Source organism: Mytilus trossulus, chromosome 10, assembly GCF_036588685.1.
Source record: "Mytilus trossulus isolate FHL-02 chromosome 10, PNRI_Mtr1.1.1.hap1, whole genome shotgun sequence".
Lineage (NCBI taxonomy): Eukaryota > Metazoa > Mollusca > Bivalvia > Mytilida > Mytilidae > Mytilus > Mytilus trossulus.
In genome coordinates, this window is record NC_086382.1 from 72,621,024 (window position 1) to 72,747,843 (window position 126,820).

Here is a 126,820-nt window from a genome sequence, read left to right on the forward strand (position 1 = left end):
AGTAATTGGTGGTCTGACACCTTTGACTGTACTTCCATCGCCGGGATTTGAGTTATGCTATAGGGATATTGGGGAAATATGTATATATTTGTCGCTTTAAAATATTTTTGATTGTGGGATGTTGATTAAGTAACCTATCCATGACAAAGTGTGAATCAGATGTTGAGATAATGCATACGTAAAAGGATTGCTTTTTATGTATTTTTACTTATTTGATAGTCAAACATTAGCCCTGAAGGATCTTTCGTGTATATTAACTTCCTATCGACGTATTTAGAATTTCCCTTTATTCATCCTATCATCCCAAATATGTTATAATTGTAAGTTGAATGTTCGGAAGTCCTGTTATTAGTTTAAATTTACGATAGTCACTCAAATCTCAGTTCATTGCAAAACAAATATTACATAAGTTCTAAATAGCGCTGCGTATAAAAAAAAATCCAAAGAGACAACAATGTATGTTTCTAACATGGCCCTCACACCACATCTTCCTATATCTATATCTATATACATGAATATATGTTAGGTAAATAAAGGCAACAGTAGCATACCGCTGTTCCATAGTCATTAATCGATTGAGAGAAAACAAATCCGGGTTACATGACCCAAGGACGTATATTGGTTATATATACGTCCTTGCATGACCTCATTTTTTCCAGATGCAGCAACACTGTTTAAGCCTCTCATATCTAAGAGGGTAATCTCCGAAGATATGAGAGAATAACATCTGATTAACATATAAAAAACAAAAAAAACGTTTACTTTTTTTTTCTTGTTTTGACAAAAGCATTTGGTTTTGATAAAACAAAAATAAGAAAAGTGCAAACAATCCAGATGCAGTACCATTCTCAGAAGATGTGTTTTGGTTATGGATTTGGAAAGAAATCTTAATTACGTCAATTTTTCTGTCATCAAATTGATACCTTAATTATCGACGCTTTTGTATGGCAATATGAATCGGTATGCTATTTGGTATTTTTCTGGTTGAAATGCTGAAACTTGAACTTGTTGCTTAAAAATGATAACAGTTATATGTAAATGTAGCATACACCCCAAGACGTTCATTTGAGGAAAAACAATGAGCTACTGTTTGTTGCTCAATGAGGGAGGATTGAAATACATCCTTGTTCAATCATGCCTGATAATGACATCAATTTAAATTTAAGTACACATTAACAAATAAAAATTTCTCAGCCAGGGGTATAAACAAAATATACAGTTTCATACCTGGTCAAATCTAGGTCCTTGATGTTTATTTTTAGTAGATCGTCTGATCTTTCTATTTTTAGTCCATAAATATTTACTATAAGAGAGGAATTTTATTGGTCCGTATGCATTTTACTAAATGTAGACACATAAACTCGATGAGATGATGGATTCAATGCTTACATCAGCAATTTCGGTAAGTGTTCAAACTGAACAGAGTTCCCATCAAGCAGGCAGTACTTGCACAGTGCTTCCAATATGTGAAGAAATGAACTTGTTAATGCCACATGTACCGACGGCTGCAGATTTCACTAAAAAGCATAAAAGACAATCCTCAAAGGATATTAAAATTGCAAGACAACAATTTCAGCTGAAGGGTCCATTTCGTCAGAATTCTTGCAAAGTTGTTAACATAACCAATTTGTGTTTGACTATTGGATGTCTGATATGTGTTGTCTACATTCTAACATATTACTATCGCATTGGCGATGGCACTGGTCTAGTTGGTAAATACCTCTTAAACAAACTTTAATGTTCCAAGAACAATGCTACTTGTGATAAACTGCCGTGGATTGTACAGCGTCAGAATTCGAAGCAAGTTTCGTACGATACCACAACAAGAAAAATAAGGATTTTGCAACCGGGTTCGTATCTTGTTCAACTTTCTTTAAATCTGGAACACTCTGTTACCAATGATAAACAAGTTCGTCTTGCATGTATAAGAACTTACAACGAGGAAAAATGTGGACGATTTGATCGCAATGCAAGGCAGGTTGATGTATCTGTTGTGATTAAGATCCGTAAACAAGGACAATCACTTTGGATTACTTTCAACAATTGGAAAAAAATATATAGTGTCCAGGAACTTAATAGGCTTTCCATTTCTAAGCTTTGAAAGGATTCAAAGCAGTTGAATCCATCCGTCCTAAAGTTAACACTGTAACTGTTTGAAGCTCCTTATTGATTTATAAATATATATATTCGTGTATGTATTGCTTCATAATGAAGTTCAATTTTAATGTATGCACTCAACGTAATTCAAATGCAACATAATACCGAAATAAAGTATATGTCGAGTGTTTATGCTCTGTTTATTGCTTTAAATATCTCTATTAAGATACAGTTTTTAAAAGGTAAACAATCAAAAGAAAAATATTACATCAAATACATTTTAATAAATGACATATAATGTTAAATACTGATTCGCCTGATGTTGGATTTATTATTAATTTTAAACGACTGCAATCCCCCTCGTTATTATAGGATGTTTTTATGAGTAAAATTGTGAGATATCAGTATATTGTTTCTGCGTTTTTAAAAACGAAAGGCCCTGTTGATTTTTGCATAACTATTTTTTTAATTTCTATTTTTGATTAAAAAAAATCGGGGGGAGGGGGGTAATATAAGATTAAATGTCATGCAAGTCTAGATTATTAGATGACTAGAGTTCGTTTCAATACTCTTATGCTAAGATAAAATTAAGTTAAAAAAGAAGAAATCAAAGGGAATTTCAAACTCATGAGTCTAAGTGAGACCGACAAAATCACGCCAAAAAATAAAAAAAATTATGAATGCATAAAATAATAAAGACTGATCAACATGAACATCACCAAAACTGATGATGATTCTCTGGACGGGTAAGAAAATTCGGCTCTACATGTGGAACCCGTCGTAACGCTCGTCATAACTCAAAGTATAGTTCGGTACTAACTCTCATAATAATCAACCGACTAATATGCATGATATCTGGATACCGAAAGTCATAAAAATCATTATGCAGACTGATAAATAGCCTTGCCTAACATGATCACCACCAAAATCTTCAATAACCATATTGATAATTTTAAAGTCATATCGAAATGTTTCATTATAATACAATGGTATTCTCCACTATTTATTGAAAGATCAATCGCATCATCTCATTAAAAAGATCTTTTAATACATATTACTTATTTTAGGCCATTGAAAATATTTCTAATTGACAAATACACCGTAAATATTATCAAAAAATGCTGGACTTTTGATTGACAAGATATGTGTCAAGTATTTCAACAGAGGGATGACATTTTATAGAATGATAATTGTGCATTCCCACTGGACGACTTGTTTTCGTACTCATGTGAAGAAAAATCAACACAAAACCTCATCAAATACAAATACAAAAACCGCCTTTCAGATACATTGAAAATGTTCTGTTACTCGATAGCATACATTTCAGTGAGTGCTTGCATCTTATATATTTTGGTTAAAGTAATAATAAAGAATACAGTTGTAAAGCAGCTTGTTTCTTTCAAATGAATTATAATGGTATGTGATAATTATCCGAATAAAAAATTGTGTAAACTAAAATAACTACCATCACTAGAAGGTCTGGTCATAGTTTGATCTTATCTTCAACTTCTCAGCAGTCAATACCCTCTGCACCAACGGATGGCGTTTACAAATCTTATTTTTATAAGGTACGCTCATGCATAAAGTGAGATAATTTTGCTAGCTATAAAACCAGGTAAAAGCCTATACCAATTGCAAGTAAGGAATATGACAATTGTTATTCATTCGTTTAATGTGTTCGAGCCTCCGATTTTGACATTGATTACGGACGTTCCGTTTTTAATTTTGCTAGGAGTACGGTATTTTAGCATGTTAACTTTTGTTGGTATGTGCACACTACATATACACATGGAAAAAACCTTATTTTTTTAAACCTTGCAAAATCAGTCTCTAATTTTGATTAGAATATGATAAATTATTAGTAAAATAATAAAATCAAAAAGATAATAGTAACATTGTCATTATAACGAATAAAAACATGTATTAAACAAATGTTTATCTAACTTCAATTTTGATAGCAAAATGAAGTAATTTTTGTACAAATATAAAAATGCTTTTTTCAACTTTTATTGAAGTCAAACTTAACAGTGTCGGGCATTTCAAAATTAGTAATTGTTGACATCAATGTTGGTCGTTATACGCCAGAGAATAAGTACTTGGTGAACCCTCTTTTAAACGGATAACCGCCTCTTAACGTCCTCTGATGCCTACCACCATTTGACTAATTTTTTGCTAAGGTAATCGCAACCTTTCCTGATAAAGGGCATTGTTTATTTCATGACGTGTTAGAACTGCTGGTGTCCTTTCGTGCATATTACGCCAAATAGTGTCTTATATATGCTCGATATGGTTCAAATCCGGACTAAGATCGGGCCAAGGAAGATAAACCGAATTCCATTTGAACAATGGATCTTCCTCCAGAATCTTCCTCCAACTTTGGCGAGCTTTTCACTACATTGGATACGGGCCACTGTGTGTTTGTTCGTCAGCAAAGGTCCCTTAAATGGTATAATCGCACGATAAGCAGTAGCGATGAGTTGATCTCGAACAGTTCTTGTATAAAGTCTCCTATATGGCAACCACTCTTTTTAAGATTGCATTGCTTGCAATAGGTTTCCTTAAGCCAACCTTCATTATGCTTGATTTCCCCTAGCAGATGTTATAGGGGGTCTTCTTGATCTCGTGAGAGTCGTGGTGTAGTGGTTAGTGCATCGGACTACTAACACAAAGATTCCTTTCGATTCCCGTTCGGGATGAAAATTTCAGGAACTCAATTTTCGGCTCTCCCTTGACATTATTTGCGAATATGGTCTTACGGAAACGACGATAGTCCGTCGGAAGGGGACAATATATGGCTGACCCGTGTTAAGAGAGAGCCATATCTCTAGCATGTTAAAGACACCCTTGTAGATTTCGAAAAAGAGTGGGCTAATGCCACTACAAGGCTGCACTCGCACCTGTAAAGTGGAAAGGGATTAATATAATTTGCAAAACTTGATCTGGGCAGGTATTTCACATCGGTACCTTTGTTATACTTCTGTATCTCCGTGTTGTCTCGATGGAAGACTCTGTTTCCACATAAGCTTTTTTGACATTGTCATTGAAAACAGCTGAAACACATTGCAGGAAACATTTTTGTATCCTTAAAAAAAACAAATGTTTTCAAGTTTACGAGACCAAATCCAATGTTGTCCACCAATAAGAAGACTGTTTAGTGGTTTTATTTCAACTTTTTAGGCAAGGATGTAGTATCAAGTTTTTAATTAAATAAAAGAAATACAAATGAAATCAACCCTTCGAATATGAAATTGTTTCAAACAAATTGAATTTTAAGACATACATATATATCATTTGATAAACGTTAATTTATTTTACTAGTATATTCATCTTGTTACTTGTAAAATGAGTATTCGTTCAACTGATTTGATTCCAGTTGTTTGCCTTTAACTACACAATTTAAAAAGTATTTCAGATTTGTATAAATTCCAATGTCAACATATCTATTAGACTTTAGTTCATTTATATTGTTTTAAAAGAATGTCGAAAAATACCAGAGGGACAGTCAAACTCATTGATAGAAAAGAAAATGTCATGGCTTAAAAAGAAAAAGACTAACAGACGAATAATAGTACACAATACACAACATAGAAAACTAAGGACTAAGCAGCACGAACCCCACCAAAAACTTGGAGCAATCTCAGATGTCCAGAAAGGTAGGCAGATACTTCTCCACATGTGGCACCTGTCGACCTGCCGATGTGAATACATACCCGGTAAACAGACTCATTTTTATTAGACCTATCATTTCTCTTTTGAATCGTTTCACTGATGAGTCTTTTGTAGACAAAACGCGTCTGGTGCAAATACAAAATTTCTATCCTGGTATCTATGATAAGTTTATTTAGATTCAATGGGTCGATGGTGGAGTTTTTATTCCCCGAGGTTATCACCAGCCCAGTAGTCAGCTCTTCAGTGTTGGCTTGAATTATCATTGATATGGTCATAATTATAAATTAATTGTTTACACAACTTATTTTTTTAAAAATACTAAGGTTTTTCTACCTCATGAATAGATTACATTAGCTGTATTTGGTAAAAAAAATATTAGTTTGTGTCCTCAATGCGCTTCAATTTCGTACTTTATTTGGCCTGTTTAAACTATTTTTAATGCGTGCGTCACTTTTGAGTTTTTTGTACACGAAATGCGCTTCTGGCACAAATACCAAATTTGTATCATGTTTCTATGATGAGTTTATTCACACTTTTTCATTAGCCTTTTATAGACTACTTTACGGTTTAGATTTGTGCATCCTTGAAGGTCGTACATGTAATTGTCTGAATGGATAGTATCCTCGGTGTACTCATTTTGTTTCCCTTTATTTTAATATTGGAACTCTACAAAACTGATTGTGACAATACCAAGGGACATTGTTTGCTGTGATTTTACTTCATGAAGATATACATAGTTTTTACTCTCTTTTAAGCTATCAATTAGTCGTCACTGACTATTTAGGATTTTCATGTTTATGACTAGATATGAAATGTTCACTGTTGCTGTATTATATAGAATCATATTCAAAACAGTGTGGTCCTGGCCATTGATTGACGACCTAGATTATCCCATTGACTGGGACAGATTAGGTGAACGTTTTTCTGTAACGACCATTGCTCACTTCTTACTTATTATAGAATTTAAACTGTGGGGTCACCAAAGGTTCTTTACGCCTATGATAATAAAATAATCGAAAAATTATTCAGGATTAACCTTTATGTTTTGATTTATATTATTAATATAAATCAACACATCGTATTATTCCGGATTCGCTTTTCGAATTGCTTTATTTAGGTGTTGAGAACCTTTAGTGACCCCACAGAGTCAGTGTCTTTAACAAGTAAATAGTGAGCAGTGATTGTTACCGACAAACGTTCACCTAATCTGTCCCAGTCAATGGGATAATTTAGGTCGTCAATCAATGGCCAGGACCACACTGTTTTGAATATGATTCTAATTAGTAATTTGTACAACTCATGTACGACATTATACCTAGTGTAGTTATGTATTAGTGTTCTGTAAATGTGCTTTCAGATGAGAGTGTATTTTATGATTATCATAACTTTGTAATTAACACTTTATGAATTGCATCTTTCTAAAGCCTTTTCTGTTATCATACACATATATGATATATTATCTAATTTTGGTCTTTTAGAAGATATGAATGAACAGTTTAAAGTGGAAACGAACTGACGACGTATTGGAAATTACAATGAACAACAACATTCGGTTTTTTAAGAGGATTTACAATGACCTGACACTGACGTTTTAGTAGAAATGAAAATGAACTGACTGCGATGTATAGTGTATTTTATCATTTGTGTACTAAATTAAGTTATTAAAATATTTCGATGACATCATTAAACAAAGAATACTAAAGAAACAGCACTACATTATAAAATATCCCTGGAGATGAACGAGTATGGTCGAATTTTAAATTTACACGGTCTACAGATGTTCTTATAGATAGATTCATTAGATAATATTCGTTATAAAGACAATAGATGTCGATGGCCTTTTTGTAAGTTTATTCAGATAGACATAAAATATTTAAACTTGATCTTACATTGATACAGTGCTACCCAAATATAACCAGATACACGCTTCATAAAACAATATAGATATTTACTTTGTAAACATGAAAATGCGTCCATGTTTGCACTGCTTTAGTTACAGTTGATAAAGTGACAATAAGATTTCACAAACTTTAATGGGACATTTTAGTTATAGACAATGTTTTTGAGTGATTAGTTGTTAAATCTATTGATAAACTTTCATTATGTTTTTAGTTTTGAATTGCTCGATGATACTATTCTGATTAATTGGAATGTAATGTACAAAGGCTTTACTCCTCAATGAAAATAGAAGATGACATCGCTTGTGTTGACCAGAAGTACCAGTGCTAGCGCAGATTTCTTTGGTAAGTAGCGCAAGATTTTAATTGTATTTCTGTTTGATACCACAATTATGTTTGCTTATGATGTGAACTGTTGTGACTTCAGGTTTACATTCTCTATGCATAAACGACAATATACCTTGCATATTTATTAATTGTTTTTACAATAATTCATAACAATAAAACAAGCGGTTTCATACTGAAATATGTACCAGGATTTGCAATTCTGCATAACGTTTTCTTTTCCAGCTTACTGCTTGTACTATATGAAGAAGAATTGTACATTGCTAGCATGTATATATGTAGTTACATGCTATTCGTACCAGATTAAAAACAAATTTGCACGTTCGGAATTTACATATAGCCACCAAAGTAAGTGAAAGGGATATTATTTCTGTTATCATTGTAAACATTAAGGATGTCAACTCGGTGAAGAATTACTAATTCAGTACTCGTTTTATCTAGCGATACACGAACACTTGTTCAGTAATATATCTATAAAACGGGAAAACAAAAAGTGTAACAATGAGTCAGTACGTTATCGATATTGCGGGAAGGACCAAAGGCACACGGAGCGAGTTGACAGTTGCGGTCCAGAAAAGCTGTTCTGGTGTGTAGCTCACCACTTTTAATGAAACATCTCGCGAATCCGTTCTGATGTAAAACAAAAAAAAGAAATTTCGGAGACATTTCTAAACGGCAATGTAGAATAGCGAGTATTCAGTGATTACTGTTGAATCATCCGTTTTGCTTCACTAGAAAATCAGATTTATGGAAACAGGGACACTGCCCTAACAGGAATCCAGTATTAATTTGATATTCGATACTCGGTTCTACCGAACGATACTCGAGTATTCGAGTACTCGATGATATCCCTTCTGATACCAACAATTAATACTTTCAAAATATATAGATATATTTTGAATGGATATATTAGCTAATCTGTCATTTACTTTCTCATACATTAATGTTTTCATAGAGTTAAATATTGCATAAAAGTTAAAATACTGCAATAGTCTTGGCATCATGGAATGTTTTAGTGTAACCTTCAATGTTACAATATTGTCATGTGAATATCATAATGAAGTCCGTTTAAGATCACAATCCATTTCTGTTGACACAACTACAGATTTAGTCCATTCGGAACCTTCTACCGGTACTGGGCTTAGATTCGAACGTGCCGCTATAATATATATTGCTAACTCCAATAGGTAATCGTTCCATGACATTGTCCTGGAACAAAAAAGATTATCTTGATGAAAATGTCTGATCAAATATTTGAAGTAGATGTCTAATTACTGCTTATTATGAAATGAAAAGAAATGAGGTGGCATTATTATGTCAAATGTGACGGGACAACTATCAAAATTGATCTGTCGTTTTTCAGTCGTTTTCGTATTCAAAGCTTTGAACAAATTGTTGCTTATCAATGTCAGTAAATTGACAACGGATATGATAAAAGTACTCAAGTATGATACATTCATCATGTTTTAAATGGTTATATCAGGATGTGAATTGTCTCCAGACTAATGTAGATTGGTTTTACATTGTCCCGTCTAGCCGTATCCTCTCAATGCAATTGATCCTAAATCTTAATTATATAATGTTGCAATAAATTGACGACCTAGTTAGTGGATACGTACTTAATGTAAAACTCTTAAATCGTCTGTTGTTCGATCAGTTATATATGAAACACGATTGTGAGCTTGTTAAGCATGTACTAGTGAGTACATGTAATTTATAATTTCAGCGGCTAAAACAACTTAATATCATATGTGGGTTGTCATGATTGTGACGAAATGTATTAAATTCATCATATTATATTCATTGGAAGTGTAGCATTTGGTAGGGTTTGCATGCCTCTATGACATGATCATTTTAGCTAAATATTACGGTTTTTTTATTATTTTTATCAGGCTTTACTTTTCAAATTTACTTGATGTTAATTCTATAAATAATCCGATTTAAAAGATACCTTTCGCTGCTGGTGTCGTCGTCCATGGTAAACGTTAGATTTTCTGTAATCACCTTGCCTATATCTTCTGTTTTTACTTGTGACATTATTGCATATCTAAAATTAAAATTGTAAATTAAAAATGATTATTCGACCGTTTACTTCCGATTTAAAGTCCACATGTATTCCTTGTTAAACGTCTTTAGCAAATTACTAAATCTAAATGTTAGTGATTCAAATATAAAATGTTGTAAATAAATTCAAGACTCTATCACCTTATCTGAAAAAGTATGTGTAGGGTCTATGCGCGGGGGGGGGGGGGGGGGGGGGGGGGAATCAGCATGTTAGTATTTAGACATGAAAAATTTCTAAGACATGTAAATTATACAAATTTATACACCAAAAGTCTTTCACTTGCAGTCTATTGAGACTTGTCACTTATGGACGGTGGTGGATGTAATATCTACCTAAAGTATTTAAGGACTATTTTGTGTATGGCGAATCTAAAGATGAAGAACCTTTTACAATTTGCAAATACCCCAGTAAAGAAGTGTACTGTTTAATATGAAAGTAAAATGTTCTTTATTATCTTGATCTTTACATAACGATCATGAATGACTATTAGCTTCAGCAGAGGGGGATTTAAATCAATGGAATTACCGAAATAATAATAATATCATAATGGCGTAAGTGAATATGAAGGGATTATTTCAACTTCAACCTTTGGGAACTTTTGGTTAAATACCTTTATTCTTTACAGCAATTATCTATCAAATCTTGAAAAGTAATACAAGCCCTGGAATATCATAGCAGTACAGTAGCAATTGGGACATATATACTCCTTAAATAGGCAATGCTGGAATGTTGCTACATATAACATGAACGTTCATAATTGGGAAGTAAAATTCTCATTTTTTCGTAAAGTTTTGTTTTCAACCGACCCTCATTGTCTCTTTCTAGATCTAAGTCAAGATATCAGGCAGACTTAAATGTAGCTGTCGTATCCTTTAACGCAAGTTGGGTTATGAAAGATGCGTTTAACATAGTCACCAAATTTTGCATTATCTATATAACGAAAAGTAAAGTTAAAGGATACTGCTAACTTCTTTTTTCTATATAAGATGTTCTGTATGAAGTCAGATTCATAAGATTAAAGGATCAAGTCTGCAAGACGAGGGACACAGTTGATTTCATTGGAATGCCGATAGTTTTTTTTGTTTTTTTTAAACATAATCAGTCAAGAAACAATCAAAATGTGTTTATCTAAAGTTCAAAATTTAAAATAACATATCCTGCTCTTTGAAATATCATCTTACCCATGTAGTGTTTCGTCTGGTTCAAGAAACAATGTATACCATGTTGCTATGGCCTTTCGTGCGTTCTGTTCTGATATTACGCCACCATGTTCCTCGTCGTAAATCTGGAATAGTCGTCTAGCTAGTTCTATCTCGCGTTTGTGTAGTAAATGTAGCAATGAGTTCTGAAATTCCCCAAAAAATGTTTCAAGTTTTATTATGAAAATCACATATACAAAGCAAATATGAAAAAATCGTAAATATATACATAACGCTATACGATTGCAACTTATACTCAAGGACTCATTGTTAAAGATCGTACTAATAATCATTTGGTATCTAGTGGAAAGTATGCTCATTTGCAACCATACCACATCTTCTTTAATCTATATTTCAAATGATAAATTCAGTTCTTTTTTCAAATAATTAATATTAATTTCCACGATTCACGATTCAGTAAAAAAAATAGCACCGCTATATGAAGATGAAATATTAGTGCGGACAATTAACGTTCATTCAAAAAATACATACAGCTTATAATATTAACTAGACTAAATTATGCATAACTTTTAAGTGTAAAACTAAATATTATTGTTTGAGAACAAAACGATACGAAACCACTAATTCGGTTTCGGTCTGAAGAACATAAAAAGGTAGTACATCTTTTAAACGAAGTAGTTCCTGTACAAAGCTAAATAAGTAAATTGTTTGTTTATTTTGTGTTTAGGTCAAATGTAAGCCTTAAGAATAAGGACTACTGTAGAATCAGTGCTGAAAGTTTCTTTTGAGTGATTGAAAAATATGTAAAATTGAAACACATGTTGTTCGTTCCTCAGATCAGTGTCTGTTTTCCTACCAATCTTCATTGAATCAGTATATTCGTATAAGCAATTTAATAAAGATTTGCTAATTTTTCAGCACAAGCAAGGATAACATATACTAGTAGTCTTGACATGAAATTACTGTATCTAAACGAGTAACAAAATAGTTATGAATGTTTGAAATTTAAGGGTTTAACATAGAAAGCAATAGGGCTATGATTTCGAGATTCTAGTCCTAAATTTAAATGACACATGTAGAAAATGGTTCCAAAAATTGCTTAAGTTTACTTGAATTTGTAAATTATACAAAGGCCACGTCATAATATTATGTCACCACGAACTCACACTTTGCTCAATTTTGTACTTTTATGTTCTCCGAAACTAATTATCAGGTATCTATTGGGAAGAACACATCAATGATTTACGATGTACATTGACACCTTCTGTTATATTCCATAATGTGAAATCTTCACAGACGTTAGGAATCAATATTTATTGCCAATGAAAGACCATAAGTGCTGAAATTATTCCTTAAAATAGGCACAAAACATATATTTATATTGTATTCAAACAATAAAGTGTATTTTCGTCTGATAACATATCTTATGATCTATCTTTGTCGGCTTAATTTTGATTGCTTGTCTAAATGCCAAACCCGTTTAAGTCATTGCACTCAAGAAGAGTACTACATTAATAAGGTCCAAGGAGGAAACTTGTAGTCTTTGAATAAAGACTGAAAATAGAACCAGGTTTTTCTCAAGCAATTACATAGACTTGCATTTGCTGATGCAAATGCTACTTTAACTTACTTTATGCCTTTGTTGCAACATTCGTGTTGTTTCAAAATTAAGAAACTCCCACCACGTGATAGACCCAGTGCTATCTTTATCTACCCGATGGTATGTCCTAGTTTCTTCTTGAATCTGTTCACGTTCCATTTCAGAATTAGTCAGTTCGTTAAACACTCTTTTTCGAAAATCTAAATAATCTTCTAATGATATACTGGAATCTGAAAGTAGTAAATAACGTCCATGATTAATTTATCAAAATTTTAGGAGGTGTTTAATCTACAAGGCATCGATTTAAAAACTAATTATATATCTTTATGACAAAAATGCAATGAGATCAGTTAGAGTCTTTTCTCTTTATGAATGTAAGCCCCCTTCAGATGCAAAAGGATTATACCCGAGATATATTAAGAAAACTTTGGTATTGCGCTTTATCGAAGACCGTACGGTTACCTAAATGTGTGCGTCCTTGTCTTTGTGTCTCTAGTAGAAAATTGCTTCATTTCTACTAGAGAAAACAATACTTATTGTTTCAAAGACTTGCGGTATCAAGAGCGGACAACTACTTATAAATGACGACATAAATTTAAAATCGCGTATGTTGAAACATTTTAAATAAGATGAAAAAATATATTGTTAAATTACTGTACAGTCAGTTAATTTCCTAAATTGAAATTCATCATAAACCTGAAGATTTCTAATTTCGCCACGAATGAATGCATATATGATAGATGTGTGCAATGTCAGAAACCCTAAACCATTCTCATGATATGTGTGTGTATATTTTCCATTTCAGTTATATTAGTGAGGAATGATGCCATAACCGGCGACAGAAAACATTTCATTTCTGCCTGAATTATTTCTCGTCCTCCAAAAGGATCGTCCGTTCAAGATAACCCTACGAAGTACACTCCCCAAAGAATATAAACGGCGAAATTCATTCGTATAAACGATGCTACAGTTCTGGCATCAAATTAATGAATCTCACTTTTCTGGGTTAACCAAACTCGTGGGTTTGGTGTTCAGACAATAATAACGCTAGCGCTGTGACCTTGAATCTTCAGATTGTACATCTTTCCTTGTTAAGAATGTCGGTAGCGCAATCATTTTTAAATGTTTGACTGACAGTACACTATTTATTACTGTCTAATTCTACAGTGAATAAAATTATTGTCCTCGATTTTGTTATAATTCAATGAATGAATGAATATCTTCTTTGTCCCTATTTTCTCATTTTTTTTCTTTTGGCCTTTGATAATAAATCTTGTATTCTTCATAATTCCTATATGTTTTCTGTATTTAGTTCTAGGACAATTACTAAATTAATTTCAAAATGTCTGATTTTCATCTGTATAACGGTGTACATATTTTCAAACATGATGAGATGATATTGTTATACTAGTTATATTAAATATGATTGTGTTCGTTACAAGTGTTACACCGTAGTTTCTTTTTAAGTAACGTTGGTATTTTCCAATCTGACCTAGGCCTGTTTCTATGCTTCGAATACAATATCCGACAACGCTCCATTTTTATGTTTATTACATCCACCAATGAAACGCTTTTAGAGATACGAATATCATTCTGGTTTGGTTAAATACTCATTACAAACGGAATATTACAGTGTTAAGTTATCAAACCAGTTTCTACTTTGGCTAGAGGTACATGTATAGGGGTAGGGTTGAGATTTCAAAAAACATGTTTAACCCCGCCGCATATTTTGCGCCTATACCAATCCATGAGCCCTGTCCTTTGTTAGTCTTGCATACGTTTCTTTTATACATTTCGGAGTTAAGTGTGACGTCCATTATCACTTAAGTAATATGTTTGCTTATGGGCCAGCAGACGCACACATTTGGACGGGATTTTCTCGCTGTATAGACACATTGGCTACGTTTTGCTCTTTGGTCGGGTTGTTGTCTCTTTGACACATTCCCCATGTCCATTTTCAATTCACCATAAACTGATATTTGAAAATAGTCAATGTAATACTGTACAAAAATATTTGAATGTTATATTTTCGTTACATTGATTTTGTTGTGCACACAATTATGAATACGTACGATCCTATATCCTATCGATACTTATATTTTTGAATTGCTCATTGATCATGTTTTTCACCGACTGCAATTTGTGTCTTTACGCTAAATGCATTAGATGCGATATAATTGATATTTTATCCTGGAAAGCAGGATTTGTTTATTAGCCTTTGAATTAGATTTTAGTAAATGTGAGTACTCGTAGATACGTAATTCAAATGTGTCTGTTGTCTTTCTGCTCTTTGTTTTATGCCTAGTAATGATTTGTGGAGTCGCGTCGTTTCCAAAGATATTTGTGTTTGATTGTATTATGTCTTGTTACTTCAATATCAAAATTTAAGGGAAGATTAACCATCAAACAAACATGTTTAACCCTGCCACATTCTTAATTTTTCAGTCCCAAGTCAGAAGCATGTAGTTGTGGCCTGCTGTTGGTTGCTTCTGTCATACATGTGCTTTGTTTATTGTTTTGCACAGATATCAGGGGATTGTTTTTTTCGTTTGGATTGTTTTAAAATTTACACAATATCAAATCAATGCTCGTGGGTACTAAAATTTCAGCATAAATTAAACCTTTATTTTTTCATTGACAATTTTATTTATTACACTATTAGTTATTTATTACTTTATGATATGGTACAAAATCAACCAAAAAAATCGATTCGGTTTGACCCCAGATGACTTTTAAAATGTGTATATCATTGAAAAAGCTCCAAGTTATCTCCCTTTGGTGCAAAAATGCCATTTTTTTGTCATTAAATTTGAAATATCTTTTTTAACTCATCAGTGACCTATATTTTTTATTACTGTTTTCAAATAAGCTGTACATAAACTAAATAATTGTAAAATTTAAGCGATTTCTTATATTAGGTTATTTTTTTATTTCGAAATTACCTAAATTTCGCCTATTAGTTCAACAGAAAAAAAGGACATTAACAAAAATGTATTCTTCTTCCGGAGACAGATTGTGAGCTTAAGTGAACGGTGACCCCATTTTTTTATTTCATTTTTCTTTTAAGTATATGATAAAGTTTATTTTTAAAAAGATATAGCGAATCCTATATTAGAAAAAAAAATATACCCAGAAGCCCCCTTAACTGTCTTACTGTACATTACAGTTTTTTTCATTGTTGAGGGTCGTACAGAGACCTAACGTTGATTATATCTTCGCAGTTTTGTCACTGGTTAATAGTTGTTCCTTTGCCAATCAAACCACGTTTTTTATTTGAATATTCAAACAAAGGTAAAAGAAAATCTTAAGATTTGTGTTTAAATCTTATTTGGAATTTACATTTTCAAACCTTAGTTTTTGAAAATAATTACTCAAGTATAAATATAAACGAGATTAGTCAGCCACTAAGGTTAGGTATAGTGTTAAACACAGTATTGTTCCTTGTATACGAAATAGAAAAAAAAAGACGTCACAGTTCAAATATCTCATCCCAAATAAACACTTTGTTATATTATCAATAATTATATCTGGAATTTTGTTAAATCGTTCTCTGCTAAAGTGCAGCAATTATAGTGTTGAATCTAGTCCACTGTACAAGGACAGTAAAAGACTTTAAGTAATAATGTAATTACGTCTAACATGTAATATTGTTAAACATGCCTACCTCGCATGACTTCGTGTCGTTCAAACATTGCCATTAAATTACACATTTCTTCTTCTGTTAAAACATTACTCAGGTTGTCCTGTTAAAAAAAAAGGGAGATAATTATAACGATTCGAAATACTGCAAATCATGGTCGCCATTTTATGATATTGCAACAATGTGCTCAGTAATTATAATTTGTGGTGACTATGTTTATCGCATCCTATCAAATTGAAACTGAAATAAATGTTCTAAGGATATTTGTCTATAAAATGACAAATGATGATCGGCTGAAAACTGTCTGAACTAATTAAAGATATGCTCGATTTTCCCCTTCGAACTTTCCATTTTCAACAATACATACATGGGTTCTCCCAGTTCGTGTAATTTCATTGGTCATTACCTACAGAACCAAGGGGTGTTATTGGTAAAGTTGCATTTCTTCGAAAGATTTCCGTGCAATGGCCGACAATGTCATACTATACACTATATATCCTACAACAAACGTAGCGCTACTTTTTGCAAACCCAAAAGTCCTAAAGAATCTTAAACGTCGAAATTTCATAAAACCATTTGATCCGAAAAAGCACCTAAAAAAACTCATAAATTTAATAAGTTGACTGGACTTTTTAAAAGGGTTAACTTATATAATTGATAGTTTTACTCATATATTTGATATTTTTTTTCATATATATTTGATAAGTTGACTTATAAATTTGATAGTTTAACTCCTATATTTGATAGCTTGACTTATATATATTGATAGCTTGACTCACATACTTGATAGTTTGACTCATATCTTTAATGGGTTGAGTCATCTATTTAATTGGTTGAATTATCTTGTTGATGATTTCACATCTGCAAGACAAGTTTGGTTTTTATTTTTTAAGAAAAGATAGTTTACACTTGTACTGCAAACAGTTTGAGCATACTACTGAATACGCTGGACATTACGGACTACTGAATACGCTGGACATTACGGACTTCTGAATACGCTGGACATTACGGACTTACACATTTATGACAGCTCCATCCAACAGGTTTGACGGCTCGTTTTAACAAAGCCGAGGAAGCAGGATCTTTGCACTGTCCTAGTTTCCTTAGACAGCCTTCGTGATAGACTTTGTAGCATATCCGACAAGGGTATGTCTCACGACCAGTATAGACGCTGCATACATGGCAGAGTTCCTCTGGCTGTACCTAGAAATATATATCAAGGATTTATTTATTGTTTTATTCAAACTGTTTACGGCAATATTATCTGATCTCTAAAGTGCAATCAAGGTCGTGACAATATTTCTTCAACTTTTTTTATATCTTTTTTTGTTTCCTTTTTTTTTTTTTTTTGCACTTTAAGTTAATTAATTATTTCTAACTTGATTATCGCAAAAATAGTGCATTTCCCGGGAAGATGCAGAAAATACTACTTATTACATGTTCTTACTTCACCGAATTATTTTCTCTGCCTTCATTTCCATACCAAAACAATAACGCCATGATAATTATTGGACAGAATCTAACAATGTTTGATCATTTTATAAATACGTATTCTCTTTTAGACAATATTACTTTTTTTCTTAGATTAAAGATGAAAATTGCGTGATTTTATGTAATATTACATCATATAGACGATATAGGAATTCGCTTAAGTGTTGCTGCAGTTCACGCGGGAATTAGTAATAATAAAGATTGATGTTTTGAACCTGTCGTCTGCTGGCGAAAAACATATACAATATTGCATAAATGAATTTAATCATTCCTCACGGGTACACGTCTTCCAATGTGACTGGATGATTTATGAAACTACTGCTGTGTTCTGTTTTCTTAGAATTCTCATTTGTTATTCTATTCTATTAGATAAATTAATGTGTCTCTATTTGGTTGCACCGTAAATGGTCAATACTGCTCTAACAAAAGGTCACTGACAACATTGTGAAGGTTAAGGCAGACGAATCTAGCGTTTCCCGTTTTTCCTGGAATTGTTTTATTTTGATAAATGTGAGCGGTAAATACATCACTATTTTATTTCTGTCATCCTTCGTAAGACGAGCAGCTATTTCAGTAAGCGTTCATCTTTAACTAATGGATTACTACATTTATACAGATAAAAACCTATTTGGTACTGATAGAAAAGCATTTTTATTGTTATTATACTAATGTATAGTAAATCGAAGTTTTTATTCATGTTAAAACAGGAATATTCAATGTCATGATAGTGCGGGACATTTTTTATGTGGGATTTGATAAAAAGAAAGAAAGGTTATTTGTCATATCTTAGAAAAAGGTTGTTTTTCAAAGGGAGGTGAATAAAGTTGGTTTATGAATATTTGAGTAATAGAAATCAATGTTTTAAGAAACTATTGTTCTTGTGATTGGTTTTCCGTGCCCCAAAGTTGAATGATTGGACCATAATGTGTGTAAATGTGTAGGAAAGTTAAACTGAATACAGGTGTTTTTACGTCAGTTCTTAAATACCAGATTTTAATCCTGAAACCCCCAGATAACTGGAATATACATAATCTTTTGACGTTTTGATAGTACTTGATTCAAGTAAGAACTATGTTTCCATGTCGATTTTTCTACAGAGATTGTTAATTGACATTGACCTTTTAGGCATTGAATATGTTCCCTCTAGTGCATATACATTTGTTGATATCAAAATTGTTTAACTTCAATGGTCCATAACACAAAAGTTTATATCTTTTAGCTATGTACATGTATCATGTATAAATAATAGATTCATTCATATTTAAATGTGTTGTTGTAACCTGAAATAGTAGAAAACTAGAAACGTTGTTAGAATAAGCCAACAAACTCCCCCCCCCCCTTTTCCACGTACCGGAATAACAAAATCTTTGGCTTTCTTTGAAAACTTGAAATCTGTATCGAAAGGAAGAAAAAAGGAAGTGAATAAAGGCAAATAATGTCAAGTTTTGTCAAGCAGTTCAAATGCGGATAAAAAAGTTGTACACAAGGTCGAACAGACAAACAAACCAATGCACGGACTCCCCTATAATTATAGAACTACTGGTTTAGAAAGTAGAGTATAAAAAACGTTGGAAAAAGAATGCAAAAATGCCAATACTAGTAAGTCAAAATGACGAACAATAATAACCGAAAATATCATTGGCAATGATAAAGGCTATCATTTTGATCTTTTGTGGATAGTTGTCTCATTGGCAATCATACCACATCTTCTTATTTATAATATCAGTAGTTTAAGGCATAAGACATTTGTTTCTTCGATTATCAATAATATGAACAAAGTATGGAAAAAAAATTGAGAATGAAAACGGTGAATGTGTCAGCATAAACTCAGTAGAGTAGGCATAAAATACATTTCAGTACTACATAATTAACAAGGTCAAGGACGTCTTCAATAAAAAAAATTACCCGCGTCATACACGAACGTAATGGACTACTTTGCCATGCGAATAACTTCATTAAATGCGTAATCTATTTTACTGACATCGAATGTTAACAAAATCAAACTCCTGGTAAATAAATATATCTTTTAAGATGTAATGTGGTTTGAATTTACTGCCACAAAGGGACCACATTGCATTAAACTTCTTGATTTTAACAACCCAATTTATCAAACCTGTACTTCATGTCAGTAATGTTCATTATTTAATGTTTAATTAAAACAAATATCAGTTAAAATCTTTTTAATACAACGACTACTAGATAAATTTCACTCAATTTGATTGGCACATTGATGTTTTCTGGATAAAACACAGCTATTTCTGTTATATGTTATGATGTTTTACTATAACCGAAAAACAGCCATAATTTTGAAACTTGACATGCCTAATCTTTATTAATTTAGTACTGCATTTACTGAAAAGATATTGATAAAATAGATGTAGTCTAATCTACATAACAAAAAATGAGAATTTAGAAACACTTATGAACTACATTAACAAACGACTACCACCCAATGATCATCAGGTTCCTGACTTGGGACAGGTGGAAACAAATACATCGGGTTAAAACGTTTTTATAGGTACCAATATTCACCCTAACCCGAAACAATAGTGTAACATCAAAATATAGAGAGACAAACTACAAAATATCAATTGAAATGGCTCAATTCAATCAAATAACAAAAACAAATTATAATTGTTGACGTCGTATTTTGTACTCGACCTCTCGAGATTCTATTCCAAGAAAAGATCACAGCTCTCAAACAAATTATTTACAATCAAATGTTTGTATTTTGCCTACTTCGGAATCTCTGTCGTCAAACATTATTGCGGTTTTGTGCCTAATCCTATAAATGAATTCTATCAAATTACATTACAACAACTGATTATTTATAACATTTTAGTCATTTTAATACCCACGGATGATCATTTGGAAAAAAATGTGTTTACTTCCATCTTCGGGCGCGGGGTTTTCTAGCTGAGTTGAAGAGCCATTGGTGGCCTTGGGCTGGTTCTTTTTCATCTTTAGTAGGGTTTTGTCTCTTTTTACCGTTGCATTCTCTATCCCATTTTCGATAGCTACATTTGGTTTTCAGAAATTGTTGCCATAATAGCATTCATATCGAAGAAAAGCTTAACCTTGAAAAACTAACTTGGATAAGAAATACATATTAACAAATGACTAACGATATATGATTTGTGATATAGCCATGTTGACAGAAGTAAATTAAAATAACACCACAGATGTAGAATTCTTATTAAGCCAGAGCTTGATGAATGTCTGCAACATTGATACACAACCTTAATTATAATAGTTATACTTCAAAAGGATGTATTATTCTTGACCTCTGTCCAAGCAAAATATACATCTATGTCCAACGTGGTCAAATGATAGACATTAATAACTTCCCCTATACAATTAGGAATTGAATACAAGTAATCTCCTAAAAGCGTAAAGTCAAGACATTGAAGCACAAAAGAGAACATTTACCTCAACACAACGCTTGGTTCTAACTTATTAGATTTTCGCAATACTACAACAATAACCTTCAATGATTATTCAAAGTCATAATTGACTCATGAAAAAGAATTGAGATTACAAAATACAAGGTTGGGTTTCTTGTACGTTCGTATCTAGTTTCGGGAATACGGTTTTAAGGCAGATCTTTGACAGCCTCTGCTGTATTTCTTTTTACTTCTTAGATTGAGGAGGTGCAATAGTGCTGATATTTTAATTCACGATGTTAAATTTCCATTTTTTTAAATTCTAAATCGGTGCCAATGACTGTTTATTATCTGCTCTTTGGTCGGGTTGTTGTCTCTTTCACATATTCAATTCTCAATTTTATATAATAATGTTGAAATTTCCTCTAATATTTAAATCCATGATGTTGAAATTTCCTCAAATATTTAAATTCATGATGTTAAAATTTCCTTGTATATTAAAAACCATGCTGTGGAAATTTTCATTTTGTTTTATTAATTACTGAAACTATGTCATTTGCATTTAAGTTCATAGTAGTTTTTCCTTGTGTTACCGAATATCATTCCGTGACGGCTGATTGCTTTATCACATAATATAATGATATCAGAAAACATGACTTGGGAAGTAATATTACAAAGTAGGATGCTCACTAATTATTTTCATAGTTCTAAAATTTATCTTTCATTTTCAGAAATGAATCACGACACGCACAAAATTAATTGAAAGAGTGTTTTCTGACAATTGATATGAATCCAGTTCTGTGACTAGAGTACATGTTTTAATTTTTTATAAGTTTTAGCAGAATATGCATCGCGGACCATTTGTTAAACTCTTACAATTAATCTAAAATAATACGTATGTAGTGATGTCAATTTAGACAAACTTCAATTGTTAAATGTATACAAGTATGTTAAATCAGTCACATTATTTCTGTACCTGACCAAAGCTTGTGATCAATTGGATGTAGTTGGTTAATTGTCATAATTGTTATTTTTGTATGATGACCCTGTTTTGTTATTTCGCATTTTGTTTTCCGAGACATTAGATTGCTTACTGTACCGTATGGGTTCATGATCATGTGTTTTTCTTGCTGTGGTGAAGACCATTAGATAGCTTACTGTACGGTATGGGTTCATGATCATGTGTTTTTCTTGCTGTGGTGAAGACCATTAGATAGCTTACTGTACGGTATGGGTTCATGAGCATGTGTTTTTCTTGCTGTGGTGAAGACCATTAGATAGCTTACTGTACGGTATGGGTTCATGATCATGTGTTTTTCTTGCTGTGGTGAAGACCATTAGATAGCTTACTGTACGGTATGGGTTCATGATCATGTGTTTTTCTTGCTGTGGTGAAGACCATTAGATAGCTTACTGTACGGTATGGGTTCATGATCATGTGTTTTTCTTGCTGTGTTGAAGACCATTAGATAGCTTACTGTACGGTATTGGTTCATGATCATGTGTTTTTCTTGCTGTGGTGAAGACCATTAGATAGCTTACTGTACGGTATGGGTTATGATTATGTGTTTTTCTTGCTGTGGTGAAGAACCTTTGATAAATTACTGTACGGTATGGGTTATGATCATGTGTTTTTCTTGATAAATTACTGTACGGTATGGGTTATGATCATGTGTTTTTCTTGATAAATTACTGTACGGTAAGGGCTATGATCATGTGTTTTTCTTGCTGTGAGGAAGAACATTTGATAAATTACTGTACGGTATGTGTTTTTCTTGCTGTGGTGAAGAACCTTTGATGGCCATGGGCTATATTCTGCTATTTGGTCGGGCTGTCTTTTTGACAACTTTCAGTTATATTGTTTTTTCGTAGAGGGTTGTCTCATTGACAAGTGTGCTACCAACAAGCCCATAGTTTACTAGGATGATAAAAGACCAATTGAGTAAAAGCGTATTTATTAACATGTTCCATGGACATATTTCTGTACTTCTAACAAACAAATTGATCAAATAAAATTTATATTTTTTTACTTATAGCTAGCTATACATCACATATATATCTTTTAGGACTTTTTTACTTATAACTAGCTATAAATCACATATATATCTTTTAGGTTTGGTCATTTGTTTAGATTTATTCTGCGTTACATTAACTGATTTGATATAACTGATACTGCTGAAACTTTGAGTAGGAACAGAACTATTGTCCGTCGAAAACGAAACAGAAATAGGTCTATATTAGGATGAAAACAGTAGAAATAACTTTAATGAGTTACATAACGTCTATTGAATGATAAAGGGTTAGGAAAGAGGATCCCATACCACCACTAAAACAAACTGCAATAGCTGCACCTAATGTTATCTGGTGAGATGTAACCAAATCAAATGTAATTAGTGTATATTACCATAAACAATAATCAATAAAGGATAATGTCTGCTGGAATGTTATACATACTAGACCATGATGTTTATGTTTTGACGAATTGTACTAGAGAGTCTGCTATTGATCTATCATAGGTATATCTATTAGTGGGGTTGCCATCTTATTCATTTGTCTCACATATCCATATGTATTGTACAGTTTTACTTTGTTCAATTAGGCCTTAAACGTATTACTAGTATACGACTTTTCAAAAGATAAGATTTTAATGCAGATCATAAAATATTCCAAGCGAAGATCAAACTTTCAATAAATTTACAAAAACTGGAATCTCTCCCTTTGGAAATAAAACTGCTCTACTTCAAAGTTTAGGTCAATACGTTCCAAAACTGTATTATTGCTAGGTGATTTCTTCAATTTTAAACTTGAAAAAAAAATAAAAGTATTAACTTTCTTAGGAATGATAATTTGAACCGTTATAAGGTTCTTGGTGTATCTGTCTTTGCATAAGGGACGAAATCTAAAGTGCAATGTAGGATTAAAAACTTAATTCACATAGTTTTTTCACTGACCCCCCTACCCCCCTTCTTAACTTAATTTGGGAAAAATTGATAACCTATATGGATATATGTAAAATCGATTTTGGATTAACAAAACTTGCAGCAACGTTGACCCCCCCCCCCCCCCCCCCCCCAAACTCTTTGATTTAAGTTTTTTATCCTACGTCGATCTTTTGATGTCGTCCCTAATACGTAACAGCTATTGTACTCATTCAATTCATTAATGCTTAAACATATGATATTTCGTCAAAGAGTGTCAAATGATACATATAATGAAGGAAGGATATAGTCAAGAGTTAGATGAGAGGTTTGCACGTGCTTTAAATTAACTGGGTTAAAAGCAGGAAGATACTTATATGATTAACTTTTTTTAAGAAAAGCAGTGTTCAGCGAATAAACTCGACATTTAAAAATCCCATACACACAAATTCTGAACAGTTTCGTTGATTCAAGTCAATTCAATACTCATACATTGTAATTTGCTGGTTAGTTGTTATCTTAATACTCATAACAGTAGGTCATATACATACATGTATGTCTAAAGATTTCAACAGTAGGTCATATACATACATTTTTTGATTGAGTTAAGTCTGCCAATTGATATTTTATCGTGTGTTTTTCTATGTTGTGATGTTATGCTATTGTTTCAGAAAAAGGGAGAAGGTTTGGATCCATTAAAACGTTTAATCCCGCTGCAAATGTTTGCACCTGTCCTAAGTCAGGAATCTGGTGTACAGTAGTTGTCGTTTGTTTATGTAATATATACGTGTTTCTCGTTTCTCGTTTTGTTTATATAGATAAGACCGTAGGTTTTCCCGTTTGAATGGTTTTACACTAGTAATTTTGGGGCCCTTTATAGCTTGTTGTTCGGTATGAGCCAAGGCTCCGTGTTGAAGGCCGTACGTTAACCTATAATGGTTTACTTTTTAAATTGTTACTTGGATGGAGAGTTGTCTCATTGGCACTCACACCACATCTTCCTATATTTATGTATGTCTAAAGATTTGATCAGCGATTCAGACAAAATATTATTCAACTATATTTGTATTTATGTGATTTGCATTTTGTACTGAAAAGTTGGTATTGACTAGTTGATTTCTGGTATTTTCATATCTAATGGTACGTCCTGTTCTTGCTTGAGTGTGGGCCTTAACTGTATTGCCATCAGAGTGCGCTCGATACAGGACCCGAATTGATAAATACATGCAAATTATAGAAGTAGTTTCAGTTTGAGTTAAAAAAAAAACAACAAAAACAGTTAAAGATATTGTCATTGTCGGTAAATCTTGCTTTACATATAGTTAATAGCAGGCGCTTCGTCCATTTTGCTCCTATTTCAATATACTTCATTACATATCAAATTACAAGGTTGTCTTAGATGATAGATTTTTGTATAAATGTTACATAAATATAAAACCTAATAATGAACATATAGCACGACCTTGAGCCACTTTCTGTCTCTCGAGACCTAATCAATCATGTAACATATTGAAGAGACAAAATTGTATTTTATTTTTATTCAAATGTTTACGAAACATTGACTCATCAATAAATGTTTGTACTTGATATTACATAAACAAAATATAAGTTTGAGGCGCTTCAATTTTATAACTCCAATAATTACTTCATGATTGATCAATCAACCAATAGTTATTTCAATAACAATGAAATGAAGATATTATACCATTAGATACATAGATACTAAATCATCAGTGAAAGATTCATTGCAATCAAGTCTCTGGTTTAGACCGTGACACTTAGATCAAATGTTACGGCTTACTCACGAAATAAACCACGAACGGGTGGATAAACTGACAAAACGTTCACTATAAAAAGCCGATTGCTAAAAGAGATTTATCAAAACTTAAGACATATGAATCTTCAAAATTGTTACATTACCAAGAAATATCAAAATCGAGTGCTCGCAGAAGTTATAGATAATGAAAACAATAATATTCCATAAACCAATATAAGACAGACACATTATCTTGCTCAAAGTTAAGTACAAACGAACATAAAGATGGCGGAAAATAGTTTAGTTTTTTTTTATCTTTATTATATTTTAAGATAAAAAGAGGCAATAATTTCAACTTAACAATAAATGTTTACATAAGTATCTAGTAACATCTCATGACGGTTTTACTATAGGTTGCATGAAAAGTAATTTAAAGCGTTGGTACAATGGAACATATACGGTAATGGAACATATACGGTAATGAAACATATACGGTAATAAAACAAGGCTCCAACATGCTAAGGAGCAACAACATACATTTTGACTTCTTATTGGAGACATTATATAGCTACCCTAACAATGTAGACAGAAGAATTTTGTGAACGATATCTTTGGAATTATAAGAATGATTGAGATTAGTTGTTTGGGAATTAAAGTCAAGTTTACTAAGAGGTATCAATTTCAACTGTCTTCATATGCGTGAACTATTTACCACAAGACGTTTAAGCACAAATCTATCAATCTGCCTTGTCATGTCTTAAAGGAAGACTATTGGAACTAATATTAAAATTAACATCTAATTCTGAAAAATAATACAGATCCAGTAGTTAAAACCTGCTCCCCTGGTGCATTGTGGTATAAAAATATCGCCATTTATATCATAAACTGTTATTTTACTGTTTACATATACATGAGTCATTGGAAAATACACATTTTATAATTATAAGAATACAGTTATAGGCACTTAAAACTTTTAATAGTTCTATTAAGATCATAAAGTATATACTGCGTTATCTAATTGATGTAATTATATCCTTGATAACTTAACAATACTGAGTTTAAAAGTTTCTGAAAGTATATGGAATTGATTTAAATTCCAGTTGTTAAAATTGTTAAAATTTTATTTCAAGATTTTTAGTATTGAAAAGAGTTATTGTTATGATTTTTCTCAATAATTCGTCAAACAAAGAACGAAAATGAAGACACACATCGTTTAAAATCTCCCGAAGAACCAAGTAGTTTTATACAATTATATTTATGTTCAGTAGAATATGTTCAGATTATCTGAACATATTAAAAATTGAACCGAATTTCTGGTAAAACATTTTAGTATTCACAGTTTAATAAGGTAAACAATTAACTAAGTCTAACTGGTATCAACACAAAAAGCTTCAAAATGGGAAGTGGTAAGACATTGTCTTAAGGTGGTACACTTTGAGCGCATGTCAAGCTGTCAATTGTAACCTGACCATACTAGCTTCGTTTAGATGTAATTTTAGTCAGTTTATTCCTCAATTGGCTGTTATAGACATATACGATTTTATCTCATTTCAAAATAATAAATATAAATTGATTGATAGGTATGTACATTAAAATATGTAATTTTCTTACCAAACAACCAAATAGAAACAGAACAAACAACCTATGTAGTTATTTCATATCGGTTTCTGTTATATGACAACGTGTTTTTTGTCATTTATTTTCTCATTACTGCTGTCATTGTAATTTTGTGTCATTGTTTTTTTTCATACAACTTTTGTGTAATAAGCACATGCAATATGCTTATCTGTAACATACAGATAAATGTTTACAAACAAAGCATTCTCCAGTTAGAAATTATTGGCACAATAACACAACCTTTTCTTTATGAATATGACATTGGATTTGTGTAGTGTTTAAAATCTGATACATTTGTCAGAGAATACAGAAATAGCGTGATGAATGGCTATTTAAACTGAAAACAAATGTAGTTTCTTTCTAATATGATGTTTAGTTTCAGATTAAATCTTTTAAATAACATATAATAGTATCAGATAGTATTGATACAATTCAAATTATTAACTTTTCTATTTGTGTGTGAAATCAATCAAGATATAAGGTCAACTTCACTCAAACTAACCTAAAAATGGATTAGTTTGTTTATTTCTTATCGTATTTCAGATATTGAAATAGAGTTATCATTTAATATGTGTTCTAATTAGGGATTATGATGGTAACAAAAATACGGTGTTAGTTTTATAAATAAATTTCGAACGGTATCAAATTTATGAAGTCATGAATATTAAGTTAAGAACATGAGATGTGAAATTTACATCAATAAGAAAACAACCACACGACTCAAATGACAATAGATATTTGGACCCTTGACAATATACATATGTTTACAAATCCTAAACAAAATCACAAGTAATTCAAGTTAAACAGCGACTGTCAAAATGTAACGGAGTTCATTGTATTCATCGCCCTCCCTAATAATATCTATCATTCATTAAACATTTGAAGTAACAAAATCAATTAATTTGAAAGATAAAGCAACACATGTGATAACATAAGCTTCAGAGAGGACAAAATGTTTAGGTGTGCACAAAGAACTATAGGTAATTCGTGAAAATGTTTGAAAGCCTAGAAACACTCGTCCTAGTTAAAATGAATATCATGGCTTCTTACATTCTAATATCTGTCACTAATTTTTTAAATTGTATTACTTTCAGAAATGTTATAAATAGTAAAAGAACGTACTTTGTTGTGCAACGTTCATAATTCTGCTTATAGAAAAGGATTAGTTCCTGAAAAGTAAGAATACGTCAAAATTTTACTAATTCAATATTTAGTCCCAAAATACAGAATATAATCTTTAAACGACAACAATTTTTGGATTCATAAGTAAATGATACCAACATGCCAATTCGAACGAGAAAGTGTATTAAGGTTCCGAATTGAAGTCATGTCTGTTCTGAATGTTTTGGACTCTTCTTTATGTATTGGCAGTTGTCATATCCAGGCAAAGCAAAAAAAAACAATTTCAAATTATTTTCATTAATGAAATATTTAGCAAATTCCCTTGCAAAGGTTTGTAATGATAAGAAACAAATTAAGTTTTCGCCCATGAAACCAAGATAAAACATACTAACGAGGTTTTGAGTGAATCTAGAAATTACATTTGCATTTCGTGCCAATTAATCAATTTTAACAGTGGTTTATTACCGCTCAAAATCTATTATGTCGATACAAAATGAAGTTTTGGATACTTTTAAGATGATTATGCTAAAGATTTCAAGTTAATTTCTGAAGTGGGTATTAGTATACACTTTTTCAGAATACGAACAAAGTAGCATACATTTCACCTAGACGACATTTAAAATTTGAAGTTTTCGCCTTGGTGGTACATGATGATCTTTTGTTTGCTTTCATATCTAGAAGCAAATAAAACTTTACAATTTAGATAGTTCCTTGTCATATCCGTGCTTAGTGCAGCAGATCGTTATGTTTAATAATCGTCCGTTCGTCTGTTCGTCCATACTTTCTATTTGCAAAGCATCTTAAACTAGTGACTAAACATCACATAGGGAAGAAAACTAGTCCTATTTTGATTTCAAACAGCTTGCAATACACTTTCTAAAACAATGAGGAAATCATTCAAACAATCTACTTAAAGAGAGAAGAGATGTTACTCTCTTTTTCAATGGGCCATTCCAGTTAATGTATGATAAGGGGGGATGGATGGTCCTTTCTGAGGGGTGTAAAATTTATACATATTAGAGGTGAAATTTTGGGGATTTTCATCTGACATCTACACGTATACGAAAAAAACTTAGGAGGGTCTTGCAGCGGTAAACAATTAAAAATATTTACAACTAAGGGGTTAAAAAAATGCCTATGGCAGATATTAGGGGTGCTTTGGAATGTAGACAGTTTCGTATTATGCATTATCTGGTATTGTATTTAAAATTCTGATGCAGTAAAAAATTCTGATAGGTCATTTTTCTCATGAAAGCCCATCCACCCAATATAAAAAGAAACTCTACATCTGATAGGTCCTAATTTTTCAAATCTGATAGTTAGTTTTTCATGATACGTAAAAAATAAAATCTCCCCATGCATCCCCACCTGTTAGAAATTAACTGGACCCAATGAAAATTGCGCAGAATCTTCATCCCGAAATGCCATAGTGAACCAGAGAAAACGTGCCGTTTATTTTTATTCACAAGGAAGAGTTTGTACTTTTATGAATACATGTAGCTTATAATATACATTACTCAACACATTCATCACTCTTATTACATTTAAAGGTCAAATGTAACACAGCTGATATTTCCTTCCTCCTTTCCTATTACATTTTTAATGTTTTATATTGTTACGAGTATGTATCTTGATTTAGAATATCTCAAATATCTAATCTAGGGCCTTGAATGTATTAGTGAGAGAGTTAGCGCTATAAAACCAGGTTTAATCCACCATTTTCTACATTTGAAAATGCCTGTACCAAGTCAGGAATATGACAGTTCTTGTCCATTGGTTTTTGATGCGTATTGTTATATGATTTTGCCATGTGATTATGGACTTTCCGAATTGATTTTCCTCTAAGTTCAGTATTTTTGTGATTTTACTTTTTAGATGGCCCTACTTCTGATTTAATATAATTGTTTTAGCTATCAGAGGATATTTACAACTTTGTTAAATCATATTTTATTCTCATGATATAGCAATGCTACAAATGCTTATCTTTTCAATTGTCTCATTTAAAATTTAGCACATGCAAGTTATCTCATTATTTACTACTTCTCGGCCATTGAAATATTTATATCTCTCTAAATTTCATAGTAAATGCCTTCCAATACGTCAACCTTTCCTTAAGCAACTTATATTTCTAAAACCTGAAAGTACTTAACCAAAGAATATTCTTACAATATATAAAGATTTAAATTCCTGTATAATTATGAATAATCTTCCACCTGTCAGTGTGTGTACAGTTAATTGTCACTAGCGGTAGCAACTACTGTTGTCTCGGACAAATATGTAAATAAAAATATAATCACATTCTTTTTCAATGGTACGCAAGAAGTTAAAATATATTTAATATTAACATAAGTACATACAATAACATATTTGTAAAATCAAGAGGTATTAGTACATTTTAGTAGTAATATATCAATTTCTTTGGTATTCAAAGTCGAATTAAAATCAATTTGAAATTTTTACAAAATTTTAGCATCTAAACATATTAAACATAATTCTGCTTTTGTTTGGACAGGTATTATTGCAGATGCTTATATTGATATTCAATTTTAAAAAAAATCACCTTTTCTGTTGTTTGTCCTTTACGAACTATTATTTCCTATGTCAGCTGTTGGACATTATAGATTTGTTTACTATGGTTATGATTAGAATATATTGTTTTTATATTACACGTTTCAGTCTGGGAGAAAATGATTTATCTATTAGTTGTTATTGGCCTTGAACTAACGGTCAGTAAGTGTGAGTACTCTAATGGTGGTACTCTGTATCTTCTTATCTTTATGTTGCTTCATACAGATTTTTTGGTGCAAGCCATTTGCAACTAATTTTTACAGTCTGTTCATATGGTGTGCTCCATATCTATTTATATTTACGTTTTTGGCAATAGCATCATTTCAATATAACATTGAAACATATGTGAAGTAGATAGATGGGGACAAAATAAAATGTACTTGGGATCATTGTTTCCATATTCCCCATATTGTCTATGCCACAATATTCCTACACTTCAGTTTTTATGTTCTCTTTCAGTAGTGAATGATGACATATTTGAGGTCTTTTCATAAGATACTGAATCTGAATCTGAATAACGGTAATCATAATGACTTCATGTTTAACTGATCTGAAGTAATTGCAACTTGCAATACATACTATAATACTTATACAAATGAATAATGAAAACACTTCCATATACATGTGTGTTTAGTACGTTCAGATAGAAGACAGAAAAATGAAATATAAGTTACTGCAATTTCTACATGTTCCTCAACTGAAAAATATCAAATTACGACCATAACTTGTTCAATACGTATATGTTAGTACATGTTCTTCTGCTTTATGAGAAGTAGACTGTTTTAGTGGAATCTGATATAGATATTGGTTTTGCAGTGTGTAATAAAGAAACCTATCGTGACCCATAAGCAATTAGTTCAAATTACCGAAGATTTTATTAATCTGGGTGAAACTGTCATGATACATAAACATCTCTTATTACTTGATTGGAATTTCAATACCATATCATTTTCCATCTAAATCTGACTTTGGAAAAGAATTTGGTTTATCATCTTTATGTACTGATATTTAGTTCGTGATATTGAGACCAATGATTGAACAACGATCCCGGAAAGTGGGGTTTGGGATCGTGTGATAACGATTAGAACACGTGTTAAGTCGAGAAGCCAGGATTAAAGTATATAATACACAGGAGGAAAACATAAGAATCATTTCAGAAAAAAATCCACTGTAACATAAAATCTTCTTGAAAAGTCAATAAAACAATAACAGTATTTTAAGACCAATAATAGAAACATTTATAATCGGATTACTCCGTGTGATTTGGCTTAATATATGAAATGTCTTGTTGTTAGCTCAACGGCGTATCCAGATCTTACTTTCGGAAGATTACACCAATTCAGTGATTTAAAGCAACATTTAAAAGGCCAAGGGACGAAATGACTCTTTCTAATTACAAGAGACATTTTCAAAGACATGGATGATCATTGTATCATTGTGTTTTAAGGAAGTAGTCAGCATTTAATATTGAAAAGAATTTGATTTCTAAAGATAGACAACATATCGAATTCCGGGACTAAAACTTTTAACGGGAAGTAATAACCTAACTTGAACTAATATTGATTTTTATCTTAAAATGGTAACAAGTTATATACATGTAGATAATAGAAATGAAAGGATGTGTTTGTAACACGTTTTATACATTCATTGTATACCAAACTATTCTTTTTAAATTGCAATGTTTGTTTATAATTATTTATTTCTTGTAATTTTTTATAATAAAGACTTAAAAGAAAAGATGTTTTAGATACACTCCATGAGGTGCCCTATAAGGAAGTTTTAATCTGCCTGGCAAATTATAGTAATATATTTGATGTGAATCCCTTAAGTGTTAATTAATGTACCAGAACAGAGATCGGAACATATTAAAGAAGAGAGATATGATTGGAAATAGACTAGTATACATATATGATAAAGTATAAGATCCATACCTTCTCTGATGTTATATATGGAATGTCAACTGGTTTAATATCCTCCTCGTCTAATTGAGTTTTACGTGTAATCTTATTGAAATCACTAAGTCTTAAAGACGTATCCTTTACGTGTAATTTGGATAAACTTTTCTCTCTTGCACGATCCCATCCAGATTGTTTACTTCCTTCACTCTTTCCATTCTGTTTTGTTTTACGCTTATCCAGCGGAGATTTTCTTTTTTCTCTGTGTTTACGTCCAGCTAATTCGAACGCTGTCACTGCTTGAACTTTAACCCTGAGATTTGTTTGTTTTTCTTCATCTTCTCTTGAAACTCCTGAACCCATATTTAATGCAACATAGTATCCAAAAAGTTATAATCACACGTGATTTGACGACACGCTTCACATAATCTCCTCCCACAAAACTTTCCGCTATCAGAACTAACACTGTCTCTCTCCGTTGTTTTCCCAGTCACGATATGTAGATCAATACTTTGAATTCTGTCAGTATTATATAAATATATTTAACCAATACAATTAACTGCTAAAGTCATGAAAACATTGTCAGAAAGGCCTTTGTATTCTATTGAATTACTATTTAATTGAGTATCTTTAAATGTGATAATATAATTTCCGTTTTCTATGTCAAAATTATTTTTAAATAGTTATACAAACAGCTCTTCGAATTTAATTTGATAGAAAATTTAAATGTTTCCGTGATTAAGATGAAAACATTTCTATAATATCAAAGCAGTGTATTTATTGTTCACCCCACGTATACAAATCAAAATATTGAAAATCTCAATATATCTGGTCTTGTATACTTTCATCCATTCATTCACTTCCACTATCAAAAGATTAATATTAATTAAGCAAATACCACCAAGATCTTTCCTGCTTACAGAGTGATTGAAACACTTTCTTTGTGTTTATCCAAAAGAACCATTATCTATCCAAGACTATGTGAGAGCTGACTGGAGTTATCGAATTCTCCAGATCCCTAAGTTATTTATAGAACCGCCAATTCAATTAAAATCGAGATGACACTGTAATTAAGAATGTAATAATTTTAAACTTAACTGAAATGCAGCTCTGCAAAATGGAATTAAGCGAGCTTAGAGTTAACTTTATTTCGTTGTTAAAGATACAAATGAATGTATCTTATTTAGGTCAGGTTAGAGTGAAGTGGTGACACACATTTTCATCAGATTTTGAAAATTAATCAACTTTGGCACGCTATAATTGAGTTTTAAAAATAATAACATTTTCTTAAATATTATGCATGAATCTAAAAAAGTATATATATATTCTGAAATGAACGTTGACATAGTTTGAACTAGCTTATTCATATGTGTTTTGTCTTTCATGTCGCTATCAGGAGTCAAACACTGAATTTCACAGTTTATTTTATGTTGTGCGAGTGTTACACACCGATACGGTACTTTACGGTTTTTAATTTCCTCGTTGGTGAAGGTCTTATCCAAACGTACTTTACAGTTTAATATTAAATGCATGGCAAGTTTAAGTGAAAGGATGCCATCAGTAGATTCATATAATAACTCTTTGTTTGTTAAGAGCATAATTCATTGGAACCACTGGAAACAGTTTATATGTCATGCGCAAATACCCTTGAGAGCTTTAAGGCATCTCTACGACACCGTTTTTATGTGTTTTTCTCACCCGTTAGATAAAAGCCAGATTTAGTAAGTAATTTAGTGCCTTCAACGCATATATACAGCTACAGATATATACATTTAGCTAATTCGAAACATTGTCTAGACTATGGATAGGTCCAAAGTCAGGAGTATGCAAATCAATGGTTATCCCTTGTTGCTGCTAAAAACGTAACTGTTTACAAAATTTTGAATTTTTGAAATACTAAGGCTTTTCTACCTCAGGCATATAATTACCTTAACTGTATCTGGCAAAACTTTAAGGAATTTTGGTCCTTAATGCTCATCAACTTCGTACTTTATTTGGCCCTTTTAACTTTTTTGATTCGAGCGTCACTGATGAGTCTTTTGTAAACGAAACGCGCGTCTGGCGTATAAACAAAGTTTAGTCCTGGTATCTATGATGAATTTATTTGCCATAATTCAAATCATTGGTTATTCTCGTTTACCACTATTTAATGCAGTCAAAAGTGGAGCAAAGAAATGTAATGGATTATCAGAAATAATAAATGGACAAAAAAATGATAAATGTCAAATAAAGCCTAAGGCAACAGTAGTAAACCGCTGTTCATTAGTCATAAATTAATTTAACTGGAACAAATCTGGGTAACAAACTAAAACCGCAGAAACACATCAATCCACCATATACTTGTTTTGGCTTTCTAACTATTTTGATCTGAGCGTCACTGATGAGTCTTATGCAGACAAAACGCGTGTCATACGGGCGCCGAATGGGACTCTTGTGGTTTTGTACACGAAATTCAATTTTGTACGGACAAAAGTGAATTTTTTTCAACAAAAATCAGTTCAGTTTAACAAAATTTGTAACATACTACAAATTTAAAATTTTGTCATACAAAATGATCTTTCAGTGGACAAAAGTCACTTTCGTTATGACAAAATTCATTTTTGTTACACAGACTTGACTTTTGTTACCTAATTTGAAAATTGGGCGACAAAAGTCAAGTCTGTATGCGAATTAGTTTAGTTTGGATTCTGTGAAATAATTTGCATACAAAATCGACTTTTGTGATACAAAATTGACTTTTGTGAGTCAAAATTGACTTTTGTGAGACTTTTGTGAGACAAAATTGACTTTTGTGAGACAAAATTGACTCTTGTGAGACAAAATTGACTATTGTGAGACAAAATTGACTTTTGTGTGACAAAATTGACAAAATTGAACTTTGTCTCAAATTTGTGAGACAAAATTCAATTTTATCAATTTTGTCTCACAAAAGTCAATTTTGTCAATTTTGTCTCACAAAAGTCAATTTTGTCTCACAAAAGTCAATTTTGTCAATTTTGTCTCACAAAAGTCAATTTTGTCAATTTTGTCTCACAAAAGTCAATTTTGTCTCACAAAAGTCAATTTTGTCTCACGAAAATCAATTTTGTCGCCACAAAAATGAATTTTGTCGTCACAAAAGTGAATTTTGTCGTCTCAAAATTGAATTTTGACGTCACAAAATTGACTTTTGTAAGACAAAATTGACAAAATTGAATTTTGTCTCACAAAATTGACACAAAATTCAATTTTGTCAATTTAGTATCACAAAAGTTAATTTTGTTGTCACAAAAATGAATTTTGTCGCACAATATTGAATTTTGTCTTCACAAAATTGACTTTTGTGAGACAAAATTGACAAAATTGAATTTTGTCTCACAAAAGTCAATTTTGTCTCACAAAACTCAATTTTGTCTCACAAAACTCAATTTTGTCTCACAAAACTCAATTTTGTCTCACAAAACTCAATTTTGTCTCACACAATTGACTTTTGCGTTTAAATTTCCATATCAGGTAACAAAAGTCAATTTTGTATGCAAATAAGTTTATATTTGCATACCTTTTTGACAAAATTGACTTTTGTCATGACAAAAATTAATTTTGTCTACAAAAGTGAATTTTGTCTACAAAAATGAAGTTTGTCATCACACAATCGAATTTTGTCTACAAAAATGAATTTTGTCATCACAAAATTGAAGTTCTCATAAAAGAAGTCTGTATCACATAGTTTTGTAAGACAAAAATGATTTTGTTATTACAGAATTGAATTTTGTACAAAACCACAAGAGTCCCATTCGGGCCTGATACTTTTGATAATTAAATATTTCGACTGTAATAGAAAACAGCGGAATAACAAAAACACTGAACTACTGCAAAAAACAAACGCCAACATACATAGAAACAGACTATTTGATAAAAACTGTCATATTCTTGACTTGGAACATATTAATTAAGTACAGATGATGGAGTTGAAATTATTATTCGGGATTAAACGTATAGGAATAAGCCATCTGCTGTTGTCATTACATCGTGGATATAATAGCTAAAGTCTTCGAGAAATAACGTTATATTGGAACAATTTTCTTGGTTGCAAAAACATTCTATCAAAATGATACAATTGTTTGTGAATATTCGTGTTGATTGCTCTGTTCTTCACCATCCACTCATATGTAGGTCATACAGTTTGATAAACTGGAAAGTATGAAAGATAGAAGATAAACCGTCTATAAAATTATTGATAGAACCATTCAATTCTTTAAAGTACTGTGATATTATACAAACATGCTACATGATACAAACATGACAATACTACCTTTTCTTATATGTTCTAATGCAAAGGGATTGGGGCGGATGAGGTTGAGCATAATGGGAGTGGATCTGAATGGAGTTTACAAAATAGAGAATTTATCGAACATTAGGCCCCCAAAAACGAAGAATAGCAAAAATTAGCCAAGAAAATAAAGAATAGAAAATAATAGTGTTGAAATATTATGAAGAATCTAGAGTGATGGGCAAAATTATTATCAAAGGTACAAAACATACAGTGAATAGAGAACAATGGCTTTACCAATTAAAGAATATTTAATTGAGGGACGCATATCCAGACCCTATTGCAAGCGCTAACATCCGTTTGATGTCTTTCAGCTTTTGATGGTTCCATTTGAATACGGACTTTCCGTTTTGAATTTTCTTTGGAGTTTGGTATTTTTGTTCTTTTACTTTTTTGAAGTCTTTGAATTTTGCATTAATTAGGAATTCCTTCGCAATCGTTTTTCAATCAAAATTACGAATTATAATGAGACATGCATGCTATGTAACTATAGATATCTAAAAGGAATTTTCCATACATTTCCGTTTTGAATTTTCTTTGGAGTTTGGTATTTTTGTTCTTTTACTTTTTTGAAGTCTTTGAATGTTGCATTAATTAGGAATTCCTTCGCAATCGTTGTTCAATCAAAATTACGAATTATAATGAGACATGCATGCTATGTAACTATAGATATCTAAAAGGAATTTGCCATACATGTTCATGTAGTAGCAGATATCACTTAAATGTATAACGAGAGCTTAATCTCCATGATGTTATATGTGTTAGTGGTAACATTGACAATATCATGTTAATATTTCACCGTCCACAAAGTAAAGTTTGTGATTTCAGATTTCAAATAGCAGTATCTTTTGTCGTTATACTATATTTAACTTAAGACAGACCAATTTTAAAAACATAAGATGAATTCAAGACCCATTGATGAAAAGTTCAATCAATAATTTACCAAAATATGCTTAGTGTAACAAATGTGTAAAAGGTAGAAAAATCATAACTGTCAACAAAGTTAAAAGCAAATGATAAATAGAAGAATCCAGAATATCGTTTGACCTGTGAGATAAATACTCTATTTGTAAGAGCCATTTACGGTTACGTTTTTACACCAACATTAAATTAAAGTTCACAGTTAAAAAGTCCAATTTATTTCCTGTATCGTTAATGTTTGTTCTAAACCCATCTGCACTGTTGTTGTTATGTGTAGGTATAACGGACGAGAGGTTCTTTTGTTTAAGTTTAATGGAGTCGATGCAATACATTTTTTTGAATGGCTCATTTAAAGGAGATAATAGCTGGTCATTTCGTATTATTACCATTGCGTACCATTGCCATTTCTTACCCAAATTAACCAGTTCGTACCATTAATTTGCCATTTCGTACCATGAGTTTGCCATTTCGTACCATATGGAAAAAATATCTACCATTTCGTATCACATTGAAAATAAAAGCAACAGTAGTATACCACTGTTCGAAGGTCATAAATCAATTAAGAGAAAAACAAATGAACAAAATACTTTTCCATTTCGTACCATATGAAATAATGCTGTATAATTCGTACCATATGAAATAATGCTGTATAATTCGTACCATATGAAATAATGCTGTATAATTTGTACCATATGAAAATTGAACTTCACCATATGATATATCATACTTGGTACATGAAACTTATTCAGTTTATATACATCCCGCCATTGTGATATTGTTGTATGTTAATATAGTACTCTTCTCTTTTATCTTTGCTAATATGCTTTTTCTATATGCCTTTGAGTGTTTCTTTGTTACACATGACGTGGCTCTGTACTTATACATACCGTCATTGTGTTATGTTCTATGATAATTTTTGTATTCTTGTCTTACATTTCTGCTATTGTGCTTTATTCATATGCGTTGTTATAACACTATTGAATGCTGAACCCCTTTTTTTTTTACATGTTTAACTATTATGTCTGTTTGTTTTGTTCACACATTGTTGGCAATATTATGGCATTTTGTGCGACTGCATACATGTGAGAGGTGTAGCTAGCTATAAAACCGGGATTATTTCTACATTTTCTAAATTAGAAAATTTCTGTACCAAATCAGGAATATTACAGTTGTTGTCTATTCCTTAGATGTGTTTAAGCTTTTGATTTTGCCATTTGCTTACGGATATGCCGTTTTGAATTTTCTTTGGAGATCAGTATTTTTTGTGATTTTGCTTTTTAAAATAAATACATAAAAATATACACATCATCATGTTAAATTGAATTTCTTTACTTTAATATAACTGCTAACCAGACAGACAGAGAGTTAGGTTTGGTAGTAGCTATTTGTAAAGGAGATCAAAAGTAAAATCACAAAAATACAGAATCTGGGACAATTCAAAACGGAAAGTCCCTAATCAGATGGCAAAATCAAAAGCTAAAACACATCAAACGAATGGATAACAACTGTTATAGTTCAGATTTAGTACAGACACTTACTTATGTAGTAAATAATGACTTAAACTTGGTTTTATAGCTAGCTTAACATCTCAATTGAATGAAAGTCGCATCAAATTCCATTATATTGACAACGATACGTGAACAAAACAAACATACATAATAGGTAAAAAAGTTTTAAAAAAACCCAGCAGAGAATGAAGTCGGATAATAACGAAAGCGTCTGTTTATTTTCTCGAATCACGTGCATGAAGTCTCTTGAATGTATAATCACGACTACGAGAAAAAAGGAACATAAATTAGAATCCGCGGATTATATAACAAAGTACAATTTGAGCTTTCTCTTGTATTTAATAGTGATTGATCGTTTTCATGCGCTGGATCTGAACCGTTTTAGCATGTATTCATTTTGATTGAGTAATATTTTTGTAAAGGATATCAGTAATTAGCTATAGAATTGATTTATAGTAATTATGAACATTTTCATTGTGTACAAAGTAAGATAACAAAAAAAACGTTCTCCGAGGAAAATATGCAAACGAAAAGTCCATAACCAAAGAGCTAAGTCAAAAGCTCAAATATTTCTGATTTGGAACAGGAACTTTATTATGTAAAAAATGATGGAGTGAAATTGTTTTTTAGCTAGCCAAACCTCTCTCTTGTACACCATCCCAATAGAAGTTTCAGTTTTTAAATGATTCTGAAGCTCAGTTACTGCTGAAATGTCTACATGTTTGGAACATTTATGTAAGATACAAGTAACACAATTTCATTTCGACATCCAATTGCGATTTCAATTTGAAAAAGAGGATACACATTTTTGTGTATACGTTTTTGAAAAGTCTCATAATTTCATGACAGAAGATATGCTACATGTGTATTTAATTTCCTTAGTGAAACATTATCTTGGTTCTTCGCATCTCAAAATGTAACAAGTGAATATGAAAATTATAAATAACGACATTATTGATTTGTAAGAAGAAAGGAAACGTTTAGGTAGCTCAAATTCCGCATCCAATTGTTTACTCTAATTTTGTAATTATGGAATTTCTCGAATTTCTTAACAAGAAATGAACATATATTTTTTATTTAGATGAATCAGTTTTCTTTAAGCAAATGTTTAGGAAAGTACATTTTCATACTCCAGCCATAGATTACCTTAGCCTTATTTGGCACAAATGTTTGGAATTTTCGGTCCTCAATGCTCTTTAACTTCGTACTCACGTAGCTAATACACTCATGCACAAAAAACTTTTCCGGCACTATCATTTCTTTAAATTGAAGACTAAATGAATAAATGCAATGGTATGTACATTATACTTATATACACATGGAAAAAAGTATTGCAACACCTTGATTTTTAAAAACTTGAAAAAATTGCCTCTTATTTTGGATGGAATATGTTAGAGTATTTGTAAAATAATATTGAAACATAGTTTATGATATCATTGGCATTTAAAAGAACAAAAAATATTTGAAAAAAAAATGAATTATCTAACCACAATTTTAGTAACAAAATGAAGTGTTTTTGGACAGAAAAATGCATTTTACAACTTTCACTGTAGTCGAACTTTACAATATCAGACATTTCAAAATTAATCTTAGGATGATTGTTCACATCATGGTTGATCGTTATACGCCAAAGAATTAGTACTTTGTGCGCAGCATCCGTTCAAACAGATAAGCGCCTCTTAACGTCTTCTGATTCATGCCATAAATCGACTAATTTGTTGCGTAGGAAGCAGCAACCATTTCTGACGAAGGGCTTTGTTTATTTCATGACGTGTTTGATATGGATGTTCTTTCGGGCACTTTACGCCTTATAGTGTCCCATATATGCTCGATATGGTTAAAATCCGGGCTACGATCGGGCCAAGGAAGATGAACCGAGTTCCATTGGAACATTGGATTTGCCTTCACGATGCTAATTTCCAACTTTGGCGAGCTCTGCACTACATTGGATACGGACAACTGTATGTCTGTTCGTAACCAAAGGTCCCCGAAATGGTCTTATCGCAGCACATTAGCCAGTAGCGATGAGTCGATCTCGAACAGTTCTTGTTGAAAGGCTCCTGTTTTCCCACCACTCTATTTTAAGGATTGTATTGTATGCAATGTGTTTCCTTCTGACCAACCTTCATTATGCTTGATTTTCCCTAGCAGATGGTATAGGGGGTCTTCTTGATGTCGGAAGGTATTTAACATCGTTTATTTCCTGATTTTTATTCTCAAAACGACTTATAGTGTAATGAATATGACAGATATTTGAAATGGTTTCATCACTGATGTTTGATTTATGTCCGTGTTTCCCTTGTGACATTGCTTTTCAATTTGACTGTGGTCTTGTCTGAAGATCTTTGAAAATCATGCTTTAACACATAAATATCTTCCAAAATAAGCAAAGAAATAATGATGAAACAATTTAATACATGTATTTATTTATTTTTTAGAGAATTTCAATGACTTGAATTACGAAATAAAGTGTTTGAGATGTTAATTTAAACATGCTTTCGAGTATGTTCATTGTATGGCAGTTGCCTTGCAATGATCTTGTCTATCTAAAATTCTATTATACGTTGTCGCCTCATTGAATTTTAAACCTTTTTGTTCTTATTCGTGTGTGTTTGTTAAACTTACCCTACTATAACCGCATTGCTATAACTAACTAAGAGGTTTAGAACAAATTTCACTGAATTTTGCCTCTTTGTTGTTTTCATACCCAACTATATCAGTCCTATTCAGGACCGATAACTCTGTCGATAGATATTATCGGGTATACAATATATATAATGATTGTTAAAACCAGACCAATCGCAGTATACGTCTCTGTTGGAATGTATTCAATAACTCTTTTTTTTAACACAATTTAAACTTTAAATTGCTTCATTGCCTGGATTCAGCTTTAAATATTGGATTAAAAAATAAATAACAATAAAATCATATTCAATGATCGAAATTCATTTAAATTAAAATTTGAATCAGAATGTTTCTTTGATATAATTATAGAAACATATAAACATTTGAATGTCTTTTAATCCAAAAAAAAAATTTAAAGAAATTTTCATAATATTGATATTTTCCTAAAGTTTATAATGAAATATACTTCTTCTGATTTGACACGGAAAGGAGAAGATATTTATTTGTACATTTATGAAAACTTTTGTATATTACAAAATTTAAACTCTGGCAATACATGTATACACACTGACAGGATGTTAGATGTCACCTGGTTGCTTTTGGTTTGCACATCTACCTGACAATATATTATGATGTAACATTATAACCCAAGTTAGATTTCACCTGTTCGGTCAAGGAATGAAATTTTAAAGGTATAGAATATTTATCTATTATAATTGGACATTGTTTTTTCCCTCTTAGGATGAAAACATTTTATTTTGTTCTAAAAGGAATGTATAAACATATTTCCGAAGAAAGATAAAATATATGAAGAAAACTTAAAAAACACCCTTAAAAAAAAAGAGAATTTTTTTTTATTATAAATATTGGAAACTATTTTCTTGTAACAGTATCTCCTGGATGAATAACTCTCAAAATAAATGTTCCCGTGTCATACTTAATTTTGTTTTTTATTAAGAAATTTTGAAATCAATGATATCGAAATATTACTAAAGAAAAATAACAGAAACATCAGAGATTCTTTATGAAAAATTAAATATAATCTAGGAAATTCCTACTATGGAAATCATTGATTTGATGCAACATCTCCATATGATACATCAGTCGCCATTTTGAAAAATTCGGGAAAGTCCCTTTTTTAAATCGACGTTTGACCGAATTTGCCCTGAAATTAAACTGTTTTAAGTTGTATTCCTCGCCAACTATATGTTTGAATATACTTAATCGATTTGCAAAGTTTGTGTTTTATTTACAGAATTTCTTTATTTGTTGTAAAAGTAGACATGGGTATCGGTAATTTAGCATTGAGTCAACGGAGAAATAACGAGAAAAAGTGCATGTTTTACGATTCCGATTTGACCGACTTTAATCAAAAATTAAACTGTTAGGACCAACATTGTTTGATAGAAATATGTTTGAATATCAAGGATTGATTTGCAAAAGTAAGAAAACGAATCAGGTTTATGAGAAAATTAAACTTTATTGAAGCATATATGCATTTTATATGGGGTAATATAATACAAAATGGCGGCTATAATACGTCACAAAAGTCACGTGATGTCGAACTTAGTTGGATATGTTTTTTTTTGTTTTTTTGAAATCCTAAAATTCTTTGATTCAAAATTTCTTTTAAGAACCGAGGCTGTCATTGCAATACTACTGGTGATAAGAATAAACATATGTACAATCTGTCAATTTATGTTGTACAGTAACACCACAGTCCCAGGTTACGTGGAGGGTTGACACGCCCTCAGACTAGTTTAACCCCGTCACATTCTTTAAATGCCTGGCCCAAGTCAGGAACCTGTGGTTCAGACGTAGTCGTTTGTTGCTGTACATCGTATTTGTTTTTGTTCGTTTGAGTAGTTTTATTTTGTTATATCTCGCAATTGGTGTTACGGTGTTACAACCTATAGTTTTTAATTTATGTGTCATTTTATCTTTTGAAGGGAGTCTCATTGGGAAGCATTACACATCTTCTCATGTTCACTGCGATTTAAAAGCATATAAGTATAACAAACGTACTTCTGAAAATGAAAATTCTCAAAATGAATTATTGTTCTCCTTTTTTTTCCCTTTTTTTGACAGTTTCATCTGTTTTATGTTTAAAAAAAACATATTTGTAAATAAAGGCAATAGCAGTATTCATAAATCGATTGACTGAAACAAATCTGGGTGACAAACCAAAACACATCAACTATAAGACGAAAAACACAAAACAACAGAAACATTGGACTGCTACAAAACGCCAACATGAAAACCGTAATATAAACTTACCAGCCCAGTAGTCAGAACTTCTGTGTTGACATGACATATTATTGATGTGGTCATATTTATAAATAATCTGTTAACAAATATGCGACTAATTGATCGAAATACTAACGATGTTCCTCCTAAGGAATAGACAACATTAATTGTATTCGGCAAAAACTTCTTTTTAGTTTTGAATCTTAAATGCTCTAGCTTCAACTTCGTACGGTGTGTAGCTTTTTGTAATTTTGATTCGGATGTCACTGATGGGTCTGGTAGATGAAACGCGTTTGGCTTTAAACATTTATATTTTGGTAGTAATAGCTTTTATGAAAAAAAATTCAGATCAACGTACTAGGTTTTTTTTCAAACGAGTTTCCTTCTTGATCCTATATAAGATAAATAATTGTCACAGGGGAAAGTGTTTTTTCTTTAACGAATGATTGATTTCTGAAGTAAAAACTGACCATAAGAACAAACTGCATTAGTAATAAGATGACTATATTACAAATTATAGAAATAACTGTCGAGATTGTGGATATATCGGATTTATAATTAAGAAATACTTCCAGCTGTATACTCAAGCGATTCATTTCACCAAAATAAATCTTACGAGAATTTTCGATAATTAAAATCATTATATTGACAATAAAACCTTATCACGTGTTCTTAATTACAACGATATACAATGTTATAGTTACTTGAATTTGAAATCCATTACAAGTATTACATAAAAATGACAATAATGGTCTTAATCTGCAGGGAATCACATGTTTAACATCAGATTGCATGATAGTGTTGTTATATCACTTGACTGTGTGGTTGTGTTGTATGCCACCACTTAATTTCACTTGTTTATTTAAAATCAGCGACAACAGTAGCTTTTGGTAAAAAAAAAAACAATTCGATTTTGAATATGCACAACCCAAAAAGTGCATTAACGGTATCGAATACAAACGCTGGAAGAATTGTGTTTTGATAGAAAAAGCGTCTTATGCTTTTCAACTTCATTCTTGTAAGCATCACATAAACAGATAGTTTATAGATCTGACGACTTCTCTCGTACACTGCGATCTACGACGACAAAAACAGGTATTTTAGGAATTGTCACGCAGACACATCGTTCCATTATCACATTTCGGCTATCTAACATAAAACTTGCTTACGTCGATAACAATTGTCACCAATGGCTCAGTTTTCTTCGGTTTAGGACACGCGCCTAGTGATGGGGTCCGTTAGCATGAATGAGCGTTTTTAACAAATGAAATATGTAATCGTCATACGACAGGACTGAGTGTATCTAAAGGACGAGATTAAAAGTTCAATGTAGGATAAAAAAAACTTAATTCACATAGCTTTTTCACTGACCCCCCCTCTCCCCAACCATTTCTTAACTTAATTTGGGTATACAAAACTTGTAGAATCTTAACACCCCCCCCCCCCCCCCAACTATTTGATTTAAGTTTTTTATCCTACATCGATCTTTTGACGACGTCCCTAACTGAAAAGAAATGGCAGTTCAAATAAAAAAGAATGAATAAGCCTTTTGGATGTCAGTTATATTCAGTGATGGATTTTAAAAAAGGTAACATTTTTGTATCTTTTGCGTAACGTACGAAGTTGACAATAAAATAAAATTATATTAGAAAAGATGGAATATGTTATGGGACAGGAATCAATTTAAATGGTGAAGTACACAGAAGCAAACTTTGTTTCGTTTATGATTTTTTACATGTATACCATAATAAAAGCAGTATATTATTTGAGCCAGTTGTAAGTTTAAAGAACGATAATTCAGAGTCAACTACTGAAGGAATGGTACAATAAGTTTGGTCTACACTTAAATTGATTTCATTGTTTCTGTTCTATTAGAAGAATACAAATAGTGCTGAGTGAAAATAATATGTGTAGATTTTATGCTTTGAATGCTGATATTGAAATAAAATGTATATGTAATACTTCGCTGATTTCAACACTTTATTTACAAACGAAATCCTTTGGTGTGAGCACAGCCCATGACTTGCCGGCAACTGGTGGTGGTCCTTTACAAACAGAAAGCCCTGTATCCTGTATCAGGTCTGGATGATCGTCTATCATTTGTCGGAGCCATCTTATATGACAGTCACAAATCCAAGGGTTAAAGTCTAAATAAATTACAGATAGATTTTTGTTGTATTTCAAATCAAATACTCCCTCTTGAAGTGTTGTTAAATTGTTCGAACTGAACCAGAGTTCCCGAATAGCCGTCATTCGATGAAACGTTCCAACTTCAATTTTAGATACTTGATTTGAATCAAAGAAAAGTTGTTTTAATGCAGTGAGTCCATTAAAGGTGAGATTTGTTAAAACCGACGAGACGTGATCTTCCATAAAATCCAAAATTGTTAGCTTATTAAGTCCATAAAATGCGTTGTCCTCGACTGTTGTTATAGCGCCATTCCATACTTCTATTGTTTGTAAATTGGTCAATGTTCGCAGCGCAAAAGCAGGTATAACTTTTATCTGATTTCCAACCACATCAAAATGCTGTAAAGATCTTGGGAAATGTGTTGTATTTGGAAAGGTCTTCAGATCATTAAATCTGAATTCTAAATTCAATAACTTCTGATTCTTTACGAAAGATAACGGTGAAAAACTGCCATCGACAAGTTTGTTAAAACTTAAATCAATTTCAGAAGCATTTACCAACGGATCAAAGACATGGTCTTCAATTGTTTTGAGTTGGTTGTATCTCAGTTCGAGGTATTCAATTGAAGATGCATTGACAAAACTATTGGCTGATAAATTTGTTATTGGATTATCGAAAAAATACAGTGTAGTAAAATTTGGGGGTAAACCTTGTGGTATTGACATATATGATCCACCTGAGAGGTCCAAAGTTTGAATGCTTGGAATGTTTAATGCGCCATTCAGAAAACTGGTTTCTGTGAACTGGTTACCACCCAAACCTAGATACTGTAGTTGTTTAAGGTCCTTAAATGAACCTGTTGGTATCGATTTGATGTTGTTATATCCAAGATTTAAGGTCACTGTATTTTGGGGTAAATCTTTTGGAACCTCTGATATCCCAGTACTATTACAGAAAACTATAGTATTATCATCACGGCAATCACATGGAGAAGGACAATCGTCTGCTATGGTAAACGTAAACCTCAGTAATGATATCACCACGCATGTTAATGCAGAGTTCATCATGGTTAATTTGGTCCTAACCTAAAGTTTTGAAAATTTACAATTGTGTATATTAAGTAACAATGACGTAGACTGACCTATGGTAAATTGTAAATTCGAATGCTATCGATAGAAATACTTATATATACATGACGAAAAAGAAACTTTGTTTTAAAATATCTTTGGCAAACAATACAAAATACCTTTCCTTACATGAGATGCTAAAGTTACCAAATGACCTTTAAAAATCATTTTATCAAGACTGTGAATTAAAGACTATTTAAAATGTTTATCTATATACGATTTGAACCAATTAAAATATTTAGCTTACCTTAGACAGTTGACTGATTTATAAATAGGACAAATTCTGGTATATTGGGACAGTAATGATACCGATTGTCCTAAAGTCAAACTATTAACCTTACAACAGATAGATAAATACTAATAATTCTTCAAGGTTAGTACATGTTCATCTTGCCACGTCTAGTATTCGGAGTGATCCAACCTTCGCAAATATAGATAACATTTGATTAACACAGAGGCATTCCCATTGATTTATAATTAAATTTATCATAAACATAATAATACCTCAACATAACGACTAGTGTTCCAAATTTAGTTAGAAAGGTTCATATTAGTATGTTATACTCTATGATGCCGTTTTCATTGTTTTATTACTTCACACTTTTCTAGTAATGGACCATACGTAACACTATCCTACCTTAGTACGACCCTGAAAAAGCTACTTCCAACATTCTGGTTCTTACTGCGTTGTATTGGTATGCGACATCCGTTGTTTTCAGTCCTATCATTGTTTTTTTTGTTAAAAGACTTATAATTATACAATATCTTTATTCAGTATTTCTTTGTTTTTGGTTGTTATCCGGGTTGGTTTTTGCTTAACCGAAAGATGACTTTTGAACAGCGGTATACTGCTGTTGTTTTTATTTTCACGAATAATCATGAAATGTATCGGTATTTCGCAAACATTATTTGGTCCGTTGAAGGGTTCTATTTAAAAGAAATTATCCCATACCTAATAATACGAAACAGTAGGTACAATAGTGTAGGATATCTTCAAAACAACCTATTTGATTGCATTTGTTGATCAGAAGATTATTGCTGTTACTACTTTTATTAATGTATGATACATTTGAAAAGGTTACATTTCGTGCCTTACAATATCAACATAAAAAACTAAGGATTTTCTTATCCCAGGAATAGATTACCTTAGTCGTATTTGGCACAACTTTTTGAAATGTTGGATCTTCAATGCTCTTCAACTTTGTACTTGTTTGGTTTTATAAATATTTTGATTTGAGCATCACTGATGAGTCTTATGTAGACGAAACGCGCGTCTGGCGAACTGAATAATAATCCTGGTACCTTTGATAACTATAAATATTATCAGTAGGTATAAAGATTTTGTCTGAGCAACTAAATTAATTCATGTTACATATAAAACAAAATTATCAAAAAAAAACCAATTCATATTCTTTCTGACTTAAAATTGCTCAAACAGTTTAATTGTTATTTTCGTGATCAGCACAAACGAAGTCGTTTGGTTCTAAGCTATCCCAAGCCTTTCCAGCAACTTTTGGTGGTCCACTACACACTATAAGATGTGGATCCTGAATAACATTAGGTTCCTCCTCCATTTTTTGACGCAACCATCTTAGATGACAGTCACAAATCCAAGGATTGTCGTCAATGTAAAGGGCAGATAACTGTGGAACAAAGGTTTTGTTGAGAACTTCTGGCACAAGTGATGTTAATTTGTTGGAACCCAACCACAACTGTTGAATGCTTCTGGTAGTTTGAAACGCTCCAGGTTCTATTTTACTTATATTATTCAAATCCAGGAATACATTCTGTAAACCAGTAAGACCATTTAATGTTAAATTTGTAATAGAAGAAACATGGTCTTGCATCATGTCTAAGTATGATAGTTTATTCAAACCATTAAATGCATTATTTTCGATATCGTTTATCTCCCCTTGCCAGAAAGCCATTGAAGTTAAGTTGGTGAGTGTTCGGAAAGCATAAGCTGGAATAACTTTTATCTTATTGCCAACGAAATCCAAACTTTGAAGCGAAACTGGAAAATTAGAAGTGTCAGGAATAGTCTTCAAATTGTTGAATCTGAATCCCAAATTTATCAACTTCTGATTCTTGACAAAAGTCATTGGACCGAAACTTCCATCGACTAATTTGTTGAACGCAAGATCAATTTCTACAGCATTCACAAGCGGATCAAATGCATGATCTTCAATTTTGTTAAGTTGTGTGTTATCTAAGTACAGAAATTGGATCGTAGAATGATTGACAAAACTTGTTGCTTTCAACGTTGTTATTGGGTTATAATAAAAGTATATCCTGATTAGGTTAGGTGGCAGTTCCTGTGGTATCGTTATAAAGGAATTCTGAGTCAAATCTAACACAAGAAGACTCGGTATATTCAATGCTCCCTTTTCGATGCTACTTTCTTTAAAATTATTTCCTGAGAAATCGAGCCAAGCTAATTTATCTAGACCATCGAATGCGGTTTTTGCGATAAATTTTATCGGATTATTTCCAATATATAGAGTCTCAGTGTTTATAGGTAAATCACTTGGAACATTGGTGATACCGGTCATATTGCAGTAAACAGTTGTGGAGATACATTCACAAGGTGGTGGACAGTTTTGTAACAATACAAAGTCGGGCACTAATATGAACACCATGACCAGTAAGGAACCAGGCAACATCATCATTCTGTATACCTAGAAAGGAAATCATATAAAAAAATAAGAAGATGAGTAATGATTGTCAATGAAACAACTCTCCACATGATACCAAACGATAGGAATAAAATTCATATTTTCATATATTTCAAATTCAAATATTTAACTTATTACAATCACTCAACGATTTTTACATCTAAAGTTTATATTTCCTAGTAAGTAAAACAATAATTAATAGGGGTATGTCATTATTTCCAAGATAGAGAAAGTGTTTAAATGATAGCTATTGAACTAAGGGTACTTGTTGGTGGAGATAAAGTCATCTTTCCGACAATAATCAAAGCAGGCCATCATGATTTGGTGGATCTGTATGGAATATTTATGTTACGGATGACCACGAATTTGGTGAGGTTGTCATAACCATAATCCCGTTCAAGTTGACTTACATATATTGCGTAGGAATCATTATTCACAACTGTCTCTCAAACAAAAATATGTTTCGAGGCAGTTGAATTTACAAATAAAAGTCGTTACCAAAAGTTTCTCTTCTGCTAACAGATTTGCTTTGATTGATATTGTTTTTCAAACTATCTGTCATCAACAAATATTGGACGATAAATAATGCAAAACTTTGTAATACTGTGATTATATTGATTTAAAATAAATAATATCATTATCACTGAGCTAAAGGGCGGGAAATTTTTCATTACTATCCCTGGAAATGAACGTATTTGAGATAGGGCAGACAATTTTCTTCATTTTCTTCAATTTTTTCATGCTTCTTTATTTGGCACAGATTGGGACACTTTACTTACACAAATCATTTATTAACACCGGAAATGACTCACATCCAATTTGTACAAATCATATAGCCAAACGTACAACACACCTAGGAAAATAAGAAGATCTGGTAGGATCAGAATGGGACACCTCTCAACATTTGACCAAATTATACAGAAATAAATAACTATAGGCCACCGAACGCCCTTCGGCAATAAACAAAGCCCACACCGCATTGTCAGCTATAACAGGTTTCCGAAATGACAAGTAAAACAATTAATACAAGACAGATAACTGCCTAATTTATGCACAACACAATGAATGGATAACAATATGTAACACAGCAACAAACGGAAACCACTGAACTATAGGCTCCTTACATAGGACAGGTACATCAGGAATGTTGCGGGGTTAAAACACTTTGACGGTGTCAACCCACCCCAAATTCTGGGATAGTGTTGCAACGTCACTACACAAGACAAATCCATACAAAACAAGAAACGAATTTGAGAAAACAGCGCTCAAAAGACAACCACTGAATTACAGACTCCTGACTTAAGACAGGCACATATAGAAATTGCGGGGTTAAACCAGTTGCAAAGCACCTACCCTCCCTTAACCTGAGATATTGATGAAACAGTACAACATAAGAATAAGCTACAGAAATGCTTAACTCGTCAGATGGATAACAAAACAAAGAGTGGGTGTGGATGGGTACTTATACATCCCCACAGTAAAATTACCCTTGGTAAAGAACTATGTGTTATATAGTTACTGACACTACTTCAAAGTCATTACCCACTAATAAAAAAAGGCATGCATCTAAGACTAAGCCTCAAAACCCAGTAATGGCAATATGTCTATGTCGCATTCAACCAGTAAATGACAGGATGAGTAGGATTTTCAGCATTCTTGCTACAAAGTTAACAGCCAATATTAAACCCCCATTATTTTAGTTGGAACCATTTTACTGACTCTCAAACCAACAAATTCATAACTCGAGCGCTATAACGATAGAACCAAAGCTGTAAATTCTAGGTTGGCTTAGTCAGGGATAAACCCGATGACCACTCCTATTTACGGTTAATAAGATGTGACAAGTCCTTGAAATTAGGGAACTACCAATTGATTATTCTTGTAATTCAAAACAGTTTATCAGATTCTTTACAACGGGCGTTACTATCTCTTATATACATTTGTACTATAATTAATGAATTTTATTATTACGCACATCTCTATATACTTGTAATCATAACAAGGCTTTTAAAAAAATATTTTAATCTATTTGCAAACGAAGTCGCTAGGTTTAATATCGTCCCATGCCTTTCCAGCTAGCTTAGCAGGTCCGTCACACTTAACAAGATGTGCATCCGGGATTCTAAACGGACCTTTGTCCATAATTTCACGTAACCATTTCAGATGGCAGTCACACATCCATGGGTTTCCGGTGATAGACACAGCTACCAGTTGTGGTAAAAACTGTGTCTCTAGCACTCCAGATTCCAATGACGCAAGTTTATTGAAGTCTAACCAAAATATTCTGAGGTTTTTTAACGAATTAAATGTTCCATTTTGAATTTTGCTGATATGATTACCCGACAACCATAATGTATCTAATGACTCAAGACCGTTGAATTTCATTTGTGTTACTACTGACACGTTGTCATTGGCAATGTTTAGTTCATATAGGTTGTCCAATCCTTTGAATGCATTATCCTCTAATGTTGTGTACGCACCTTCCCATAATAACAGATGAGTAAGATTTGTTAGCCTCCTGAAAGCGTTTGATGGAATAACGGTAATATTGTTCCCAAGGATACTAAGAAAATTCAACGAAGAGGGAAAATATGACATATCCGGAAGGGTTCTAATCTTGTTGATACTTAGATCTAAATGTGTCAGATTGATGTTTTTCATAAATATGCTTCTACTAATGCTGCCATCTAGTAACCTATTTCCACTCAAGCTTATTTCTGTAACACTGGATAAAGGATCGAATGTATGTTCCTCGATAAACGATATGAGGTTGTCATTTGCATACAAATAAATGATGGACGTAGAATTCACGAAATCGTTTACTTTTAGTCTAGTTATATGATTATAGAAGATGGTCAATCTTAACAAGTTAGGCGGGAGTTCTCGTGGTATTAACGTGAACAAATTAGATGACAAATCAAGAGTCTCTATAGTAGATATTCTCAAGCTACCATTTTCTATACTGTTTTCATTCAGTTGGTTTCCATTAAGTTGAAGATTTTTTAATTGGTATAACCCCTGAAAAGCAATTTTGGGTATATGGCTGATTTGGTTAAAGTTAAGATTTAGGTTCATTGTTTCTTTTGGTAAATCTTGTGGCACTTCTGTTATTCCTTTGCCGGTACATGTGACAGTAATACCAAAGCAGGTGCACGGTTGTGGACATTTGTCTGCTATTATAGTCGTTGATACCAGAAGGCACAGGAGTGTTACTTGTTTGATAAATGCCATCATAAAAAAAGTCTTAGGAGATAAGAACCTGTAAGAGATGAAATTGTGATATCTGTAGTGACGACTTTTCAAATATTATTGATGTTCTTTTCGAATATATGTATACCTTATGACCAACTTAGTAGTCAACACTTCTGGTTGACATGAACTAATTTTGACATGGTCAAAATAATAAATAAACTGTTTATAAAATAAAACAAAACAAAAATAAAAATATTAATAGATTTCTACCACCGATATAGATTATCTAAGTATATTTGTATTTGGCAAAACCTTTATAATTTTGTGCTTTCAATGTTCTTCGCCTTCATATTTTATTTAGTCTTTTTTATTTTTTTTATTTGAGCGTCACTGATAAGTCTTTTGTTGAGTAACCGCGCGTTTGGTTCAAACTTTAAACTTGTTATCCACGATTAGTTAATTCGAGAATTAAATGTACAGTATCCCCCGTAGTGCATTACCATTACCCTGTTTCATTAACTTTAACTAAACTCAATTATGTTGGATGTTTTTATTTCCGTCTCTTGTATAATGAGAAAAATTGGATGCCCAAATATTTTAGCCTATGGTATCAATCTCTCAAGGAACGTTATTTGTCAATAATTGTCCCTTGTCCATCAGAATAGTTTCCAGATAAATAATAAAATTGCAATTGGTTTGTAACTCTGGTATAGACATGTACATCACAGGGGTATTACTAGTTAGTGATTCAAAACTTTATTCTGGTATTTAAATATTAAAAACGTATGTTTCGTTGAAAATATATTGACAAGGTTTTTAGATTCATTTTAATGGTTTTTGATCACCCTTAATGTGCAAAGCTCCTATTATAAAATATATCGAGCAATATACCTGTGTAGCAATTCTTTGTGTTGTTTTCAACCTACATAACAGTTATAATACACATAAAAGATGTTTGCCTAAATAACAAGTTTCAACGCCATTCGTTGGTAATGCGATTTAGGAGATACATGTATTGTTTTTAAGCTCCAAGTGCCTCAATTGGTGATTCGATGGTCGCGAATAAAGTTTACTATCGACAAGTTTGCGGTGCCAATGAACGGGTATTTGCATCATCAAATCCCAAATTGAAGCCGTCGGAGCTAAAAATGCAACATTGTTATTCCCATTCTAATGGAACGGACAGATATCAACCTTAAATAGTACATTTATAATATGAAATATGTTGTCTGCGTTTGTGCATATACGTTTTCATCTACCCAAATCAAACCAACATCTTACGTTTATTTTAATAATTCTCCGTTTTTACCGCTGGACCGCATAACCACTGTCAAAATACCGAGGTTACCATACATCCAGCAGACAAAGTTGACCTAATCAAGAGCTTGTACGAGGTCGATACCGCTGCTGCCTGGTGGACGATGAGAAACATTGAACATCATTCACCTGAGTAGCAAGAGCACACCTCCTCCTTCCAAAAGATTGCATTTGGTCGACATCGATGATAGTGGACTATGGAATAACAAGGGTACCATCCATCCAATTGCCTGAGCTGTCCTGATTAGACTCTCATCTAGCGTTTGGATGAAGTCGTAGCGGAGGAATAAACATAAACGGATGGTACCATATACTCAGTAGCCAGAGCTAATCTGATTTAATTGAAATAGTTTGGCCGCATATTTACAGTTTATGATTACGTAGCTGTTTTCAGTGTTTTCTTCTGGCAATGTAGATCTAAGTTTGTGTTGGGTTTTTCACATTTTTATTTTCTAGAACGATTTGCTTATGTTCGTAGCTTCCAAAATTATAGCAAGTTGTTGGTGCAACAATGTGGTATTTTGCGTTTGTATTAACTTATTGGTAGTATATTAACACAATAACGCGTCAAAAATAAGTTTCTACTTACAGAAAGGTTAAATTCTTCGGATATAAACCAGTTTTGACAGCCTTATACGATATATTTATCTTATCTTTATACAGTATAGAATATGTCTATACTGATAAAGTACCTTTTCATATGTAGAACGCTTTTTTCTCTCAATGGAAATGAATTCCAGTTAAAAAAATATTGTTTGAACATTACATTTGCAATTAGTTCTCTGTCTCATATATAGCATAACATATTTTAACAGTAAACGAAAGCTTATTCGTCAAACTGTTGATTGTCAAGGAAAGCTGAATATACGTATAATAATGAATATGTAAATGGACGCGTATTTTAACATGTGTCGGTTCAAATTTAGTTTTCCCGGTTTGTTTGTTTTTTTGGTTTTTATTGCATACTAACGATACAAAGATTGTTGGATCAGTTCCACATTTTGACAATACATATCTTTTTATTGATTCGAGGTTTAAATATTGGTAAACTGAAAAACCTGACACCTACGCAGAAGAGTGAATGGACGAAAAGTGTTCAAAGTATAATCCAAAATTTGTTCATCAAAAGTCTAATTTTTAAATTGTTCTCCGGTTTTTTTTCGAACATATCATACTTTGATATATTTTGTAGAAATCTCTTATTATTGAAAACCTGTAGATTATCGTGTTCACTTTTCGATCATAATAAAAAAAAAATGTTTTAAACTGTAGCATATCTCGTTAGAATTTATGCATTTCTTAACAAAATACCATAACTAATGTGAACAATTTTCGTACTACACATTTGTAAGAACCTACAAATAAGCTATAATTGGTTTTATTTTTACTCTCCAAAGAACTTGTCATTAAAGCATCTGTAATTAAACTGAAATTAATTTTCGCATACAAAGTCCTCGGGTTTCAAGACATCCCATGCTTTTCCGGCAACTTTGGATGGTCCACTACAAACAATAATATGTGGATACATTATAGTGTATGTTGCATTGTCCATTTTTTCCCTCAGCCATTTCAGGTGACAGTCACAAATCCATGGATTAAAATCCATAAAAACTGAAGACAAACGTGGCATAAATTTGGTATCGAGGACTCCAGGGTCGAGGGTACTAAGCTTGTTATCACTCAACCATACATCTTGTATGCTTGTCAAGGAATGAAATGCTCCTGTCTCTATTTTACTTATCTTATTGTCGGTAAGGTATATTGTTTTTAATGCTGTTAGTCCATCTAATGTATGATTGGTAATCGGTGATGAAATTTGATTGTCCATGAAATTTACAATTGTTACTTTTGTTAATCCAAAGAATGCGTAATCAGCAAGAGTAGAAAGGGGACTATCCCGAATCTCAATAACCTGGATGTTCGGTAGATGTCGGAAACCATATGATGGTATGACAGTTATGGGATTTCCAACGAAATCAAAATTTTGCAAAGTTGCAGGAAAATATGTCATGTTTGGAAATGTTTTAAGATTGTTGTATCTCAAAGATAAATACGTCAGATTCTGATTTTTAAAAAAGGCTGTTAGAGGTATGCTTCCGTCCTCCAACTGGTTGAAGCTTATGGCTATGTTAATAGCACCGGTCAATGGGTCGAATGCGTGTTCTTCAATCTTGCTAAGATTTGTATTACTTACAGTTAAATACTGAATAGAAGGGTATTTAACAAAACTTGAGGCTGTCAATGTTTGAATTGGGTTATAAGCTATCGCAAATCCAATTAGTTTAGGAGGTAGTATTTGTGGAATTGAAGTGAATTTATTTATCGATAAATCCAAATTGGCAATGCTAGGTAAATCAAGTGCACCGTCTTGTATACTTCCTTCTTTAAACTGGTTATCTGTAAGATCAAGCGACTGAAGATGAATCAATCCGCTAAATGAATCTGTTGGTACTACTTTTATCTGATTCGATCCGAGATATAAAGAAACTGTCGTTATTGGTAAATTCTTTGGAATTTCGGTAATTCCTATCCCATTACAATACACTTCAGTATTTTCGGTTTGACATGTGCAAGGAGAAGGACATTCACCTGCTTGGGAGATCGTGGTAAATAACATCAGATGAAGGTACAGGAGAACCATTATAACATCAGATGAAGGTACAGGAGAACCATTATAACTGTCATCATTGACCATCAGATGAAGGTACAGGAGAACCATTATAACTGTCATCATTGACCATCAGATGAAGGTACAGGAGAACCATTATAACTGTCATCATTGACCATCAGTTGAAGGTACAGGAGAACCATTATAACTGTCATCATTGACCATCAGATGAAGGTACAGGAGAACCATAATAACTGTCATCATGAAGGTACAGGATAACCATAATAACTGTCATCATTGACCATCAGATGAAGGTACAGGAGAACCATTATAACTGTCATCATTGACCATCAGATGAAGGTACAGGAGAACCATAATAACTGTCATCATTGACCATCAGATGAAGGTACAGGAGAACCATTATAACTGTCATCATTGACCATCAGATGAAGGTACAGGAGAACCATAATAACTGTCATCATTGACCATCAGATGAAGGTACAGGATAACCATAATAACTGTCATCATTGACCATCAGATGAAGGTACAGGAGAACCATTATAACTGTCATCATTGACCATCAGATGAAGGTACAGGAGAACCATAATAACTGTCATCATTGACCATCAGATGAAGGTACAGGAGAACCATTATAACTGTCATCATTGACCATCAGATGAAGGTACATGAGAACCATAATAACTGTCATCATTGACCATCAGATGAAGGTACAGGATAACCATAATAACTGTCATCATTGACCATCAGATGAAGGTACAGGTGAACCATTATAACTGTCATCATTGACCATCAGATGAAGGTACAGGAGAACCATAATAACTGTCATCATTGACCATCAGATGAAGGTACAGGAGAACCATTATAACTGTCATCATTGACCATCAGATGAAGGTACAGGAGAACCATTATAACTGTCATCATTGACCATCAGATGAAGGTACAGGAGAACCATTATAACTGTCATCATTGACCATCAGATGAAGGTACAGGAGAACCATTATAACTGTCATCATTGACCATCAGATGAAGGTACAGGAGAACCATTATAACTGTCATCATTGACCATCAGATGAAGGTACAGGAGAACCATTATAACTGTCATCATTGACCATCAAGTGTGCTGAAATAAATTCAACTTTGAAGTTATTTTGTTTCTATAAGGTAACATTGAACTTTCAGGGTTTTGACCGCAAGTCGGTTTATTTTCCAATTTCAGCCCAGGTCTAGATATCATAATTGGTCAAAGGTTTTACCTGACGGTAAAATAGATTTAAAGTTGAAGCAAAATTTTATCTGCAGTACAAATGAGATATTGCGCATCAAGCTTTGGCGATCGTCAGAATGTTAACAAAATTTGGCAATTGCGCTTGAAGTCTTGGTTGTTTTCAGTCTAATTGTTTTTGTATATTAGAGGATACAGAAATTTGATAATGACGTATTAGAATAATTACTACTGGTTGTACTTTCTTAGCTGTATTTGGCAAAACGTTTAGGAATTTTGGTCCTCAATGCTCTTCAACTTCGTACCTTTTTGGGCCTTTTTAACTTCTTTGGATTCAAGCGTCACTGATGAGTCTTTTGTAGACGAAACGCGCGTTTGACGTATATACTAAATTTAGTCCCGGTATCTATGATGAGTTTATTTCTAACGTTTTACAATTTCTCACGTTTTGGTACCGAGCGAACTTAATAAAACACGTTTTGTAATGTCATAGTAATCATTTTGATATCAATACAATTTTTTTTTAATATGAAATTACAAAGCAAAACATTTGTGCCTTCTTCAAATGTGCTTCATACTCTATGTGTAAACTACTCTTGAAATATTACGTTACAAGGTAAACCAATTTCATCAATATAACATTCACAACCGCTTGTCTTCATGATGTAGTCGTAAATGTATAAATTCTCTTTTAGTATCAAGTCGGTGATGGGTTTTTTTCGTAACTGCTATGTGACCTTTAGACAAATCACTACCGTTTAAGAAGAACATAACACGTTAACAGTATCTCTTAGTTGAAAATAAGCTTATATTGAGTAATGCATAAAACTAATAGTATATATATCGTAGCAAAATATATTAACTTGATGTGATATGTATACTTACATTGTAAACTTAAGTCAAAATAGATGTGTATATTATATACTATTATCTTTATTTGTCAAACACTCTTGTTATAAATATATACACAAATCTACACATATCTAAGATATATACACAAATCACCAATTATTTCATATATCATAAATTTATCAAACCAAAGCTAGACTTTTGCCATAATTAGCTTTACAATAGCGATTATAATACTAGTATGTTTATGAAGTCTTTGTAATATGTTGAATAGAGCTTATATTTTTGTTTGAAGTAATTCTCATTTTCTACCTATTAACTCACAATCATGACAATAAACAAGAATTCGTTGCAATTTCTGTTTTATTTACAAACAAAATCACTTGGTTTAAGATCCGCCCATGTCTTTCCCGCGACATTGAGAGGCCCTGCACAGTCAGTAAGACTAGGAGAGCCTACTTTGTAAGAAGCATTGTCCATTTTCTCCCTCAGCCATCTTAAATGACAATCACATGTCCATGGATTTCCGTAAATATAAACTGCTGATAATTTCGGAATAAACGTTGTATCCAGTACTGCAGGCTCTATTGCCATCAATTTATTCTCACTAAGTCCAAGTTCTTGTAGATTTTTCATAGGATAAAAAGCTCCTGCTTCAATTTTAGAAACGTTATTTATGTCTAGTGACAAGCCTTGTAGTGACACCAGACCATTAAATGTTAAATGTGTTATTGTACCCGACAAATGTCCTTGACTTAAATCAAGGAACCTTAGATTGTCTAAGCCGAAAAACGCATTGTCTTCAATAGAGTTAATGGTTCCCTGTGCTACTGCCAAGTTTGTTAGGTTCGACAATGATTTGAATGCATATGACGGTATCATTGTTATCTCGTTACCATATATATTTAATTTTTGTAAAGAACTTGGAAGATAGGATGTATCTGGTATAGCTTGCATCTGATTATAGTTTAAACTCAATTCATTTAGCTTCAAATTTTTGGAGAACGCTTTCGGACTTAAACTGCTATCGTTAAGACTGTTTGAACTTAAGTCGATCACTCGAACATTTATCAATGGATCAAAGGCATGTTCCTCGGCTGTATATATTTGATTTGCGAGCATGTTAAGGTATTGTATGGATGTTGCATGTACGAAACTATTGGTCTTAAGTGTCGAAATAGGGTTGTTGTAGAAATTCAAAGTTAAAAGTTTTGGTGGAAGTTCTTGTGGAATTGAGGTAAAGAGATTTGCCGACAAGTCTATCATGTCTATGCTTGACAAATTAAATGCTCCTCTTTCAATGCTATTATCTTGTAACTTATTTCTTGTCATGTCTATGTAACTAAGCTGGTATAGTCCATCAAATGCAGCCTTCGGTATGTGCGAGATTTCGTTGGACCTTAGAAGCAATGCTATCGTATTTCTGGGTAAACCTTTTGGTATTGCTGTTATCCCTGTTTGGTTACACACAACAGTTGTGTTATTATATAAACACCAGCATGGTGACGGACACGGATCAGATAAGCAGTACTGTAGACACAGGAGAACTAAAATGACTGCAATTTGCTTCAATACTGTTAACATTCTTGTACGTACTTTCCACATTTCAAGTATCTGCAACAGATTATAACAATGAGAGAAAAATTGCTTTTATACATTTCGCAATAATAATATAATAAGTCCGGGTGCGGAATTATTTCGTTGTGTTGAAGACCCTTTGGTGGCCTTCTGTTGTTTTCTGCTATATGGTCGGATTGCTGTCTCTTTGTCACATTCTACATTTCCATTCTCAATTGTATCAGTATATATAAAAGTATATACTACGATAAAGATCCCAAGGAAGCTGTCACACTAATTTTCCATATGGAAAGGCACTTAAAACAAGTGACGGAATTGAGTAATCATTCGGGATGCTCGGATCTCCTACTTTTTTTTATATTGATCCGCTAAATAGGTTGATATATGGAATAGAAATTGGCCATATAAATGTAGCCATTGAATAATACCAATCTATAAGCATGTCAGCGTTGCATGGATGCTTTACGTATTATTCAATGGCTATTTTTTGTGCTTTTATATAAAAAAAAATATTCTGTGACTTCAAGCGTATGCTATCAATTATAATGTATGATATTTATGCAGATCTATACTTACGAACCTTGTTTACAATTCTATTTCGTTAATGCCTTATCTCTCTGGTTAGGTGATTATCCCGTAATATTATAGATAAAGTTCTTAATTTTACAACGTGAGACGTAGCAATTTAGGTTTTATTTTAAACTTTGAAATCCATGGGAAGATATAGGTGTATTTTTTTTTCTTTTTGGAAGTGTGATAGACAAGAATATTTTGGTATTTTTAATATATTTATTTTTTGTTGGAATGGGCTTTTGATAAAGAAAATTTGTCTTCATAAGTTGTGATCACTGCAGAGTAGAATTCAGTTTTTCTTCTTTAGTCACATAATTCAGTCTTATTTTAAAATAATATACTTAATATTAATAAGTTTATTTCAATTCAGGCTCATGGCTTACCTTTACAAATTGTGTCTAGGATTGAGGGTTGTCTCATTGGCACTCATACCACATCTACTTATATCTATCAAATAAGGGTAAATTGAAAAATTCTAAATCTTACATTATTTTTACTGTACTTCTTCTTCTTGGTATAAGCCTCCTTTAATTAGGAGCACCTCCAAATATATATGGAGTTTTCCCTTAACTTCAAATTTTGTTTTTAAAATGATAAAACAAAAAATTTTCCAACATATGTACAGCACATATAAATAAACACTTAACAATAGGAATGTCATGCAGGGCATATTTATATGGACCTTATTATTACAAAGTATTCCACCATACAATAGATATAGGAAGATGTGGTGTGAGTGCCAATGAGACAACTCTCCATCCAAATATCAATTTAAAAATTAAACCATTATAGGTTAAAGTACGGCCTTCAACACGGAGCCTTGGCTCACACCGAACAACAAGCTATAAAGGGCCCCAAAATTACTAGTGTAAAACCATTCAAACGGGAAAACCAACGGTCTAATCTATATAAACAAAACGAGAAACGAGAAACACGTATATATTATATAAACAAACGACAACTACTGTACATGTAGTGTACAAAATGTTTATAGGAGTTCTGTATTCAAATTTAACGGACTTCAACAAATGACAAGTATCAATTCGTTTATTGAATACTAATTCATAAAATACAATGTAGAACACAACAGTATCTGTCTTCATAGCCATCAGGTTTTATGCTATGCATAACTCAAACTGTTTTTAATCAAAATAGTTCATGAACAAATTTGTATATACTATAGGTTTGTTTCTGACAATAAAACTGGATTTTAATCAAATAATAAAGTAAATGTTATCCGATGAAATTCAATGTACAATGCAGGGTTAACCATCTACATGCACATGTACAAATGTAACAAAAAACGGAATGACATTATATGAAGATGTTTTTGTGTGTGTGTGTTGCAATGTCGTTTATTTTTAGTTGCACTTCAGTGTTTTCCTCTTATAGTTGACGTGTTTCCATCAGTTTTAGTTTGTAACCGAAATTTGTTTTCTCTCAATCGATTTATGACTGTTGAACAGCGCCATACTTCCTCGTCTTCATTTGAAAAAAAAAACCAACTGCCAAGGACAAAATGTGTCTGAAATAAATAAGATGGTACAAGATATGACTTACTCTGAATATTGAACCTGCACGTTCTGGTTATGTGGTGTCCATTCATCATAGAAACCATACCCGTGTGGTATATATCGTCTACCTCTGGGTTTGTAGGGGCCATAATCAGTACAAATATTCTGTAGCTGTGGGTAGTGTCGCTTTTCACGTTCTGAAATTAAAAATAAATCATCATGTTCAAGATCTTCTCTATAGTTAATGTTGATCATTTAACTGCACATGCATTGTATATTTATAAACACAGCCTCATGTACATGTATTTCTAAAAAAGCTACTGCTCTATAATTACAAACCAAAGACCAAAAAGATCTGTGTATTAAAATAATAATAGGCTAAGAATTTGTTTGAGAGCCTTTTGGTCATGACTGTTTGTCTCTAATATTTAATTAACTGTGCATTTGTATTCAGATATCGCAGATCAAATTTATTCGTTCTTTGTGTAATCATACGTTTTTTGATTGAGTTAAGTCTGCTAATTGATATTTTATCGTATGTTTTTATATGTTGTGATGTTATGCTATTGTTTCAGAAAAAGGGAGAAGGTTTGGGCCCATTAAAACGTTTAATCCCGCTGCAAATGTTTGCACCTGTCCTAAGTCAGGAATCTGATGTACAGTAGTTGTCGTTTGTTTATGTAATATATACGTGTTTCTCGTTTCTCGTTTTGTTTATATAGATTAGACCGTTGGTTTTCCCGTTTGAATGGTTTTACACTAGTAATTTTGGGGCCCTTTATAGCTTGTTGTTCGGTGTGAGCCAAGGCTCCGTGTTGAAGGCCGTACTTTAACCTATAATGGTTTAATTTTTAAATTGTTATTTGGATGGAGAGTTGTCTCATTGGCACTCACACCACATCTTCCTATATCTAAGATGTAAGAATTCAATAAAATCTAAAAAGGCAGTTTTTCTTAGTGGAATGTTATGTACTTCATGATCAATGTATATTAAAAATCTTTTAAAAAGTTATAAAAAACTTGTTTTGCCCCTAACAAAAGATTTAAAAAGGTTATATTAATGCTAAGCACTGTATAATAAATTGTATAAGGCTGTTGGGGATAGTGATTTTTTAAATATTTTAGATTCTTACAATTATTAAATGACAGACTCTGTGTTGGTATTATATATGTCACTTATGATAATCATTATTCTCATTTGGTTGTCAATTCTTCCACTTTATTATATATGTATCTTTAGATAACTATATATATATATATATGCATATTATGTGATTCTATTTGTTGTCTAAAATTTTCAGTCTCTCTATATGCATTTGAAATAACATGTTTCTAGTTTTGTTTTCAATATTTTCCATGAATTTTTCACAGCTATCAAACAACTCCTTGTATTTTGAACAGTCTATTAGCAATTGAACTATTGCTGTTTTGTTCACGAAGGTGCAGTTCCATTTTGCTGGAGTGATTTTATCAGTGATATATTTTCTTATATCAAGGAAATATTTTTCTCTCGTAGTACTGAGTATTGGACATGTTGTCATGAAATGAGTTATGTCTTCATTGGCGGTTTGACATAATTGGCAAGTTGGATCTACTGTATACGGAGTGAATTTATGTTGATCTGCCTGAAGTATGTATGTTCCAGTTATCATTCTAGTCTTGATTATTGCTTTTCTAAGTTCAAAACCAGGCAAATGCTTTATTTTCCAAACTTGGTGATATTTATTGATCTCAGAGTTTTCCATATTCATGAATTTTAAGCTTGTTTTTCCTTCAGATTGTATTAAGGTCTTGTCCTTCCAAAATGTGTCTACTTTCAGTTTGATAGTTCTTTTCCATTGTTCTTTCTTTGGAACATTGCTTTTAAGTTGTATGATAGTTGGGAGTTCATACAGATCTAATATATCCATAACTCTAGAAAAGAAGCTATGTTTGTTATCAAAGTTTGTTGTTATTTGTCTTTCCATAAGCTGATGTATTTTTTCATTTTCACATGTAAGTAGTGCAAGTAGGAGAGACAAAACTCTTTTATGAATTTCTGCTTCTATTGGTAGTGCTCCTAACAGTAGTAATACTGCAGAGTTAGCAGTTCTTTCTGGAAGAGATTGTATCTGGCGAAGATTTTTTCTCACTAAATCAGGTATAATCAATCAATCAGCGTTGCTCGTTGACTTTGAACAGTGAACATTTTCAAATGGCGTTAAAAAAACGTCAAACGGGTAACGCATTTAAAGCTGTGGGTTTTGTTCAATAATTGTAAATCAATTCGTATGTCGTTTTTATATTAAATTAGAAAATTTCGAGTATTCAAGTTTTCCCATGTTATAATTTTTTTTGTTTCTAAATTGTCATAAATGGGGGAGATTTTTGTTTTCTGTAGCTAAAACCGCCCTTGCCTAAATGTAACTTGTGCAGTCGTTCTTACTGTAAAATCTGCATAGTTTCTATTACAACTAGCGTATGAAATCAGGGACCAGTTTTATATGGTTCTGATTAAACCTTGGGCTGGTATTTTTTTTCTATATTACGGTAGCATATAAACATAAACTTTAAAATAATTTAGTTAAAGAAAAAACAAATCACAGCCAGTCTGTGTCCTGCTGATAGAGATGTCGGTTCAAAGCTCATTAAAGCTTATGCTTGTCTATGTTATATACCATGCCGACTCTAAATAAAGCTTATTTATTGTTATTTATATTTATAGAGCAGTTTTCTATTAATTCATAAATATACATCACACCACATCTTCTTTTTCATTTATTCGGGCTGTTAACGAATTTATATATTGAAAGCTTTTTTTAAAAATCGATTTCCTGCTTATTTCAAAAATATTTTGTTAATAAAACCTTCGACTAATATTATAGATAAAAACCTATTTTTTTCAGTTTTTTTATTTAGAGTTACTTTTCCTGAAATCAATTAAGAGTGAAACGTCCGTCAGATGTCGTGAGAGAAAGTACCTGTTCATGCGTGTAAATCACCAAGGTCACGGCTTCCTTTCCGGCACATGGCGGTGTTTAAACTTTTGTTTACATGTTTACAAAAGACCACGAATTAATTATAAGTAAAATCAATATGTAACGAGAGTCAATATTTAGGTTCAAACGTTAAAGTAAAAAAGATACAAAATGTTGCACGTAACAACAGAAATTGGAAGACCGGGAAAGAAAGGTAAAATTAATATTAATTAATCAGCTGATCCAGCTGAAATATCTCCAGGTAAAAAGATAATAAACAAACAAACTTCAATTAGAGTGGACATGGTAAACAAAACAAAAACGTGACACCAGCTCCATTAAGCTTTTTGCAGACATAATAGCCTTTAGGAGATGCAGATCCATGATTTTGAAAAAAAGGGGGACAAACTATACAGTGTTAAAATGTAGAAGTACAAATGTAGCTGCGAATATATAGCTCTTAAGGTCATTTTGATATGTGCAGAACATTTATGTCGCCCAACAGGTTTAGAATAAACCTATTTACACATGTATACATCATTCATGTACACCATGTATAAAACGTTAAAACAGTCCTATCAGGATTACAGTCTGTTTATTTTGGTTAGTAATTATAGAGCAGTAGCTTTTTTAGAAATACATGTACATGAGGCTGTGTTTATAAATATACAATGCATGTGCAGTTAAATGATCACCATTAACTATAGAGAAGATCTTGAACATGATGATTTATTTTTAATTTCAGAACGTGAAAAGCGACACTACCCACAGCTACAGAATATTTGTACTGATTATGGCCCCTACAAACCCAGAGGTAGACGATATATACCACACGGGTATGGTTTCTATGATGAATGGACACCACATAACCAGAACGTGCAGGTTCAATATTCAGAGTAAGTCATATCTTGTACCATCTTATTTATTTCAGACACATTTTGTCCTTGGCAGTTTTTTGTTTTTTTTCAAATGAAAACGAGGAAGTATGGCGCTGTTCAACAGTCATAAATCGATTGAGAGAAAACAAATTTCAGTTACAAAGTAAAACTGATGGAAACACATCAACTATAAGAGGAAAACACTGAAGTGCAACTAAAAATAAACGACATTGCAACACACACACACAAAAACATCTTCATATAATGTCATTCCGTTTTTGTTACATTTGTACATGTGCATGTAGATGGTTAACCCTGCATTGTACATTGAATTTCATCGGATAACATTTACTTTATTATTTGATTAAAATCCAGTTTTATTGTCAGAAACAAACCTATAGTATATACAAATTTGTTCATGAACTATTTTGATTAAAAACAGTTTGAGTTATGCATAGCATAAAACCTGATGGCTATGAAGACAGATACTGTTGTGTTCTACTTTGTATTTTATGAATTAGTATTCAATAAACGAATTGATACTTGTCATTTGTTGAAGTCCGTTAAATTTGAATACAGAACTCCTATATACATTTTGTACACTACATGCAGCATTTACAAATAATTGTATGTTGTCTGCTCCTCAACAATTCTTGGTTATCAATATGAAATAATTTTATGAGTCACATTTTATTAATCATGAACAGAGCTGGTCCAGATTGGTCTTCCAAACTGAAATATATAGATCATCCTCAGAACCCAAAGTACCCAGCAGCAGAGATCTTCCCTGAGAACTGGAAAGCTATGAGACCATACCCATGTAAGTACTCATTGGTCATTTTGAACTTGTATTCTTAAGGCCATATATATATATCTAAGTGTTAGTGTAAGAACTCGGCTTTGAAGAAGTATATACATGTACAATACAATATGTAGATATACATGTAAGAAGATGTGGTATGAGTGCCAATGAGACAATTCTCCATCCAAAATACTATTTATAAAAGTAAACTATTATAGTTCAAAGTAATGTCTTCAATATGTAGCCTTGTACATGTATATACAATGTATAGTGTCTGTTTTGATTTTTGAAGCCTATTGTTATCTGATATATTATATGTATGATTTATAAAACCACTTATAAATGATAATCTGCAATGAATGGTATTTACTTATAATTGTGTAATTGTCCTGATAAAACTTAAAACAATAATAAAAAAAAGGAATGAGGACTACATCCAACTACCATTATCTGTGCCAATAATTGTCATGAGGTAATCAAATAGAAGAGGAATTCTGAATGATTTGAAATAGAAAAAATCTTCCTTGGTGGTGTGAAAATTGTAAAGAATATCAGAAGGACATAAGAGCTATGGTTCCGCAGCTAGAATAAAAGGTATGAGAGTACACATCAAGGAGAGACCAACATAAAAACACAATAAACAAAAAGACTTAAAGGTAAACAGATAGTTTTCACTAACATACAAAGCTTTAAATCACTCTGGTTTAAAACAAATATGTATCTGATGATGTTTGCTGTTTTCTGTAGATATAATGAATAATTGTTTCCGTGTTTTTCAGTTACTTACAGGAGGTCGGATAATGAGTGGCTATTAGACCCTGGACTGTCCAGTAAAGGGATGAAATGTACATTTAATGGTGTTCATAGAGCCACAGATACTTCCTCTGATGAAATCACACATAGAATGTTATATGGTAGAGGCAGAAGGGGTAATACTATAAGATAATGCAGATTAAGTTAAAATTAAGTTTGTTTGACATTTGATAATGGTAATGTTGTTCAATAATTAATCTGGACTCAAAGTAAATTATGCTTAAAAATTACTTACACCAATAATATTGCACTATAAAAGGTCATTCCTTTTTATATTTTGATGTCAGGTTCTAAATGAAATAGTTGGTGACCGTCTGCTGTTGTCTGCTCTATGGTCGGGTTGTCTCTTTGACACATTCCCCATTTCCATTCTCTATTTTAATATCACAACAATTGCTATGTCGAAATTTAGTATATTGACTTGATTTTATAAAAAAAAAAAAAATGTTATGTTTCTAATTTTGTATGAAAATGCTTGTAGGTGCTTTGAAAAAAAAGTTGATTGCCATTAAAACTTAAGGGATAAATTTGTCTGTACATTCCCTCACTATATTGTACTTATAAAGTTTTAAACAAAACTATGTCAGATAAATACCATCTTCTTCCTGAAAAATAAAAAATCATGTGTTTGTTTTTTTATTTACAGAAGTAACCATAGATAAGAGGAATGGTCTACCCTATGCCTCTGAAGGGGACAAGAATTATCAGGCTCCAGAATATAGTTCAGGCTTTCATCGAGTCGGATCTTCCCTTCCACTGCCTCAGTTCGGGTAATTATTTATTAATATATTTGATATCTTTGTTGTACAAGTATAACTAAGTCAATGTTAAGTGGTAAGAAGAAGTTTTCAATGTGGACATTTAATAAATCTGTAAAAAATATATTTAAACAAAATTGAGGTGTAATAAGATAACTATGATTCTATAAATTTTATTTTTGTAGCACTGTCAGGTAGTTACATTCTGTGAATTAACATACATTTGTTTGTGTCTGTGTGTTGTAACAATAGTCATCCAAGATCTTGTCCTTTTGAAGAAGAGGATTTACTTTCCTTTTTTAACAGAATCACAATGTTAAAAATGTCTAATGATTTCACAATATTATGAGCAATAAAATAAGCAATTGGTGACCTCACTTAAAATTGGTTCATTTAATCATAGGAATTATTTCTTTTGACCAAAAGATAATTCAGTTTTATGGAGAATATTTTAGTTTAAAATTTTTTGGCTATATATACATTCATAGCATTATTGACTTTATTGTTTCAATTTTTAAATCTCTATAAACTCTTACAATATATATTACCAGAGGCTAAATAGATGAAGGAGAATAATAAAAAAATCTCTCTTATGATGAAGTCAAGAAAATTAATAATAAAACAAAGCTGGTGACAAAATTGATCAAAAGTTATTTCTGATCAACAATCGTACATTTTAAAGAAATTATTTGTTGAATGTTGTCTTTTCCCGTGTATAATAGATTAAAAAAGTCAAATCTGTGCAGGTTCTTAAATAAAAGATGAATATTTTTAATACACCCAAATGCATTAGAAAACTTAATTGAATTTTGGTCCAAGAATTTATTGGCATATCAACATTTTAAACCACTTTCTTTAACACTAATTGAGATTGTTTGTTGAATTCCTCTTTATTATGTTATTCTAGGAGGGAAATGGTAACATAATTACAGTCATGTTTAGTTTTATTTAAATCTTATTTTATTGTAACTTTTTACCAGAACATTTTCATGTGAATTTATTATTAATAGCATCCCTGCTAAAAAGAGACACACAGAGAAAAGAGTAAAATTTCTGTGTTTACAGGGGAGGTAATATTTTGTCACTAGATTTCCCATTTTTGCTACATTGTATATATAGTACCCATATTTTAAAGGGTTTGATTTTTGTGGCCATTTAATAGAAAAAGTAATGAATTTATAGCTTCACCCACTGAAAAAAAAAGTATATCACAAGAAACATTGTTTTGCTCACTCCACCAGGGGAGAGGGTTCATGGATTATCCTTGTCAGTCTGTTAATCATTATGTTAGTCCTGAAATCTTAACAAAAGTTTACCTCAACCAAATGTTTGATTTTTGGTGGCACCTTTTTAACCTTTCTTGAGTAATGACTTTTGAAATAGTATATGTAAGGTTAGGCACAGTCTGTGCCCCAATTATTTATTTTGTAAAGAATTAAGCATGTAAAAAGTACATTTGTTTTATATACATGTATAAGAATCAATTATCATACATCAACTTTCCATTTTCTATAGAAGGAATTTGTCTGGAAAATAATATAAGAAACATACCTAATCTAGCTATTGATATACAAATGTAAGCCAACACTATAAATAGAATATAAAATCCTCTATCATTGACTTTGTAGTATATATAGGTGGAAAAAACCATGGCCATCTTTTGTTCACGTCTATGACTAGTAAGTTCCTGTAGAGAACTACATTTATAGGAAAGGGAATCATTTATAAATAATATAGTTAGTCTTTGGAATATTTTTGGAGATATGGTTACTTCATTTAAAAATTCTATTGTATAGATATGTTTTTTTGTCTTTTCTTTCTTTTAGAATTAAGATCTATTCATTTTAGATTTATTACTGATAATTGACCTTACTTTATATTATATATTAGATTTTAGTTAAAAAGAAGTTAATAGATATTAATTAATAAATCGAATGATAGGCTAGCTATAATAACAAAACCAATCTTACATGCATTTATAACATCTTTAAAAATTGTAAAACTTAATGTTTTATATCAAATCAAATGTAGCTATACAGTATAATAATGTTTTTAAATGACAGTGCTTGGTAAACGTATAAGGCTGGCTGGAAAAAAATATATTCATAACATATGTATTATATCATGTATATTATGGCAATTCAGGTTGCACTATGATTAATTATTTATTCTTTCATTCTTTGAAAAATAACTAGTGTTTGCAATCTCTGTTTTGCGTCTGAAGATATTTAAACGTCCCATCAAATGATTGTTTCACAGTAGTAAAAATTAATAAACTTAAAAGGTTTACGATAATTGATAATGTTTCATTAATCATATTTTAAAACAAAAACGTTTTAATTATAAATAGTGTAAGAGACTTCCTAACACTAATCCCTTTGTAGAAGATACTTATATATGTGTTTTATCCTTGTGTTGAATGTTATAAACATATTAATACCAGTCCTGCCAGTTGTATTTCAGTCTCCTTTTGGTATGCCAGGAATTTATTGACATCTGAATTGTTAAATTAATTAAAGATAAGATATATATGGGCTGTGACTGGGTTCTGTATCAGAATAGATATTCTGTGATTCTTTTTATTAAGTGGGAACCATTTCAAAAGGATTGTTACTTTCATAAATATGTATTAATCATTCATTTTATCACTTTACAAAATTAATGATGGGACTATATTTTGTTAAAAATTATAATTTCCTGGTATACCAAACAACAAAACCATTCCCAATTTAACCTTGTGTATGTGTGTATTATATTGCTTACCATGTGTTGTGTGTTTGTTGCAGTGCTAATTTTGGCAAAAAACAAGTAGATACATTCGTACCCCTCCAGCCTTTACCATCCGTCAAAAGGTACCATATCTTTCTTATTAGCATGAATTTGTAGTATAATCTTTTAGCATGCACATTTCCTCTTTCACATGTTATCCTTTGTTTTATTTTTGTATTGTTACTCTTTATTGCATGCTCTTTTGATATACAATTTATTTATATTAACTGTCTATTTTCTGAAGCCACTATATATATATAGGGTTTTTAAACCTGGTTGCAGTTGGAATACTGCATTTTCTTACTTTGCTATGCTCATTTTTGAAAATCAGAACCTAAAATCTTTCTGAATGTAACACATATATAATTCAGCATACTTTTTACTAATTAACTTCTTATTTCTGTTTGAAAACACTTGGTTCTTCTGTGTATTATTCTAGCATGATCAACAACTACATGGTTTGTAGAAGTTTAGGGTATATAAATTGTGATTTACAGACACATTTCAATTAATGGTGATTGTTTTGAGGCAAAGAACTCAAAAATTATAATAGTTTTTTAGGATGTGGTATGATAGTGCAGAGCATTATGTTGGCTTGAAATAACAATTATTCTTCGTTATCTAAGCACCAACAGTAATTTTAACTGAATCATCAATTATGTACTAAATGAAACTATAAAAAAAGAAGATGTGGTATGATTGCCAATGAAACAACTCTCCACAAGAGACCAAAAGGACACAGAAATTAACACCTATAGGTCACCATACAGCCTTCAAAAATTAGCAAAGCCCATGATTAGTTAATCATATTGTAGTCAAATGCAAACATAAGAATTAATTTATATTGCAATAGTTCAAATTAAATGAACCATAAATGATACATGTACATGTAATAGTCATACTTTTAGTTTGAATCAAGTTAGAAAGCACTGAAAAAAGCTTTTATTTAACAGTTTAGTCTGACTTATTCAAATTATTTTTCATTTCATACTTGGTTCTTTATTACCTGTCAGAATGATTTAGTTAAGAAGGCTCGCGGGTATAAGAATTTCAGAAAAAAAAATCAACTTTAATTTTTCATTACAAAATTTATGTAGTACCTTTAGTAGTTGTAACTTTATCATATGGTACAAAAATCATTCCAAAATATCAATTTGTGTTGGCTCCATGTGACTTTTAAATTGTAGATATCAGTGAACAAGCTCCAAATTATCTCCCTTTGGTGCAAAAATGCCATTTTTCGGCATTAAAATTGAAATATCTTTTTTAACTTATCTGTGACCTATATGTTTTATTGTTATTTTCGAATAAGCTGTACATAAACTAAATAATTATAAAATTTAAGCGATTTCTGTAATTCAGTTCTTTTTTTATTTCGATATTACCGCTATTTCTCCTATTAGTTTAACAGAAAAAAAGGACATTAACAAAAGTGTATGCTTCTTTCGAAAGCAGATTGTGAGCGTAAATGAACGGTGACCCCATTTTTTTATTTCATTTTTCTATGAAGTATAAGATAAACTATAGAGAAATCCTATATTAAATTAAAAAAATTATTTAGACCCGCGAGCCCCCTTAACATATCTCTACATTACAGGATTACTGCCCAATTATTTTTAAAAAATCCAAAAAAAATTAATGAAAATTGAGTTATCTGCCCCTTTTTAGCTCACCTGACCTGAAAGGTCAAGTGAGCTTTTCTCATCACTTGGCGTCCATTGTCCGGCGTCTGTAAACTTTTACAAAAATCTTCTCTGAAACAACTGGGCCAAATTTAACTCAATCATCATTGGGATATCTAGTTATAAAAATGTGTCGGATGACCTGGTCAACCAACCAAGATGGCTGCCATGTCTAAAAATAGAACATAGGGGTAAAATGTAGATTTTGGCTTATAGCTCTGTAACCAAAGCATTTAGAGCCAATCTGACAGGGGTAAAAGTGTTGATAGGTCACGAGTCAAGATCTATCTGCCCTGAAATTTTCGGACAAATCGGACAACCCATTGTTGGGTTGCTGCCCCCGTATTGGTAATTTTAAGGAAATTTTGCAGATTTTGATTATTATCTTGAATATTATTGCAGAAAGAGATAAACTGTAAACAGCAATAATTTTCAGAAAAATAAGATCTACAAATAAGTCAACATGACCAAAATTGTCAGTTGTCTCCACTAAGGAGTTATTGCCCTTTATAGTCAATTTTTAACATTTTTTGTAAATTTTTAACAATTTTTGTAAATTTTAGAATTTTTTTCCACTCTTATTACTGGGCCAAGTTCATTATAGATAGAGATAATTGTAGCAACAAGAATGTTCAGTAAAGTAAGATCTACAAACACATCACCAAAACACAATTTTGTCATGAATTTATCTGTGTCCGTTGTTTAATATGCACATAGACCAAGGTGAGCGACACGTTATGTTCATGGTATCTTTTCTGGTGAATTTAATGTTGCTTTATAATGCTGTTTACAGTTGTTTAAGATGATGCTTTGTCCATTAAACAAATAACAGAACCACAGTGTCTTTGTAGTATTTTTATTATGCTATTTGCATCAGCTTGAGCTTGAAAATAAAATATTGACATTGCAAATATCAATTAAAGAATTTTTACAAAGATTTTATTGTATTAATGTATTCAATATATAATTACTTATCTGTTTGTCTCATGATGAAATGACTGTTTTATCATGTTATAAGTTGTTTGGATAATTAACAAATCTGTGTATAAACGTAATTTAGATTTTTTATATATCTCTTTCAAAATGAAATTTTAATAACCATTTCTTATGTATTTTTTATTAAGAATAAAGTCAGGAAAAAACTAAAAACATACACCAGTACATAAAAATTGCAAAATAAAAGTATTTGTAATCAGAAAGTAACTTGTTTCATTTTTTATATAGAGACACATTTAGAGAAGTAGAGAAAAGAAAACAGAAAGAAAATGAAATCAATGTGGTGAAAAATTTAGATGTATGGAAACCTGCCACACCACTGAACATTATACAACACAACGAGGAAGTGGCTGCTGCCACCAAAAAGTAATAATGTGCTACCACTGCCATATCATCTGTTTTGGCTGCCATTTAAATAGCAATGTTCTGCCATGGTTTTCCTATCAGTATTAGACATCTTAATAGATATTTTTCTTAATTTACATGGCATCTTACATTTATATTGTATTTTTGATATCTGATGAAATGAAATTTGAAGTTATTGATGTTTTTTTAATCTAACATTGATTATATATTTTCTCAAAGCTTCAAAAAGAGTTGCAAACTTTCCTTTCTTTATATTTTTCCTAATCAAATCCAATAAATCATTTGGTGCAAGTTATTTTGCTTAAGACTATCGGTATATCTTTTTTTTCTAATTTTGAATGTTAACTTAGGTGTATGTAAAATTATTTGCAAAATGAGTTCATAAGTAGACAAAGTGTTAAATTAGTGCTCAAAATAACAATGGAATTGTACATGTTGTGAGTTTCTGTGCAAACTTCCAACATCTGCAATCTGTTGTCCTTTTTGTATTCAATTTCATTATATGAAGTAACTTATATATATGTGAAGAAAGTGGCAGATGACAATATAAACATAAATGTAGCTATAAGTGATAAAAAAATCAATGCTATTTGAGTGACTTTAATAGCTTTTTATCCTTTACTGCCCTTTTGAAACATAATGCCTATTCTTAGTTGTTTTCTTCCTAAAAGTTCACTTCTATTGAAAATTTATGATTGAATCACTATAGTTCAGTCTTTATACAGAAATGCACAATAGTTATATATCCTTGTATTTATAAATACAAATTTATTTCTATGATTTGCTCAATTATTTATTTAATTATATAAGATATTTATGTGTTTTTGAGAGATACATACAATGTATGATTGATATAATTTTGTGATAAATGTTTTACATGGTATATATTGGGTTATGTAGATTTTCATTGAAAAGTTATGATACAAAAGAATTTGTCTACACCAAGTGAATGGACTTCGTGTTGTGATAAGATATTATTTATGTTCAAATATGGAAATGTTATAAGTGTAAGTTATATAAATATCAGTTAAAGACTAGGTTCTGTCTAACCTCGAACAAGTTTAATTTGAGATTTACTCAATACAACTTCAAACTACAGAGACCTGTTTGTTTTTACATACAAATAATAGTTTTTTGTTTTTTCACAAGTCAAACTTCAACAATGCACCATGGTTTTCATATTGAAACAGTAATCACAAATGGCATTAAACTAGTACTAATTTCTAACATATTAGTGAATAAAGTGCAAAACCTAAAATTTAATATTTTTCAATCTGGAAATAGAGACAAATGATCAATCAAGATGTATTAATATGAAGCCCAGACGAATAGATTTTAAATAAAATTGACATCAGTATGTGAAATAATTGTTATGTTTCTGAAGAAATAAATGTTAGATGTTTCATGACAATTGCTGTTTTGTTAACGCTATCAGTATTTTAATATTGATATTACAACCTTATATCTATTGATGTATAATTTCTTTTTCTTTTTTATATTGAAAATATTACTTCAGTTTGAATTCTGAAAAAAAATCCCAATTTATTCTGAATGCTCTATAAAATATGATTAAAATTTTGTGTGTTGAATAACTTATTTGATTTTATAATATCTGCTTTTATTATTCCATATCTTTTTGCTAACCATCAGTATTAAAGCTTGTATGTGATATATTTTATAATGTTGTATGATACAGGGTTTGCTTTTAAGATAGAGCTCAATATTATCAAAATTTACAATATTTTAGAAATATGCATTTTAAATCAGTTTGTTTGTTTAAATTTAGAAATCTTATATTTTTGTGTTTTGTTTACATAGATGTGATATATTTACATGTTTGTGTTGTTGTTTTATCTTAACATCATTGTCTATTTATATTTACAATTTATACTATGCTGTTATCTATATATAAAAATCTGTGATATTTTGTATACCATTCTTTATCATGTAAATTGTGTGTACCCTTTTGGAAAGTAAATTGCACTGATAATTTTCATAATAAATATATTATTTATCAATAAAATTTGAGGAATTGTTTTAAATGGATATTCCTATAACTGACATTGGTCTCTAAAATTCTCCATTTTTTTTCTATAAAACAATCATGTTTGAATCTTCTTAACTATCTGTGACAATGTATTTACATTATGTATCTGATTGCTTATTATCATATTGCTTCAATCATTTTATTCTTTATTAAAATTTTAAGAAAATCAGACATTTTTTGTTTTGAATGAAAAAAAATTGACTTAGTCTGGAAATTAGGTAAGTTTGACTATCTTAGAAATTTTAGATGGCAATTGTTTAAAGCTTGATTTATTTGTCTATAATTGATACGGCTAGCAGCTATGGTATTTATATATAAAAATAAGAGGTTGGATGATTGCCAGTGAGACAGTTCTAGCAGAGACCCAATGATGTAGGAGGTTATCTATTATTGTTCACAGTATGACCTAACAGTGAACAAAACCTATATCCCTAGAGTTGTTTGTGTATACATAAATTTGATTTCAACCTTATTCATGTGAAATCACAATAATAAAAGTTCAAAACCTGCATCCATGATGTGGGATTTACTATCCAATCTTTTCTCTTACAGTTGAGAAATATTTGCCTTTATGGGGTGTTAACAATTCTTTTTATTTAAAATCTGAATCAATACAATGATTTAAAAAAGTAGGTACTAGTATTAAAATGAGGGTTGAAATGCTCAGCAAACAGAAAGTAGATGTATGGTACATGTAAAAATTGCTTACCCCCTACTTCTCAACATTATGAACCTGTAGGCCAAATATGAAATCATCTTTTTAAAAGAAACCAAGAAAGTTTGACATATGTTTCCTCGTAACAATGTGTGTTGTAAGTTTTCAAACCTTATTGAACAGGGAGTGGCTGCATGGTAGAGGTCTGGATGACAGATGTAATAAAGTGTAGCATGATTTTTTGGTCAAACCTTCATGGATTTTTATGAAATTTGACCAAAGCTTATCTAGAAGACTAAAAAATAACATTAAAGAAAATTTTGTATTTTACTGATACATGTTCCACGGTGCCCTTTGCAAATTTTAGATTAAAGTGTTCGTGGTATCAGACCTGACATCAACAACAAATCTTAAGCATTACAAAAATAAGATAACTAAAGATGAGTGGTAACTGCCTCGGGTATTATAATCAGTTTAGTGTAAAGATTTCCGTTTTGTCGGATTTACTTGTACTCATTTTCATAATTCATTCCTCAACATATGACTAGATCAGAATACTGTATATTAAAAAAAAAACGGGACAACTTGGAATGCATGAGATGCTCATTTTGACATGATTAAATGATATCGAATTAAAATGTATTTTATTTCATTTTGCCCACTTCACGAGTAAAGGAGATTGGATATTCTGTAAAAGCTATAGTTTAACCCTCCCTAAAACAGCAATCAATGAAACCAGGATTATAATTTAGAACGCCAGACGCGTGTTTCGTCTACATAAAACTCATCAGTGACGCTAATTTCAAAATATTTATAAAACCAAGCAAGTACAAGTTGAAGAGCATTGAGGATCCAAAATTCCAAAACGTTGTGCCAAATACGTCTAAGGTTATGTATGTCTGGGATAAAAAAATCCGAAGTTTTTCGAAAAAATCAACATGAGACTGTTCCAAGCAAAACAAAACGTCAGTCTTTTGATATATCTTAGCTTAGCTTTTGTAATTTGGTGAATTTGAGGTTTGTGTTAGTCCTCTGATACTCTGTTTAAAATTATCATCTTTTACTTTCTACATCCGATTACATGTCGACATACTTTCGCCCATTATGTATGTTACCATGACAATTTTCCACAACTTAGTAGTAATATACAATTTAACTTCAACTGCATATAGGATACATATTTTCCAATTTATTCGGTGTTCAAGAGATTGCAGATGCTGCTCTGACTTTGAGAGTATCACCAGCCCAGTATTCAGCACTTCGATGTTGACATGAATATCAATTATATGGTCCTATTTTTTATAAATTTTCTGTTTACAAAACTTAGAATTTTTCGAAAAACTAAGGATTTTTTTACCCCCGGGAGTAGATTACCTTAGCCGTAATTGGTACAACTTTTTGGAATTTTGGGTCCTCAATGCTCTTCAACTTTGTATTTGTTTGGCTTTTTAACTGTTTTGATCTGAGCGTCACTGATGAGTCTTATGTAGACGAAACGCGCGTCTGGCGTATAAAATTATAATTCTGGAACCTTTGATAATAAAATTGAGAATGGAAATGGGGAATGTGTCAAAGAGACAACAACCCGACCAAAATAAAAAAACACAACAGCAGAAGGTCACCAACAGGTCTTCAATGAAGCGAGAAATTCCCGCACCCGGAGGCGTCCTTCAGCTTGCCCCATAACAAATATATACTAGTTCAGTGATAATGAACGCCATACTAATTTCCAAATTGTACACAAGAAACTAAAATTTAAATAATACAAGACTAACAAAGGCCAGAGGCTCCTGACTTGGGACAGGCGCAAAAATGCGGCGGGGTTAAACATGTTTGTGAGATCTCAACCCTCCCCCTATACCTCTAACCAGTGTAGAAAAGTAAAAGCATAACAATACGCACATTAAAATTCAGTTCAAGAGAAGTCCGAGTCTGATGTCAGAAGATGTAACCAAAGAAAATAAACAAAATGACAATAATACATAAATAACAACAGACTACTAGCAGTTAACTGACATGCCAGCTCCAGACTTCAATTAAACTGACTGAAAGATTATGATTTCATCATATGAACATCAGGCACAATCCTTTTGATAACTATTTGTAAAACGTCACCAATGTCTGAGCAGAATTTTGATGAACCAGGGTAATGTTAAAAACAGAAGATAATTGGAAGGATCCAAGACCTTGTTATTAAATATTTCGTACCTACGTCACAATTGGTACATGATAGTTTTGAAGAATAGATTCTGAGTACTTACCTTGTTTGTCAACTTCATAACGTGTAAATAAACTCATCATAGATACCAGGTTTCAAATTTTATATCTACACCAAAAATATATTCTTTCATTTATCTTTTTGAATATTGATTTTACTGTTTAGTCTATTTTTGGTGTTCATTTGACGTGGCTACATACTTGTACACCCCGTCATTGTGTTGTTGTGTTACAGTAAATTTTTGTATTCTTGTCTTTCATTTTTGCTTATGTGCTTTGTCTATATGCCATTTTGTATATCTTTGATACATATTGCTTTGTTTTTATAGTGATAACGCTGATAACACAATGCTGACTGTTGGACCACTATTTTGTTATTTTTACCTATTGTGTCTGGATTGTTTTTTCAAACTCCATTGTCAATATAATAGAACGTTATGCGACTGTTATACACGTGTGAGGTTTAACTAGGTATATAACTAGGTTAAATCCACCAGGTTTTTTTACAAAATGAAATGCCTGTCTGAGTTAGGAATATGATAGTTGTAATCCATTCGTTTAATGTGATTGTGTTTTTAATTTTGCCAATTTTACGGGACTTTCCGTTTTAAATTTTCATCGGAGTTCATAGTTTTTGTGATTTTACTTTTTATTCTCGATAAAAGAAACGATTTTTTAGTGGAAGAAGACGTCAAGTCTTCTGAAGACTTAAGGGGCCGACCCTTGGCATTGAGTCTCTGTATGCCGCATTCGTTTCTGTGTATTACAATTTCAAAACAACTTAGATTCCTGACACCGATTTTTACACATGATTAGGCATCTGAATCATTTAATTTGTAAATTATGATTGTAAAACAATCACAATCGTAAATATGACCCTTTTATTAATGTAAATTACTAGATTTCATCTCATCCACATGAACGTTATTTGTTTACTTGTAACAGGATGTTTTAACTGTAGATATTTGTATTACGCATGCGTGAATTTGGTATCGGGACAACTCGCCCTGTTTACAAGTTCGCCCTTGAAGTTACGAATTTTCAATCCTGCAGACAAGAAGATTTTGTTTTTATATAAATAAAAAGGATATATAAAGTGTTGTCTTTATTCATGGTTTTCTTTTGTCATGTGAATTAGATGCCCTTCGTAACATACAAGTGAACCTCCCGTTTAGGAGCAAAAACTCCCGTGTATGAAATTTTTCAGACTCCATATTTGAACATTTACTACTGTACGGGTGTAATTGACACCTGTGTTAAATTTTACCTGAACATCAAAGAAGATGTATAATTATATGGCTTCACTTGACAACTTGGGTGTCAAACATACTGGTAATCAACGATGTTTACCTCCGGCTAACTGCCGTTGTGTTATCAAAACGATGTGTATTGGGAATATTGAAATACTTTTTTGTTACTTCCCTTTGTTTTATCCTGTTTTCAGTTATTTTGCTTTTAAAATTGTAAATTGCAAAAAGACTAAAAATGATTAATATTTTAATCATTAATCATAAAAGGATGTTGATTAAATGAATTTAAATGATTTTGGACAAATAAAAAAATTAAAATTTGTAAATTATTTTAGCAAACTAGACCTCCTTTCAAGGATTAAATTGAAGTTTATATAATAAATTTGTTTACATCTGATTTGATTTAACATACAATATGTGCAACTAGACTAATAAAAGGTCTAGTAGTTGGATCCTAGTAAAATTTTGAAATTTAAATTTGTAAATGTTAGTAAATAGCAAGACATTGTACACTGTTTTTAAGTCTTTTTAAGCTTTCTACAAATATGACTTTCATAATGCTTAAAATCCATGCAGTACTAGTGTTAGTGTATGTTATTTTTTTAATTAATTTACGATGTTGCAAATATACATGTGGAGCTTATTTCTTTCTTATTTGTCTATACATTTACAAATGATAAGGAGATGGAAACACGAACAAAAATATATACAGATAAGATATATAAATATAATGATTCATTTGCAAGCAGTGAACAATCATTTGTCAAAAACAAAATAAAACAAAACAAGAAACAGATTCTTCTTATTATTTTATTTAATTCAAATAGAGAGGCAATAAGGGAACTATAAACATTACAATTTGATGGAAATTTGATGAAAAAACACAATTTCTACATCATTTGGTTACATTAACGACAAAATTTATGTCGATAAAAAAACATGATGTTTTGACCATTCAGTACTTAATAGATGCATAGTTCTTGGGGAAAAGTTTCATCAAATAATATGAATATAAATGACTTTTTTTGTGCTCATTTTTTTCAGTGGGTTGTGATGATCTTCCAGTTAGGTTACCCTCATTTGGAGTGTTGTTCCCAACTTGTTAAAGGTCCATCTTTGTGCATAATTCAAAATTGGAAATTTCAACAAGCATCTAATATTCTTAATCTGGAAAATAAACCCTGGTCTGCTAGCTTCATGTATATTTTTTCTACCGATTTAATATATAACTAGAATCATGCAAACAGACTTAAGGAAAAGGCATGTAAGTTCATCATACAAATATGACACTTTTTCTAGACAATCCAGATCTTGCAAAATACGTCGCTAAAAATTGTAACCTTTAAAATTGTTGTTGTGCAGTAAAAACCAATATGGAAACTTTCAAAAGTTATGTAACAAGTCTTACTATTTTTATGCTCCATTTATGGGCAATATGTTTTCTAGTCTGTCCGTCCGTCCTGCTTCTGGTTATAAAGTTTATGGTCGAGGTAGTTTTTGATGAAGTTGAAATCCAATCAACTTGAAACTTAGTACACATGTGTTCCTCTTGATATGATCTTCTTAATTACTGCCAAATTAAAGATTTTACCTAATTTTCATAGTCAACTGAACATAGAAAATGATTGTACGGATGGGAAATCCATGTACTTATGACCTTTTCTTGTTTGAAGAAAAAAAATACATTTTAACGATAATGGAACAAAGCAGCCTGGGTAAGTGGGGGCTGCTTTTATGGTAATTCAAGTTACCTTTTATTCACCTTCTTCCACTTCAGAGCTATCAGCTCTTTGATTATTTCTTATTGTTCGTTATCTATTATTATTTTTTTAACTTATGTTTTCCTTATCGATTAATGAGATTTAAACAAACGACTTTAACCTATATTGTTTTTCGCATGTTTAGTTGATTAATAGCGTTTGACTTTGTCAGTGGACTTCCCCTTTTTAATTTACCACGGCGTTTCCGGGTCTTTTGTTAAACTATTTTAGACGTCTGACTTTTGTTAATATCACATGTGTTTATTTGAAGCTTCCGAAGAGCATTGAGAGGATTCGCATTACAGAGAAATACCCAAAAATGTTATCATTATTGAAAAATGATCAACACACACAGCTTGTAGGATTTATAAAATACAAATATATAATGTGTTGAGAAACACAGTTTAGTAACTCGTGACTTCATATCGGACTAATGCAAACATTCAACTATCTAACTTAAAAGACATTTAAAAGTCCATGTACATATGCAACTTGGTAGCCAAATAAAATATAGAGCTCAAATTTATGGCTGTAGATAAAACATACTAGGTTACAGTTCATTAAATAAAATCCAATAGAGTATTCTTTGGTGGAGGTTCAAGTTTTTTTTTATTCGCATAAATGTATATTAGTCCACTATTTTTATATTGAAGTGCTTTTACACCCTATATTTCGTAAGAAAACTGGCTACCAATCTTTTTTGCACATGCAACATCATCATTTGGTCAACAACAAACAAAGTTGTTGTAAGTTTTATATTTTTAAACTAGATTACAAGTTTAACCACATATTAAGCAAGTTACGATTCGTGCAAAGTTTGCAACCAAATCTGAATTTTATAGTTAAATCGTTCTGACACTGCTCTCAAACCTATTATAGAATTGAAAAATATTTTTAAAAATCAAATCTCGACACATTATTCTTATGAAATGTTTGAATGGAAATTTATACGTTCTATATATATATATTTCTGTTTTTAATGGTTTATTATCTATTCAGGTTTGAACATGGTAAACATAAACACACTCCCCTCCATTACTAGTAAGCACCAGCTCATTAGTTCTGTTGTTGAAATTTACATGAGAAACACTCGCTATTCCATCCTTTTCTGTTAGCACAGTATTTCGTTCGCCAGATCTCAGTTTCCATAGCTTATTTGTTATAGGCTCACAAACATATACACCACCAGATGCGTCGCTTGCAATACGACAACTGTTACCTATATTGCTATTTTTGTAATATACCGCGTGTTCTCCAATAACCGATACCTCTGAAATTTCGTTCCGGTCCTTGTGAGTGCAGATGAACGAATCGCAGCGAAAATTCATGCACATATCACTTATATCCGTTTTCAAAGGAATTGATTTTAATATTTCACCCTCAAAATTTATTGAACAAATATATGTTGAGTCTTTTCCTTTGATACAACACTCGATACACACCCATATCTGGAAGCCTTTTCCAAATATAAATGAACACTCGATATTTTGACCTGTATCTTTTCCAACCAGAGTGTCAATGCATGGTCGAATATATTTCCTGTCTGTTGTGATTGATTGTACATCAACGACAACTATCGGTAGTTTGTTCTTACACGTGACTAAAACACGCGATTTCTCAAAAGAACACAACTGGTTGGGTTCCTCGGGAAGTGATATGGAAACTCGCTCAGTTTTCCCAGATTTGATATCAAAAATGCTAAGTTTGTATTTTGAATCCCATTTTGATTCTGTTAGAACGATTCGATTGTCTTCAGTAAAGCAACATGCACCAAATATGAAACCTTTAGTTGGCGTTAGCGTCTGTATTTTGGTTGCTGATATAAATTCTGTTGATATTTTGCCATGGACATTTAATTTTGTTTTGTTTAGCAAGGAATGATCGGTATATCCTGTTCCTTCTAACGATGAGATTAAATCTGTCAATTTCCTTGTAAAATTTGCTGGTATCATGTTAAGTTGAATTGATTCCAGTTCTTGATTTGTTTTTGCAATGTCGTTTTCGTTGGCATCCTGTTTTGACCTAAGGTTGTGCAACACTAGAAATATATGTGTTTGATTAGTACTGTAATTAAGGTGATCTGCTGTTTCCATATTTGAATCTAAATCACTTTGTAATGTTTTTAACTTGGTCTCAATTTCTGATATATTGTGATTCTGTTGGCTAAATCTGCATAATACCCCTTTCTCTATTTGGTCCAACTTTCCATTAACTAACTCACGAATGTTCAAAATTTCATTGAGAATTGAGGTCTTTTGCTGATGCAATTGTTTAGAACGATTTGATATTTTGAACACAGTATCCTTTGTGCTAATGTTCAATCGTTTCAAACTTTCTTGTAAATTTTTTAAAGCAAGTCCATCCTTTAGTTCCTCAGAAGCCTTTTCTATTGATTGTACATTTTTACATTTACTGTGAAAGTCAGATATACACTTCTGACACAACACTTTTCCATGACATTTACAGAAAGCTTTTAATTCTTGACCAGCATGGCGACGGCATATCTTTATAATAGTCCTGTCCATTATTGAAATTTTATGAATGTCATTCACTTTATGAGGAGTTGCAAATTTTCTATGGACTTTCCCGCATGGATCACATAATGCTTCCGAACAATCATAGCACCATAAATCTGCCTGAATCTTCTCATTGTCCCTTAGACAAGCTGTGCAATTCTCTGATTTTTGCATGTCTGAAATGAAGTTAAATATGATTATCTAATAGAAAAGCTAGTAGTTCAAAGAGTATTCCTCTTCTGCTTAAAATATTCATCACAAAACAAAAATTGCACTATTAAACAGTTCATATGTGCACATATAGATAAATATATAATGATTTATTACAACCATTTTCATTTAACACGGTAATATTTCAAAACAGTGGATTTTTTTATAAATATTATGAATCTATATGTTATATAAAATATTTAAAAACAATAGAAATATCACACTAACTACACATTCGATCATATTTTTGGGTCCTAAACATTTGTTCCGAAGTGACACAGGTACATCATAATACACAGCTAAAGTTATAATAATTTATAATAATTACTTACCTTCTACATTTGTTCTACAGAGATCCTGCAACTAAGTTCTGTCTAATATTCCAGGTATTCAAATATCAGTCCATTTCTGTGCCAAGTTAATTACCGATATGTTTGTATTTACATGTATCACGATACAAATTGTATTTTAATTGTACAGTGACGTCAATGTAAGGAGATTTCAATTGTAGATATATAAAAGGTATAATAGTATACAAATAACGTATTTATAATTTACACACCTGAACAATATTTCATTTTTATGTAAATAAGGGTTAATAATAAGCCATAATCAATCCTCAGGTATTAAATATCATTTTGACGTATTACAAGTTGGACGTTGGTCCTTGTGATAAAAATGCATATAATTTTATTGTTCTTTGCTTAAAACATGACGCAATTATAATATTAGTGATTACGTTATAAAATTAACACCACAATGGTTACGTGTTACTAGGTTATCTCAGTCCATTTTTAAAACCGATTTATTATTTGATATACAATGTAGTTTACAGTTCAAAGTAAGAAGTCAGAATGTAAATCAAAAGTATTAACAAACAACGTAAGCCAAATGTGATTATGCATTATCTATGACGGATATATTTGAAAATCATATGTTTATAAATCGGCATACATTAAGTGGATTAAGAGGGTTGATACCCCATTTTTTGACAATCCAAGCTTTTGAATATTATAACACAAAGCTGACTGCTGTACCCTTTTTTGACATGTTTACCTATTATGTCTGTTTGTGTTGTTATCTAACGTGGTCAATATAATGAAATTTTATGCGACTGTCATACAAGTGAGAGGTTAAGCTAGCTTTTCAACCTAGTTTAGTCCACCATTTTCTACAAGAGAATATGCCTGAACGAAGTCAGGAATATGACAATTATAGTCCATTCGTTTGAGGTGTTTGATCTTTTAGTTTTGGGATTTGATAAGTGACTTTCCGTTTTAAATTTTCCTCGGAGTTCAGTATTATTGTGATTTTACTTTTTTGTTTAAGATGGACCCCTTTTATCTTGGGTTGGACCCACCTTTGAAAATGACAGGATCCGCCCATGTGCGTGTGTTGTTTATCTGATTATTATTTATTCTATTGACAGAAGCTCGAATGAGCTATATGTTTTCGCAGATGAAAATAAAGCGTTTGCAGAATTCTTATACGTTTAGGTATTTCACATCCAATTTTTTTATGGAAAAATTCTTTATAGAGCACAAAAATGTCAGTATTCACCACAGAAACTAACTAAACCTTTAAATAGACTTATAAAGAAGGGATATAGTTACGATACTGTTGTCAGGTCATTAAAGATCGCATATTTTGGTGTTAATATTGATTCACTTATAGGGTCTTTGCATCGTAACTAAATACATTTATTAAAAAAAAACAGTTGTTGGCATGACAAGGATTACGTTCTTCTCATATATGTTATGATGGTATGATACTAAACCCCTTACGGGAAGGATTGTGCCTGATATTCATATGATTAAATCATAATCTTTCAATCAGTTTAATTGAAGTCTGGAGCCGGCATGTCAGTTAACTGCTAGTAGTCTGTTGTTATTTTTGTAGTATTGTCATTCTATTCATTTTCTTTTGTTACATCTTTTGACATCGGACTCGAACTTCTCTTGAATTGAATTTTAAATGTACGTATTGTTATGCGTTTACTTTTCTACATTGGCTAGATGTATATGGGGAGGGGTTGAGATCTCATAAACATGTTTCACCCCGCCGCATGTTTGCGCCTGTCCCAAGTCAGGAGCCTCTGGTCTTTGTTAGTCTTGTATTATTTTAATTTTAGTTTCTTGTGTACAATTTGGAAATTAGTATGGCGTTCATTATCACTGAACTAGTATATAATTGTTTAGGGGCCAGCTGAAAGACGCCTCCGGGTACGGGAGTTTTTCGTTACATTGAAGACCTGTTGGTGACCTTCTGCTGTTGTTTTTTCTATGGTCGGGTAGTTGTCTCTTCGATACATTCCCCATTTCCATTCTCAAGTTTATTTGTCAACCAGTAACGGACCGAATAAATTCGTAGATCTTAATTTACAAACAGTACTGATGGACCGATGTCTACGGATGTTTTTGTATTAATAAAATTTGCCGTAACAGAATGTTTTAAATTATTATAAATTAAGGAATGTCTCTCCCTAATGCAAAGCTGTGATTCCTTTCACGGATTTGGCTATACTTTTCGGACCTTTTGGGTTATAAATCTTCATCTTTTATATAAGCTTTGGATTTCAAATATTTTGGCCACGAGCAACACTGAAGAAACATGTATTGTCGAAATGCGCATCTGGTGCAGGGAAATTGATATCGTTAATGTTATGACTATGCCTGTACAATTTTTATTCGATTTCATTGTAGCAAAATAAGATTTAGTAGTCGCAGATACACGTATTTGTGAGAAAAGTTGAGGTCTTATGCTAACTGTTACATTTTTTTTAAATATAAAAGTGAATTCAATCAAAAGTTTGTCAATTTAATTTGTTTTCCCTTTTATATCAAACGTTTCACTTTTCACCGTGATTTGTTGCTCGACTATTTTTACCAAATGCAAGCATTAGATACGGCTTAACGTCTTATTTGGCTTATATATGTGTATATGACTGTAGTAAAGTCAGAGAAGCTTTTGAAGAGCATTGAGGATTCAAATTCCAGAAAGGTTGGGTCAAATACGGTTAAGGTAATATATGCCTGGGATAAGAAAATCATTAGTTTTTACAATAAATTTAAAGTTGTGTAAACAGGAAATTAATGAAAATGACCATATTATTGATATTCATGTCAACACAGAAGTGTTGACTACTGGGCTGGTGATACCCTCAGGGACGAAACGTCTAATTACAACAATATGTCATACTTTCTGATATGTATCAAGTATACATGTATTAGAAAAGAACTAGCAAAAAACTGAAGGGGGAAGTCCATAAAAAACTGAAAAAATCAAACGCTCGACTTAACAACATACATAACAAATGGAAAACAACTGCTTTGATACGTGACTGCACTTAAATGTTTACTAGATAAAAATTTTGTTCGCTAAGGACATTCCATATATCGCCAAGTTATTGGGATGTCAATGGGAACTTACTGTGCACTACTAATTGCGGTCCTGATTCTGTATTGTTACGAGTTGTAATTTAGGACTTAAATCAGCAAAGAACCATCAAAACAACATCTGATACAAACATTTTATAAAAGTTATAGATATTTTCATGACACACTGGCTCTCAATAATGACGACTCTCGTATGTATACTAAATATAGTTATCCCTATGATCTGACTTTAAATAAAGATAATACTAACAATTAACACTGCCCTTTCCCAGATCTTGATATCTATATCTTTAGCAGGAAGTTCAATACCAAATTTATGATGAAAGAGATGATTTTTCATATCCTATTATACATATCTTTTTTTTATAATTTGTAAAAGTGGAGTACTGCTAGAACATTGTCTACGGTTAGGTAGAGTCTTTGCATTGGCGTCATCAAATGTTTAGAGCCCTTAGTTTTTGTAAAGTAATCTAAGAAATAGCTCAAACAAAAAGATGATTTTATTGTAAAAAAAAATACGGGTCACAATTATGCTTAAAGCATATCTTTTGGCATTTCGCTATATTTATTAAGAACTTTTCTGTCTACTATAGTGAATTGTCTGGTAAGTATGTTTGAAGATATCACTTTCGATTGTCCCGGTTGCTGACCACCTATAAATAACTGTATCTTTCCTGAAAAAGAAATGAGATGGTTTTTTTTACTTTTTCTTTAACATTTATATTCATTACTAGTACTTAAACACAAACTCTGCATATTAAGCATTGACCAGATTTCCTTACAAAGAAACGAAATACCATTGTCAACGTCCACACATAAGTTTTATTCAATTATTCAAAATATGTAAAATAAAAAACAAAATATAGACAAAAACAGCTTTGAAAACGATTTGAAACATTATTTTACTGAGCTGGGCACATAATTCAGCTTAAAACATATTTCTTATCCACGCAAAGTGCCATTGGATCTAATTATTATTCTATCGCGAATAAGAAACATAAAATGACCTACCAAAGCTTTCAGAAAGAAAAAAAAGCAAACTCGGTAATGCACATGTTATTTGAAAGACTTAAAAAATATATAAAAATGAATTCTTGATCGTCCTTTAAATAATCCCTTTGAACATTACAAACGTAGAAGAAATCAACAGGAACATTGTACATGATCTTTATTCTTATATTTATTTTTTAAGCATTAGCAGAATCAAAGACAATCGGAATTACCTGGTTCTATAACAAATCCGTCCTTGTCATCCCATACCGCCATAGATTCAGGTGATATAAATAACAAGAAGTTCAACACCTGTTGTGGCTCCAGGTGAACTCTCTTAAATGACACTAACTGAATATTTGGCATCTCTTGTGTAATGTTTGTCCATTTAAGGTATATCTGTACTATCTGTAACAAAAAGACTCACAGCAATAACAATATATGTTCGTGGGGTATATTTCAGTAACGTTGTTATATTTAATAGAAAAATATAAATCTAGTGGGGTTTTTACTAGTTTTTTTTCTATGATCGTTTGCAATTTAACATATAGATCTGTTTTAACGTCTTCTTTATGATTTATTAATTTTATTTGTATACATTTTCAACATTGGTTTCAAAAGAAAAAATTACAAAAATACTGAACTCAAAGGAGATCCTATTAGATAGTTCATAATCACATGGCAAAATCAAATGACAATACACATCAAAAACGAATGGACAAGAACTGTCATATTTCTGACTTAGTACAGGCATTTTCAAATGTAGAAAATGGCTGATTAAACCTGGTTTTATAGCGCTAAATCTCTCACTTTGTACGACAGTGTAAAATATAAAGGGATGAACACTCATTTCCTTTGAAAAACAAACAAATATGTATTATAGTGACAGATGTTAAATAATTTTTATCATATATTATGTTTCGCATGCTCCTATTGGATGTGTGCAAGGATATACATACTGCACTTATATTGTAATTATTTATACCTCATCTCCGGCATATGGACCACTATTGCCTACTTCGATTCGTATCCCTTGTTTAGTTCCAGCTTTGATAGATGGATTCATCCATGCGTTATAATAATAGAATTTGGAATATGATAATCCATAGCCGAATGGATATAGTGGTTTTCCAGTAAAATATCGATAGGTTCTCTGTGTCATGGAATAATCTGTCATTGATGGAATCTGAAATGTTATATTTGCATAGTTTTAATTGTTGGAGTGCTGTGAAATTCGTGTACTTATTAACAAAAGTATGAAAATATAAGCAATTAATGGAATGGTATGTTTCAAAACTACTACTTTGAACTTGATTTCTTGACATATTTGCTTGCTCACTCATTAATCCATTCATTTTTATTTACATCAATGTTAAAAGTGATACCTAGTATGCATCATCATGGTAAATGGTTGTCGTCTTAGTAATTTCGAATGGTTACTGAGGGTACTGTACCATTTAATGTCCTTTATAGAATTGTTTAAATCGAAAATAAAAATAGCGGTATGTTAAATACTTCTTTCTTCCTTTTATTAAAATATTTCGTTACTAAATCAATAACTTGTTCACTATTGATGACCATAAATTTGAAATATTTAATAGATGTTCATCAAATAATAAATTTCGTGGACGATGTAAATTTCTGTTTTTGAAGTTTTTATTATGTAAATAACCTGATTCCTATTCTTATACCACGTAAATGGCAGCCTTCCTGCAGGATTTGAATTGTTTCCACTGTTAGTTAACACCTGCTTAATGGCATCCCCAGTTGCTTGAGCAGGAAAAAAACATTCCATAATGGAATATATACGCGGGTGTTCATCCATCCAAGTTATATTTAAGGGTCCAGCATTAAATAACAAAAGTACAATTGGTGTAGATCCTAAGAAAAATAAAACTTTGAAGTTTTAATTTAGATTTACTCACATTCAATAAATATAAAGTATATGGTAAATGAAAAAATTAAGGTTTTTCCTAGTTCAAACATAATCCAATGTAAAATAGAAATGGAAATGTGAAATAAAAACTCCTGAAGTTTGACGCCCTTACACTCGCAGGGTTTTGTATCTTACCATGTACCAAACAAACTAATCTTAATGAAATAAAATAAACATAGATAGCAACCGAAAAATCCAGCCTGGTCAACAAATTTCATCTGATGTAAGCGGATTACATAACGATTTACGCTGTGAGCAGATCGTATTGCATAAAAGTGTGTGTATTCACACATGTTATAACCGTTGAAGTCCGACTGAAATTATGCATTCTCAATTTTATTTAATGAAAAAACTTCTTTTGTGACTATCATTTTTGTGCTAGCAGATCTTTAGTGAGATATTCAGCTATCTACAAAACATGTTTAATCCACCATTTTCTACATAGGAAATTGACTGTATCAAGTCAGGAATATGACAGTTGTTATCGATTCGTTTGATGTGTTTACGCTTTTGATTTTGCCATTTGAAATCTTTAATTAGGGACTTACTGTTTTGAATTTTCCGCGGTGTTCAGTATTTTTGTTATTTTACTTTTTATCAAACGTTAATTAAAAATTCAAATTCTGGAATAAGTAAAGGCATAAGTAGTATACTGCTGTTTAATAGTGATAATCTGATTTAGCAGAAACAAATTCAGGTAACAAACAATAACCGAAGGAAACACATCAACTTTAAGATGAAAACAACAGAACAACACGACAAATTCTAACGCCAAATCGTATATTAAAAATCTGTCGAAGAGATGTCATTGTAGCATTAGCCTTGTCAATGCTGTTTGTGCCGGAAATATTGCGTAAGGCTTTGCTTGGATCTGTCACATCTTATATAAAGGTTAATGGTAAACTAAAAAATAACTAATTCATATTTGTAAATCATATAAACATTGAGATAAAATTGCTACTCGATATTTTTTTTTTTCGTTTCTTATATTATTTCCTACTAGTGTTAAATTACCAGAAAATTGAACGGCGTCTTTTACAATTTGAGACTGATTCACCGGAAGTTCCATGGACCCCCTGTCATTATCTTCACTTTCTAATTCTAGTCCTGTAATGAAACATGTTGATTTAAAAAAAAAAGTCATCTAATGTACCAGGCTTAAATGGTGTATGCCATAAGTGAAGCTGGTATCAAATATATTAAACGGTCACATAAAGAATAAAGCATTGATGATCAAAAAATCAAAAAGGATTTGCGAAATACAGAAATAAGGTTGTCTATTTCTTGGATAGAAAATCCGAAATGTTAACAATACCGAAGTATCTCAATAGTGTTGTATACACTTAAGAATTGTTCAATATATAATGTACAAAACATAAATGCAAAACCCTACCTGTTCCTAGACAAATAAATATGACATCAACATTATTCACTGCTGACTTCACTGCCGAACTGCTGTAATGAATGCATCTATTGTCTTTGCATCCGGCTGCGAAGTTAGTGACATCTGACAACTGCTTAAGACCATCCAATGGAGTTGTAGTATACATTGGCATAACATTAGGGTTGTAATTACCAAACTGTTGGATTACATTATTTGCCATGGGTCCTAATACCTAATAACACAACAACAAATATATCAGAATGCAAATATTTAGTAAATGTTATAGTAATTAACTATAAGGTCCTTGCTATTCGTTGACTTCGATGTCGATAATTTACATGTAGTATGGTTTTTGGTTTTTTTAATTGAAATTATCAACAAATTGAACCAAAATCGGACCTGATGAAAATAACATTCTAAAAATGTCGTGCGTCCCATGCGTTTTTATGGATTCACCTTCACCGGGAACGCTCAAACCTTAACATTTGAAAGTAAAAAATGTTTATTTACGTAGAACTGATATTTTATTTGAGAGACATTATGAAATAATGCTTTACATTCTACATGCTTCTGTCCATATTTCATTTACTACAAAACATCTGAAATAAACATTGCTTTGCTTTATATGAAGGATACATATATGAACTTTTAATAAGATTTCTAGTTTATAACTTACTGCAATTTTCTTTAGCCTTTTTGTCAGTGGTAGAAAGCTGCCGTTATTCTTCAGAAGAACAAATGATTTTTTAGCAGCATCTAAAGCAATCTGTCTGTGATCCTCGCTCTGGACTAATGACATATCAAGATAATTGTAAGGATTCATTTTCAAAGGATCAAACTCTCCAAGCTTCATTCTTGTGTAAAATAATGGCTTCGCAGATTCTAAAACTGTTTCTTTTGACAATTTTCCAGCTTTGATTGCATCGACTGATAAAATAAAATGGTATACTAGTATTAATCTAAGTTATCGTAATCGCAGGTCAGTGGTAATACGCGACATTCCTTGATGATAAATCAAATCAGGATGGCGTTCCTGCAATATTCGAAGGAATGATTTTTAATTTTTTTTACCATTTAAAATTATTGATGCAATAGCTTCCTATACTTAAAGATAGGCGGAAATTATTAAAAAGCTTATGATTCGATCCAATTTTGTGATAAGTCTTATTCGGTAGGTAACATTTGAGGGGTGAAAAAGAGAACGGAGGACGCGGTTGTTGTAAGACAACCAGAACCTATTCGTTGTCATATGTGAAGCAGATACTCTAACCGGTCAAACAATTTGTCGCCGACCTAATTTATCAACGAAACCATGAACAGATAGCAATCAAGACCTCTAACAGCTATCAACGGGAAAATATAAACATCATGTGACCCTGCTTGTGGAATATTGCTAAAAAAACATAAAGTTCACAATGAAAAAACTTGAAATCCTAGAGTTCGTCGTCCATAGACCTCAAAGTCACTGGTATTAAAGAGATAATCGTAACTGCAATTACGATTATCCCAATATGGCGACGGTAGATATAGATAAAATCTTTACACTCATTTTTCTTAAATGTAGCATGTTTTTGTCAATAGTTACTCAGCTGCATACTAGTATATCATAAAATGGAAGGGTGAACAAACTTCAAGAAATTTGGAAATGGGAAAACACGAACTTTGTTAATATACAGAAATTTTCAAGAACTAGGTATGCCACAAAATATGTGAATGAGCGATTGAAATTATGATACATGACAATAATTGTCAGGCGACACGCATGTGTCACCTTACATCAGATTTCTGATTAAGACAGTCAACAAAAATTAATTTATCCTGAAGTAAATAGTAAATATAGTTAATATTGTTTAAATTCATTTATTGCAGGTGGTTATATGTGCTATTTCTGCTCCCGGGAGGCCACTGCTGATTTAATTCTAGAACATACCCTATTATGCCATAACGAAGTAGGAGAGACATTTAGTATTCGTCAAAAACCGTTTGACGAGAAATTTAATAGTGGCTACAGTTTTTATGTCACTTCGATCATTTTTCATGGATGATATCACAACTTAAAAGTTATGATGAACAAGGGATAACTTTGAAAAGTGTTTTACAGTGTCATTTCGGAGTCTGTTATAGCTGACTATGCGGTATAGGCTTTGTTCATTGTTGAAGACCGTAAGGTGACCTATATTTGTTAATTTCTGAGTCATGTTGGTCTCTTGTGGAAAGTTGTCTCATTGGCAAACATACCACATCTTCTTATTTATTTTGGCTACTCAATGACTGTCACTGAAATTTCAGTATCTCAGATATAAACTATAAACAACACAAAATAATTTTGAATTATGATAATATGACATCCTTAAAACATTTAATGCTATATAAGACTAGAGAAAGATTGGCCCTACATGGGATTCTTTGTGCATTATGAAATTAATTATAAGTAACGTGGAGTTCATTGACAAACATGGATTTGTGTTCTTTTATAGTTTTGCCAAAAGCCCGAAAATAAAGAAATAAAATTGATCTAGCTTTAAATTTTCTTACAAGAAATACTTATTCAAAGAATGACTGCAAAGTTGAGAATAAAATAACGCATATTCCGCAAAATTAGAAACAAACTTATTAAAAAAGCATAAATACTCGGTATATGAAAAGTATGCTGCATACATATGCATGGAAGATATTGTAGAGAAAACTATTGAAGGTACTAAGCAAGGAACATTTTTGTATTTGCATACTTGCCATATAATTAGTACTTTTCTATTAAATGAAAACAAATATTAGCCTTACCTAATTTATGCATTTTTCTGAAGCACACAACATTTGTTTTAAAATCTATAAAAATCTTTGTAATTAAACCAGTTCCGACTGTGATGATCTACATGTAATGCCCTTTGATGTAATTTATCAATATACATATTTGTGGTTTTTTTCCGTCTGTCAAATGCTTCGTAAGACTAAAGGTAAGGTTAATAAAAACAAAAAACAAAAGTAACAATAAACAAAAGTAACAAAAAACAAAAGTGACAATAAACAATAGTAACAATAAACTGGTAAGTATTTAAGATCCTTTACCATCCACACTGTTTAAGGAAACGTCCTAATAAGCATGGGTATTTGATCAAAACATTTGAATTTAATTTTTAAAATCATATATTATATCAGTATAAAATAGAAAAAGTGAATCCAAGGGGGAAATATGGACGGCTGAATTTATTGAATTATAAGGAAAAGGGAGATATGAACACTAGATCCGACAGTTATAAAGTTATTGACGGAAACTTTTGTTCATTTCGCACATAATTTTAGTATAAACGTGATATAAGAGGCAACACATATGACATATGAAAATGTGGTATAAGTGACTTACATTTTGAGCAATGAATTGAAAGGATTGCACTTTTGGAATATGGAATAAAGCTAATCCATCCTTTTTCTCATCAAATAGAGATATATAGATAAATTTATCCTAGATATTAACCCGTAAATTTCTTCATTTATTTTTATATGCGTTAATGTCATCGTTAAACTGGGCATTTACATTTTTAACACACAAAATACCATTGAAATGCTGAGACACATTTATTAATTTTCAGTTACTTTTATCCGATAAAGAAAATTACGATTATCAAAGAAGAAAAATAACATAGAGATACGATTATCATCCCGAATTTTTCAACGGCTATTTTCACAGCGCTTAGACAATTCCAGTGCACCGTTACGATTCAAATATGATGTAATGGTATAGATAAACCTTGCAGCTGAGTAACAGTTTTCTATTGACAAAAACATGCTACATTTAAGAAAAACGAGTGTAAAGATTTTACCTATATCTACCGTCGCCATATTGGGATAATCGCAATTGCAGTTACGATTATCTCTTTAATACCAGTGAAAGTGAATTTAAAGAATTCTTTAAATGTCAGTGTTGTATATCTACAAAATGTATCTTACGCATAGAAAAATAGATCGGTTTCTCCAGGTTGGTTGACAGTTCCAAGTTACATCCAGCATTAACACACAAAGCTACTGTGTCTACAGAGTTATTGGTATAGTGGTGATAGTCTATGATGTTCTCTATAGCAGCTTGGTCACTCACCACGTAACCTGTAAATCCAAGCTCTTTACGGAGGATATCTGTCAGGAGCTTCTTGTTACCACATGCTGGTACACCATTTATCCTTCAATATGATTATGTATTACTATAAAAATGCATTAAGACACGTATCAAAAATCTTTATTGGCATATGAATCATAAAATACGATAACAATATAATAAAAGCATCATGAGGGGAACATATTACGATCCCAAATTAAGACATGCCGAAGATTCAGTCTGATTGTGTCAAGCTCAAAGATGTTCCGTGTAGTGAATAATGTTACAGAGACAGTAAAGAGCTATTTCTACACAAATGGAAAGAGAACGCCACGGTATAACTAAATACAGTTGTGTTTTCCTATAATATGGGCCTTGTCTTTTCTTTGAATTTATATGCAATTATTTATGGTCGTTTTGATATTCTTAAACGAAATGTTTTGCCAATATAAGTTATTAAGCACACTATTTAGCTTATCTATACCTATTGAAGCTACACATGAAACTGTAAGTTCCAGCTTCTACACATTTTTTGAATGCAGGTAGAAATGTTAATCTCCAATCTCTTTCTGTCACCTGTAAATATATATATACATGTCATAAGTAAGTTTATCAGAAGATTAAGATAATGATGATAAATGCACAAAAATACATTTAGAAATGTTCACATTTCCACATCGCAAAAATATTTTTTATTGCAAAAGTAAAATCACAAAAATACCAGTTTCTTAATCAAATGGCACAATCAAAAGCTCTTATACATCATACGAATGGATAACGACTGTCATCTTGGTACAGGCATTTTCATTTGTAGAAAATGGTGGCTTAAACCTGGTTTTATAGCTAGCTAAACCTTTCACTTCTATGACAGTCACAAAATTATAAAAGCTTACCTTTGCGTCAAATGAAAATCTAGACACAGGAATATTTTCTGGTCCTCCATGGACGTCCAGGTGTTTACATCCAGCATTAGTTCGGACATAACGCGGATTTCCCCCTTGTAATCCCTGAACAAAACTATAAGCTAGAGTTCCCGACAGAAGGGGATCTTCTCCATATGTCTCCTGAATTACGAATATAGAAAGAGAATTATCTAACGTCTTTCCACAAAAAAGCATTTTCACGATTAAATCATTAAAACACTATAAATGTCGATAGTCATTGGCACTTAATGATTGAATTTTGTATTTAGAAAATATGAGGTCACCTATACTTCTCCATTCTCATATTAGAATCGTTTGTGCAGGATTTATGAATATACAGTTACGTCCGGTCACCAGAACAATCTGATGGATTTGCTATAAAATGTTTTCCCCGTCTCTAATATGAATGTTGTATTGCAACCTGACCTTGATCAGAGTACAATTATTTAATCAATCGCAGAGCTTACTTGTTAAACAGCTTTTATACAGAGGTACTATCAATTTAATTGTTAACAGAAACGAATAAGTTTTATGTATATTAATTATATGTCACCAAGAAAATAAATATGGTTTATTAAAAAGTATAGGAACGAAAATTTGTCTCCAAAAAAATAATGTTTTACTAACTTGAACACAAGTTCTAAACTGAAGATGCTATATGGTTAACTTTTGTTAAAATGGTGATATTTGACCGCTTTTCAACATTCAAATGCAATTACTAAATGCGTTTTTGTATAAGCTAGTTCTCAAGGCATGAGACATGGCATACCACCTCCGTTTAAACTGCCGAGTCGAGTGATATGTGCTCTTACTTCTCAATGCTGCCTGCTAACCATAAACACAGCTTAGTCTTTGTTTGACTCATCCGGGGAGTGACACTATACTGTACAAAAATCAAAGTAACTTCAAAGTATCAAACCTGATTCCGTCCCCATAGTGGATGTCTCATAATATTTACAACAGGACTAAAACAACTGATTCCCTTGTGGTCACCGTATTGTTTATTTTCTCGAAAGAAGTTATATTTAGCTCTGACTTCTATACTTGTAGCTTCGGAAACCTTGTGAATTACTTCTGTGCTACAATGAAATAAAAGTGAAACTGCCACGTATACTAGTATAGGCACATGAATGTATCAGTAAAGACTGACAGTTATACATAATATATAATATATTGCAACATACCACTTTAATTAGTAATTAACTAATCTAATGGTACAAGTTGAAATACATACACTATTAGACCTTACAACAGCCTGACCTGACTAATACATGCGTTAAAACGTAGAAGATAATAATAGGTAACTAATTTTGACACAGTCTTATATATATATTTTATAACTGTATTAACGTATCCGAAACATACCTCCATGTAGCAGCTAATCCTAACGCCTGAGGAAAAGCCGTGGCATTACCAGAATCACCATCTCCACGAAGACACTCGGTGTTCCAACTCCAAGGATCAATCTTAAGTCTAGGGATAGCTGGTGCTGGACCACCGTGAGGACCGGACCCACCTCTACTCATCTGGACCATTAACTCTTCTATTGTCAGGCGGTTAATAAGATCGTTAACTCTGTCATGCCATGACAGTGAGGTATTCCGAAATGGAAGTTCTCCTGCGCTAACTAAAGCAAGGGTTGTTACAAACAATATCCTTATATCCACCATTGTAGAAAATGTTTAATCACATGATAATGAATTGATGAACAAAAGAAATATGTAGGTGTCAAAATAGATGTCATTTCAGTTAAATACTAGTCAAGATCATTAATTATAAAAACATTGACATGCATAAAACAATCGTTTTGTTTTTATCCTACTATACGATAATTTAATGTGTTTTCTGACTAAATTTGTATATTGTGTTGAATTGTGTGTCTGTTTTTGTTGTTTTTTTTCAAATGTTTCCTGCTGGTTTGAACAATAGTTCAGCTATTTTTCTTGATTATGTGGATTCTATTCTTTTCAAATTGGCATTGTACCTTTTTACTTCTATGAAAGGATTTATTCTCTGCAATGTCTCTTCCAATAGATTCACCCGTCATACATTGTGCGAATAACTAGTGAATACATCTTATCATTTATTTACCTTTAAGCAATGTGTTAAAGATAATGGGTTTGCCTCTTCTATAACAAATAATTTTAATGTTTCCCATTTATATTTTATAAGTTATTAACTATGTTCAATCTATTTACAATTATTTAAACAACTTGGCCTTATATGTTTTTCAAATAATTCAGAATTTAGCCTAATCATGCCATAAAGACCTACCTCGATCAAGCTTGGCGTCATGTTCAAATTCAACACAATGACCTAGATAATGGGAAATACAGGACAAAAAGAAGTCGATCTTTGAAGTCATTTTAGATCACCTAACTATAAGGTATGTCTTGTTGATCATTTAAGTTGCTCGTGTTCTCTGTATGTATATATCTACAACATAGTTCTGTAGCTAAAAATAAATTGGTAAAATTAGTCATTTAAGGACAGAAACTCCATAAAGTTTTGATTGATAATTTCAATTATGTTGACTTATTATAGATCATTTTTAAGAGGGAACAGTTTGTTTCCGTATCCTATATTAGTTATCAATAGAATAGTCAGAAATTTTTGTTTCTTATAGTCTCCTTCTATTCATCCCTGGATTGATACATCAATTGGTAGCAGATTCCATCATGTGTTTCGCCTAAAACACCTCAGTGTTGGGAAAAACTGTCATATTCTTTCCATCAGTCCAGATATTCTTTAAAAATTGAAAGAAAAATTAGCAAAAACCCTAGGAAATGATTGAATGAAAAGAACATAAAAGGTCATAAAAATGATCGAAAAAGTCTATTGAAAATTATTCTAGATCAGTGAATGATGATTTTAGAAAGGAACATGATTTGATCAAATTGCACATTGTTTAGGTAATATTAAACAACCTCTGACTATAGACATCGCAAAATGGTCGAAAAAACTCCTTCAAACGATAGTCATAGATATAATGTTCTACTTTTCTTTAATCTGACACAACAAGTTAGATTCTATACGCAGAGCAAAACCTTTTTTTAATTTGTTTAGATATTGTTCGTTAGTAAATACTTTTTGCACATCGGCTAATTTAATATAATTTTTATTTAAACTTCTCGAAATGCCTTTTGAATGATAATTTTTTTTTATTTTTTATTGATCTTTTTGGTGTTCAAACTACAGTGCATACATACATTCATACATTTTTACAATACATAAGTGATTGACCTATATGGCATAGTCATACTATTGATATTTTCGAATAAGACATAGTAAAAAACAAATACAAGTAAATGATGTGAATAATCGGTATATGATACAAGTAAAAGATACTTTGGAATATATTAAATATACATGATCATATCGAGAATAGATTTAATTAATAACTTCCATAAATTCCCCCCATCTGTCGACACATGACTCGTGCTTGTCTTTAGAAAGATATAAATATTCTAATATCTCCAGACGTCTTTTTAAAAATTTGAGAAAAGCTTGCACAGATATAAACAATCTGTCTAATTGTGTGTACTTTACGTAAAATACAATAGTTTAACACTAAGTTATCAGAATTCAATACACCAAAAATGACACTGTCTTTATTTAAAAATACTTTTACTCCAAAAACTAAATGCCACCAATTAGAAAATTCTCTCCAAAATCGTTTTATTTCTATACATTCAAAACATTTATGCTCTTTAGTTTCTATTTCTTTACAACAGGCACATTCATTAGTTAAAGAAAGTTTATATTTTTCAAGGAGATAATTATGTGAGACTATTCTGTGTAACACTTTATATTGAAAAGCTTGTAGTTTGCTTTCAATAGTACATTTAAAAGCTAGTGAATAAATATTGTTCCACTTTTCGTAACTAATTTCTAAATTAAAACTTTCTTCCCACCTTTGTTGTGAAATAGGAGAAACACTCACCCGATCGATAAAAAGTGAATATACATCTTTAGTATATAATTTGCTAATAGGCATTTTTTTATTCTCATGCTCAAAAACGAATCCAAAAGAGTTGCTCTTAGGTGACATGTGTTGTTGTAATAACAAATCTTTCCAGTCACGTGGTATAGCAAGTTTAATAGAAAGGATGTCTACAAAAGTAACATTCAAATTATATTTTTTGTTAATAGCGTCATGAGACAAAAAATCGCCTTTATCATCTACAATATCATTAATGAACCTTATGCCTTTCGTGTACCAAGATCTGTAAAAAATACTCGATCTGTTGACCTTGATAAACGGATTGAACCAAATAAATTCTTTTCTAACATGAAATGCATTTAACGGGATTAAAATACCCTTGAAACGTTTCCAAGCAAATAGCACTTCTATTTTAAAAAAAAGAGGTGCTTTTAAATTTAAAAACTCAAATTCACATCTGCTCATAGATAAATCCTCTAAATCAAAAAGGGAGAAGAATGCTTTGGAAACATGTTTCCATTTAGAGTCATGTTCTGACAAAAATCTGTTTACCCACATGATACGAAAGGATAACAGCTGTACTTCAAAATTTTGTGCTTTCAGTCCCCCCTCGCTAGGAGACTTTTGAATAACTTCCGATTTATCTTTCGGAGTACTATCATTCCATTAAAAGTTATTAATGTCCCTTTGTATTTTAATTACATAAGATCTTGGTACATGTGTAGATGAAATGACATAGATAAGCTTCGATATTGCAAGTGATTTAAGAATTACGATTTTACCGATCAAGGAAAGGTTTCTGATCCTCCATATTTTAATCATTGATTCCATTTTTTCTATGCATGTATCTAAGTTAGAACAAACCATTTCATCAAAAGCGTTAAATTTTAAACCTAAGGTTTTAAAACCATCTGTCCATTTAATAGGAAGGGAACCTTCTTTGTTAAATTTATTTCTTCCAATCCATGTTACTTCTGTTTTCGAAAAATTGACTTTTAACCCTGAACACTTCTCAAAATCATTAAAGGAATCTAATAAAATTTGCGCAGAAAATACATCTTTCAAAAAACAAGTGGTATCATCAGCCAACTGTGAAATTTTTATTTCAGTATCCCCAATTTTTATACCTGATATATGGTTGTTCTTACGAATATTTATTGCCAGCAGTTCAACGGCCAAAATAAATAAAAAAGGTGACAAAGGACACCCTTGTCGAACACCTCTCTCAATTTTGAACGGACTAGAACTAAATCCATTATTAACGACAAGACTAGATATATTTGAGTATAAAGTTAAGACCCATTTCCGGAACTTGCTACGAAAATAAAAACAAGCTAATGCTTTTTGAATAAATTTCCATTCTAGCGTATCAAACGCCTTTTCGAAATCGACTAGTAATATAAGCCGTGGATAATTTTTTAAAGTAGTAAACAATATAATATAAGCAATTAGTCGAAGATTTTCACCAATATATCTACCAGCCACATATCCTGTCTGATCCGGATCTATAAGTTTCGGAAGAAATAAATTCATTCTTTCCGCAATAACTTTAGCTAATAATTTGTAATCAAAATTTAAGAGAGAAAGAGGTCGCCAGTTCGACAAGAGTGTTCTATCTTTATCTTTCTTTGGAATAAGAGTCAGAATACCCCGTCTTTGGTCTATTGAGAGGATTCCGGTCTCGAAGGAAAATTCATAGTTTTCCAAAACATATTTTTTTACATCAATCCTTTGTAAAACTCAGCGGTGAGCCCAAATGTTTTTAAAACTTTAACGCACTCAGATTCTGAAATATCTGCATCGCATATATCCTTTTCCAGATCTGTTAGCTTAGGAATAAAATTTAAATCAAAAAAGTTAGAATCACCTGAATATTGATCAGGGTCTTCTTTTGATGAGTACAGATTTTCGTAGAAATTTCTCTCTTCGTTTAGAATTTTTTCCTGTGACAATATTTCAATGTCGTTTACAACTAATTTGTTAATACATTTATTTTTTCTAATGATAAGAAATATTTAGAATTTCGCAGTGCTCGGCATGTGATCGTATAATAGCCCCTCTTGTTTGATTATTTACTATTTGCTCTAAATCTTCTTTAACAATATCTAATTCAATTAAAAGTGTATTTATATCTTTATCTAAATATGTATATTGAATGAGAACTTGGTCACGGAAAATATTTCACAGCATATACATGTTGATCATAAAGATCCAAGCAATGCTTGTTTGTCTAAGACTTACTTGTCAACAATTATAACAAAATAAAACCTTAAATGATAAAGGATTTTATGACGTTCATCTCTCAAATAGACGACATCATGATTTAAAGCTGAAAATATGCGTGCACCATAACAACACAGAAAGACAAACTATAAAATATCGAGTGAAATGGCTTAAATCAATCAAAAGACATAAACACAAATGCACATTCATTGAACAAATAAATTTGATTTTGCAATTGGAAAAGGGACTTTCCGTTTCGAATTTTTCGAATTTTTCCTCGTAGTTCAGTATTTTTGTGACTTTACTTTTGATCTATGAAACAATGTAAATACAAAATCAATAAAATAGGGGATGAATTAATCAATTAACTAAATATATATTCTCTAATTCAAAATAATTTTGAAATTGTTTTACGGATATCCTGGTTAAAACAATATTGTTTATTTGTTATCATGTCTGAACCTCATCACTATTGCGCATATGCAATAGATGTACGATAGTCTCAAGTGCACCGGAAAAGTAAGCAGATCTTATTCCATATATAACACCCGTTGTTTTGCTAATATAGGTAAAATAAAGAACCAGTTTAATTCGGGACGTGACATTGAAAAAGAAAAGGAAAGAAGATATATGCTTTCGGAATTTTCGGTCCTAAATGATATTCAACTTCGCTCCTTATAGGGGCAATTTTACATGTTTTGTTATCCTAGTTATTACAAGTATGATGACACGAGGTACCCTGGTATCTATGGTAAGTTTGATTTTGTGACATCATGATTACTTTTAAAAGTGTTAGTTAAAGATCTTTGTTTTTTCTGTTTTTTTTTTTTAATCTCTGGTTACACATACATAATATGTTTATACAAGGAAAGGTCAGTCAATTATCTCTCAACCTTTAAGTGCTTCCCATAACATTGGAGAAGCTCAGACAATTTTGCCCATACTATTCTAAATCCGCGAATATGTCGTGACAGATTTTGTTGTAACGGAAAAACAATAGTGATAATGTTCTGTGGTGTACACACAGTGTTTGGATCGTGCCTTTTGGGACATCATATACATCGATATAATGCCATAACGGTGTTATCGAAAACACTCGTGACAAGACAGAATCCAATATACTAGTATTCATCAGAAATGGTCTTGGAATTTCGGTTAGGCATAGCCAACAGTCTATACTTCTTCTTCTTCTACTTAAGGTATCCAGCTATCAATCAGATTTTTTATGATAACGTGCATCCTATAATGGTCGGAAAACTCAGACAATTTTGTCCAGTTAGCTTAAAATTCAGATTCTGCTGTATCGGATCAAAATTTTAACAAAGTCTTGTATTGTACAAACATAGTCTTTTAGGCCGGGTTCATTCGCGTGTTTTACTGACGTCATTTATAGGACCACCCCCGATTACAATTGGCCATAAGTCTGACCAAGTTCCTATGAGTCGTTGCTGGAAATTCAACCTTCAATTACAATTTCTATAATCAATTATATAATATTACGACAAAAATCAGATATTGATTAGGAAGCGTGTAAATTCAGCCATTTCCACCCGAAATTTTCACGATTATGGTTTTCTCAATACTCTTCTTATCCGATTTGAGTTGTTGCATGATACAAGTACGACAGCGTCCTGATTCTACCTGTTTGGATTATTGACTAGAGCTGCTTTTTTGTCTGCACAGTTAGCACCATGAACTTCGACAACGTAAAGAATGTTTGACCATTCACCGGTTATGATTCTTACGTCCTCGACATCTTTACGATCAACGTGTCTGATTTTCATGAATGGGTAGCGTAAACGTATTCTCATTAAGGTGGCTCGTGGGTACAAACATTTTAGCAAAAAATTAAACCTTTATATTTTCATTACAAATTTTTTTTATTACACTATTAGTTGTTACTTTATGATATGGTACAAAAAACAACCCAAAAAATTGATTTGGTTTGGCCCCAGATGACTTTAAAAATTGAAAAAGCTCCAAATTATCTCCCTTTGGTGCAACAATGCCATTTTTTGGCCTTAAATTTGAAATATCTTTTTTAACTCATCGGTGACCTATATTTTTTATTATTGTTTTCAAATAAGCTGTACATAAACTAAATAATTGTAAAATTTAAGCGATTTCTTATATTAGGTTATTTTTTTATTTCGATATTTCCTCTTTTTCTCCTATTAGTTCAACAGAAAAAAAGGACATTACCAAAAATGTATGCTTCTTCCAGAGGCAGATTTCAGCTTAAATGAACGGTGACCCCATTTTTTTATTTCATTTTTCTTTTAAGTATATGATAAAGTTCATTTATGAAAACATATATCGAAATCCTATATTAGGAAAATAAAATTATTTATACCCAGGAGCAACCTTAAGTAGAGTAGACACCGGTACCTGTACAATGATTCTGAAATTCTCAGGAGTCTTGCTGATGGCGGATAGCAGTGTTTGAAATCTCTGAGCCAATATGCAAAACGCATTTTCCACAAATCTGTGTGCTCCTTACAGCCTGAGTTGGAGAGTCTTTTTACTACTGCCATGTTGTGGAAAGAAAAAGGCTTCATCATGTCAGATCTCATTTGAACGATATTGTCAGCAACAAAAAAGTATAGCATATTTTAGTCATCTCCATGAAGTGGTTTAGAATCAGAAAAGCCAATGGTCATGTTCTGCTGTTCTTCTTTCAGCTCACGATTGTTGTATATGTGTGCGTCTGAAGCTTCTACATCTGAACCTTGAGTAAAGCAATATATAGTCTGCATAGACGGGAGCCATCAGAAATACGTAGAAAAATCCTTCGTAGTGATGATCGGTATATCCGTATTTATTGAGCACTTGTTCGATACGTGCGATCAATCCAATAGACTATACGTACTGCAAACCTGTTATTGTATTTTTATGAGTTACAATTGATGACTAAAATTATCATAGACCCATCGAAACAACATTTGATACAAAAATTTAACAACACTTTTAGATATTTGGACGATATATCGACTCTCAATAATGACAACTTCAGTATGTATACTAAAGAAATTTATCCTGTTGAACTTACTTTGAATAAAGCTAATACTAACAATGACCACTGTCCTTTCCTCGATCTTTATATCTTTATCATTAACGGGAAGCTTAATACAAAAAAATATGATAAAAGAGATGATCTTTCATTTCCTAATGTTGATTAACCTATTTTTTATGGTGACGTTCCTTTGTCACCATCTTACGGTTTTTATATATCTAAACTTGTACGATTCGCTCGTGTATGTAACTACGTATTATATTTTAGCAAGAGAACTTTATGTATTACTGAAAAATTATTACACCAGGGTTTTTGATATCACAAACTGGTTAAAATATTTACTAAATTGTATCACCGGTATAAGGAAATAATTCGTAAATATCACTCAACATGCAGCAGTCTTATACGTTCAGGTATTTCACATCCAATCTTTTATGGTAATATTCTTTACAAAGCAGAAAAGAGTCAGTATTCACCTCAAAAGCTTACAAAACCGTTAAACAGACTCATTTAAGATTGCATATTTTGGCTTGAATATTGATTCATTAATAGAGTCTTTGCATCGGAACTAAACACATTTATTTAAAATAAAAAAAACAGTTGTTGGCATGACACGGGTTATGTTCTTCTCATATATTTTATGATAGTATAATACTTAACCCCTAACGTAAGGAATTGTGCCCGATATTCATATGATGAAGACATAATCTTTCAATCAGCTGGAGCTGGCATGTCAGTTAACTGCTAGAAGTCTGTTGTTATTTATGTATTATTGTCATTTTATTTATTTTCTTTTGTTACATCTTTTGACACGCAAAATCGGACTTCTCTTGAACTGACTTTTAATGTGCGTATTGTTATGCGTATACTTTTCTACATTGGCTAGAGGTATAGGGAAGGGTTTGGATCTCATAAAAATGTTTAACCCCGTCGCAATTTTGCGCCTGTCAGGAGCATCTGGCCTTTGTTAGTCTTGTATGATTTTTAATTTTAGTTTCTTGTGTATAATTCGGAGTTTAGTTTACTTCCATTATCACAGTACTAGAATACATATTTTAGTGGCCAGCTGAAGGACAACTACGGGTGCGGGAATTCTCGCTACATTGAAGACCCATTGGTGGCCTTCAGCTCTTGTCTGTTCTATGTTTCGGTTGTTGTCGCTTTGACACATTTCCCATTTCTTTTCTCAATTTTATTTGTATGTGGAAGGATCAATCTGCGGTAAAAAAAAAAAAAAAAAAAAAAAAAAAAAAAAAAAAACATTTAAGATTTCCGTTGACTTCGCCGGTGAAGTAACCTCCTGCAGAAGACTCAGTATACCAGCACATTTTATGGTAGACCAGTCACAGTACTGTTAATGAATGACACACACAAACAAACACACAAGTGTTACTCCAGACATAGTAGCTCAGCTAAATCTAGATATTCACGCAAGTGAAATCTCTCAATTGTCGACATTTTCGGGATGACCAAGTACTGTAAGAGCGCAATCCTATCAAGGCCTGCTTACCACATTGAAGACGGCTTTATATACATGATATAGTCTCAGTCGTATCGTGTTCGGTAATTGTGAAGACTCAAATGTAGGTAGTCTTAACAAATATCGTATCAATAATTGGGCCGTTCTTGAACGGTTTTGGCAACGATGGTTTGCATTTGGGAGAGCTTGATGCATCTGGACTCAATCGACAAAAAAACGGCAATGACAAATTTCAGAAGATCATGCCTGTCTCACATGACATTGTCTAGAAAAATACGATACTGCAGAATCTGTCACGACATAGCTACGATTGCAATGTTGCAGGACGTACCTGACTGGTGTGGGCTTTTCGCCCTAACATTTCCAGACCATTCAGATCCATAGAAATCTGTTACGAACGTATACGTATATTTCGTGTCTTGACAATGTCTGATCACAAACAGAAACCATAATCGGCAATGTGTGAACGCCACATAAAAGTTGTCTAGTGAAACGGGCAGGAAACGGAGATTCTAGAAAAATCTGTAGGATTGAGAATATGACATTTGAGACAATTGAGACGAGACGGGAAACGGCCGAATTTGAAAGCGTATAATTCAGGTAAATGTTTTAAATCAATTTTGAGTTCCTTGTCTCAAATCGAGGGATCTTATTCAGACTTTTAAAATTTAATCAAGAATGGTCCCATTAATATTTACATTTAAATGAAGGTTTTAATATTTAAAAAGAAGTAATTTCTAACTTAAACATTCTGTGGTACACTTTCAACTTAAATTTTGTTAAAAAAAATCCTTTAAAAAACGTTAACATGTTTGAAAGGAGACAGTTAATTGATCTTAATGTCACGATTAACTTTTCAACATTTATATGCTGTCAATACCGACGAGTCGTGAAAGCCTTGGGTTTTTGTTTCGATTGTTAAGCATCAAGGTCATTTTGTTTTCAAATAAACTATCAATGGACATATTGGCTGTCTTGCCCGATGAACTGTAGAAATAAAACACCAGGAAGTACCGTCACTAGATATTTGAATAACAAGTTAATTATATATAATATTATGTATCATACAAAACACTAAAATAAGTAATAATTGCAATCACCTTAAACATAGGGAAAGAAAGATTCGAAGCCTCAACATCATTATGATCATAATAGTTGTTCATATTTGGATCTCAATACTCTTACGAGAAGGTAAATTTTTATCAGTTGTATCTAGAAATTTACGATATAGACATAAAAAAAAAACCCAGAAGATTGCATAAACATACCGTACACAATTAAATCTGATGATAATGTCGTGCATCTACATGTATTTATACAAAAGTTGTTAACTAGATTTAAATGAAAAGTTCTGATTTCATTGACGTAACTACCTAAAGGAGCATTGTCTGTCAAAGGAGTAGGTCCTGTAAGACCCCTTTCTGGACCCAAAATATAGCAGTTTTATAAAGTTGTTCAAATGTAAACTTTTAGTTATTAATTGGACAGTAGACTGCTTCTGCTACATGAATATGGGCTGTTTCTTATATATATCAAGTACTAGCACCATTAAGTCATGCTAAATTACTTAAATCTTTCCAATTCGAGCATATAAGTTAAATTTTAGATGGTTTTAGTGTATAACGAAAGTGGCTGCATTCGTGTTCATCCTTAATATTAAAATGTAAGTTGTATTTTATGATAATACATAACATATATATTACTTTCATTTTTGACAAAAACAATCTGAAAAGTGACATTTTTCGCCATGTTTGGTAGATTTTTCATATTCTAGCTGGAATCGGTGCGTTTTTTATGATAAAATCAGTTAAAATCTTTCACTTTAACTATTTGATTCAAATAAAATAGACACTTAAGTGTTTAAAAAGTGGTCAAAATCTTTCGTCAGATGAAGCTGAAATTTGAGGCGAAAATCAGTCCTTACCGGACCTACTCCTTTATGTTCACCGATTTCATTCAAATTCTCACATTAACTTTATAACAATGTAAAACATTTATCCAAATTCTAAAAATTCTAAAATAAACAATTTACAGAGCATGAGCTCGATAAGATGTTGTTTCTTTTTGTGTGTATTTTAGTCAAGACGTCATCAATTATGTAACTACCGAGATGACCCCGAAAACAACCGACGGTCACATAACACGATATAAACATAAACATAAACATGGACCTCTTGCAAATGATTTTTTCTATGTCTGTTTGATTTCAATATTAAGCATAAAAAACTGAGTTAATTTTACCTGTAATGAGTTTTTGTGGATCAAATCAGATTTACCTTTGTTTCACTTTCAATGTTGAAATTCTTTTCTTTTAATAGCCTAACACGCATCAATCATGCATAATTAATTTTAAGTTAAGGAGTTTAATTCAAGTTTACACGAATTCCGATTCAATGAGGTCGAATTGTTCTCTTTCAAGTGAATAATTCATCATCGATGTTTGTAAGCTTATTTTGATTATTTTTTTTACCAAACTGGCTTCTAAAGGCGAGTTATTATTTCACTATTTCTCTTTTTATAAATGATTGAACAAAAAAAATCATAGCTTATATTAAAAAAAAATATGTATCTCGTAGTTAGTACCCCTTTAATCTTAGTCTATCCTTTACTATGTCTCACTTTTTCGACTTACATTAATGTTGATGTTATCATACAACAGCCCGAATGGATAGTTTTTCTCCGAACGATATTCATATATACATTGAAGTATGTTCAATACATTATTATATAGATATAATATTTATTGTATACATGTATCAAATCATGGTATGCGATACGTCTGCAATGGTGACAACTATCTAACAAATTCAAATGACCTGGATTTATAAACACGATTTGACTCAGTACACATTTATCAAAACGGTCATCTAAATTATGATATCGTCTACATTAAACGCTGGAAAATCATTTTTGATTTACCTTTGTTTTAAACCTGCGTTTTAGACAGCACCCTTTACGATGGAAATCCAGGCCTGAAATATTGAGAGGTATATACTCCATAACCATGCAGCTATTGCTGGCCTGATTCTGCATAATCATGAATAGTTTACAATTAAAAATCTGTTAATACCCCCGTATATTAAGTAAAGTTAACTTACAACCTACATAGTCAATGTGTATGTATGTATAACACATTTATATAAGGAGATTTATAAGTTTATGTGGTATCCTTTTTTTGAAGTAAGATTGAAAATGAATATGTTTACTTTAGGCAGCAACCTTTCTGTTATGAGAAAGACAGCATTATGTATAGCGGATCACGAAGTAAGAGGACAATTTCTATTATTTTTCTGTTCTTCCTCATAACCTCACTAAGAAATCTGCATTTTGTGAATAATCGAACAAATTGGATGGACGAGAAATACACTGAATTTCTACAGAAGGCGGTGTGTGTTGAAACGTTTTCAATCAAAATTTATTCACGATGGAAAATTTAGAGAACTCTTTGTTTGGACCAGAGTATTTTTGTACAAAACTTTTTTATTCTTTCCTTAAAAAGGTATTTGTTTATCATATTTTTAAAAAGCTGTTAGGCTTACCATTTTTTGTCTTTAGTTTCAAGTTTGGAACGACTTTTTGTGTGTTATACTTTTGCATGTAGGATTTGACCCAGTTTGTATTTACTGTAACATAATCGAATCCCTACCCATTCGTTCTGTCCCATGCGTAGGTCGTTTAACAAATAATATGAAGCAAACCTACCGAAAAGAATAGAGGTTTCTAATTATTTTACAGACTTAGCAATATAACTTGTTTTCTTATGACGTTGATCATGTTGATATTGTCAATATATCCAGTACAACACAAACAAACATACCAATCTCTTTTAATTTATTGAACTTGACACGCTAGAAAAGAGCTTTGACTGTTCATCAGTAAGTCATGAATTGTCGTTGTTTTATTTGTTGGCTCTCCCAGAAAACATTCGATTGAGAGGTTTAGCTAGCTGTCAACCATGTTTAATCTACCATTGTCTTTATAAGAAAATGCCTGTACCATATTAGGATTATGACAGTAGTTATCTATCCGTTTGATGTGTTTAAGTTTTTGATATTACGATTTGATTAGGGACTTTCCATTTTGAATTTTCCTCGGAGTTTGGTATTTTCTGTGATTTATCTTCCAATACTTAAATCGTAAATCATAATATTGAGTAACGGGTGTTGTGACTTTCTCTAAACATTAAACAAATTATTTGTGATGAAGGAAAACATTTTTGAATAATATATCTAATTGCTGTGTGTTTACAGACACATTTAAGTTTTTTTTTTATGAAGAACCTAAAAGCCTTAACAATTGTTTCTATTTTCACAATATTTCCATGAACTATGATTTGAATGAGACTTAGTGCAGAACTATCATTTAAAATATTCATAAACATATCAAACTAAGATTGATATTTTTCCTTTATTGTAGTTGATGGTTATATAAATGAGAGGAAATGCAACATTCACAACAACAATGTTGATTGTAGCCGTTTAGCCTTGACAAGTATACCGATACACTTACCAACTCATGCCACTAGTCTAGATTTTAGTGGAAACAAGATAACAGCAGTCAGAGCGTTTATCTTTCAGGATTTTCAAAACGTTACCGAGCTCCATTTAGAGATTAATCGGATACAATCAATCGACAAAATGGCTTTTCGTGGATTACATCGTCTACAACAACTACATCTTGGCGTAAACTCATTGATAATGTTACCCAGTGGAGTGTTTGACAACCTGAATAGTTTGGAATATCTTTCAATAGATGGCAATAAACTGAAAGACTACCAGGCTGACCAAATAAAAGAATTATCAACACTCTTATCCCTTAAGACTCTTTCATTCGAAATCTATCCAAATTTCCAATTTCCAGGGCAATGGTCTAGTAAATTGAATCATTTGGTGATTTTCCCTAAATCGACAAAAGTGAAATTCAGCAAGGAAATGTTTGCTCATATTAACATAATGCCCATAAAGTCTTTGCACTTATATAAGGTGCCGTTCATATCGGAGGACTTTTTTGACCATTTTCCTAAATTAGACTCAATAACATTATGGCTGGGTGATGATTTGCCTAAAAATCCAATTGATCAAATATTCATATCTTTTAATGTTTTGAAAGGAAAAAATATCACACATATTGAAATAGCATATAGTAGTTTTAATAATCAGTTTAATCTCGACTACAACAAAATGAAGTACTTATGGCCAATTTGTTTGAAACAGCTGACATTGCACGAGCTATACATTGCATCTATAGGTCTTTATGCTTTTGAAAGATTTTCTGTTGCAAGCAAATGTCTTGAATACCTAGAAATTTCAGAAAACATTATTCTTGGCCAAGGATTAACTCTCTTTGGCTATATTCAAAATTTTGAAAAATTGAAGGTGCTGAAACTTTTAGATAATACACGTAACAAAAGGTTGAAACGCTCGGAACCTAAGAATCTTAATGTTATTTTACCAAGAACACTAGAAGAGTTGTACATAGAAAACGATATACACGATCATTTGTGCAATGTAATATTTAACAACAGCATAAATTTGCGAGTGCTAAGCTTGAAAGACAATCCTATGAGTTCTTGTAAAGGAAGTTTTAAGGGAGCTACAAATGTAGAGTATTTTGATATGTCTGGACGGACATGCACACAAGTATCGGTCAATTTGCTCTATGGTTTTCTAAATTTGATGACACTTAAAGCAGAGGCATCACTTCTAGGAAAAGGATTTAAAACACTGCTAATGCTGGGTCTTTTTTAAGCAAATCACTGAAAATTCGAGATATTAATCTGTCATCTAATAAGATAACTATTATTCCAGATGGATTATTTATGCATCCGTTTGAGCAGTTATCTTCGGTCAACATATCCCATAACAATCTAACAGTATTTCCGCTTTTCCATTCACGAATTAAACAATTAACACGCATCGATTTGACTTTCAATGCTATAACACATCTCGTAGAAGATGACATAGATCAAATTGAAAAGCTTGGAGAAGTGAAATTACTCTTGACATGGAACCCCTTCCAATGTACTTGTAAAACGCTACAGTTTTTGAAATGGTTGGGTGAGTCAAAACGAGTACGAGATATTTTAGATGTGACATGTGTTACTGATACGACATCTCGTGCGTTTATGTCTGAAGTTATTTCAGATCTAAAAACATTTGAGATTTCCTGCAAAACGAAGTTTTGGTTGCCGTCTGTCGTGTCTATAACCTCCATTGTCGTACTTGCGATAATATTAATCGTCGTATTCTGTCGATATAAATATGCTATTGAGTATTTATTACTGAGAATCAAAATGAAAATGAAAAATTACAATAAATTGCAACAGGAATATACTTATGATGCTTTTATATCATATAGTCACACAGATTCGGTATGGGTAAAACAGTTTGATGACAAGGTAAATAGTATGGGCTTCGAATTATGCCTGGACGCCAAGGACTTTATTGCTGGTGAAAGTATAGCAGAAAATGTTATAAATGCAATCGATTCAAGCAGAAAAGTTATTTTTATTATAACTCACGATTTCCTTATGAACACCTGGGGGGCGTATGAAATGGAAATGACTCGTATGCATGCATTTCAGAGAGGACGAGAAGATATGGTTATTATTGTTGTAAAGGATAACATTACAGTTAGCGATATGCCTGAAATACTAAAAAGTATTTGGTTTAAAACTATTTGTATCCAATGGCCAAAAAATGACAATCTGCCATACAATACCAAAGAACATTTTTATGAAAAGATGAAGATTTCTCTACAACAAAACGAAAAATCTACAGGGAATGTAGTTATATAGAACTGTTGTATTCGTGAATTTCGAAAAATGATTACATTTTCAAGTTGTGTTTTGATAATAGTGCTAAACTTAATTAAATAGTTCGAGTATCTTATTGTTACTACTCTTCACGATGTGACGATAGCCTTTTCAGCATTTATATATCAAATGCCATTGACTTTGAACTAGATGTTAGTAATTGCGAGTACACTTATATGTATGCTGTGTGTCGATTTTTTTGTATCAGTTAGTTCATTTGTGTTTTGTACTAATATACTGATTTAGGCCATTTGCAACTGAATTTAGCAGTATGTTATGCTGTAACACTTTTGTCAAAGGTGAATAAGGTATATGTGTGGGAGGGGTTAAGCGCTCAGAATCATGTTTGACCACCCCAGAATTTGTGTGTGTCTGAAGATGTCCCCCAAAAAAGGCAACATTAGTATACCGCTATTCAAAAGTCGTAAATATATTGAGAGAAACGTATTCGGGTTACAAACTAAAACTGAAAGAAACACATCAACTATAATTGGAAAACAACATAACAACAGAACCACTGAATTGTAATAGAAAACAAACGATAAAGCGGGTCCCTTTATATCTGACTATACTGTATTGGTTTTACACACTGTTAAAGATGTTAACGGACAGGCTGAGATTTATAGTTGCATACAACTTCGTCTTTTGGACTGTTGATGTTTTACCTCAATAATATTTTGTAGGATCATTTATTTTCGTGGGAAAAAATATTTGTTCGTGAACAGTTCTTTTATGACGTGACTGCATAATATAGTGCAGAAAAAAGTTACCTATAAACCAAAATCCACGACAATTGGTAACAATTTGATAATAAATACATAGTAATGGGTTCAAATATCGTTATCATTATTTATAATGGATTATGTTACTTCAAAGGTATATATATGTTTGTAATACAGTTTGGGTTTGATTTTGAAGGTGTGAATATACTTTTGATTATATCGTAGCGTGTATCGTGGTATCAAAAGACGAAAGATAATTTAGTAACATGAAACCGTTTGCTTTCCTTATAAAGGAGTATACAGTTGAAATTTAGAAAAAAGTTAAATCACAAAGATTATTCCAGTTATTCTTTCAAGCTCGAGTTAAACGACACCCAATCTAATTAAAACCCAATCTCTCATTGCTCCGGTTTTCTAATATGTCACGTGGGAGATCAATACAGCGGATTTAAGGTGGTATGGGAGTCTAAAATAAAAATGATAGAATTTGTTCATACTTTGCCAAAACGTAGTATTTATTGATATATGTTGAAATATATAATAAAAATGATAGGTCATCGCGCATTTTCTGAAGCTACAGGACGCGACAAAATGACACATTTTGTAAGGATTATACTGGTAAAAACACCATTTTGTGATTAGAAACCAAACAAAATGATAGAATTGGTAAATACTTAAGGAAAAGATAGCTTTCAGACAATGCTTTGAGAATTTCAAAAGAAAAGATAGGGTCACCGTGAGTTTTTTCGGCTAAAATACAAAATAGGAAAGTTCCATATAGAATCCTTCAGAAAATGCACTATTTTAAAGTTACCTCCCTTAAATTGGCAATTTCAAAAAAACAAAAAACAAACAAAAATAATCATCATTTGCAAAAATATTAATATTTATAAGTTATATTTCTTATAAATTGGTTCTTTGAAAATGTCTGGATTCCTGCATTAAATTTTCCTAACTTGATAGAAAATCTGGACCTTTGGTTCACTGTTTTTTTTACAATCCAAGACGGAGAAAGACACCCATACCACCTTAAACGTTTTAATAAGCGCTAACCCTTACATGAAAGAAGAGTGTAACATTGTAAGAAAAACTTTAACATATCAATCGAAAAACCTCATTATCTATTTGTTCTTTTTGGAACTCTATGATAATTGTGTTCTTCCTGGTGTATATAATAAATACAGTGTTTTGATGTACTTTTTGATAGGTCTTTAAGGTCGGTTTCAAACTTCCGCATTCATACTCTAATTACATGTCAATATTGTATAACTCAGCCTTTGCGATGAACTAGATTTATTTTACTTCGATTGACTTGATTAAAAGAATGATAATTCCGCTTTATAAAATATATCCATCCTTGGTGATATTCACTCAGGGTTTGCCTTCAATAAGAATGTTAAAGGTCAACATTTAAAAGATTGTGGTCTATATGAATCGAGGCGCTTGTAGAGGGTCAAGTGTTTATATGAAGTTAACATTAATGTGACATGTTATCTTTTTGATAACACCAATTCAGTCTTCATGATCTCAAATAAAAAAGTAAATAACACAAATAACGAACTCCATGGAAAAATCAAATAAGAAAGTCCCTTATCAATTGGAAATATCAAAAGCACAAGCACACAAACAGATGGAAAACAACTTACATAATACTGAATTGGTACAGACATTCGTATGTAGAAAATGGTAGATTAAACCATGTTTTATTTAAAGTAGCTTAACCGATTGTATGTAAATCCATAATATCGACAACAATATGTGGGCAAAACAATAATGAACACTGCCCTTTCCTCGATCTTGATATCTATATCACTAACGGAAAGCTGAATACTAAAATTTATGATAAAAGGGATGATTTTTCATTTCCTATCGTTAATTATCCGTTTTTAGATGGTGACGTTCCCTTGTCACCATCTTACGGTGTTTATATATCTCAACTTGTACGATTCGCTCGTGTTTGTAACAATGTTTTAGATTTTAACGAGAGAAATTTATGTATTACTGAAAAATTATTACACCAGGGTTTTCGATATCACAAACTAGTCAAAACTTTTACTAAATTTTATCATCGGTATAAAAACATCATTCGTAAATATAGCTCAACATGCAGACTTTTTATACGTTCAGGTATTTCACATCCATTTTTTTATGGAAATATTCTTTATAAAGCACAAAGGTGTCAGTATTCACCTCAGAAACTTACAAAATCTTTAAATAGACTGATTAAGAATGGATATAATTACGATACTGTTGTCAAGTCATTAAAGATTGCATATTTTGGCGTTAATATTGAGTCACTGATAAGGTCTTTGTGTCGGAACTAAAGACATTTATTCTAAAAACAGTTGTTGGCATGACATGGGTTATGTTCGTCTCATATATGTTATGATGGTATGATACTAAACCCCTAACGGGAAGGATTGTGCCTGATGTTCATATGATGAAATCATAATCTTTCAGTCAGTTTAATTGAAGTCTGGAGCTGGCATGTCAGTTAACTGCTAGTAGTCTGTTGTTATTTATGTATTTCTTGCCATTTTGTTTATTTTCTTTGGTTACATCTCCTGACATCAGACTCGGACTTCTCTTGAACTGAATTTTAATGTGCGTATTGTTATGCGTTTATTTTTCTACATTGGTTAGAGGAATAGGGGGAGGGTTGAGATCTCACAAACATGTTTAACCCCGCCGCATTTTTGCGCCTGTCCCAAGTCAGGAGCCTCTGGCCTTTGTTAGTCTTGTATTATTTTTATATTAGTTTCTTGTGTACAATTTGGAAATTAGTATGGCATTCATTATCACTGAACTAGTATATATTTGTTTAGGGGCCAGCTGAAGGACGCATCCGGGTGCGGGAATTTCTCGCTTCAATGAAGACCTGTTGGTGACCTTCTGCTGTTGTTTTTTATTTGGTCGGGTTGTTGTCTCTTTGACACATTCCCCATTTCCATTCTCATATTTATTAATTAAGATGTGACAACGCTTACTCAACTGCACACCAAACATCATTGACTTATCTTAAACTATTGTGGTGACGTCAGCCTATTCATTTACCGTGGATTCTTTTTCTAGAATCAACGCTTCCTTAATTCGTCGCTGAAATGGACTCACCATTTTATATTCTTTTGTTTCCTTTGTGTGCCTAATTAAATTAAGGTTGAATTGGCCAATTTACTGATTTCTGTTCAGTACTGGAATTGATTTAAAAACTTACCTTTAATTTTTAAAAATTATATATGCCTGTACTGGGAGTCGAACCCGTCCATGAATTCTCTTAAGTGTCACTAACATCAACATATCGACGAAACCTCTCGGCTACCAATTGGTTACGATTTACTTCTATTTCACATATATAAATGAATATTTGATATACATCGGTACAACGGACACACATGGATTGTACCCTTATATATACAATAATAGACACTCGTATAGTATGAGTTGGTAGCCGCGAGGTTTCATGGATATGCTCAATGATAATGATAAAAAAAAATGGATATGCTCAATGAGTTAGAACTTATCGGCGTAGGTTCGAATCCTGGTATATTTTTTTGGGTTGTTGTCCCTATTCTCCAGTTAACCTGTGTTGTTTCTTGTTTTTTTAAGTTCTTTTGGATATTTGGTTTGATAAAAGCGAGTTTGGTCGTTTATTCTCGGATCATTGTTAGCTATTCCACATGGTTGAAACGAAAATGTTAACATTACAGGTGTCCATTTTTGTTTTATAAATCAATATAGTATGATTTCATCTGTTTATTCGCAAATTCATATGCTTGAAAATCGTGATGTGCTAGGAATAAGATACAAAAAAGAAGATGTGGTATGATTGCCAATGAGACAACTATCCACAAAAGACCAAAATGATACAAACATTAGCAACTATAGGTCACAGTACGGCCTTCAACAATGAGCAAAGCCCATACCGCATAGTCAGCTATAAAAGGTCCCGATAAGACTTCTTGTTAGAAGTTACGGACACTTGCTTTATAGATATAGTTGTTGTCCCCGGCATTGACACATTCCCCATTTTCATTCTCAATTTTATTAAAATAAGATATGTCTCATTTTGTCAAAACCTATAATGTTCAGATGCCTGATAAATGAAAATCTTTAATGGCAAACGATTTGTGTAAAACATGTATTTGTATTGTTTTAATCATTTAAATGTAATATGTAATTGTAATGCATCGTTTGTCACGATAACATGGTTATTTAAACTCACTTACAATACCTTCTAATTAAGAATAGGCTTTGATTTTGAAAAGACATTATCACAATAGTTTAAGTTATAGATACAATGGATAAGCGTTTATTCATGAAAAACAAAGCATTCGACCTGCGGGCTCATGGTTTCTTTTTCAAGAATCAACGCTTATCATTTGTAAAAAAAATATACCATAGCTCGAACAATACTAATCTTTCAACGATTCTCCGTAGACAAATAGAAGACTACTGGATTAGACAATTGGGAACTGCAACACCGTATGGCTGCAATGACAAAATTGATGGTATAGGTATTCTATCTAGTCCTTCGTGTAACTCGGTGAATGTGATGAATATTTTCAACTCGACTCCTCGACGTAGACGTAGTCATGGCCATCGTCATTATATATCCCCCTCTCTTCATGATGTCTCTATAAATGACTTGCTGCCATGCATACAAAAACCGTTAGGTATTCATCACATTCGCACGAAACTTTATTCATTACCCCTTTTAAATTTTATTTTCTGTTCAATTTATGTTTGGAATCCACTGTTACAAACCCTCATTCAAACCAATACAAACTACAAGCTATAATTTCGGATATTGCTAGTCACAGACTTTTCAAGCCAGGTCGCATTGGAAAAGATGAAAAAGAGAAAAGATCTTTTCTAAATCTTTCCTTTGTCAACAAAGGTCTCGATGGCGTCAATCTAGGCAATATCCTTCGTCATAAATTAGTTCAATCGAGAATACCTCCTTATTTTAAAGACCAGTCTGTACCAATAATTTCTTATACCTATGCCAAACCTATTGCAACTAAAATTTTCGATTACAAACGCGTTTTGCAGGATCTCAATATTGACGACTTCAAGTCTAAACCTCCTGATTGCACTTGTGCTATTTCCCCATTCATATATAATCCTGCTGGCCACGTTATTACCGGTGACCTTAACATTGTTAATAACACTTCTCTACGAAACGTGTTATCGAAAGGTTCGAAATATCGTGAGCCTAAATCCATCAATTGGAAATACAATTTTAAAATTTTGATGGATTCAGTCGAGGATTATGCCAGGCAATGGGCTAAGCGCGAGAAGGAAGACGTAGACACTCTATCCGAATGGATTAAGGCAGTGAGGTCGTTAATACAAATCAGAATTAAGAAACTGAATGGGTCCATCAATGCCCATGCTACGTCAATCTTCAAAGATCCAAATGTAGCTAAACACCTATCTGACCTCCATGATAAATATGTTGTTGTCCCCGCAGACAAAGCCCCAAATAACATCGTTTTTGTCTGTAAAAGTCATTATATTATTGCTTGATAAACGAATTAGGTATAGACAATTCACTTGGAAACCCAACATATACCCTCACGACACTTACCAAAGAGGAAATCCTGGATAATCATAGGTCTGTTCTTTGTTCCTTTGGTATTTCAACCAAAGATGAAGAACTGGATCTTCCATCACTGTATTGGATACCTAATTTACATAAGTGTCATTACAAACAAAGGTATATTGCTGGGTCTTCCAAGTGCTCCACGAAACCCCTTTCTAAATTATTAACATCAATTTTATCAGCAATCAAAGACGGGCTTCAAAGTTATTGTGAAACTGCCTATTCTAGAGGTGGCGTGAATCAGATGTGGATACTTAAAAATTCCAAAGATCTTTTAGAGTACATACAATCTAACTCTCTTTCATCTTGTAACAGTATTAAAACATTTGACTTTTCTACTCTTTACACAAGTATTCCACATTCCAAACTAAAAGACAAATTAAAAGAGTTGGTATTACTTTGCTTCATAAAAAAGAATGGCCAACGTAGATACAAGTATCTTGTCTTTGGGAGGGATAAATCCTACTTTGTAAAGAATCATTCTGATTCAAACAAAAAACTCTCTGAAACCGATATTATCAAGATGCTTGATTTCTTGATTGACAACATATTTGTTACGTTCGGAGGACGTGTTTTTCAACAGACTGTCGGCATCCCAATGGGAACAAACTGTGCCCCTCTACTTGCTGACTTGTTTCTTTATTATTATGAGGCTGACTTCATGCAGGAACTTCTTCGAAAGAAAGATAAGAAGTTAGCAATATCCTTTAACTCTACTTTCCGCTATATAGATGACGTTCTTAAACTAAATAATTCAAAATTTGGTGACTATGTGGATTGCATCTATCCCATCGAATTGGAGATAAAGGATACTACAGATACAGTTACGTCGGCTTCATATCTTGACTTACATCTAGAAATTGACAATGAGGGTCGGTTGAAGACAAAACTTTACGACAAAAGAGATGATTTCAGCTTTCCAATTGTGAACTTTCCATTTCTTAGTAGCAACATTCCAGCAGCACCTGCATACGGGGTATATATCTCCCAATTGATACGATATTCCCGTGCTTGCATTTCCTATCATGATTTTCTTGATAGAGGGTTACTGCTCACAAGGAAGCTATTAAACCAAGAGTTCCAAATGGTGAAGTTGAAATCATCCCTTCGTAAATTGTACGGACGCCATCACGAGTTGGTTGACCGTTATGGAATAACCGTTTCACAAATGATATCGGATATGTTCCTTACGTCGTAACTGCAATCCCCTTCCCTTTCATGAATTTGACCTACCGAATTAAGACTATTTACCGGATTTGTAATCACATAAGCAACACGATGGGTGCCGCATGTGGAGCAGGATCTGCTTACCCTTCCGGAGCACCTGAGATCACCCCTAGTTTTTGGTAGGGTTCGTGTTGTTTATTCTTTAGTTTTCTATGTTGTGTCATGTGTACTATTGTTTTTCTGTTTGTCTTTTTCATTTTTAGCCATGGCGTTGTCAGTTTGTTTTAGATTTACGAGTTTGACTGTCCCTTTGGTATCTTTCGTCCCTCTTTTGTATCTATATCACATAAGTGGTCACATTAAACTGAACTAATCATAAACTTTAACATGTAAACTATGTCTCGGTTATTTTGTAGAAAGGTATATACTATGAAAATTAGAGCGAGGGGCTTTCTATACAATATCCAATTTAGCACATATTTACAACTTCAGTAATCCTGTAATTAGTCTATTGATATGTTTTGGCTGACTGGATGTAGCTCATTTACATAGTTTTGTAAATCTAATCACTATAATATCATTGTAAAAATTGTAAAAATGGGATTTATAAAAGGCCTTGACTTTAGAATGTAAAGAAGGTAGCTGCTGGTGTAAGTATGTTTATTGATATAAAGCGTTGTTTTACTATACATGTACTTATTTTAATACATGGAAAGATGACAAAATGAATTGACCAAGAGCAGACGTTTCTTAAATTGCAGGGAAAGCTTTTCATTCTTGAAAACATTTTTTTTAATTTCACATAAAACCTAAAACTATCTTGAAAATGCTTTTGAATGAGTACAACCAGTTGGACCCCCTCCCACATCTTTGGATGAAACACCTGTAAAAAATGGCTGGATCTGCCCCTGGTATGTACCTTTAGGTAGTCTAGCGAATAGTTTATATGCATGAAATATTTGTCACTGGACATAAGGCAACCAATTATTGACCAATTTATGACTAAATATATCAAATTGCTTTATTAATAAATTTCCCTTCAAAAGAGTCATGGTTGACTCTTTTTGTGTACAAAGTAATTGCATGGAAGATAAAGGATTACAAATTGTACTTTAATCAAGGTATAAAGCACTATAATTATTACTCTTTATTTTAATGAATAACACTTTTTTAATTGTCAAAACAAAATTTAGTTCAAAAGATTGATTAGTAGGATTTAAAAAAAATCTGTTTGAAAACTAATTACAAACTATTTAGTTAATTTGGAACACAGAATTTATTTCAAAATAGCCAGTAGCAATTTTTGTTCTAATATCTTGATTACAATACAATGAAATCTTACCCTTTTGTTCATTCATGCGTAGTTACTTAGTACACGGAAAAAGTATGTACTAAGAAAATTAGAAGGCAAATTCAAGCAATTTGATTGGACGAGAAGTTGTAAGTATGTGCTAAATGCTTAAGTTTTAACGGTCAATAGACCATGACCAGATGACAGAGGCAAACTAATCTTTATGGAAATGAGATGAGCCAATGCTTAACATATATGTTTCCCTTATCATAAGTGGTTCCCTTAAACTCACATATTCATAAACTTTAACATGTTAACTATGCGCTTAAGTTTCAAAGGCCAAAAGACTATGACAGAGGCCGAAAAATTTCCAATTAAATTAGAAGATTCATTAACACTTTTTGCCACAAATTTTTGTCATATTTTTGCAGCTTGAGTAACCTTCCTATGTTTTGATCTCTGTGACATAGTTGAGACAAAAATATGCATGATAGGGATTCTTGCAAAGAAGTGAAAATATATGACAGCAAATAAATATTTGATTATTCTTTTCCAATCTGATATAAATAATTTGAGATAACATCATGAAACAAAAAAAAAGACTAACAGACTGTCAGAAAGTTCAAAAATTGCATAACCCTTTTCTACTTGGTAAGCTAAAAAGTATATTCATACAAAACTGGATCAAGTGCGAATGTGAGCATCTTACACTTATTATGACAGGAAAGTATGTAATGATCTGCTGAATCAAGATTGTATTTCAGGTATCACATATGTTCAATATTAACCAAGGAATGAAGCAAATAAAGTCAATTAAGCTTATTCATCTCACTAACATACACTACACAAAAACTCTATGATATCCACGGCTCGACCCAATACCATCTATTTCTACTGGGTCGCAGTGTCCTTCTGTTAAAAAAATAATATCGGCAAGCAGAAGACTTGTCTACTAGCACATAATATAGTCAAAGTATACTGCCAAGGAATGACACACACACACACACACACAAACAGACAAGTGTTACTCTAAACAGCTCATCTAAATCTGGATATACCCCCAAGATGAATCCCACAATTGTCGACATACTCGGGATGACCAAATACTGTAAGAACCTGCATACCACATTTCTAATGGATTTATATGAACTCAGTCCTATCGCATTCTGTTATTGTTGGGACCCGACTTAGGTTATATTGATAAATATCGTTTCAATAATGGGACCTTTACAGAACGGATTTGGAAACGATCGACAAAAAACAATCGACAAAAAACGGCAATGACTAATTTCCAAAGATCATTCCCGTCTTACATGGCATTGTTTAGAAAACACGATACAGCAGAATCTGACACGACATAGTTACGATTGTAGTCCCGAATGTTTCTGGACTAGCGTGGGCTATTTGTACCAACCTTTCAAGACCATTTCGATCTATAGAATTCTGTTACGAACGTATACGAATGAGTTCACACAACAATATGATATTCCAAATCATTGAGGATAGTAATCCGAGCTTTTCACTTTTCGT

General features: G+C 31.9%; 8 protein-coding genes across 11 annotated transcripts; 2 read left to right on the top strand and 6 right to left on the bottom strand.

Moving 5' to 3' along the window:
• Positions 1–7,854: 7,854 nt before the first annotated feature.
• LOC134688507 (spermatogenesis-associated serine-rich protein 1-like) lies at positions 7,855–76,947 on the top strand. 4 transcript variants are annotated; one of them, XM_063549279.1, is made up of 7 exons: positions 7,859–8,009; positions 67,344–67,494; positions 68,184–68,296; positions 69,058–69,207; positions 69,738–69,861; positions 72,636–72,701; positions 75,525–76,947. In XM_063549279.1, the coding sequence occupies exons 1-7, from the start codon at positions 7,958–7,960 to the stop codon at positions 75,664–75,666; spliced, it is 798 nt and encodes a 265-aa protein (XP_063405349.1). In that variant the 5' UTR covers positions 7,859–7,957; the 3' UTR covers positions 75,667–76,947. The 4 variants fall into 4 exon arrangements, with proteins under 4 accessions (XP_063405353.1, XP_063405351.1, XP_063405349.1 ...); XM_063549280.1 differs by lacking the exon at positions 7,859–8,009 and adding an exon at positions 66,590–66,812; XM_063549283.1 differs by lacking the exons at positions 72,636–72,701; positions 75,525–76,947 and adding an exon at positions 70,860–70,938 and having other exon boundaries at positions 7,855–8,009.
• Positions 8,122–33,806, bottom strand: LOC134688506 (PHD finger protein 24-like). Its single transcript, XM_063549278.1, has 7 exons — positions 33,261–33,806; positions 17,492–17,677; positions 16,499–16,577; positions 12,865–13,064; positions 11,256–11,419; positions 9,961–10,056; positions 8,122–9,218 (listed from the first exon to the last, which is right to left on the bottom strand). Exons 1-7 carry the CDS (start codon positions 33,585–33,587, stop codon positions 9,062–9,064), a joined length of 1,209 nt encoding a protein of 402 aa, XP_063405348.1. The 5' UTR covers positions 33,588–33,806; the 3' UTR covers positions 8,122–9,061.
• Positions 46,509–54,012, bottom strand: LOC134686421 (slit homolog 1 protein-like). The gene is made up of 3 exons (XM_063546090.1): positions 52,805–54,012; positions 49,562–50,770; positions 46,509–48,050 (listed from the first exon to the last, which is right to left on the bottom strand). Exons 1-3 carry the CDS (start codon positions 53,999–54,001, stop codon positions 46,815–46,817), a joined length of 3,642 nt encoding a protein of 1,213 aa, XP_063402160.1. The 5' UTR covers positions 54,002–54,012; the 3' UTR covers positions 46,509–46,814.
• On the bottom strand, positions 56,639–57,995 carry LOC134686422 (slit homolog 3 protein-like). Its single transcript, XM_063546091.1, has one exon. The coding sequence runs from the start codon at positions 57,993–57,995 to the stop codon at positions 56,709–56,711; it is 1,287 nt and encodes a 428-aa protein (XP_063402161.1). The 3' UTR covers positions 56,639–56,708.
• Positions 60,281–61,586, bottom strand: LOC134686621 (insulin-like growth factor-binding protein complex acid labile subunit). Its single transcript, XM_063546297.1, has one exon. The coding sequence runs from the start codon at positions 61,579–61,581 to the stop codon at positions 60,340–60,342; it is 1,242 nt and encodes a 413-aa protein (XP_063402367.1). The 5' UTR covers positions 61,582–61,586; the 3' UTR covers positions 60,281–60,339.
• A 7,611-nt stretch (positions 76,948–84,558) lies between the features above and the next one.
• On the bottom strand, positions 84,559–86,796 carry LOC134688508 (uncharacterized). The gene is made up of 2 exons (XM_063549284.1): positions 86,650–86,796; positions 84,559–86,283 (listed from the first exon to the last, which is right to left on the bottom strand). Exon 2 carries the CDS (start codon positions 86,279–86,281, stop codon positions 84,587–84,589), a length of 1,695 nt encoding a protein of 564 aa, XP_063405354.1. The 5' UTR covers positions 86,282–86,283; positions 86,650–86,796; the 3' UTR covers positions 84,559–84,586.
• Positions 86,797–90,197: 3,401 nt separating this feature from the next.
• LOC134686622 (uncharacterized) lies at positions 90,198–101,486 on the bottom strand. The gene is made up of 13 exons (XM_063546298.1): positions 101,307–101,486; positions 100,398–100,659; positions 99,952–100,111; positions 99,003–99,173; positions 98,594–98,685; positions 97,968–98,194; positions 94,699–94,949; positions 94,032–94,254; positions 93,653–93,745; positions 92,375–92,583; positions 91,688–91,888; positions 90,936–91,110; positions 90,198–90,386 (listed from the first exon to the last, which is right to left on the bottom strand). The coding sequence occupies exons 1-13, from the start codon at positions 101,395–101,397 to the stop codon at positions 90,247–90,249; spliced, it is 2,295 nt and encodes a 764-aa protein (XP_063402368.1). The 5' UTR covers positions 101,398–101,486; the 3' UTR covers positions 90,198–90,246.
• A 14,497-nt stretch (positions 101,487–115,983) lies between these two features.
• On the top strand, positions 115,984–116,487 carry LOC134688141 (toll-like receptor 6). Its single transcript, XM_063548614.1, has one exon. It carries the CDS (start codon positions 115,984–115,986, stop codon positions 116,485–116,487), a length of 504 nt encoding a protein of 167 aa, XP_063404684.1.
• The last annotated feature ends 10,333 nt before the right edge of the window (positions 116,488–126,820 follow it).

Bases quoted from the DNA above. Each gene is read 5' to 3' on its own strand.
- LOC134688507 (XM_063549279.1), top strand. From the start codon at position 7,958: ATGACATCGCTTGTGTTGACCAGAAGTACCAGTGCTAGCGCAGATTTC. The intron at 67,495-68,183 runs GTAAGTCATATC...AATCATGAACAG, and splicing joins GTGCAGGTTCAATATTCAGA to AGCTGGTCCAGATTGGTCTT. The intron at 72,702-75,524 runs GTACCATATCTT...TTTTTTATATAG, and splicing joins CCTTTACCATCCGTCAAAAG to AGACACATTTAGAGAAGTAG.
- LOC134688506 (XM_063549278.1), bottom strand. From the start codon at position 33,587: ATGGGTTCAGGAGTTTCAAGAGAAGATGAAGAAAAACAAACAAATCTC. The intron at 17,678-33,260 runs GTATGGATCTTA...ATATATTTCTAG, and splicing joins CATATATAACATCAGAGAAG to GTACAGCCAGAGGAACTCTG. The intron at 10,057-11,255 runs GTAAGATGATAT...TTTTAATTTTAG, and splicing joins CCAGACGAAACACTACATGG to ATATGCAATAATGTCACAAG.
- LOC134686421 (XM_063546090.1), bottom strand. From the start codon at position 54,001: ATGATGGCATTTATCAAACAAGTAACACTCCTGTGCCTTCTGGTATCA. The intron at 50,771-52,804 runs GTTTGCAAATAG...TTTCCTTTCTAG, and splicing joins ATATTAAACCTAGCGACTTC to GTATACAGAATGATGATGTT. The intron at 48,051-49,561 runs GTTTGTGCTGAT...TCAAAACTTTAG, and splicing joins GCTTAGAACCAAACGACTTC to GTTAGGACCAAATTAACCAT.
- LOC134686422 (XM_063546091.1), bottom strand. From the start codon at position 57,995: ATGGTTCTCCTGTACCTTCATCTGATGGTCAATGATGACAGTTATAAT.
- LOC134686621 (XM_063546297.1), bottom strand. From the start codon at position 61,581: ATGTGGAAAGTACGTACAAGAATGTTAACAGTATTGAAGCAAATTGCA.
- LOC134688508 (XM_063549284.1), bottom strand. From the start codon at position 86,281: ATGCAAAAATCAGAGAATTGCACAGCTTGTCTAAGGGACAATGAGAAG.
- LOC134686622 (XM_063546298.1), bottom strand. From the start codon at position 101,397: ATGACTTCAAAGATCGACTTCTTTTTGTCCTGTATTTCCCATTATCTA. The intron at 98,195-98,593 runs GTATAGATAAGC...ATCATATTGAAG, and splicing joins TTCATGTGTAGCTTCAATAG to GATAAATGGTGTACCAGCAT. The intron at 94,255-94,698 runs GTAAGTTATAAA...TTGTGTTATTAG, and splicing joins AAAGGCTAAAGAAAATTGCA to GTATTAGGACCCATGGCAAA.
- LOC134688141 (XM_063548614.1), top strand. From the start codon at position 115,984: ATGAAAATGAAAAATTACAATAAATTGCAACAGGAATATACTTATGAT.